This window comes from Anolis sagrei, chromosome 1 (assembly GCF_037176765.1).
Source record: "Anolis sagrei isolate rAnoSag1 chromosome 1, rAnoSag1.mat, whole genome shotgun sequence".
NCBI lineage: Eukaryota > Metazoa > Chordata > Lepidosauria > Squamata > Dactyloidae > Anolis > Anolis sagrei.
In genome coordinates, this window is record NC_090021.1 from 50,411,980 (window position 1) to 50,541,565 (window position 129,586).

The 129,586-nt window shown below is 39.4% G+C and overlaps 1 protein-coding gene across 2 annotated transcripts; it reads right to left on the reverse strand.

Annotated features, from left to right (window-relative positions):
- Positions 1-19,149: 19,149 nt before the first annotated feature.
- TTC27 (tetratricopeptide repeat domain 27) lies at positions 19,150-121,428 on the reverse strand. 2 transcript variants are annotated; one of them, XM_060754004.2, is made up of 20 exons: positions 121,253-121,428; positions 115,562-115,742; positions 114,294-114,423; positions 112,777-112,917; positions 101,773-101,875; positions 92,843-93,007; positions 85,263-85,399; positions 83,034-83,146; positions 82,494-82,560; positions 68,990-69,103; positions 54,217-54,312; positions 51,768-51,890; positions 46,652-46,879; positions 41,718-41,816; positions 39,681-39,733; positions 36,370-36,535; positions 32,253-32,450; positions 22,879-22,990; positions 21,308-21,408; positions 19,150-19,407 (listed from the first exon to the last, which is right to left on the reverse strand). In XM_060754004.2, exons 1-20 carry the CDS (start codon positions 121,341-121,343, stop codon positions 19,288-19,290), a joined length of 2,538 nt encoding a protein of 845 aa, XP_060609987.2. In that variant the 5' UTR covers positions 121,344-121,428; the 3' UTR covers positions 19,150-19,287. The 2 variants fall into 2 exon arrangements, with proteins under 2 accessions (XP_060609987.2, XP_060609985.2); XM_060754002.2 differs by having other exon boundaries at positions 19,150-19,410.
- Positions 121,429-129,586: the final 8,158 nt, after the last annotated feature.

The following is a 129,586-nucleotide window of genomic DNA, read 5'->3' on the forward strand; positions in this document are numbered from 1 at the left end:
GAGGGGAATGGAGAACGTGATGGAAAACGACATCTATGACACTCCTATGACAATATATATGTCCCAAACTATTTGGAACATCATTTTTGATCTACCACACCAACAGTTAGACAGTGCTTTCTGTTTCCTAAAACTGGGAGTCTTCTGTCTGTTGGAAAGGATGGGTTCACAATGAATTGAAAAATGCTTCGGTGTGACTTTACAACGATGTCATGTGACCATGTTTCCATTTGCAGTTAGGGAGGTTCTAATACACACCTCAAGCCTCATGTAACAATCTCCCTATTTTCCTTTCCTTCATGGACCTCTGGAGCCATCCAGAATAGCATTTAGTAGCTACCATGAGCCTTTCTATATAACAGACAATGGGCAACTCTGGGGCGCAACGTGTTTGTTACTCTTCCAGTTCTGACAGCTCAAGAGTTGTGGCCTAGCCAATAATACAATGGTCAATAGTGCCCTTCTTTAAAAATCCAGTTTATATTGTGTTACAAAGCATTGTGAAAAGAGTTTTACAAAGGTCAAGAGGTGTAAATACCTGGTAGGCAGAAGATCCCATCGAATCATGGAGACAGAGTGAGGCCTGATTTATTTATTTATTTGATGTTGTGGGAAGGATATGTTGGTTGATTAGTGCTTGGATGAGGAACCCCCAAGGAGTACAATTTCAATATTTTAATGGTTGTATAGAAGAGGAAATTTCTCTAGATGTGCCTTGTTATACTCTTTGTGTTCGAACCCACACGATCCCTTCGATCATCTGGAGAGGCCCTGCTCTTAATCCCACCAGCATTGCAGGCACGATTGGTGGGGACAAGAGAGAGGGCTTTTTCGGGGGTGGCCCCTCGACTCTGGAACTCACATCAGACAGGCTCCAACTCTGGCAGTCTTCAGGAGGAGCTTGAAGACGTGGCTGTTCCAGTGTGCGTTCCCAGAATAATGATCCCATAGCACTTTGTCCTTCAAAGCACTTTACATTTCTTTAGGTCTGCTCGTATGCCCATCCACAAACACCACTATCACCTTTTCGTCCATGTCCCAGCATTACTTCCAATTTTAACTCTACATTTGGCCTTCCCACTGTTTTTGTGTGTTGTCTTATTAATAATGTTGTATATTTTATTGTCTATGTTTTTATTTTAATTGCTTGTATTGTTGTTATTATTGCTTGTATTGTTGTGTTTGGGCTCGGCCTCATGTAAGCCGCACCGAGTCCCTTGGGGAGATGGTAGTGGGGTACAAATAAAGTGTTATTATTTTTACCTACGACTTCATCACATGCATTAAATTCTACTGTTCTACCCACTTAAGAAATGGCAACCTACAGTGTTCATCACATGAAACAAGCTTCAAATGTAGGGTAGAGATATCTAGATGTGTCTAAAATATTGTTTTTTCCGACAATTTGTGAGCCGGTTGTTAATCAATTTCTTTTTCAATTCCCATCACAGAGCTGGACAAAATGGCTAATTTCCTCAGGTGATGTTAATTACTATTGTCCACTTGTAAATAAAACTATGATGCCCATTTCCCCAACTTTAAATCACTTACCACAATGGTCAATGCAGAGGCTTGGGGAAATATTAGGGTTACTTTAAAACCAATCGGGACCTGGAAAGGAAAGCATCCCATAGACCGGAACATGGGAAGGAAAGCAATCCATAGAATTGTCTTAAGACCTGGACCTGGGAAGGGAAGCATCCCATAAAAATGTCTTAAGACCAGGACCTGGAAAAGAAAGCAGCCCATAGAAGTGTCTTAAGGCAGGGACTTGGGGAAAAAACCATCTCATAGAAATGTCCACCTCCTACAACTGCCAATGAAGAGGTGTGGTGAAACATCAGGGATAATTTAAAACCACTTTCTATGGTGGGGTGATATATTTTTTTAAAGATATATAATTAAATTCCTACAATGGGAGGAAACAAATCTTCTACTGTAAATCCAACGGATACATCTGAAAGAAATTGGAGGAAAGTAGAGGGTGTGATGGTGGTAGGGAAATTATCCGTTTAATTTAAAGACAGAACTCCATGAAACTCTACCTTTCCCCCACTTTCCCTTGTTGTCTCCAGCTGAATGTGATGACATACCGGTTATAAGACAAGTAACACCTGCTTGAATTCCTTCTTCTATAGAACCCTAAGAGGCCCTCTCTGGTTGTTATTCCGGCAATCCTAGCCAAACTCCGTTTCAAAGAAAGTCAAGCGTAAACCACCTCAGAGTACTGCTTGCCTAGGAAAACCCTGTGAAATTCATGCAGCCACAGTCACTCAATACACAACTTGAACACATGCAATTTCAAGGAAGACTGAATATAAACTATAAAGCAGGGAAGAAAAGATCAAAACAAACAGGCCAATTTCCAAGGAGAAACGGTACAGAACAACATTTGGATCATAATATTTGCTTTAAAAAGCGAGAACAGCTAAAATGATTCCCCGAGAAACAACTAATTATCACCAAATTCAACACATAAACATACTTCCATAAATCAGCAAGGCTGTGAGGAGAGGGCTATATTGCTTTGAAAAGGCATTAAGCCACTGTCAGGTCATACATGGAAAATCTTCCACCTTCCTGTTCCAGTTTATAGTAAAACAATCAGAATGTAACTGACTTATTTCTGGAAATTTCGCTAGGGCCAGGTTTCATAACTGTTATCATCTGCCTTACAGAAGGTGTAAATGTATGTATGTATGTGTGTATGTGTGTGTGTGTGTGGGGGGGGGGGGGAGATGCTAATCCAATCAATAAGAAAATACAAGATGATTCTCTAACCAAGTTTACTATTTTCGCTTGGCAAATCATGTATTTGACAGCAGTATGTTTTTTTAATTTCCTGCCTTGTCCATGGCCATTACCTTCCCCAATGATCTCAGTCCAGCTCTGGGTGTTACACTTCACTGCCAAGGACTGAGGACAGGGACGTTGTAGATTAAGTTTCTCATAATGTTGACCTCAGTTAACATAGCCCAGCGTTGAAGAAGCAGTTTGCGTACATGGCTTGGAAAACCTGTCAACATCTACTACTGCTTATGTCAGAAAAGACATTGCCAGAGCAATTCTGGCCCAAATATATTATATTCTTTTTTCCAGAACAAAATTGTTTCTATCAACATCTATATTTCATTTTGGTGGAAAAGACTGCATCTTTGAGAGGCACTTTGAGATGTGAGTAAAGGGAAGGAAGTTAGGAATATGGAGATGTGTTCTTCCCTTTCTTATACACACCTAAAGGTAGAAGGTGAAGGAAGAAACAGATCTGCCTTCAGGAAACAATATGTTAAATTCACATTATGGGTTGATTATCCCTTAACCGAAATCCTTGGGACCATTCGATTTTTTATCTTTTACCCATCTCTCATCATGGCTCGAGGCGGAGTACAGCACCTTCTTTTAAAAATTCCATGATGGAACTGTGATGGTCCTTACCTGCACCAAGCCTCTAATATCAATTTCCATTGTTAATGGAATTTTTCTTTTTCTCGTAAAGCAACATTTTGCAGATGTTTCCATGAATGCTTTTGCTTCATTACAAAAGCTAACAAAGTTTAAAGTAAAGTTTATGAAATAAACACAATGAAAAGTATTTAAATTGCAAAGTGCTTATGTGATAGATCTACCTTTTAGTCGGCTAGGCCGAAGCCTGCATAGCAGTGTCTGGCATCTTGGTATTCAAGAGAGCAGGAGGAGGAGTCAGGCTGACTCCTGATTGGGTGTAGCAATCGGGGGTGGAGTCAGCTTAGAGAGGGAAATGAGCTGTCTTGTTTGACAGAAAGAGAGAAGGGTTTAGACTAGAGAGAGAGAAGGGTGGATTTTTTGAGATAGGAAGTTACAGCAGGGAACTGACACAAGAAGAGCTTTTAGTGAGCCTATAGGTTTGGGAATAAGGTGAAGACATTAAGCTAGAGTTTTACTACGTTGAGAGGACTAGTAAAAGAGAGCTGTGTCTTAGTAAACTTAAGAGAGGTTTACAGATACCTTATAGCCCAGTGACTGAGGCAGACTGGAGTCTGTGCTCTAAGAGAAACTGTGTCTTATAGTAGAACAGTTTGTTAAAGGGACTCACAGCTGTAAAAGCTATTCTGTCAGGGGAACTGTCTGTTCAAGCAACCAAGTTATAGCAATCGCATCAAGATTTCTGTACCACTCATTCCCAACGAGTTGTTGTTATTCTAAAGTTAAAATAAACTCTTTCTTAGTTAACTTTCAACTGTTGTATGCCTCAATCCATCTGTTCTCTCAGAAACTTATTCAGTCAACTCATTTTTAAAGCCCAGTTGGCTAGGGAGGAAGCCATAGAAGACCAAGAACTCAAACCCACATTACCTATAATACATTCACACCCTTTTGGTTCCTCAGGCCAGTAATTTCTGAGGTGGTGGCGGCAAATACTACCAAGTAATTCGGTCACTTAGGATCAGTCTTTGTTCCACGCTATATTGAAGGGCAGAAGTGTGATCGTGGTGTCCACCCTGCCCAGGCTGAATGCTCTAATTCCTTTATAGCTTATAAGTATATAAAATGTGTGTATGCCCTGCTTCAGAACTGTGAAAATACAAGAATTCGGGGGGTATTTATTTTATTTACAGTATTTATACCCCGCTCTCAGAGTGGTTTACAGAACACACATGCAACAAATAATCAATGCCAATTTTACAATTAACAAGGACAGACAACACAAACAGAGATAAAGACCATTTTCCTCCACTTATTTCCGGCATCTTGGAGGCTGTGCTCGACTCCAGCCACTGGGGGCACTGTCGCTCCATCTCCCATGCTGAGGAGCTTTTCCCCAATCGATATGCTTAAGGGCACCTTTATTACCTCCCCACTAAAAGCAGTACCTATTTTATCTAGTCACGTTTCTAATTTCAACCTTCTAGGTGGGCAGGTGAGCTGGGGTTAATGGCAGATGCTCAACCCTAACACGGACTTAAACTGCCGACCTTCCAATCAGCAGGATTTTTCTGCAGCACCGCGGTTTAGCCTGCTGTACTAAGGCAGGCCCCAAACTTACAAAGTTATACAGTTCTTATTTTTTAAATGGGGGAGGGGGGGAGTATGAAGATGGGGACAATCCAGATCGGAAGGAGTTATATTCCAGCATGCATGGTAAGGTGAATGCCCCTTATTTTTCTTAAAGTGGATGGGTGAGAAATATGATTTGGGGCAACTCTTGTGATTCTCATATCCACACGAAGGGCTCTACTCTGCACCCGGAGTTTGAGTTGGGGTTTCCCACATCTGAGTCCCAAATTAGTCCGGTAAAGGGGCTGATAATGTCTGTATGAGCTGGATCAAGGGAGGCATTAGAACAGTCTGAATGTATATTCTTTACATGTATAAAGATAGTAGTGGCTGGAATGGTGATTAGCCAAGTTGTTCAATACTCCTCTCTAGGCTACTGGGTATTCAGTTGGATGTCTGTATATAGAAAGCAACTGGCATGGTTAAATATAAGGTGCACTATGGCTACAGTATTTATCATAACCTGTTAAAAATACTTTCACCCAACTGGGAGGGCATAGTCAGCCTGACACAAACAGTCCCTGGCCAGGTGTAATATGTTCAAATTAAGATGTTTTATTTACATACTAGTTGAGGGAGAGGCACATGGAATGAAGGTTAATTGGAGGCCTTGGGATCAAATAACTGTTTATGAAAGCTAAACCCAACCTCCATTGGTTTGTGTCACTAGGAATATTTCACTGGTCTTCTTTTTCCACAGGCACACTACTTGCTGAGGATAGCAGCTACTGAAATCTAAACAGTTGACCCTGTTTTCTATTTGCTGCTTCTATTGTCCAGAGTAATATTATCATTAGGATTTGGTAGTACTCTGGGTAGAATATTTCAGATGAGCGTATTGATATCCACATCTGATTCAATCCACTTCACAGTTTAAAAGTTTAAAACAGAACAGACATTTCTTCACTCATGCTTTGCAAATCTCTCCTCAATAGAAGCTACCAACTCTATTATATCTATATTCAGCATCACAGTGGGTCAGCACAGTAAATGCAAGCTCAATGTCAAATGCTCCATGCTCTCATACAGAACACTGTAGCACATAATACCCTTGTGTATAAGGGTAAGCCTTATTTATTACTCCTTTTGTAGATAGTTCAGCAATGTTGGGTTTGCTCCTAAATGGGTTTGGTGGAACAATTTCTAATGAGTTCAAAGAAGACTTCTTAGCTCATACTTGGATAAGTGACATTGCAATAAAGTACACCAATATAGTTGGCATTGATGTTTAGGAAGATTACCAAAAAACACATACTCTTAAAATACAGACAATAAATAATAATCTATTATGTAAGAATAATGGGACTTGTTTACTCATGAGGATATCAACATTGTTAGAGCACGTTTGCAAAAGAGAGAATAATGGTATTTGGTAAACAAATAGTTTGAGACATCTGGATTTACAACAATACAATATATTTATATAGAATATATTTATATCTAGAAATAGAATGTATTTATATCTAACGATATACGTAGTAGAAGCACATAAGCAGTTTCCAACTATTGTAGTCATGTTTACAAAATGCAAATATTAAAAGATATATTATTGTAAAATACAGCTAATGTCCTTAAACTAGAATTATTATGAAATTTTAAAATATATGTCAACATTATTTAAAATGTGTAAATTGTTCCACCTAACACATCTCTCACAACACATGTGACTCTCTGCATATGCATCACATTATTAATGTATATGACTTATAGCTGCCTAAAAATCTGATGTATGAACCAGACTATTTGGAGCTTAAGGGCCTTGGAATGCCTAGCTTAACCTGACTGAAATTTTCTTTGGCTGGATGAAATAAACATTGTGGTTTACTGAATGCAAAAGAAGAATTAAGTTTTAAGTAACCAGAAAGACTCTTGAGTAGAGCAAAGATCAGGACTTGATGAAGCATAACTGGCAGGGTGATTGCCTGCACATGAGGCTTTGGGTATATTGGTTAGCTTCTTGGGTCTCCTACAGGCTACTTTAGAAATAAATACTGGAATCTATAAAAAGTTTCACACACACACACACCTCCTAGGGTTATACTTGCATAATTGATTTGTATTCACAATCCATATGCATTCAATAGTGTAGGGATAGTAAAAGTTCTACAACCCTTACTAGGCAGCCACTGCTGTGAATATTCTTCTATCACAATCCAATGTCCAACCCACTTTATAACACTGGCTCTCTATTAAATACCACCAAGAAAAGTACAATGACCTAAATTAGAGGTGGGAATGTGACCCTGGAAATGTTGTTGAACTGCATCTCTCAACATCACACTCTTTTTTCATGAGAATTGGGAAGCCTTGGCCTGTAAGCGCTCCAGCTGGAGATCAGCTGTGACCAGCAGTGCTGAAGAATTTGAAGAGGCATGAATGGAGGGCAAAAGAGAAAAACATGCCAAGAGGAAGGCGTGTCAAGCCAACCTCGACCAGGACTGCCTTCCACCTGGAAACCAAGGCCCTCACTGCGGGAGACGATGCAGATCAAGAATAGGGCTCCATAGTCACCTACGGACCCAGACTGGAGGATTATCCTACTTGGACAACTATGGCTCGCCTAAGTAAGTAAGTAAATCACACTCTCTCACACACACAAATATAAAACTATGTATATTAAATGTAAATTAATGTATATTAAGGCATTTTAAATAATGTTATCCTTAGAAAATGATGCATTTGGTTTAACAAGATTTCAAATTCTATGAACATTTGCTTGAACCCTATATTTACACTAGAGTTATTATTAGCCTTGAAGAACAGGAGTTGAAAGAAATACAGCATTGTCTTTATCCGATAGATCACTCTTTTATTAGTACAGTCAGGGATCAGCAGAAATGTTTGTCTAATGAAGGGTGTGTTACTATATCTGAGTGCATGCCTGAAGGAGCTTCTTGTTGATTGAAACCTGCCAAACACATTCATAAATTAAAAACCCACAAAAACAAACTAATCAAATATCAAAAGGAAAGAACAGCTATGACAAAACTGAACAAAAAATTTAAATAATAACATTATTATTACCAATTATCTTATTACAGCTTGTATAAAAATATTACACATAAGTTATATAAACACACAAACAATCATTAAAATAGTTATTAAAATATTAAACGGCCAATAAAGCCAGCAGGCCACAGTGGTTGAGATGGTTTATATGGGGAGATGTGATTCAACAAATAGCCTGTTTTGCATTGTGATTCCTTGGGCTGCTAGAGTTGAATGTTCAACCATGAGTGATACAGTATGTTTTAGATGTTTTCTTAGCACAGTGTTGAAATAAATAGAATAGATATTGCCATGCTAACTATAAACAATATACTGAGTAATTTAAGGGAATCAGGGGATTGGTAAGACTGTGGTAACAGTTGGTAGGTTATGTACCTATCAATAATCTAACATCTCAAAATGGTTCAGACTTGCTTTTTCTTATCAGCATCTTTAACTGGAAAATCCCTACAAAGAACACTCTTCAAAATGCTTATATTCTATCAATCATAAAATCACAAAAGTTGGAAGAGATCTCAGTGGTCATCTGGTTCAATCCCCTCCCAATGCATGAATCTTCAAGTAAAGCATCCCTGACAGACGACTGACCAACTATTTTAAAAAAACTTTCAAAAGATAGTCCACCTTCTGAAGTAGACATTTTTTCTACTGAACAGCTTTTATTACCAGGAAGTTCTTTCTGATGTTTAGATTCAGTCTCCTCTATTGTAACTTTTGTGCATTGGGTTGGGACCTCTGGCTAAGCAGAAGACAAGCTTGTTCCATTTTCTTGAGATATTTAAAGATAGCTGCCTCATTATCTTTCTTCTTGAAGTTAAACATTCCTTAACCCCTCTACCATCCTATGATGGGCTCAATTGCCGGTCCCATAATATTCTTTGCCCTTCTCTGGATATATGTCAGGTTGTCAACACCTTTCTTAGAAAGTGACACTAGTACCCAGAGGGAGACATTGTGCCAAGTAAATTCCAAACCAAAGAATAGAACAGTGCTGTTCCTTCTCCTGATCTTAACATTGTATTTCTGTTGAACCTACAATAACAATTGTTTTTGTGTGTTTTTGTGTGTGTCACATCTCACTGTTGAATCATGCTTGGTTTATAGTCTATTAGATCATTTTCATGTAGTGCCATCAAGGCAGGTGTTACTCATATCGCTTTAAAACATTTGAATTTTCCCTTTTATATGTAGAATATTTATATTTGTCCATTAAAATTCATTTTGGCTCAATCCTCCAGCCTGTTGAAATCACACTGAACCTTGAATCTCTCTTTTTAACCACTTCTTCCAGTTTGGTGCTATCCATAAGTGCGATTAATACACCATTTATTCCTTCATCCAAGTCATTTATAAAGATATTGATTCCTGTCCACAAGGGAAGCCTGCACAACTCTAGTTGGAACTTCTATCCAGGAAGGTACAAAAACTTTTGGTTCGTTGTGCACCCAGATACAAATCTAAATATTGCTAGCAAAGGTAAAGGTTTCCCCTGACATTAAGTCTAGTCATGTCCAACTCTTGAGTGGTGGTGCTCATCTTCCTTTCTAAGCCAAAGAGCCACTGTTGTCCATAGACGCCTCCTAGGTCATGTGGCCAGCATGACTGCATGGCGTGCCGTTTCCTCCCCACCGAAGCAGTACATATTGATCTACTCACATTTACATGCTTTCGGATTGCTAGGTTGGCAGAAGCTGGAGCTAACAACAGGAACTCACCCCGTCCCACGGATTCAAATTGCCGACCTGGTCAGCAAGTTCTGCAGCTTAGCAGTTTAACCCACTGTACCAACTTAGCTATTGCTAGCAACATCTAATCCATTTTTTTACTGCCTTGTAAGCAAGAATTTCAGGGAGAACCTTGTCAAAGATCTTACTGGAATTAAAATGCAAGTTTGTAGAAAGACGTATGATTAGTCCGACAAGACTTTTTTTTTAAACCCAATTTCTGCAGCCAATTGTTCATTGGAATATCCTTCTCTTCTTGAACCACGATTTTCTATCCAAACGAATAATGAAATAATCCAAAACTATTTCAGAGCCTTATATTCACTTGTACATTAAACATGGTCTGGCAATAAATTTGTTCCCATGTGTATTAGAAAGAAGGAATACTGCTCAATAGACTTGATAAGTCTGGATATTAATGGGAAAAAGGAGAAAGTTTAACAATCCAAAGCACTTTTCTAACAATTTCCCTAATCAGGCTTGCTAGAGGTTAAAAACATCAAAATGCTTTAAAAACATTATGACTATAGCAAAAGGAAGAACAAGGAGATAGTGATAATGAAATGCTAATAGGGGACAGAGAATAGGAAGAACTACTCAACACCTTGTTTGCCTCAGTCTTCTCCCAAAAAGTTAAGTGTCCAACTTGGGGATGATTGAGCAGAGGATGTTCTTGATTCTTCTGAGCAGCATGATCACCAGCAGGAATGGTAGAAGAGAAGCACAATCAACAATATACATTGCCCTGAGATTGTGGGATGAATGTTGAGATAGAAATGAAGCCAAAAAATAAATGATGTTCTAGGGCAGTGTCTGGCCCACTTTGGGGGGGGGGGGGATTGCAAGGGGAGTGTCAGAGGGGTCACCAAAGACCATCAGCAAACAATATTTTATGTTGGCCATGGGAGGTCTGTGTGGGAAGTTTGGCCCAATTCTATCACTGGTGGGATTCAGAATGCTCTTTGATTGTAGGTGAACTATAAATCCCAGCAACTAGAACTCCCAAATGTCAAACTCAATTTCCACAAACTCCATCAGTGTTTACATTTGGGGATATTGAGTATTCCTGCCAAGTTTGATCCAGATCCATCATTGTTTGAGCCCACAGAGGTGAACTACAACTCCAAAACTCAAAGTCAATGCCCACCAAACCCTTCCAGTATTTTCTTTTGGTCATGGGAGTTCTGTGTGCCAAGTTTGGTTTAATTTCATCATTGGTGGAGTTCAAAATGTTCTTTGATTGTAGGTCAACTATAAATCTCAGCAACTACAACTCCCAAATGACAAAATCAATCCCTCCCCCAACCCCACCAGTATTCAAATTTGGGTGTATCAAGTATTCGTGCCAAATTTGGTCCAGTGAATGAAAATACATCCTGCAGATCAGATATTTACATTACAACTCATGGCAGTGGCAAAATTACAGTTATCAAGTAGCAATGAAAATAATTTTATGGTTGGGTGGTCACCACAAACCGAGAAACTGTATTAAGGGGTTGCAGCAATAGGAAGGTTGAGAACCATTGTTCTAGGGGTCTGAAATATTGATTCCCTACTCCTTATAAAAACATAAATATTAAATGAATAAGGCTTCCCTCAATATAGCCATTTAAAATAAGGATTTGGAAGCTTTATTCAGTCCATGCACTCCAAATTGTACAGCCAATGTTACTGGCAGAATTCAACAGAATGACTAAATACCACTGATTAAGAGTCTCAAATTAGTAGTCAAATTCCAGTTTTTCCTTCAAGAAGTTTGCAGGCATCTTACCATAGTCCTAAGATAGTGTAATGGAAGAGCTGATTTCTTGCTTACTTACTTATAAGTATCAAGTGTCCTTCCTGTGACAAATATAAAACTACAGCATTTCAAAGTAATATTTTCCTATCACCATGAGCATTTTAAAATGTTTTTTGGAACATACTGTAGCCAATCTGAGTAATCTTGCTGACAATTCAATAGATTTGTTCACAATTTCCTGTGTTTACTTTAATTTTTTCCTAAACCCACTCCAGTTTATTTTTAAATACTTAAAAAATGCAAAATGTGTGCCATTATTTTCCCATTTTATTGCTGGATCATATAATCCTTAAAATATAATAACTGAAAAGTGCATTCTGTAATTCTGGCAAACATTATGAAAGAAATAATCATGAGCTAATCACAAATTTGTTTCCTCCGAGTCCTGAAGGGCATCCAAAATGGAGCCTCTCCTGCAGGATGTAAATAGAGCTAGGGGCTGTACTGGGAAGTTATGAACCTCTGGGAATGATGGCCATTACACAGGATATCACAAGGTCATAATCCTGCCAGAGCTTTAGACATTTTTGGAAAGAGCTTTTTCTCTCTCTTACCAACAGATCTATCTGGTGAGCCCATGGGAAAGCCTTCTTGGTGATTGCTCCAGGGATTTTTTTAATGAGCTTTGCAATGGGAGTCTAGATGAGATTCCAGCGAGAATAGATGGATCTCAGTGTACTCCCAAGTTGCCCAACTACTCCATCAATGATCTTGAAAAAGGGGTGAATTGTAGAAACAGCAAACAATCAGATCAACTAAGTGTTGGGAATCAGGGCAAAGGTATGATCGCTGGGACCCTACGCTGGTTGTGCACCACAGGTCAGAATTCATGAAGGGAAGACATGTGCGAGACAGTGCAGTGAGTCGGAGACCTTCCCCGGCCACCAGCACACTTTCTGCCCTTCGAAGAAAGCAGCCCCAGCAGCTGGGAACAGTCCAAGCGGACTTCCCTTAATTAATTCTGACGCGTGTTGTGCAACCAGAGTAGGGTTCATTGGGTCCCAGCTATCATACTTTCGCTGGAATCAGGAGCTGTGAGGCTCAAAAATAACCCTCACCTGGGGATGATTCCACAAAATATAGCAGAGTACCAGAAGCACAGTTCATAACTAGCAGAAATGTACCTGTAGTGAGCAAGGATTGCTTTCCATTCAACAGGATGGAACAGGATTGCAGATCCACAAATTCATAGGATCAAAAATAATATGTTTATTAAAGATAGCAGAAATCCATTCTTGATAGGAAAGGTTCTTGGAGCTAACTAGTTTCACTTAGCTATCTTCTAAGGAAAATAAAAAGGAAAACAACAAAATAGCTATATCTACTACATCTTGCTTGGACAGTGGCAGGATGCCTCCTTACTCTAGTAGAACAAAGGAAGAAGTGTGAGGCCAAAATGGAGAATTGACCACATGGCCTCACCAGGGCAGTAAAAATACATTTAAAGAGGAAGTTATGTTTTCCCTGAAGAGATCACATTGCTAAGTATTCAAAGGGGGAGGAGATAGTGGCATACAGGATGAGTAAAACAACCCCCCTTCTAAGCCCCTTCTTGAGATAAGGCATGAAAAGGAATTTGGGGAAGGAATCCCTCACTCTAATCTATCTAGGCTAACTACTCATTGAGGACTGGAGACTTGTGCAGTCAGGGATGAAACCCAACATTAAGGATTTGTTTCTCTTCCAAAATGTGATGCTTTGCAGACATATCCTAAATTTGTATCTATTCTTTCTCTCTCCTTTCTTTTTATAATGGGATGTGAGAGGATGATTTCACTGCTTTGTGGAAATTTCTAAACTTCCTGAACTTGTTGAACTACAAATTTCTTCACACCTCTTAAATGATAGCAGGCTCATTCCCCAGAAAGATCAGTAAGGGATCCAAAAATGTTCTCCCCAGAACCTAACTCCTTCTAACACTTAATATCTCATGCCAAATTGTTCTGAGGTCTAAGGTTTCTCAGTTGTCCTGTCTGCTGCCAAGAGTGCTGAATCACCTTCCCAACATTGTGTTGTTGGGTAGTTACACTGCTTAATTGAGTTAGTTCTCTGAGCTGGGGAGATGATGGACCATGTAGACCATTCACATGTAGATGATAGATTATGATAGACCATTCACTCTGTGCCTCTGGAAAACTCTACCGGACTGCTTTCAGGTCAATTACTAACCAAGACTGCTGCTGCCTTCATAAATACAGCGTTTTGCAAACCCATCTTGGCTCCTACCCGATCCTAAAGTTTGTGTTCTGACCAAAATTACCACAAGGCTCTCTCTTGATAACCTTTTCTTTAAACAAGCACTTGTCTGACTGTGCCTAGTTGCTTTAGCAGGATGAACCATCCCAAATATGCTGGATATGTTTCAGATGCCTGGAAATAATTACAATTGTTCATTTAAACAAGCATTTCTTTCTCAAGTGTACATATTAAAATACCAGAATTTTGAAAAGTTCCTTTTATTTTTAAAATCAGAAGAAACTACTGTGAAGCTCACTACATCTTAATATACCAACCTATTAATTTGCATATAAATGATCTAACTACCTAGTGTAAAATATAATATAATAATAAAACTTTATTTATATACCGCTTTATCTCCCCTGAGCGACTCAGGGCGGTTTCGATGTAACAAAATACTAATAATAATACAATATAATAATTATATATTTCATATTCCATGTAATATTACTAATAATATTACAGTGTAATGGTATAGCACAATATGGGAATGTATGGCACTAATATTGTGCCTTATTAATAATATATTGTATTTACATATAACTTGTAAGTCACTCTGAGTCCCCTTCGGGGTGAGAGGGGTGGCATATAAATGTCATAAATAAATAAATAAATAAAAGATTATCACTCGCAATCATAAACACTATTCCCTCATCTCTCCATTTCCATGAGGGTTGGGGGGGGGGCAGTACTTGAGAGATAACTGAGAACTTATAGGGAACAGCTAATTGAAGAAAAGGGACAATGGAAACTAAAAGGGAGAAAAGAGTTAAGGATAAATAACTAGTTTTGTTATCATCAGTTGCAGGATATATCCGCTTTGAGTCCCCCCAGAGGTGAGAAAGGCGGTATATAAATACTGTAAATCAATCAATCAATCAATCAATATATTCAGGAAAGACAGTAAAATTGGGTTTGCTAAAAAGAATTCGGAGTTGGAAAATATTTTGGGGAAAGAAAGCAAAGGACTGATTTCCAGGTTATACAAATATATAATGTATTGTCGAAGGCTTTCATGGCCAAAATCCCTAGGTTGTTGTAGGTTTTTTCGGGATATATATGGCAATGTTCTAGAGGCATTCTCTCCTGACGTTTCACCTGCATCTATGGCAAGCATCCTCAGAGGTAGTGAGGTCTGACCGCACTACCTCCAAGGATGCTTGCCATAGATGTAGGCGAAACGTCAGGAGAGAATGCCTCTAGAACATGGCCATATAGCCCGAAAAAACCTACAACAACCCACTATACAAATATATTTTAAAGTATAACCTGGAAGACAACTGAATAAAAACGGTAATGATTTCCTGATACAGAGACCTAGGAAAAAAATATAGATTTGGGTAAATGGAAAAAAGGATTTAAAATTTTAATAGCAGGTTCTGTCAGAGAAAACATGTATAAAATGTTCTATAGAAATTACATAACTCCTGAATTAATGGCTAAGATTGATAAAACCCAACAGGGGAAAATGTTGGAGATGCAGAAGGCAGAAATACAGCTTCTTCCATGTTTGGTGAACCTGTATGGTGGTAAAAGAATTTGGGAAAAGGTGACTAAAGAAACCAACAAAATGATTACTAAGAAGAATAAGAAAAACCCAGAAATGTGGGTTTGTCCCAGGAAAGAATTGGCAAAGAAGATGTAGAAATTTGCCAATATAGTTATGTGGCAGCGAGAATCATTATAGCAAAATCTTGGAAGGGGAAATAGAGAATTACTTATTAAGGATTGTAGAAGAAAAGGAGTACAGTATATCCAAATGGCCAAGATCTCCAATGGCACAAGAGGAGGAAACAAATATGAACTTGCTAGAAAATAGAGACTGGCCTTTGGGTATTTAAAAAAGACAAAAATAGATTTTGCAATAGTCAAACAGGGGATTAATTAGTGTAATGATGGAGCCCCCGGTGGTGCAATGGGTTAAACCAGGGGTTCTCAAACTAAGGCCCAGGGGACGGATATGGCCCTCCAAGGTCATTTACCACTTAAAACAATACAGTAAAATGAACAAATGACAGATTTTCGTTAGATATTAGTTCCATTTGGTGTGGTGTCGGAAGTCATGGGTGGGAATGGGGAGGTGGCAGGACAGGGGAAATAATACTTGTATTTTGAGTGTTGAATTTTGAAGATTGTATGTTGTTGTTTTTTCTCATACATCACAGTAAACATTTATGCACCCCCCCCAAAAAAAACCCAAAAACTTCATGAAGTGACATCCTTACTTTACATTTTGTTGTTATTCCGTTCTTCATTTTTTTAAAAGCATACAAAATACATATATCATTATACAGTATATCCAAAATATGTTAGTGAGAATAAAGCACAAAGTATTACGGAAAACATCTTGCAAAAAACACACACATGTATTTGGGGAAAATTGTGTACAAAAACATGTATAGCTATTTGAGCTCACTCAAAATAGCAAAGTAAGGCAGAAACAGGAGAAATGAAAAATAAAAATAGGAAAGATGAGAAATCAACATGATTATCTATCTATCTATCTATCTATCTATCTATCTATCACCAGAGTGCTGAATGCACATTACCCTGGCTGGTTCTTTTTATCAACCCTCTTAACATATAACTACTGTTTTAGGCTTTTAAAAAAGCACTCTTTTGAATGACAATACACATTACAATGTTCCATAACACAAAGGTTTTACTGCTTTTTGAGCTGACTTCAACACCTACGGACATTAATAATCACTCCCAAAGAAAGTACTATTCTAGGAAGCTTGGAGTACGAGCCTTATTATAGAATCCTTCTGCTAAAAAGGTCATCTGTTCCCAGAACATCCATAGATGAGCTGTGTACCACTGATATCCCAAATCATTTTGTCTGTAAGCTGAAAAGGAAAAATAACGCTTCACAATAGTTTCTAAAAGACACAAAATAAAACAGTGCACCTAAAAGGCTGATGAAGAATAGGAAAAGGCATTCCTGATCCAATCATGGCTAACAGATGAAGCTTCTTTGCACAGCTTTTTTTATTTTGGTGTACACAAAATGCTGTGCATATCCAACTGTTTGCATAAATAGGACAGAAAGAAAGGGAAGAGGTAGTCGAGAAGCACGTTTTGTATGCACTTCCCATTAAGAAGATCTGAATCAAAGCAACTACTTACTTGAGAAGCTACTGCCAATTGCAGAAGACAGGACTAGATAGACTGTCCAGCAGTCAGACTCAGTACAGTATATCGGGCAGATTCAAATTGTTCACTTCAAGCAACATTCAGTGATAAACCAGCATTCGCTTCTGAATATATGCACGAAGAAGCACCAGGTATGGACTGGCCACACTGAAATTCATTTTGTAGGCCTCATGCAAACTTTTACTTTGGAGGATAACATCGACCTTGATGGCATACAATATAAAGCCATGGGGCCGCTTTTGGCCATTGTGGTTATTTCTAAGCATATTTAGAATAATTCATCTGGATGTGTATATATGTAGGCACACAGTTAAGAGCCATGTATCTCAATGGGCAAGATGATTGGTAGGAAACCAATCAGATAACATCTTGAAAACCTGAAAACATTAAATGAGGATCACTTCAAATACACACGCCCCTTAATGTACTAGTTCAGTTTAGGAAACACCAAATGAAAATTCCAACTCAGTCTGCTGTAAAAGTGCAAAAAAGTATTCACAATAGTGAGCCATTAAGAAAAAGACTGAAAATACAATAGAATAAATACCCATTATACACTGTGTGCAGTTCTATCAGCCCTAGATAGTTGGGAGAGGATATTGAAACAGAAACTAAATGAATGTTTCAGTTGGTTGAAACATTTTTCTTATAACAGAAGGAATTTGAGTTTGAAAAAGGAAACCAGAACCATACACAGCAGGGGTTTATATAATTACAAATTGCGCAGAGAACATTAAGCCCTAAACCAAACTGCAAATTCAGGACAAAGAAAAGTGAAAGTAGCTGATACAATCCAAAATCACCACGAGAAGGAATAACGGCCACTATTTCAGCTGCTTCCAAGGATTAGGTGAATTCAGAAAGGAGAAACCAGTGTTGATCAATTCTATCTAAAGGAAGATTGGAGGAAATTTCCACATTCATAGACCATTCATGAATCCCCATGGAGAGACAGGGAGGGAGAGAATAAAGTTTTACTTACTATCATACATTTATTACATCTCAGATTAATCCAAAGCTGGAGGATGGTTAGTCTCCCACAGAAGGTTCGTAGGAAATGTGACCTAGATTTTTAAAGAGATGGAGTGGAGAACTAAACAGCATTAGCTGACTTAGTAAAGGTATTTCTCATTATTGATCATTTTTATTTTATTAGTAAAGGTAAAGGTTTTCCCTGACATTAAATCTGGGGACTCTGTGTCTGACTCTGGGGTGGTGGTGCTCATCTCCATTTTTAAGCTGAAGAACCACTGTTCACCACAGACACCTTCAAGCTCATGTGGCCATCATGACTGCATGGAGCGTCTCTACCTTCCTGCTGGAGCGGTACCTATTGATCTACTCACACTTGCATGTTTTCAAACTGCTAGGTTGGCAGAAGCTGAGTCTAACAGCAGGAGCCAACTCCACTCCCTAGATTTGAACTGCTGACCTTTTGGTCAGCAAGTTCAGTAGCCCAGCGGTTTAACCCGCTGCACAACCAGGGGTTATTGGATCCCACCTATTTACAGCTTGAAGTTGCAATTGGTATTGTTATGCCTCTTCATGAGAAATGTATGGGAACTGGAGCTCAGTTGGTTCTGTGACAGATAAACTTCAGATGCAGCTTGAAGTCAGGGAAATAACTAAACCTTTGAGTATGTTTTTCCAAAAAGCACAGGATATCATGGAATTAGGTTGCTGCAGGTAGGAAAAGCTATGTGATGGCACCAAAGATGCTACATTTTATAGAAAGGGGTTGCCCATCTTCTCTTGGATGCTGAGCTTTGAAAATCGCAACATGAAAGAAAAGCACAACTGGGACCTACTGTGTCATGTTTGTTTTAAATGGCAAAGAGAGTTATTTCCACTATCATTTGAATTTCCTCCATCTTTCTCCCCTTCCTCCCATTTGATTAGAGCAAGAGCAAACAAAATTTTCCCCCCTTTTCTTCCTTCCAACATCAACAGGGCTCTTTAATCTTGCCTATCTGCAAAGTGCACAGCCATGGACAGGGGCCAATTATGTCATGCACTTGAGCAGAACTAATCCTAAATAAAAAGGCCTTCTAAATAAAAACCAGTCAGTTATGTTTTACAAAAACCAGGCCAACAGAAATCACACAAGCGCTCAAACTGAAAATGAACAGGCATGACCTTAAACACACTTTATAGCTTTAGCAATGTTGATCACAATTAGAAGCTGCATTGTGTAGAAAAATATTTATTAGGATTGGACCTTAGGGTGTTTTGATTTACTGCAAGCTCATTAGCACAAACCACAGCTAACGATCTGTGCAAGGCTGGCCCTTCCCTTCCCTTCCAGGAGAGTGTGTCTTCTATTTCTCAGGTCTGATTCCTTAGCTGGTTGCTAAGTTCTTGCAGTTCCATTATCAAGGTCTCCATGGCTGTCACGTCTTCGGCTAAGTCACTGGAAACTTCACCACTCGCTGGATCTGTAAACAGCTGCTGCATAAGAAAATTAAAAACAATGTATTGCTTTATTCAAAACAAGAAAATCATCTTAAATATTGATTAGGAGAAAAACCTGCTACTGCAAATGTTTTTGAAAGACCACTGATCTTATTTTTATGGCACTTATATTGGATAGTATCCTTACCAAAGATGATATGCTAGTGTCACTCTGCGGATAGCAAATGAATGGCATTTCTGTAAGTGATACTGCTAGTCTATTTAGAACACATGTGTCAAACTCAGGGCCTGCACGCCAAATGCAGCCCACCATGTCGTTTTATGTGGCCTTCCAGATGCTGAATTCCAATTCCGTATTCTTTATCATTAGACATCATGACTAGAGCTGATGGGAGTAACATATAGAAGGCTGCAGTTCTGTTGAGTCAGGATAGTGGGGCTTGAATTTAGATACAAAGCTTGTGGATATGATGTCTGACTTCAAAATTTCCTTTAATCTTTCCTCAAACTGAGATCTATAAGTGCCTCTGGATTGCAATTCCCATTATCCCCAAATTAGGTTCAGTAGGTTTGTTCTTAAGTTGAATCTGTATGTAATTCAGAACAAGTACATTTTAAAAGGGTAACTCCAGCCAAAAATATTTATCTTTTTGCTTTGGATAGCATAGAGAAGGATTGAAACCCCAGTTGTGGTTGTTTTGCTGTCTGTATCCCTGTTCACAAGATTTCACCTCACTTTCTGTCACTGAGGAGAATTGGATTTTGGCTTGTTGTGGAAACAAGGATTGCTGAGAGAGCTTCAGTGGAGATACCTTTCAGGAGTGAATTTCCCACCCAAGGAGTAGATTTATCTCACTTCCTGATATCTCACCCCTTAATTATGAACTGTTTCTATGTTGGATGTTTGTAACATGGGGACTGCCTGTACTGGAATCTGCTGAAGTCCAAAACACCATGTCTCAGGTTTGCATGCTACCCAAAGGCCAAGCTGTTTAGACTGAGTCACAAATTAAAAATTTAGACTGAAAAATGCACCAATATAATAAAACATGTGCCTTGAAAAAGTAAGGTGGAAACAATAGAGGGCAACAACAATAGAAGAATGTAAATATATACATATTTCTACAATTGAAAAGCTGGAAGAATAAAAAAATATCTTCACCTGCTGACAAAAACACCACTAAATAAAGGGCAGACTAACTTCAGAAGATAACCTAAGGGTCAAGTCTTTGGTATACATCAGAGTTTAAACACTGAAACAGCCTTGAGCCTAAATAGTACATTTTGTGCCTGTGTATATGTTATATGACTTAAAGTCACCAATACTCATGGCTACTCCATACATTTCATAGCATTTTCTTAGGCAAGGGATACTCTGAGGCCACTTTGCCAATTGATTCCTCTGAAATATAGGCCACAGTACCTGATATTCTTGGTAGTCTCCCATCCAAGTGTTAGCTTGGATGGATACTTCTTAACTTCCAAGATTAGACAACAACATTTGGTGTTATTAGGCTCTTACTAATCTCCGATGGCACTGAAGAAGTAGCTAGAGTGAGTTAATTTTATAGATTGCATGCTGTTTTGAGATCTAGAGTTAGTACGGAACATGATTGAGTTTGTTTGTTGTTGTTTTTCACTCATGGAAAATGTATTTCCAAGTAGGCCAAAGAGCATGTCTGGTCCTCTTTGCAACAGACACTTTGTTTTCAAGAGAGATAAGTGATGTGTATTTAAAATCAGTGGATGTGCTCACAAAAGAACAACAAAAATAGAGCTAGCAATAAAATGCATGTACTGTACTCCTTTCCATCAAAGATTTACACGGAATACAACAATTACAGACATAGTTCTTAAGAACATTAGTAAGGACATAAAGGCCACCATACAGTCCCTGGATGGCACCTCCCTTACAAAGGCACCCCACTCTCACCTTTGCTTTGGCTACCAAACCCCGCAAGTTGAGTCGAGCTGTAGAGAGTATCTGCACTGCTTCTTGGTAATTAGTCTTGTTTTTGCTGCACTTCATTGCCACTGAAAGGTGAAGTTGAAAAAAGGTGAAATACATGTTTTGTGGCTGTTTCTGTGATAGCATGGTGGAGCTAAATGATTACTTAGCTTTTTGTTAAATTCTCTTTGGGATGAAAAGATATTCCTATTAATCACTGTAAAATGAGAACCAATATACTGTATATACTTGAGTAATACTCAAGTGAGGGTCCTCGAGGAAAGGCAGAGCTTCTACCAGCTGTGTGCTTCCTCCCCTTTTGGCACAGCAACCCAGCTGGATCTGTATGCCAAGAGAGGAGAGGAAGGCACACCGTTTCTCCTCTCAGAACAGCAACCCAGCTGAATTGCTGTGCCAAGAGAAGAGGAGAAACTGTATGCCTCAATTAATGTAATTTTATTGATATCTATTTTTATTTTGAAATTTATCTGTAGTTGTTGCATTTCCCAACCTAGGCTTATACTTGAGCCAATAAGATTTCCCAGTTTTTTTGTGTTAAAATTAGATGCCTTGGCTTATATTCAGGTCGGTCTATACTCGAGTATATATGTTAACTATTGGAAGGAGTAGTTTTCTGAGATCTGTCTAAAAGTCTGGTTCCCCTCTCTTTTAAAATGGCTTCTTAAGTAATGGATAAGCAGCTTGATGATTTAAAAACTATCAAGGATATCACCAAAATAGACATATTTGAAGTTTGACAAGGTTGGATAATGGAGTACAGCACAGAAGAAAAAATCTTGGAGAGCCTATTTGTGTTCAATAGAAAGGTACTGTTTCTGGAGAATTTCACATGGTGGGATTAAAACAGTTATCCAAATACAATTTCCATTTTCAGTACCACTGAAGCATGCCTCCAAACATCTGCGTGAATGTTGTGCTTCCTTGGATCACAACATATACAAGGAGAACAAAGTGTTTCCTCAGATGTTCCTGGATTTCAAGTCTCAAGATCCTTCAAATAAAGAGTTGGGCATGTTTAGAAGAGAGGGTTGAGAGGAGACATGATGGCCATGTATAAATATGTGAGGAGAAGTCATAGGAAGAAGGGAGCAAACTTGTTTTCTGCTGTCCAGGAGTCTAGGGCGCAGAACAATGGCTTCAAACTACAGGAAAGGAGATTCCACCTGGACATTAGGAAGAGAGATGTTCAGCAGTGGAACTCTCTGCCCCAGAGTGTACCGGAGGCTCCTTCTTTGGAGGTTTTTAAACAGAGGCTGATGGCCATCTGTGGGGGATGCTTTGAGTGCAGTTTTCCTGCTTCTTGGCAGGTAGCTGGACTGGATGGCCCACGAAGTCTCTTCCAACTCTATGATTCTAATTGGCTATATAGGATAAGGCTGCTGCGACTTTGCAGTCCCAACAACACCTGCTTAAAAAACCAGATCTATTTTGGAAATACCTTTTAAGGTTATAGCCAGAGTTTCCTTTTCTGGTAAGTGATACTCTAAAAGAAGAAATCAATGTGAATTTATTTCAAGATTTCAAACAGAACATACCATGCGCAAGCTCTAGAGCACCTTTTGCTACGGCCTTAAAAGAGGAAGTATCTTTGTCCCAATCCCTTGATTGAACTTCACATTTGTGTGCTTTGGTCAGATATTGAAGCGCCTGCAAAGGAATAATAAAAGTAAATCCAGAAAAGAAAGTTACTTTGGCAATACATCCGTTCCTTAGTCTTAGGATAGTTTCCTTTGCTACAGCTGTTCCACAGATGTTTTTCGTTGTGATTGCCTCTCAACTATGACAGACATATAAGTAACATGTGTTTAGGAGACAATTCTTTTACCTTTTAAAAATCTGTCTAGACTGATGGATATGACCCACATTTTGCTAGGTCACAATGATTAAATGCATATGAAAGCAGGAAAACCCTTGTATTCTAATATTTTGAGCCATTATGCATTTAAGGAATGCAAAGCTTGATAAATGTCTGAAACATGCAGAAGAAATATGATCCCAGTTTTACTCTGCACCATTCCTAAGTATGGAAAGAAAAATAGACATCTATACTGGGAAATGGAGAAGATCAAAGGTAACGGCTCAAAAATTTAAGCAATTGTAAGTTAAGCAAGACAGCACTAAAACAAACCAAGAAAGCACCTTAAAAAACCTTCCATCCCACACTTTCAGAAATGCAAATTTTATTTAAAAAATAGTTTACGTAACACTTAAGCATTAAAGTTCCAACACAATTAATGAAAAAAGTCAATGAATATGTTTATTTCCTTTCAAAATTATTTCCATTTAATTTGATCAAATAAGTTGCTGTTTGTGGCACATCAGGGATTAGTTACAGAGGGCACAAAACACCAGTAGCTTCTCAAATCAGTAAGTACTTAGTTTCTCATCTTGCTCCTCAACAGAAACAACTGAACCTATTCTGAAGTATTGCCAAGGGTGAAGAATTTTTAAAACCCTTGTGCTGGCAGAACCGCTGATCAAAAGTTCAGCAGTTTGAATTTGAGGAGCAGGATAAGCTCCCGTCTGTCAGTTCCAGCTTCTCATTTGGGAACATGAGAGAAGCCTCCCACAGGATGGTTAAACAACCAGGCATCCCCTGGGCATCGTCCTTGCAGATGGCCAATTCTCTCAGACCAGAAGTGACTTGCAATTTCTCAAGTTGCCCCTCACACACAAAAACACACACACCAAAAAAACCCATAATAGTAGAACTATCTCTTCTGAATGATTCAGTATTGCAGTATCTGGTCCACAAAGATGCGAACAAGATGCTTCGTCAACTATGGACAACCAGTTTGGCCTTCGTGGCTTTGAAAATCCAGCAGAAATGGGATGTCTTGCTTATCTGGGAAGCTGTCAATACTTCTTAGAAAAGGAAGTAATAATTTGACTAAATTCAGAGGAGATCTAGGCTGAACTAGATGAGACAATTCATATGGTTGATTATATGTGATATCAATTTCTTGACTGCTAATGAATCTTTACATGGGAACTTTTGGTTTGTTTCATAATGAAAAGGATATTTTAGGGACATACACAAACATAAGGCATATTTATCTTGGCGCATTTGGCACAAGCTGGTGTAGATTCTTTTTGCTTGTTGCTCTAATGACTCTCATTGTGTTCAATTCCGTTTTCTCCCTCCTTTCCTGACTTTTTATCTTGTTTGTATATGCACAGAAGGTAAAAACTCAGTAGACTGTATAAATAAAACCTGGGACAAATATGGGGGAAACCGTTAAGATTACATAATTTATATTGCATGTTATGCTGCTTTTAAATAATAATAATATGATTCTTGCAGCCCAGGAGCAAGCCATCAGAACAAATGCAATGGAGGCCAGCATTGAAAAATCAACTGATGACCCAAAATGCAGACTGTGCAAGGAAGCTGATAAAACCATGGATCATATTCTCAGATGTTGCAAGAAAATTGCACAGATGGACTACAAACAGAGGAACAACTCTGTGACCCAAATGATTCACTGGAACTTATATCACAAGTACCCCCTGGCAGTAGTAAAGAATTGGTGGGATCATAAACCTGCAAAGGTTGTGGAAAATGAACGCAAAAAATACTGGGGACTTTCGAATCTAAACTGACAGTTTTGGAACACAATACACCAGACATCATGATTGTGGAAAAGAAAAAAGTTTGGATTATTGATGTTGTCATACTAGATGACAGTTGCATTAAGGAAAAACAACAGGAAAAACTCAGCCTAAACCAGTACAAGATGGTCCCAGTGGTCATCAGCACAATGGGTGCCATGCCAAAAGATCTCAGCCGGCATTTGGAAACAATAAACATTGACAAAATCACGATATGTCAACTGCAAAAGGCCACCTTGCTTGGATCTGCATGCATCATTCAAAAATACATTACACAGTCCTAGACGCTTGGGAAGTGTTCGACGTGTGATTTTGTGATACGAAATCCAGCATATATAGCTCATTTGCTGTGACAAACTGTGTTTTTGTGCCAGTAAATAATAATAATAATAATAATAATAATAATAATAATAGTAATAATAAACCTTTATTTATAGGGACTGAAGGGACTCAGGGTGGATTCCAAACATAAAAGGCAAACATTCAATGCCCGAATACAACAACAATACATCCATACTAACAAAATTTAAACAACCCAACATCTAAACATGATTATAACTTAACAACTAAAATTAAATAAAAAACATAGCCCGTTATAACAGACATAAGACAAAACATCAAACATCGAATGGAAACAATAATTTCCCAAAAGGACAAACTGTGTGAAATGTACTTTGGTAGCCTTCTAACATCTCTCCCACACACAGAAGCAAATTCTGAAAGTGTTTTAAGGCAGGAGTGGGCAGCCTGTGACCTTCAGATGTTGGGTCCTTTCCTCTGCGCCAACCAGTACTGTATAGGCAATGGACTGAAGTGCTGAGAATTGAGCACCACATTTCTTCACCCAAAGGGAGCATGATGATCTAACAACTCTTTTTATGGCCATACTTTATAATTTTTGAAGGCACTAAACCTTTGTTTTATATTCCGAGTTTGATGTTTCTCGATACACTGTGTCCTTTTGAAAAGCTGCCACACCAAACTAGCTTTAATTTAATAGCTGAAGAATTCATCAGATAACCTTGGCTGCAGCAGAAAGATGGAAACCTTGTTTGTAGGCTTTCCAATTTTCCACAAAAAGAATCCGACTAAGCATTAAGAAGTATACTACAAACATCTGTATTTTGTATTATTCTTAAGTTGTATTCTGGGGGGCAGGGGCAGGATCCCAACAAACTTTGCTTCCATCCCTAAGATAGAGAGATATACGGCATGATGGGTTTCTTGAAATGTGCACATAAACAGCAATCTGAATTATTTTGAATGTATGATAATAGTATTAATCCATAATGGGAAGAAGGCAGACTGGAGTACCAGTGTATAAGTCAAGGACAAACTGGGGGGCAACAATGATAGATTTTGGGGTCACCCAATGATAAGTCAAGGATTATTCTACAGCAGTGGTTCTCAACCTTCCTAATGTTGCGACCCCTTAATACAGTTCCTCATGATGTGGTGACCCCCAACCATAACATTATTTTCATTTCTACTTCATAACTGCAATTTTGCTACTGTTCTGAATTGTAATGTAAATATCTGATATGCAGGGCGTAGTTTTATTTACTGGATCAAATTTGGCACAAATACCCCATATAGCCAAATCTGAATACTGGTAGGGTTGGGGGGATTGATTATGTCATTTGGGAGTTGTAGTTGCTGGGATTTATAGTTAACCTACAATCAAAGAACATTCTGAACTCCACCAACAATGGAATTGAACTAAACTTGGCACACAGAACTCCCATGACCAACAGATAATACTGGAAGGGTTTGGTTGGCATTGACCTTGAGTTTTGGAACTGTAGTTCACCTACATTCAGAGAGTACTGTGGACTCAAACAATGATGGATATGGACCAAACTTGGCACGAATACTCAATATTCCCAAATGTGAACACTGGTGGATTTGGGGAAATAGAGCTTGACATTTGGGAGTTGTAGTTGCTGGGATTTATAGTTCACCTACAATCAAAGAGTGTTCTGAACCCCACTGAGAGAATTGGGCCAAACTTCCTGCATAGAACCCCCATGACCAACAGAAAATACAGCGTTTTCTGATGGTCTCTAGTGAACCCTCTGACAACCCCCTCACATCACCCCCAGAGGTCCTGATCCCAAAGCTGAGAAACATTGTTCTACAGAGAGGGGAAAACATCAATGGGCCGCCAGTCCCTGGCCTTTTCCCCACATAGGCATTCAAAAAGGCAGAATCAGCACCATGTCAGGGAGAGTAGCCCATAAGCTGTCAGGAATTGTGGGAGTCCAAAACATCTGGAGGGTTGAAGTTTGCCCATGCCTGGTATATAGAGCTTGTCTTTGAATAATGCTATTTTTCCCCCAGCTAGGTTTGCAATGTTAAATTTCTCTCTAAAATTACAATGGTCTTACAGGGGTTTGTGATGAATGATGAATTTTAAAGTTTCTTCAGATGTTCTAATACTTAATGGGTTTGTGGAGCTTTTCCCATTTGAATCTTACAACCCTCTTTGTGAGTCATCATGAATCAACATTTTCTTTTGCCTGGAAAACCAGAGCTCAGCAATTCCAGATTGGGAAATCAAAGTGACTATGGCAGGCCAACTGTTCTTATGACTCAACTCAAGTCAACCGTTAACCTGACTCAAAACGAGGAGCTTGGATATTAATCTATTCTGGAATGAAACAATTTAGAAGCCATGCGGTCAGAAGAGGATAGTCACAACCTTACAATAGAGGTGACTTTATGAGTGCTTATGCTTTAGAGCTGAGCAAAGTATGGTTGTGTTTCAGGATTCATGTGAGCTATTGGCAAATGGGATCCCATGCAACATTGTTTTGCTCCATTCATTATTCCATTTGTAGAAATGAATTTGCTACAAAACCTTAATCATTGCACACACAAAGGTAGGTTATACTGCAGGTCTTGGGAAACTCAGAGTGCTATCAGTCATGCTGTATTTCATAGTTTTGGTAAATTTAAAGTTGCAATGCAATGCAGCCTTTGTTTCTGTTGCTTGTTTAGTGTACCATAACTAACTATCAGCCAGCCTTCTCTAATCAATGGTCATACTGTTCGGATATTATGATAAATTACAGTCTAACATATATTTGAAAAACAAGAGACTGGAGAACAATGGTTAAGCTCATGCAAACTTCATTTTGGCAAAAACTATTTCAACTTGAAAAAAAGACAATCTTATAGTACTTTATTTTTAAATGTAGTATGAGCCTCCCTGAATCCTACACCAGGTGAAAGGAAGAATGTGTGTGCGCGTAAAGGTAAAGGTTTCCCCTTGACATTAAGTCTCTGACTCTGGCGGGTGGTGCTCATCTCCATTTCTAAGCCAAAGAGTCATACTTGTCCATAGACCCCATCCAAGGTCATGTGGCCAGCATGACTGCATGGAGCGCCGTTACCTTCCTGCCGGAGTGGAACCTATTGATCCACCCACATTTGCATGTTTTCAAACTGCTAGGTTGGCAGGAGTTGGGGCTAACAGTGGGGGCTCAGCCTGCTCCCCGGATTTGAACCGCTGACCTTTTGGTCAGTAAGTTCAGCAGCTACAGTGGTTTAAACCTCTGCACCATCGGGGGCTCCACACACACACATACACACACACTTACAAAATATATATAAATACTTTTACCCTGAAAGATAATTGAACTCTTCATTGCTCTTTATTCATGTTATTTCACTTATTTGATGTTAATATTCTAATTATAAGTATTTATCCCATTGCTTATGAGGTGTTACACATGCAAGAAAAAATCCACCATTTCTAATTTTCTACCTGCCTATCAGAGCCTTTCTGTGTCCTGTCCAACTCCTAATTCTGAAGGGTAGTTCCCTGTGCAATGCAGGAATCACTGCAACAAAAAGAAATCACATTCCACAAGTAGACTTCTGTTCATTAAAATCAGGATCCAACTCTTACGGCCCCCTCCACACAAAACCCTATAGCTCAGAATATCAAGGCAGAAAATCCCACAATATCTGCTTTGAACTGGGTAATCCGAGTCAACACTCAGACAATGTGGGATTTTCTGTCTTAATATGCTGGGATATAGGGTTGTGTGGAGGGGCCCTAAGATTGAAAATTGTGTTTAACATCTCAGAGACAGAAAGATGGATCTCTCATTTCAAATTATCAAAATCCTAGATAGCTAATTTGAATTTATGCCATATTTATAACAGAGTTCTTTTGCAGGGAGAGTGGTGTATCTAATTTAATTCCACAATGTAAATATATTCTTAACCATGTGTCCAGTTTTTTCTATTTTCTCTTTTGTATAGAAAAAAAAGGTAGATTTGGAGATAACCATATTATAGCGTCTCTGCTCTAACATCTAAAACTAAACAAAGAACGTAATGTTCGGCTCTACAGAACATTAAGAGATGAAAAGTCACATTGACATGGATGTACAAAAGTTATGCCATTGCTGGATTCTTAAACATTACATTTTCTGGGAATGAGACAAGAGTTCATCTGACAGAATGCTGTCAAACAAAGTGATTTCTGTGAAATATCATTTTGGAAGATCTTTTCACAAGGATCAAGGACAGAAGATCTTTGTGTTGCTGCTGAGAAATACAGCATACTGGGGCTAACCTTCAACATACTCCACTCTAGTATCATTATCATATGAGACATTATATTATGTGCTGTGCTGCAGTATTATTGTTTTATAAAGCACAACTGAGATAGGTTGTTTTCATTTCTTAAATCAGGTGGAAACGAAGTTGGGAAAAGATGGGAAAGCAGAATATATTTTATTCATAAAGTACAGATAAGATAAAATGCATCCTATTTCATTTCCGATAATTATGGCAAATGCTCTTATTTTGAGCTGGATGAATTTTTGGAATGTTCGCTTTGTGTTATAGGGCTTCATTTGTTACTGTACACAAAGTAGGTCTCATGTCTGTCAGATTTTCTAACTGCACAGTACACTATATTGTTACATAAAGGTCAAAATACTTCTATTATGCATTTTCTGCTCATCAAATGTTTGTGCTCTTTCATGTTGTCCTAATTAAGTTAACATTTTGGGAACTGAAAATGAATTTGCTCTTATATCATGATCAATACAGACCCGTCAACCCAATCAATACATTCTTGTTGTTGTTGTTGTTGTCTGCCTTTACATTATTTCTGATTTATTAACTAAGTTTTCTTAGCAGAATTTGTTCATAGAATGTTTGCCCTTGTCCTCCTTTTAAGGCTGAGAAAGCATGACTTGCCCAAGGTTACCCAGGAGTTTCCATAACCAAGATAGCCCAGTTCAAAGCAGATATTGTGAGATTTGTTTTGCCATAATATTCTGGGATATAGCGCTGTGTGGAAGGGCCCTCGGTGTCTTAATCCAGCACTCAAACTGATATACCACACTGGATTTCTATCAATAACTATGGGTGGAATTTCATGATCAACAGTATACCTGGCAATTCCAGCATCAGAAAATGAATTAATTAGGAAAGCATATGAAAAGAAGTACTAGTTATTTATATATTAAAAGGAATATTTAAAATGTTAAAGATATTTGCACTTGTAATCTACCCTTTTCCCACTGGGTTCTCAGATGGAAAAGTCTCACCCAAAAGGATTATCAGATTAACCATTTTGTATACTAGCAATGCTGTATCCTCAGACTAATAAATATGTTCCTATTTTGAAAATGGTAGAAAAAAGAATATACAGTGAGAATGTTCTGAGGTTTCTAACCTTAAGATTAGTTCTAGTAATGCTACTTTTGTTTGCTAGTCTCAATGACTCCATGCCAAAGACTCCTTGAATTATAAAAATGAGATAGTTTAGGATAGTGAAATGTGTCATTTTGCATTTATCCCATTGTGACAACCTGTGAAATGAGAATCAACACTAATAGGGAACTAATAGAAAGTTGGATAGGTGACATAAAAAGATGTTTGTAATCACTGAAAGTGGATGACTATGGGATTGGTGCAATGTTCAATATGTTTTATGATGTTTTAATATGTTTAATATGTCTTAATGCATATCTATATGTCTACTGATCTTTAGTTAATTATGTTATGTATTGCTTTTTCTTCTTCTTATGCATAATGTGGCACTGAATTTTGCCAAAATTTAACCCTCTCTAAGTCCCCCTTGGGGTGAGATACAGCAGGATGGAAATATAGTAAATAAATAAATGGGACAATGCCTTTTAAACATCATCAAACAAAAATACACAAAACAGTCTGCAGAAAATGTAAGCATAGAACAGCACAGTACAAAATGCAGAAATCCCTTTACCTTTTTTTCTCCGTAACTGATATCTCAACTTCCTCCCCTTTCTCGCCTGCATATCTAGTTTTTCTAATCTCACTTATGTTCCCTTTTCATCTCCTCCTGTGCTGCCAAGTTGCTCTCCCTCTCTTTTGCTTTCTCTCTCTGGGGTATTCATAAGCCTTCTTGCTCTTATCTTTTTCTCTATGCCTGATGGTCCTTTCCCAACTCTCTCCCTTCACAGTTGATCTATATGTTTGAAACCCATCTGTATGGGGGTGAATGCCTCCCAGCAGACAGCAATGAATCTGCAAGGCAATATCAATGCGATGGCAGGTGCCAATTAAGGAGAAGACAGACCTTGTGTAATAGCTTATAATACTATACCCCAGTTATGTTTAGGTAGACCAGGGGTCCCCAAACTTTTTAAACAGAGGGCCAGGTCACAGTCCCTCAAACTGCTGGAGGGCCAGATTATATATATATTTTTAAAAAAGAATGAATTCCTATGCACACTGCACATATTTTATTTGTAGAGCAAAAAAAAAAAAACACTTAAAAACAATAGAATAATTAAAATGAAGAACAATTTTAACAAATATAAACTTATTAGCATTTCAATGGGAAGTGTGGGCCTGCTTTTGGCTGATGAGATAGAATTTTTGTTGTTGTTGTTGTGTGCTTTCAAGTCGTTTCAGACTTAGGTTGACCCTGAGTGAGGGCCGGGTAAATTATCTTGGAGGGCCGTATCCGGCCCCCAGGCCTTAGTTTGGGGATCCCAGAAGTAGACTGTAACAATCTGATGACTGGAAAATATTCTTTTACACAAACCACAGCTGTTGCATTAAGATAATGGTTCAGTGACTGGAATTCCAAAGAAACACTGATATGCAGAATTAATTTATAAAATACATCCTCCTTAGAAGAAAGTCTAGCACCTCAATACAGTACTTGGAAGAAAAAACTTTGCAGGATTAAAGTTATCTCTAGTTTCACTTTCAAGTATATAGGTAACAATCAGTTAAGGACACAGTTACTAATTCAAAAACATATCTGATCCATAGCGTTTACCTTTTCTATATCTTCATGGCTATCGTTCTGCCCGTTGTCATAAAGCCTTGCATACAGCCTCCAAATTTCCCCATCATTTGTCACTCTAGAGGTCACTCTGCCAAACAAGGACTGGAGTTTTTCCTTTAACCCACTTGCTATTTCTCCATTACGATCAGCCAATCCCTCCATCACTGCCTTTACCAATATTTTAAGTACCTTAGAAAGAAGATAATGTTTAATTAGAATTAGAAAATTGCCACAAGGTTGAGCAAATGCTACTTACATGTGTACAGAACATGGGATCAGTTTACATTAATTTAAAAAAGTAAACATTTAATATACCCATAGATATGAAAAGACACTCTTATGTCTTCAACAACAATAGCAAATTACTTTCCTTAAATGTGGCTGACAAGTAGACTTTCTGGAAGAACGTAATATTGTGTGTGTGTGTGTGTGTGTGTGTGTGTGTGTGTGTAATCTAACTAAATTTGTAGCCCACTTGTGGTGACAAATCTCAAAACTGAGAAATGGGTGCTTAGTTTCTTAGCTGCTAGATTCATCATTATTAAATGAGAAGATAAAATTGGGTAATGTTATGTTCCTTCAGATAGACTTATTTGACTAAAAACAAAAAAGCACTTTCCAGCATCTGGACTATTGTTAGATAACATTGCACAATTAAAATACTTATTGCATACAAAAGAAATAGGCCTCTCAAAAATGCCTCCAAACTACCTTGATGCTTAGTAAGAATCACACAATCTATGACAGGGAAACTATTGTAGAGATCGGTTCTCATATAATAAGCCACCACTTTACCATGTGTAAAATTGTAAACAGCTTTCCATGGGCCTTCTCAGTGGCGGCCCCACAGCTGTGGAACTCCCTTCCCAGTGATGTCAGATCAGCCCCATCCCTCCTGACCTTCAGAAAGCAGGTTAAAATGTGGCTTTGGAATCAAACCTTTGGTGACCAATATAGTGCAATAGATAGACTTGAAATTATGTGTATGATCTCCAAAATGGCCTAGACTATGATTGTGGGCAATGTTTTAATGTTTTCTAATCTGGTTTTTAAATTTTTAAATGATTGTCTATTTAATTGTATGTAGGATATATATTGTTTTTAAGGCATTGAATTATTGTCTATGCTATAAGCCACCTTGAGTCCCTTTCAGGGTCGAGAAAGGTGGGATAGAAATATCTATATAAATAAAAATGTAATGTTCGTTTGTGGGATTAACAGAACTCAAAAACCACTGGACGAATTGGCACCAAATTTGGACAAAAGACACCTAACAACCCAATGTATGTCCTTCACTCAAAAAAATTGATTTTGTCATTTGGGAGTTGTAGTTGCTGAGATTTATAGTTCACCTACATTCAAAGAACATTCTGAACCCAACCAACGATGGAATTGAACCAAACATGGCACCCAGTTCTCCCATGACCAACAGAAAATACTGGAAGGGTTTGGTGGGCACTGTCCTTTGGTTTTGGAGTTGTAGTTCATCTACATCCAAGGATAACTGTGGACTCAAAAAATGATGGATCTGGACCAAACTCTACAAGAATATTTCATATTCCCAAATGTGAACACTGGTGGAGTTTGGGGGAAATAGAATCTTGACATTTGGGAGTTGTAGTTGCTGGGATTTATAGTTCACCTACAATCACAGAGCATTCTGAACCCCACCAATGATAGAATTGGCCCAAACCTCCCACACAGAACCTCCATGTGGGCCACAGCAACGTGTGGCAGGGGACGGCTAGTAGTAAATAAATAAATAAATAAATAAATAATAAGACTCAAAGACAGGGAAATGGCCATTAGCAAGCACAGGTGTCTTCTGAGACTTTTTAATTTTGCTTCCTATACTCTTTTGAAATGTCCCTTCTGATAATCGAAAGGGAAAAAAACTTTTACTTTTGCACTATAAAACCTTCCAGATATATTATAGGGGCAAATGGCCAGGTTGTGTTTCCTCTGCTCAAGTCTGGGTTTTGTTAAATTGTAGACTGAATGGACTTCATTTATAGCTGCTCGGGAAATGAAAACCACAGAACAGCCTTTTCAATGTCGTTCCTTCAAATTACAATGTACTGCAAACGCTACTATCCCCAGATTGCATCCTTACTAAATGAGAGTTGTAGACCAATACAGGTAGCAAAGGCTGTCATGGTTGATGAAATGGTTCAAACTTCACAGAACATGTGAAGCTTTTGCCATTCTCAGAATATTAACATTAAAGCATTGACAAATGCCCTTTTTCAGCAGTCTATAGTTCAGTGAGATGTAGGACAACTTGCTGTATTTAAACTAACACCTAATCAGTCTTGTTAGAAAGCTGATAGGAATGAAATGGGGTGTTTGAGGAAAGTTCTATGGATTCAGTGGACAGCCAAAAAGACAAATAAATGTACCCAAAAGCATCCAAAAGGAGTCACGGTGGAGCAATGGGTTAAACCCTTGTGCCAGCTGAACTGCTGACCTGAAGGTTGGCAGTCTGAATCTGCGAGTGAGCTCCTGTCTGTCAGCTCAGGCTTCCCATGGGTGGACATGAGAAGCCTCCCACAGGACTGTAAAACATCCGGGTGTCCCCTGGGCAATGCCCTTGCAGACAGCCAATTCTCTCACACCAGAAGTGACTTGCAGTTTCTCAAGTCACTGCTGACATGAAAAAGAAACCTAAAGCAAATTAAGCTGGAACTCTCCCGAGATGCCAGATGACTAAACTGAAACTGTCATATCTTGACCATATGATGAGAAGATATGACTCACTAGAAAAGACAATAATGCTTGGTAAGACAGAAAGGCAGCAGGAAAACAGGAAAACTGCATTACAGTAAGAGAAACTCCATCAAGGAAACATAGCCCTGAGTTTGCAATATCTGAGAAGGTTTTTTGATTTTCCAAATGAGAACCTTGCCTTGGAGGTCTTTCATTCACAAGACCATATAAGAAAAAGTCAACATGGCAAAAAAAAAAAAAAAAAAAACATTCTTTCCCTGCTGGATAAAGATGATGTTTTTGAACAGAGGCTTTGCACATACAGCGTAAAACCTGAAGACAACAGAAGGAATGAAATGCATTAAAAATGACAAACCTGGGAAACAGTCCAGGTTTTTTATCAAGCAGTAGTATAAGTATGAACTGCTTTTATTTTGTTCTATGTATTCCATACACATTCCATACTTACTGGAAGGTAGCCACCATCCACTTATATGGGAAATACTTATGTACACATGCAAATCTTTACATTAAGTTAAGTTAGATGTCTCTCTGAACCTGACTTTGCACTAATCTTTAATTAAAATAAAGAAGGACAATCAGGATATTTCAATTTTGCATTTATGTCAGATAATGTTTACAAGCCCAAAATATTAGTGTATTTTTATCGTATCAGAATTGACTCGAGAAACTTCAAGTTGCTTCAAATGTGAGAGAACTGGCTGTCTGCAAAGATGTTGCCTAGGGGACACCCGGCTGCGTTACCATCCTATGGGAGGCTTCTCTCATGTCCCCACATGGGAAGCTGGAGCTGAAAGATGGGAGCTCACCCTGTCGTGTGGATTCGAACCACTGACCTTCAGGTCAACAGTTCAGCTGGCACAAGGATATAACTCACTGCGCCACCGCAGTTCCTATTAGTACATGATAATGCTGATTACATCATTATTGCGACATACAAAATGTCAGCTAGGAAATTATGGAAAGGAGCAGACTAAGCTGTTCCCTTCTTCAAAATCTAATTTATCATGGACAACCAATAGGCCTGGTATACTGTAGTGGATGGGCTGAATGGAATTTACTCTGACAATAATATGAGTAAAACTCTCATATTTTACCAAATGGATAAGACAGATGCTCCACTCAGAGTAGTGTAGCATCTGTCATATCAACTTTTTCATTATAAGATGGTTAAAATGCAGTTGAAGATGGACTATATAAGCAATTCCGGCTAGGTTTAGATTTGGATTGAAAAATTAGAACTATGGCTGAAACGTCTTAGACTGGATTTATTTTTAAAAACTCTATTCACTACTTTCAGTAGTTGGGCACGAAAGAAAGAAAGAAAGAAAGAAAGAAAGAAAGAACAGAACAGAAAAAGAAGAAGAAAAAATCAACCCACCTGGACATCTCTATACTTTTCTTGCAAATCCATAAGCCTGTGATAAGCTTTAATGGCTTCTGAAAATTCTCCAACGTCTGTACTGGTAAGAATGTAATTTTCCCAAATCTGCCAGTGCTCATAATTACACTTGAGAGCTTCCTGAAGAGTCCGGAAGGCTTTGATTCTGGTGGAGGGGAAATGAAAGAAAACATACAAGGATTCAGTTTTGCCTTTAGAATTTCCCATGAGGGTGTAATACCATTTTACAAAATACCAAACACAATCTCAGAATTTCAGTCTCTTTTTACTATTCAGCAAGTGATAAAGACGAACATTAGTATACTTCAAACCTCAAAAAACCTTATCACACCCAGAGCCCCACCACCAAGATATGAAAGGACCACAATTCTCAGAATGGATACTGTTGATATCTCGAAAGCAAAAGATATTAGGGAAAGGTCACCATAGGTTTATGTTTTTCTTTTCCCTATTGATAGAACTCCATCCCACACATAATAACACAGACATATAGGAAATGCTGACCTGGTTTAAACATTCACTTGTTTTATGTATTGCTCACCTTTTTCCTGACATGGAACCCAAAGTAAATTAGGATTTGGTTAGATGTTATGTTTTTTTATTATGAAGTTTCTGTTTAATTATTTGTACGCCGCTTTGAGTCCCACCCGTGGAAGAAAAGCAAAGAATAAATAAATAAATAAAGATAAATAATAACATCAAATGTTTGGATCATACACTTAACATACCACGAATATCCATTACAGTACAACTAGGATTGGATTGGCCAGATCAACGCACTGGTGAAGATGGTGTCAGTTTGAGGAGTGCAATACCTAAAACCACAGAGATACAGGCGACACCTCCCCATGTGTTTAACATGTTACGGACCACAGCATTGCCAAGAAATTGAAATTGTTGAAATGCAGAACCCAATACTTCATTTTGTTGTAATTTGGTTGTATTTTAATTCAGTTATACCTCAGTTTTATTTTAATAAATAATGAAAGAGCATACCACCTATCAAATATTTTTTCATATTGGTTGAAAAAGCAGGTCGCCAAAATGCAAGTTGCTGAAAAGCAGGGGATGCCTGTATGTAACCAAAAGCTTCTATATAAATATTCCAAGTTGCTGAAAATGATATTTGAACAACCAAGCTGCTCTTTTTGTACTTACTTACTTAGGCGATCCCTCGTTGTCCGAGTAGGATTGTCTTCCAAGATCAGTGTACTGGTGGTGGATCCGTAGGTGACTGTGGAGCCCCATTCTTGATCTGCATCTTCTCCTGCAGTGAGGGCATTGATTTCCAAGTGGAAGGCGGTCCCGGTCGGGGTTGGCTTGACTCGCCTTCTTCTTGCCATGTTTCTCTCTTTCGCCCTCCATTTGTACCTCTTCAAATTCTACAGTACTGCTGGTCACAGCTGACCTCCAGCTGGAGCACTCGAGGGCCAGGGCATCCCAGTTCTCAGTGTCTATGCCAGAGTTTTTAAGGTTGGCTTTGAACCCATCTTTACTTCTCTTTTCCTGCCCATCAACATTCAGTTTTCCATTCTTGAGTTCGGAGTAGAGCAACTGCTTTGGGAGACGGTGGTCGGGCATCCGGACAACATGGCTGGTCCAGTGGAGTTGACTGGCCAATTTTTTTTGGATCTCTTTTTGTATGTATACTCTATCCACTATAATCTCTGAAACAACTGTATCTTTCAAGCTGTAAGTTCCATAAATACATCCAAGGGCCTCTTGAACTTATTTATTGCTTTTGGTTCAACGCACTTTGTTAGCAATTTGTTTTTCCGCATCCACAGATTTGTGAATTCTCATTTTCAGTTTCTTTCCAAAAAGTCCATAAATCTCTTGTCGTGATGTAAGAGAAAAAAACCCAAACTGCTAAAAGAAAACATTTCATTTTTCTCTCTTGGGTTTTAATGCTGCATTCTTTTTGGCAGACGAATGGGACACAGTCCAAACAAGCAAACATTATCTTGATAACTTACTTATGGTACCAGACTTCTGAAAGAACGGGTTGATCAAGAAGTTATTCATCCCACACATTGTTACATAAACTGAACAAGCACACAAAACTAAGGTATCATCCTCTATATAAGATTTATTAATGGCATCTTCTTAGAGAGAGACAGTAAATGGTTATTTATGCAGGTTGTTGCTTATCTGTTCCCATAAACATAGTACTGAATTGCCAGTTTTCCACTTCAACAGCTGGATTTTTTTTCGTGTCAGGGGTGACTTGAGAATCTGCAGATCGCTTCTGGTGTGTGAGAACTGGCCATCATCAATGATGTTGCCCAGGGGATGCCCAGATGTTTTGATGTTTTACCATCCTTGTGGGAGGCTATTCTCATGTCCCTGCATGGGGAACTGGAGCTGACAGAGGGAGCTCAACCCGCTCTCCCCAAATTCGAACCACTGACCTATCTGTCAGCAATCCTGCCAGCACAAGGGTTTAACCAAAAGTACATATAATATGGATCATATAGTCACATGGTCTGTTTTAAATGGAATGCATTCAAATTCAGACTTGAACTTCCTTTCTAATAAGAATAAAGTAATGCGGGTTATATTTGAAACATCAAAAACATCATCTCCTATGTGAATCTTCTTGAAAACTGAAATCTTCAGCAGAGGCCTATTAGGTTTCCTATAATTCTTCCACTGGGCAGTCAAAACTGTATAGTTCCACCTGAGCTTTGGTTATAAATTATACAAACATATGAAGATACATATGTAAAAACATGGTATGTAATTTTGGAGTGGTGTGCACTGATGTGCAGAAAATGAATAAAAGAATAATTTGCACATCAGAATTTCCCCAAAACAATAGGTTCGATACATTTAAAATGTATCTGTATGGAAAAGTAAGAAAACAAACAACTAAAAAATTACATAGTTGCCAATGCTGTCATTAATTAAAATACAAAAGAATTCCCTAGAACAGTTGGGGTATGCTAGCATATATTCCATTAAGCGACCGCACTCCATGGGGCTGATGTGGCTACAGAGGAAAGTTCTTGAAAACCCCACTTCTGTTTAGCACCCAGATATAAAACTAATAGGACAAAACGTGTTGCTTTTCCATTCCAAAACCTTTGCATTGGTAGTATCACTAACTGACTAATGATACTGTTGATGGCAAGTCAAAATAGAAAGCTTGGACTAGGGGCGATCACAAAATGGATCATGATGGATAGCCTGTCTAGAACTTGCAGACTATTGGGGAAAGGCTGAAAAGAGAGGAAATCAACACTATTTACTTTGGAAACAGCAGTCACTAATCCGTTTGATGTACTTACTTCTGTTTTAATCTGATATACGCAGTTGATAGATTGTTCCAAGCTTCAGCATTCTGCAGTTAAAACAAATTAAAAAAAGGAGAGTTAACGCACAGTAGTAGCAAGCAGTATCAAATTCTACTGCTTTTGTTGTGTGCCTTCAAGTCATTTCCAACGCATGGCTACCCTAAGGTGAATCTATCACAGGGTTTTCTGAGAAGATTTGATCCGAAGGGGGTTTGCCTTACCTTTCTTTGAGACCATGTATGTGTTACTTGGCTAAAGTCAGCCATTGGGTTTTACTGAAGTTAACTTACTAAAAACTATTTTGCACATTCATCCATAGTGACCTGTCTATCAATGATTTTAATATCCACAAAACTGTTGAAAATACAGTACTAATAAGCTGGCATACTTCCACCAAAAGATATATGTAGATTCTGCTGATCTCAAGGGGAAAGTTTTAGGGATATGCCAATGAATGACTTATCTTTGTCCAAATCATGCCAATTTGAATATGATGAATTGTTTTATTTATTTTTTTATAAAACCAGCGCAAAAGCAAAAGTTACACCAAACCACGTGCCAGTGTGTTGACAAATTACCAAACCACTGGTATAATTGTAAACATCATTATTGTGAACATGAAATAGTCACTGTAAATCTCTTTCAGAAAGAGAATATTACCTGATGGGGAAAAGGTTTGATTTTGAATTCTCTACTTGAAAGGAATTTTAATTCAATTTTATTGAAACCATTAGTAGTATCAAGACTACTAAATCACATACAGTAATTAAGAATGAAAGGGTCTGGGTATGATCTAAACTTTAGGAAATTACAATTCAGTTTGTGCATGCATGTATAAGAACATATGGACCTTTTATACGTGTATGGATGGAGAGAAAAAGCATCTATAGAACTCATATTCTGTAGTACATGTTACACTGCTATAATTAGTAGGATAAAAGGAAAAAGTGACATGTTACAATTGTTGAACCTTCTCAAACATAGAAAATTGGTGTTGCTGTTTTAATTAGCTTCATTAGCAACCTTTTTGAATGACCCAACTTCATTTATTCCATAAAGAGGTAAACATAATAATTCAGTTCTTGTGGGTTTTTTCGGGCTATATGGCCATGTTCTAGAGGCATTTCTCCTGACGTTTCGCCTGCATCTATGGCAAGCATCCTCAGAGGGTCTGGTTGCAATTAGTACAATGGGTTTATATATCTGTGGAATGGTTGGGGTGGGGCAAGGAGCTCTTCCCTGCTGCAGTTAGGTGTGAATGTTAGCTAATCACCTTCATTAGCATTTGAAGGCCTGCCTGAGTCTGGGAAAATCTGTTGCTGGGAGTTGTTAATCTGTGCCTGGTTTCTTCCTCTCTGATGTTTAGCTGTTAAAATTTTAGAGTTTTTTAAAACTGGTAGCCAGATTTTGTTCATTTTCATGGTCTCTTCCTTTCTGTTGAAATTGTCCACATGCTTGTGGATTTCAATGGCTTCTCTGTGTAGTCTGACATGGTGGTTGTTGGTGTGGTCCAGCATTTCTGTGTTCTCAAATAATATGCTGTGTCCAGGCTGGTTCATCAGGTGCTCTGCTATGGCTGACTTCTCTGGTTGAAGTAGTCTGCAGTGCCTTTCATGTTCCTTGATGCGTGTCTGGGCGCTGCGTTTGGTGGTCCCTATGTAGACTTGTCCACAGCTGCATGGTATACGGTAGACTCCTGCAGAGGTGAGAGGATCCCTCTTGTCCTTTGCTGAACGTAGCATTTGTTGGATTTTCTTGGTGGGTTTGTAGATTGTTTGTATGTTGTGTTTCCTCATCAGCTTCCCTATGCGGTCAGTGGTTCCCTTGATGTATGGCAGGAACACTTTTCCTCGGGGTGGATCTTCATCTTTACTCTCGTGGTTTGTTCTTGGTCTTGTAGCTCTTCTGATGTCTGAGGTGGAGTATCCATTGGCTTGGAGAGCCCAGTTGAGGTGGTTCAGTTACATAATAATTAATAACAACATTTTGTCAACAGACAATGGAGGGTCACCTCACACCCATTGTACTTACATCAGGTTCCAATATCACGCAACGCTGAAATGCTCTAGCAGCACCTTCATAATCTTCCAAAGATAGGTAGGCACAGCCCAGGGAAAACCACACACCCAGCTAGAAGGGAAACACACATAACTCAACATTGCACAATGACATCCCAACAAAGATTGCCTTCAAAGAACACTGAAAAGAGAGAGATCAAATTTTAAATTGGCTGCAATGACTATTAATTGGGGGTGATGCCGATCATAATGGAAGATAATATACATCCCTATGACATAGCTTCTTAAACAATGGGGTCCCCTTAGCTCAATGTTGGGGTCCCAAAAGATTGGGCAACAGTAAAAGTTTTCCAAAAGCCACCTAGTAGCTGTTTTAGGCATTTAGTCTGATCTATAGCATGCAGTCTTTCAGTGGACTCTGCAGAAAGTGCTTCAGCTGTATTTCATGAAAAGGAAGATCAACCTATTTAGCAAACCTTGCAAACACGGATTTATTATTAATATATTTTATACACCTATATACCCCAGGCCATGGGGGAAAAACTCCTTGGCAGAAAGGGGTCATGAGTAGAAAAAGTTTAAGAAACCTTGAACTATGACAATAGTAGAGCAGCTCTACAGAGATCTTGATTTGAATGACATATTCTTCTTACAACTACAACTTCCGAAGAAACCCAGGGACCAAAGTGTAATCGTAAAATGTCTGTTAACTAGTGCGAACAAAAATGGAGATTTGCGAATCCTTTAAATATCCAACAGTATCTTTAATTTAAAGGAATGGATCGCCTCACTGACTGAATATTCAAGGTAAAACAGACACACACGCACACACAAAACTTGGCCCAGTAAAAAGAAATCCCCACACAGTCTCATTCCTCAAGACTGATTTAATACTATTTGTCACATAGAAATAATACAACCATTTTGAACATTGATTTCCGAAAGCAGAGCAATGCATCCCTGAGGACAAATAACCACATAAAAATCCTAGTCCAAATTCTGTAAGGTAAAAAGTGCACTCTGCCTTCAGAATGACCTGATTCAGACATAACAATTCAGGTCCTATAAAAATAATTTATAGCCCAGGAACCAGATATGTACCAACCTACTCCCGCCTCATATCTTCACTTTCTCAACTCAGGCCAGCTCTCTTGGCTAATAACTATACTTTCCTGTGGCTCTCGAGTGCAAAATAAGTTTAAGGGATCCACTCAAATAAGGAAATTAAACTCTGGAAACTGATGGCTCTGGAAACATAGTTAATTTCATGACAGAATTAAATGGCAACATTCCTAAAAGGAATGAACTGAAAACTGGAATTTTTGACTGGTTTCCAAGTGATGCATGTCTGAATCAAGTACTATATATTAATATGTTCTCTCCTCACATGTAGCCTTGTCTATTAGAAACATTTCTATAGATATGTAAAGGTATATGAACCCTTGAGAACTGTTCAACCACAGACCATTTGCAAAGAATTACTCTCTAAATGAGATGTTACTGAACAAAAGTTGTTTAATTCCAACTCCCATCACAATGTTGAATGGTCAAGCATGATGAGACCTGTGGGCCAAGCATTACAAATTCCTCAAAATGACAGCCTAAATGTCACCAGGGTTGCAGAAAAAATATATGTTTCGCTTTGTTGTTGTTGTTCATTCGTTCAGTCGTCTCCGACTCTTCGTGACCTCATGGACCAGCTCACGCCAGAGCTCCCTGTCGGCCGTCACCACCCCCAGCTCCTTCAAGGTCAGTCCAGTCACTTCAAGGATGCCATCCATCCATCTTGCCCTTGGCAGGCCCCTCTTCCTTTTGCCTTCCACTTTCCCCAGCATAATTGTCTTCTCTAGGCTTTGCTGTCTCCTCATGATGTGGCCAAAGTACTTCAACTTTGTCTCTAGTATCCTTCCTTCCAGTGAGCAGTCGGGCTTTATTTCCTGGAGGATGGACTGGTTGGATCTTCTCGGAGTCCAAGGCACTCTCAGAACTTTCCTCCAACACCACAGCTCAAAAGCATCGATCTTCCTTCGCTCAGCCTTCCCTAAGGTCCAGCTCTCACATCCGTAGGTTACTACAGGGAATACCATGGCTTTGACTATGCGGATCTTTGTTGCCAGTGTGATGTCTCTACTCTTTACGATTTTATCGAGACTGGACATTGCTCTCCTCCCAAGAAGTAAGCGTCTCCTGATTTCCTGGCCACAGTCTGCATCTGCAGTAATCTTTGCACCTAGAAATACAAAGTCTGTCATGGCCTCCACGATTTCTCCCTCTATTTTCCAGTTGTCAATCATTCTTGTTGCCATAATCTTGGTTTTTTTGATGTTTAGCTGCAACCCGGCTTTTGCGCTTTCTTCTTTCACCTTGATTAGAAGGCTCCTCAGCTCCTCCTCGCTTTCGGCCATCAGAGTGGTGTCATCTTATGTTTCGCTTAGTGTGTGTGTGTGTGTGTGTGTATATATATATGCCACCAGGGTTATTTTGATTAAGGTCATCTGGGGAGGCCCTGCTCTTGGTCCTGCCGCCATTAGAGTTGCTTTTGATGGGGACGAGAGACAGGGCGTTCTCCGTGGTGGCACCTCAGCTGTGGAACTCCCTCCATAAGGAAGTTAGATCTGCCCATTACCTCCTGACCTTTCAGAAGAAACTTAAATCCTGGTTATGGGAGGAAGCATTTGCAGAAAAGATGGATTTTATTGTTGAATATGAGATTTTATGGACTGCAATTTGGACTGATTTGGATGATGTTTTAACCTGGAGAACTGTTTTAATGTATATTCATAACCATTTTTATGTATTGTGGTATTTTATTGATGTTTAATATTGTGTCAGCATCGAATTGGTGCCTGTTGGTAGCCGTCCTGAGTCCCTCCTTGGAGGTCAAGAAGGACGTGATGCAAATGTTCTAAATAAATAAATATTATTCTTCCAGTATTTTTCAAGGTAACTTGCAAATAAACCAGGCATAGATAAGAGAGAGCTGTGGCTCATTAATATCTATTGAGAAATACAGAACTGATTTGTCTCAGGATGAGAAGTTTGAAAAGCAAGATAAAATGCTATTTACTGTATTTTTCCCCATATAAACATCTCTAAAAAATGTGGTGTGTCTTAGAATAGTGGGTGCTTTTTGATATAAATAAAGTTTTGTTGTTGGTGGTGGAACTGAAATTAGTGTGCATCTTATAATTGATGGTGCCTTAGAATGGAAGAAATTCTGTAGAAAAAGAGTGAAGCCATCTGTGCCTCTGTTCACTTAGAGGCAGACCTGGGTGATTCTATGAACACACCATGAAAAAAAGTATGCTACCACAGAATGGCAGGATGTATGTTTAAGTCATTTTGTGCTTCTCCGAGGGAGGGCTTTAGAAGGCCCAGCAGTGAAATAATTGCAAAGAAAAACTGGAGTGAGAGAAACCATGACTTCCGTAGCAATTATGCCGCCTGGAATGGAATCTGGCAAATCACTCACAACTGCAATATATCAGAAGTCCTTGCATAATCACTAAATGCAGAGAGATGTTTCTGACAGAAAGCGATTGCCCTGTATCTCAGTTCTGTACATAAAGGAGTGTTGTCTGCAACGTTTTTTTTTAAAATATGCTCAAATGAAACAGATTTTATTATGTAATCTTGTGAAATAAATGGTTCACATTTTTGTGTTCTTGATTAATAAAATATATTTTTACAGCTTCTTGTAATGAAGTTAGAGAGGAAAACTTTCCAGCAGGAAAAATATAATGGTTGGGGATATTTAAAGTGAGTGCTAATATTGGACCTACAATTGTCTCTCTTTTTTTAAAAAATATGCGTACTCTGACCTCTGAAGCACAAAAGAAGCCAAGTCTTGCAGAGCTTCATAATATATGAAGGTACAGGGTGGAATATATATTCCTAAAAGTAAAAGCACACAACTTTTACTGTATTGTGTTATTCTGTATGTTTCACATGCATTAGTAGACTTGTCAGTCCCATTTTTTCCAATCACTTTGGATTTCAGAAATTGATCTCAGGGTTTTGCATCCCTCGTTGTATTAAGTGTTAGCCAGAGGATTGTAACTGTGTCTGCATACGAAAACATGCCTTCCAACTCTACTTTGTTCTCCCTTACTCCACAAGCATATTCCTATATCCAGGGCATTTTAAAGTAACAGTTGTGTGTTCAAATGGGGACTAAAAACCTAGCTTAATGGACATTTGTAGAGACAAATCGTGTCAGAAGCAAATTGGTTGCATCTGGTGTGTGAGAGAATTGGCCATCTGCAAGGGCATCGCCCAGATTTTTTTACCATCCTGTGGGAAGCTTTTCTCATGCCCCTGCATGGGCAGCTGGGGCTGACAGATGGGAGCTCACCCTATTTCGCAGATTTGAAGCACTGACCTTCAGGTCTTCAGGTCAGCAGTTCAGCCAGCACAAGGGTTTAACCCATTGACTATTGGGTTAAACCCACATATAACTAAGAACAAAAATTTAAACGAGAAATTAATGGACTAATACTAGGAGATAATGTGAGCAAATGTGTTTACAATTTTTTTGTTTACACCTGAATGTTTTTTTAAAAAATCATTTTCACTTCAGTCCAAGAAAGGACTTCCCCTCACAAATCATTTGAATGAGAAAATGGACACTCAGCTACAATTTCATTGAAATGTTATAACTACCTCAACACACACAAAAAAAGAGATTTAAATCACTTTCCCCAACCTAATAAAATCTAGAGATTGAAGGGGGATAGTGGAAGTGAAAATAAAATTATTTCCTATCCAACTGAACATTTCTCTATCATTATTAGCTTTGGGGGAAAGAGTTGGAAACCAGTCAGAGGATGGGATTCTGCTGGCTTCAGGAGCTGCACAGAGAACAGCCAAATCCCAATAACTAAAGTTTGAGCATTCCTGCCTTATAAAATTATCATTAAAAATCCAAATATGTTTTACCAACTTTACCTGCATAGGGTTAATGCTCACTGAGCGTTCAAAGCATTCTACACAGTCCTTAAATTTCCTGTTGCGAAGATGAAGAAGGCCTTTGGAGCGCTGGGCCCTTGCACTGCGGTGATTGGACAGTTCCCAGGCTTTGTCATAATAAAAGTGGTCCTTAAGGACATCCCCAAGCAAACAATACAATCCTGGTGTTTCTTTTTTCTCGAGCTCTTGCCTCAAAATTTCTTCTGCCTATGGAAAGGAAACATGAAAGGCAATGTTCTGAGACAGGATGATTCAGTCAGCAGATAACCCATGACCTTCACTGTCAAATACATACACAGTTTTTAGGCTCATTGGTGGAAGTAGTATATCAAGATCCAGTTTTACTTATATTGGTTTTGGAAATATTTGTCTTCCATTTTATTAGGAGTTGGAAATGTCACAGTTGCATTCTTTGTCTATCCTGGCCGCAGATGTGGAAATGCTTAAAGAAACTGTGTTCATTAGATCCTTTGTGCAAACTACTCTGAGCTATTTGTCCGCGACAAGATCATTGTAGTTTGTCTGTCATTCCTTAGAGACTTCCCCCAGTAATAGTACTACATGCTTGCCCTATTTTCAGCTGCTCCTAACCACTGGGTAAGCTCATTTCTGACAGGGCAACATGGAGAGCTGGACCCTGCATCTACCATGTGGGCAGTGTAATGGGCTACAGTACAAGGAGCACCATCTCTACTGCTGAAAAGACCCACAACTGGAAGATGACTACAGAGTCCCATTGGAGGAGCTGCGGATTCCTAGAGAGGTATCATCTCAGTTAAAAAATAAAAGGTTTTTTTATTTGCGGTATTCTAGGTGTGATCAAACGCTACATGAGGCATGTACATATGTAATTTAAGTGTTCTAGCTCCACCTACACCAGATCTGCTGGGGATTTATATAAAGACTGATCTAACATTCAATGGGTCTACACTAGTTGGGACTAACTGCTGGATTTAGTCTCATTTCCCTCAGGATCTACAATTGACAAACCATTGAGCTTGTTTCTTAAATCTTCAGTATGCAGTCTGGTATTGGCACAACACATTAAAATTACTACTAGTGTGCATGAGATATATATTCTCTTCTTCCTTTATCTAAATAATTTTCACACTAAACCTGCAGAAATTAATATAGATGTGCTCTGAGAATTTCTTTGAGAGAAAACTATCAATATGAACATGATTAGGAAAAAGCAGTTATGCTATGCAAACTGTTGCCCTCCAAGTCATAAACAATATATTGTATTTTAATACCCAGGGTATCTTTTGAAGAACTTGAAAACTCTGGAATCAAGAATTACAAGGAAAACTGGGGACCTACTGTACTTTGCACTCTATTTTGAATAAGGTGTTTGTATAATAGCAGTGTTTGATGCATCTGCACTACCGTGTCTGCTCTACTGCCTGATGGGAGCAATATTCTGATAACCTAGGCATTTAAATAGTAATGCTAAAAACTCAGAATACTCAAAGCACTCATTTTAACAACAATTCTGAATATTTTCACTTCGACTCAAGGAATGAACATATGTAGCCTTTCAGATGTTGACTAATATATTAATGCTGGTCCAACAATATTGACAAGGGCATGTATTCCTCACTCCTGCTTTATTTAGTTAGTCCCATGATGCACAGCAGTACGCTAACCAATGAAAAATCATTTACAGAACCTACAGGGGTTTTTTTTTTTCTTCAAATAATGATAAAAAGAGAACTTAAAACGGAAGCTCTTCATTCCATAAAGCTCCTCTGGCTAAGCAGAAATTAAATTGCCCTTCAGCTTACAGATAAAGTGCTCCCATTTGTGTTTCAAATGGAACTTAAAACTTTGTTTTCAGTATTCTATGGTCTTATCACCCATTTAGCTAAATGCATTTTCAAAGCATTGTGCAAACATCAATTATGAAATATTTTTTATCCTCCTTATCACTTTTTCCAAATACTACTTTCCTATCTATTTTTGGCTAGTAGGCAGTGAATCTCTCCAAGCAGTAATGAATTCCTAACATGCAGAAAAATATTGGCTTCAATTTTCCTTTTCAACAGGATTATCATACTGGCAAAAGTATCACTTTGGCACAAGTGAAAAGACAACAGCATTTGGCTCTAAGATACATAGCCATTGGTTTATAATTACCAGATTTAAGTATTTACAAAGCACAGAAAGCCATGAAAAGTGATTAATACCATGAAATTAGATTTCCACCCAAAATACTAGTCTGTATTATCTGCATTTTCTATAGACAGAGTAAAACAAGGAAAAAAGCCAGAAAAGGAAAATGCATTTCTGAAAAAGGGACTTCACCATGGAATTTAATTATCTTGGTCTCTTATTAATGACTATAAAACAAAAATAACAGAATGGTCCTAGCTTTTAGGGATCAAGCACCCTACTCATGATGGTAAAACTTCTTTTACAGAATGGCTGTAACTCAATTGACACAAGTTTAAAGAAAATTAATGACATTGGGAAAAGAACACTGCTCTGTTCTCTAAAACATTAGAACTGCAAACAGTGCATAAGGCAGACTGACACAAATTCTAGACACAAGAAGTAACAGGCTCTTGGAACCGAGAAGAATCACTTAATGTTTAAAATACACACGGCCATATCCTTTTGTTCTTCAGAGAACAAATATGTAGATACAGATGGAAATAAATTAATAATTGTAGGCACTGAATGGGTTCCCCAGAATCTATCCAATCTGGTTTTTAAGATGGCTTCAACTCACAAATGTTTCCATATTCTCATTAACAAGTGCTTTTCTGTGATGTTTTACAGACCCTCAAGAGTGTGGCCAAAACACTTGGGCTGCTGTAAAAGACTCTTTGTTTTTCTCTCTCTTGAGGGAATTCGGAGTAAGTGGTAGACTCAAATGCATACAGCAACAGCAGCCTAACAATTCCAAATCAATTCTTCAAGCACTCGTTCTTTGGGTTTATTTGTTTCCAAAGAATCAAAAGATTTGAACTTGTAGATCCTAGGCTTGTCATCTTCAGTAGTTCATTACCTTTGTGACAGTGACTTCCAAAAGGTTCTGCTAATATGCCTATCTATTTTGAAAGTGGCACAGGAAAATACAGCAGCTCAGTAAACTAACAACCACTCTGCACCTTTGAAGTATCTGGGATAGATGATTTAAAGACTACTTTAGTGCTGATGGTCTAATAATTCAGATTTAATACCTGTAAGAATGATCAAAACATATATTAATCTTCACTACTTTTCCAATCACAAAGCTGTCTACAAACTAAACTGATTCAGGAATATTGTATCCCACAGGTTGATGGCATTTGTAATCCAAATATTCCTTTATGAATCCTACTTTGCTATTATTATATACAGTGACCCCTTCATATTTGTTATATTTGCAGTTTTGATTTTTGCAGATTTGATTATTTATGGATTTAATTTAAAAGGTGTACTTCCAGAACAGTGGTTCTCACCATGTGGGTCCCCAGATGCGTTGGCCTTCAACTCCCAGAAATCCTAACAGTTGGTAAACTGGCTGGGATTTCTGGGAGTTGTAGGCCAAAACACCTGGGGACTCACAGGTTGAGGAACTCACAGGTTCTTCTAGAGATCTAGAGGAATCTCTAGATCCTCCAATATGATTCTATGGTCAGCTCCTGGCAGAAGCTGACCACAGAGTTATGTTGGATGATCTAGAAATTCCTAGAAAGGTGTTGGCTCAGATAAAAATGGCTATTAATTCACAATTTTCTCTTTGTTGGGGATCCTGTGCCCCTAACCCTAGCAAATGTATAGAGCTGAGTGTAATTAACTCTGAAAACAATTTGTAGATAATTAAAATATTGTCCCTCATAGTAAATCAAGGAATCAGACTATATTTGGACATTATAGCAGTCAAAGTAATTAAATTCTCAGATCTATAGTTACTCACATTATTAACTTGACCAATTTTTTAAAGTGGCATAAGCGGTGATGTAATGTATGATAATACATGAAACACTATCTCATATATAATGTCACAGCAGTAATACACACATGGAATATCCCTTACCTAACATGCTTGGGACCAGAAGTTTTATGGATTTGGAGGTTTATTGGATTTTAGAATACTTGTATTTACATATACATATATAGTGAAACATCTTGGAGATGGGAACTGAGTTCAGAACTGCCCCCTCCCTCATGACGTTCAGGAAACTAACAAAGACCTGGTTGTGGAACGCGGCATTTGACAACTGATTTAATTCTTTGCCCACATGAAAGGAGGATGATGAATGGGATTGTGATGGAGTTGGACGATTTGGCTCTTTTAACTGTGATGATAATGTTTTAATGTGTATAGTGCTGATATTTTAATCATGTTATGAAGTGGCATTGTGTTGTTATTGTATATTCTTTGTATGTTAACATATGTTGTGAACCGGTCCGAATCCCTCTTTGAAGGTGAGAGGATCGGTATATAAAACCTCGAAATAAATAAATAAATAAAACTAAAGCCAAACATGAAATTAATTTAAAGTGCATTATACACACACATAGCCTAAATGTAGTAATATAGATTAAAAAAAATAATATAGTGCATGAAACAAAGTGTGTCCACACTGAGCCAGCAGAAAGCAAAGGTGTCACTATCTCTGCTATTCATGTGGATGATTTTAGGGATGTTCAGCAGGTAACTCAGTTGTGGTGAAAGTTTGAAGCTCCCATAAATTTGGAAAAACTACATATTTGCATCAAATATCTAAGCATATAATTGTGTTCATAACAGAATTTGAATACTGCCAGAACATGCATATTGCTGGGAATGAAGTTTGTTGCAAATGCTGCCTTCCAACACTGGAAATTAGGATATGACTTCAAAATTGGATTCTGGGTGGAGAATGTGGGAATTAAATGTCAGCCAAAACAAAACATACAACAAATGCAATGCCTTGGAGAACCACAATTAAATCTGAAAACCATTTACTAAAACCTCCAGTAGCCTCTCCCTTTCACTGTGTCTCTCATTTTTTCCTTTTTTTCATACCCTCCGCACTGTGGGGTACAATGGCACAAATACTGTACATGTCACATGATTTGTACATGTCACATGATTTGTGACTGTACAACAGAAGCACTCTACCTTCCCATGCTGTCCTGATCTCTCATAGCAGATAACTACATCTTCCCACATTTCAAGTTTCTCAAAGATCTGTAGAGCCGAACTGGTACATCCGAGGTCAAAAAGTAAGCCTGCAAGCTGACGCTGCAAAGGAAAATATTAGGAAAAGAAAATCAAATTATACTTTTTTCTTCTGAAAAAAAAAACCAAAAACCTTTTTAAAGTGCTGATGAGAACATTAGATGGAAAATAGGTCATCTTAAGATCGGTTATGAAATACGTATGTTTGGGGGGGGGGGGGCAACACAAAAATCTACTGAAAATAAAGGTTTTGGCTTAACACCTACTGTAGGCATAAAGAGAGAAAAATATGGCCTTTTGATGAAGAATTTTACTAATTTGAGATTTTCTGTATTATTTTGTGTGTTTCTTCAGAGATGCTTGGCTTTGAAAAGTCCCATATTGTCTTAAATGTAGCTGTATATAGCCAGATCTGGTAGCTACTAAGGCATAGCTATCTAGTCATGTTTTGCCATTATAACCTGAAAGATATTTGTGTTGCTGGAGGGTTTATTCCCTGAAAATAGGGATATATCTTACTTTGTGTGACACAAATCATGTGACATGAGCAAGGATAGTATCCTGCCTCCAAAGCTGTCTCAAGCCACACAAGTGCCACAGGAGTTATTGTAGGGGCATGCTTAATTTTAGTTGTTAGGAAGATAAATTATAAGTGCAATTGCCATATATACATCATGTGACTCACAAGATCTCAGGAAGGAACAATTGTAAAGAAATGGGGCCATTAAAAATCCATCTGTGCTAAATGAATTAATTTAATATGTGAAATAAAGGCATCAAACACTTTCATGATGAAGCTGAGTAAAAGGCTGGGATACTTAAAGTGAAGATGATGATGATGATTATTATAACTGCACCCACGTTTTCCTCAGGACTCAGACTCAAAGCAGAGAACACTTAAAAATCAATACAATATGAAAACCTATAAAAGACAAATACTAAATTGGACACAACTATGGAAGTAAGATTGTGCATATGTATATGTAAACTAAATCTTGCATGAAACAGTAAATGTAATAATACAATGAAGTCATCTTCCAATTATATATTAATGGCTGGACCACTTACTGTTTAATAATATTAACATCGATTAATATTTAGTAATTATAATATAACGTATTTGTTACCTTATACCTAATATAATGGAACCCGTTAAATTACCTACCTAGGAATACAGACTTAATAAGTTCAAAAATGAACTTTATCAAGACACTTAGAAACATCATGCATTTGTGATTTCACTAGCCTAGGCATGGCGGGTTAAATTGCTGATTGTTAAAACTGACAGCCGAGAATGAGATCAACATGGTGAACCTAAGTAGGTCAGCTTCTCTGGCCTAAATTATCTCCAGCTGACCTGCCATACTGCATGCACAACATCTAGAAGCAATGCAGCTGATGCAAGACTTAACCAGGACCAGGGAAGAGTCAAGGGCAAGAGAGAAGGAAACAGGCTGGCTGACAAAAATAGGATTCAGGAGACAGAACAAGCAAAAGAATGAGTAGGTCTGGAGCAGAGCCAAGAGGCTCAACATGGGAAATGCTGACAGGCTTATAGCACGGTCTTTTCCTGTTTCCTTTTACGTGGGCTTTTGGGAGACCCAAGTGAAAGTGAAGAGAGATACATGTGGACTCAGGAGAGTTTGAATTCCTAGAAAGGGCAGAGCTGAGGACATATGATTCTTGACAGTAACTGATCACACATTATTTATTATTAATGATTTCTAGCCTAAGTATGGCAAAAACATTATGGGATGCTATACTATCCAGGATAACGTTGCAACCACTATCATTAACAAATCACCACTTACTGGGACTCAGAATATTGGTCTGGCCTGAAATAAAAGCTAGCCAACAAGAAATGAAAACCATACTGAGTTTTGTGAATGAGAATTGCTTTTGAAAGGAAAGCTGGGGGGAAGTCATAGGGAAAAATGGTTTCTATTATGTCAGAAAAAAACAGACGGGGAATCTAAGTTTTAAGCTAAAAAAATGATGCACTGACATCCACCATTTCATATTAACCTAGATTTCAAACTTCTATGTTTGTGGCTATATGTGTCATCACTCAATAATCTTGTTAACATGCCTTTTAAAATAATTCTGGACCACGAATTCTTAAACACATATTGAAACAAAAGGATACTAAATATTTGTCTTATACTATAAACTGAGTAAGCAGTTCTATTTTAAGGGTTCATATAAATGATTTAACACTGCAAGGGAAACTGGAAGAGATGGCAGAATGGTAACACTGAAAGGAATATCTTAACAGTCTCAATGCTATCCAAAGAAGAAGAAATTCTGCACTGTCTCATCACAAACTGAGTTGCTAAAAATCAATGGCATATGAAGTCTATCAACAAAGTAATGTGTCAGTTACTTGTACCTGTATAGCCCAGTGGGGAGGAACTTGGCAGCTGTAGAAAAGTTTCATGCGCTCACAAATGGATGTTTTCTTGTCTTCAAACTGGTCTGTAAGAGCCTGTAAATATAAAACATTGCATATAAAAAGAAATATATAACTCTGCTTAACAGTATTTAAGAATCTGTCTAAGAATGAATTAAAACTATAACAACAGAATTAAGTTAGAACTAATAAGGCTGCATTCTTAAAAATAATTATGGAGAAAGTCTGACTAAATATAGTCTAAGGAAATATGCATCTACCATATATACTTGTGTATTCAACCCCATGTATAAACAGTTCAGGTCCAACTTATTTATCTGACCGCATCTCCTCGTACCAACCTGCCCGATCCCTAACATCATCAGGGGAGGCCCTACTCCTGCTCATGAAACATGAACAAACGGAACTAGAAATCCCTTGACTTGGCCATAGATCTTTACTCAACACCAATGTTTCCTGGACTAATGGGCCAATCTGCTGGGCTACCTAATATAGAGAGAAAATCATGCCTTCACCCCTGGAAACCTGTTAAAGATTTCTTGTCTAATAAGCATCTTGACCTTCGTACTCTCTCTTGAAAAGCCCTATGCTGACGGAATGGAAATCTCCTATCGAACTGCTCATTAGACTGTCCACCTAGAGCTTTATTATCATCCTCTGAACTAAGATCTTCTCCTGACCTTGCTTCCCTAGACACATTTGAGGCACTAAAGTGTGTGTTGGCCAGTGTAATACATGGAACTTCCATGCATAATTTGTTAGCATGAAATAAGAGTGAAAACTTTGGCATGTCTGTTCCCTGATGAGTCATAGGACAAGACTAATCCATGGCTTATTAGGGGAGAGAAAAGCCAGAATAGCTCATCCATCATGCCACAGATATGTTATATTTTTATTAAGTCTTTTCAACATGTTGATATCTGGCAGCAATCTAACCTTAGTTTCTTGACTATGATTTATTTGCCAGTGTTCTATTCAGACTAGTCGACATAGCCATGTTTCAGGAGTACAGAACTTCCAATGTGACCTGGCCTACATAACCAATGTAAGTAGACTATGGGCGGATCTACAATGACCCATTATCTGGGGACAATCCGACATGAATATTTATTGGGCAAAGTTGACTGTTATGGATATAATCATGTCCTTTGGAATGTCTACGTGGAGAAAGTCTTAGCCAATGTATTCAGGGAGACCCCATTTAATTTTTTCCTGGACCCAACTTGACAATTGATCCATATAATTTTCTTACCGTGCATAGGTTCCCCCCTGCCCAAGCTCTAACTAGGATATCTCCTGAATTTTATGCTGAATTTCTTGAACAAAACTGCAAACTCTTTTATACCTGAGATTTAACTGTTGTGCACAAAATCTGCAAATGAAGGTGAACATTCTCCCTAGCTTTAAATAGATATTGGCTACAACACTACTGTAGCTTGATTTAACTAATGCTATTGAGATGTATAAGGAATGTTCTTGCATTCAGTTGACTAAAGATCATCATCATTTGATAACTAGAAACAACTTTATGATAATAACACTGTACCAACGGATGGGTTATTACAAGCTGAAATCCCTTTACCAAAACTAGGTAACAACTGTATTCACTTTATCTGCAGTTATAAATTACAATACATCTGAGAAAAGATTAAAGGTTCCCTTGGCATAATGAATGCAATCAACCCGAGTGCCTCTTGCAATGTACATATGAAATACTTTCAAGAGTGTCCTGGGAACAGCACATCTGTTATAGAAAAATATGCCAGCAATGTCAAAATAATACTCCTTTGTAGATGGGTGGATCCAATGATATCTGCAATGATTGCAAATCAAGATTAGAAGGCTACGTGTATGTGTTTATATGTGCTGGGAGAGAAGATTTCATTTAACAGACTGACTCAAAGATATGGCCACCCCTTTCAAAGAAACGTTTACCAGTATTGCCACTTTTCCTGGATGCCCACAGAGGTCCTTCCAAGGGGAACTAGCATGTGTTGAAGGATGGGGCCTGGGATTGAAGCAATCCAAATAATATTTGGCTTTGCCAAAATATCAACAAGTAACTAGAAGTGCAGCTCAGGAGAGGAGAACGAATGATGGGGATGTCAATGCTGCCTCACAGAGAACACATCCTTTCATACCCTTCCACCTCTTTCTCTCATAGGCCCCTGTGTTACATGATCCAACAGTGTGATGCAGCAGCTAAAAAAGCCAATGGGATTTTGGGCTGCATCAAAAGGAGTATAGTATTTAGATCAGGCATCCTCAAACTGCAGCCCTCCAGCTATTTGCGTCTCCTACTCCCAGAAACCCTCGTCAGCTTGTACAATGGTCAGGAATACTGGGAGTTGGAGGCCCAAACAACTGGAGGGATACAGTTTGAGAATGCCTTGTCTAGTTCAAGGGAGGTAATGGTTATTTGATCAAACCTCAACCGGAATACTGTGTTCAATTCTGAATCCCTCAAGACAGGCATGTAGCTGGGGGGGGGGAGGGGTCTTGGGGGGCTTCAGCCCCCCCCCCGAAATTCTGATGGTGGTCCGCGAGAAGGCCTTACTGGTACATTATTTAAACTGTTATGTTTACTCATATCATGATCTGATCACCATGCTCAATATATCCCATATGCATGGGGGTATTGGGGTAACGATACAAAAGATTTGCTAGGGTAGACCCTCTTTCACTCAAACTCAGCCCCCCCACCCAAACAAAATCCTGGCTACGGGCCTGCCTCAAGAGATATATTAACATGCTGGAATGTGTCCAGAGGAGACCATGCCCTATGAGGAGTGACTTAAATAGTTGGGTATGTTAGTCTGCACAAGAGAATGTTGAGAAGAGACATGATCACCATGTTTACATATTTTAAATGATGTTGTAAGGAAGGGGGGGAGGATTGTTTTTTGCTGTGCTGGAAACTAGGTCTCAGAGCAATGGGTTCAAATTACAGGAAAGAAGATTCCACCTGAATATTGGGGAAAAACTTTCTGATTGTAAGAGCTGTTTAGCAGTGGAACACTCAGCCTCAGAGTGTGGTGGAAGCTCCTTCCTTGGAGGCTTTTAAGCAGAAGCTGGATGGCCATCTGTTGGGGGTACTTTGTGCTTTTCCTGTATGGACTGAATGGTCCATGTGGTCACTTCCAACTCTATGGTTTTATTATTCTATGACTACAATAGAAAAGAGTATGGACATTGCCTAAAATAGATCACACAATTGCTTGATCAAAGCTACCATCTTATCACATGGAAATAATCCTTACTAGGCAGAGAATATGTGTTCATTACACACAAAAAAGGTTATAAAATTACATTCTCATTCATATTACATGTAATCCTCAGCTTTAACTTATCTTCATTCTTACCCCCCCCCCACACACACACACACTTATACTTTTCCTTATATACAGACTTATTCAATGATCTTCTTTCCTCTCTCAACTAAATATCCACATTTTAATGAACTAGGTTGAGAGTATATTTCTACATCAAAGGAGGAAGAAAAATAGAATCATATCTGTTGAATTAATAGGCAAGAATGCATAACATTTTGGAGTACAGATAATATTAGAGTGGGTGGCCCATAACATAACACAAATAAGACGCCTAAAATGAAAATACTGCAACATTCAGCACAGATGGAAAGGTGAACAAAAGTGCAGGCATTCCACACAAACATTATGCATATTGTCTGCAGGGAGGACTCAAACTAAAGCATTGCTTTTTCTTGTTTTCCAGTCTTCAAGGAGATGTCCAACATATGTCCTCAGCATTAATTCTTCATAGCGTCAGCTATAGCATTTAGATGTGAACTAGCAGAGAATGTTCTTCCAAGATCACCAGTGCTATTCAATAAATCAGATGAGCTAATTGTATTTGCTGCTTTCACAATAGCATTTGGTAAAATGAAGACCACCGAAGACCATTCAGCCCTGTAGTGTTAATGACACAGACCACTTACTAGGAAATGGAAATAAATAGAAGAGGCCAGAACTTTTCAAAACACTCCATGTTAAGGTGTGGTGGGGAAGATTTTCTAAACACAGCAGCCCAATTAGATTTTCTCAGCCCACTTAACTACAACCACCTTTATACTCAGAATGGTCCACATATACAATATAAACTATACTCAGCTGCTAAAGGCTACAGTGTCTTGTGTAAGGCCGCCCTGAGTCCCCTTGTGGGGAGAAGGGCGGGATAGAAATGTAAATAATAATAATAATAATAAAAACAAAATGTAAACACATGCCTATATATGCTTTGACTTTCTTTTTTATTATAAATAAGTTTTTATTTTGTTTTCAAAAAAGAGGAAAAAATAACTCAAATAAACAATTAAAAAAATAAAAAGAAGGCAAAGATGGGAAACATCACAGGCTGTAGTATGTGAGTTACAGAGCCATGTTAGTTAAATAGTTTTACACATGAGTTTATTGTATCGTCAAAGACACAGAGGAAGAGGAAGGGTCATTATAAATATACTTTAGTATAAGGAGGAAGTGAAGTAAGATGAAAAATGTTACAACTATGACATCTTTTCTAACAAGAGTAACAGATGATCTTTCAGGATCTGGTTGATTTCTTATATATTGTCCCTTCTCTCTTCTCTTCCAATTCTGTGTAGTATTCCTTCTGCTTATTTTATCCATTAACTAATTGAAACTTTATTTTTTCTACTCTCGATGGCAGTGAACTATATACATATCTTAAAGTCAATCTTTTTTTTTTAGTATATTAGCAATATAAGTGTAAATATTTATTATAATTATCTATCATCCACATAGGGTCTACAAATAATAAATCTTCTTATACAAATGTATATATCTATAGTATCAACCTTCTTGAAGTTATACACTTTTCCACTTTAATTCAGAAATATTAACCCATCCATTTTTAAAAACTTTTTTGCTTTTAGATTATTTATTTATTTATTTATTTATTCAGAGCACTTGTACCCCACAATTGTCAACCCCCTGGGAGTTATATAGCTTATATACCCCCTCAATGGACTGTCACCTTGTTGTGGTGAGGGGGCTTGCGCGTTCCAATGAACCTGTGGGCACAACGACTGGAGTCGTGCACTCCCAGGAGTGGCCGTGGGGGAGGTTCCAGACCAAGCACAGTCCTAAGACCCAAAGACCTCAACGGCGGAGCAGGCAGAGGATAACATGGTACATGTTACAACGGCTGTGAAGGCAGAAGAAGGCTGCAACAGGCATATAGCAGGGTTGGGAAGACAATAGCTCTATAAACAAGCACCTTGGTATCCCTACGGATGTCCCAACACTCAAACACTCTGCTTCATTTGGAAAAACGCTGCGTTCGCATTCATCTGGTGTTGGTGTTCTTTGTTGCTTCCATAGTTTTGCATATTCAATTCTTGCTGCTGTAGTAATTTACAGGAAGATCCTTTCCAGTTGTTTTGGGATTTGCTTGTGTAAATGTCTCAAAATGTTTCTGGTTTCATTGTTATTTTGTTTTTAATTATGTTTTCAATATCAGTATGCACTTTTATCCAGAAGGCTTTTATTCTTTGGGCAAGACCACCACATATAATGAAAGGTTCCAGTCATTTGTTCACATTTCCAGCATAAATCTAATCGAGAGTTTGCTGGAGTTTTGTACCATCTGTAGATCAGTTTGTAAAAAAAAAAATCCCTAACAGAGTCGCTTCATGTAACTTGTAATCTTTTCTTCTAAAGTTCCTCCCATTCTCAATTTATTGCTTGCCCTATGTTTTTTGCCATTGGATTATGGGGTCTTTTATTGGTTCATCAATTGTATATTATTTTACAAGGTACTGATATATTTTCCAATTTTGTTTGTTTTTTTATTGTCGTAATATATTCAATTGATTCTCCAATTCTTGTATACCTTTTTTTGTCTGAGTGGAATTTTGTAAATTTTTCATTTTAATTCTACGTTTTTTATTTTTCCAAATACATTTTGTCAATTCTTTATTCCAATCTTTTAGGAGTACTTCTTTCAACACAATTGATATTGTTTCAAAGAAATATAACATTTTAGGTAATACGTTCATTTTTATTGTTGATATTCTTCCCAGGGACAGGTCTAGATTATTCCAACTTTGTTAAGTCTTTTTGTATATCCTTCCACACTTTTTCATAATTATTTTACAATAAATCTGAATTAGTGCGGATTCCCAGATATTTTACATTGTTATTTCTATTTCTACCTCTTGCATCAGGGTCTCTTGATTCTTTTTCTGCTCATGTTATATGTCATAATTTTTGTTTTGTCTCTGTTTACAAATAGGCCTGCAGCTTTTCGAAATTCTGTTATTATTTCTAGTGCTTTTGGAATATTATTTGCTGGATTTTGATTCAGAATCACTATGTTACATGCAAAAAGTATTATTTTACAAGTTTCTTTTTTAATTGTTAAACTTTCCAAGTTATTACTTGCTCTGATCTGATCACTTCTAAAAGAAAAAGTAGGGGAGAAAGAGGATATCCTTGTCTTACTCCTGTCTGAATTTCTACTTTTTGTGTAAAGTCTTTGTTTATTAGTATTTTTGCAATTTGTTTTGAATAAATTGCCTTAATACCATTTCTAAAATTTTCACCACATTCTATCATCACTAGTAGTTCATCTATAAAAGTCCAGGAAATATTAACAAATGCTTTCTCTGCATCCAAAAACATTAGTGCTCCCTGCCGTTCGTTGAGTCTTTGTAAATTTTCTATAGCTTTTAGGATTATTCTCATATTGCCTTTCATTTGTCTATCTGGTAGGAATCCCGCTTGATCTTCGTGTATCCAAGTTTTCAATATCTTCTTAAGTCTATCTGCCAATATACTTGAATAAATTTTGTAATCCACATTGAGCAACAAAATTGGTCTGTAACTTTGTACTAGAGGATTGTCTCTATCTTCTTTTGGAATTGATATTATTGTGGCTTCTTTCCACAATTCTGGTATTTGTTTTGTTTGAATGCTTAAGTTCATTATTCTTTGAAAATATGGGGCATATTCCTCTTCAAATATTTTATAAAATATTGCTGTGTATCCATCTGGTTCTGGAGCTTTATTGTCTTTTAAACTCTATTGCTGTGGTAACTTCAAACATTGTAATTGTGGTTATGTACTTTCTTTGTCTTTCCTTTTTTAACCTAATTGTTAATCATTTGCCAGGTTTATGGGCAAATTCAAAATGTTTTTGTTTCGCATATTTCATCCCCCCCCCCCCCCCCAACACACACACTTGGTAAGTTAATAGCATTGATTCTTGAATTCTTAGTTGTTTCAGTTCCTGTAATATTGTTTCATTTAATCGCTGTTTTTTACTTTCTTTTTCTTTAATAGCTTATTGTATTTGATTAATCTTTTCTTCTTGTTGTTGTCTTTCTTGTGTATTTAGCTGTATTAATCTTCCTCTTAAGTAGGCTTTTAGTGCATCCCAGATTAGGTTTATTTAATTTCTTACTTTTTGGTTATTATTGGTTAGTTATTATAAGTTTATTCTGATGTTGTCTTATTTATTGTGTTAACTGATTTTTGTCTGTTTTATTATGGCATTGAATGTTTGTCACTTTTGTTGGAAACCGCCCTGAGTACAATTGGGGAGATAGGGTGGGTTACAAAGTCTTATTATATTAATATATTAAGAGACATTCCTTTTGTTCCATTCATCTTAAAGAATTCTTTTTTTAAAGGATATTTTCAGGTTTCCTGAATAAATATTCAATTAAATGAATATATTTTGACTTTCAAATAATACACAAATGAAGAAAACTAAAGTGCCTTTTCTATTCATTTTAAACAGAACAGACAAAACATTCTGCAATACAAGTCTGATATGCCAGACAACAATTTATTTCTTCATGTCTTAATCTGTTAGTCATGCCAGGAATTGCAATATGTTCAAGGTAAGTCAAGATCAGGGTGGAACTTTTTAGAAAAGAGTAATTTAAATTATAGTTTAAACCACAAGCAAGACAGACTGATTTAAGAAATAAGTTGGGAAAACTTATTTAAATCATTTAGAAATTCATATTTTATCTGGAAAACATAATTCTACCCTGTCGCTGTACTCAATAAAAAGCACTGTCCTGCATTATTCACCATTTCTAGGCCAGTATTTTAAAAATAATGAACTGGATATACAACCCACTCAGTTTAACATAATGAAACAATGCCTCTTTGGAGAAGAGGCATTGTCTGATGGTATTATGTACACTACTAACACACTGGATTCTTCCCCTAGCTTGTAGCTTTCTGAGTATTTCCACCTATCTGTTTGTTGGATGCCTTCCTGACAGTGGAAGGGAAGTAGCTAGCTACCGCCTTTTTTGCTTACAACTGTAAGGTGCGGTGCCTAGCCTGCCTCCCTAATCAAAGTCTTATTTGCAAGCAATTGATAACTTTATTGGTTGGTACGGACAGCAGAAGCAAACTACACACTACTCGTTATTAGGACTGAGAGATTGATCACAGTTACAGGACTTATAAGGGAATTTGAAATGTGGCACAATGTGGTGGTCCTCACCCAACGTCAAGCTATCATTACATTTACCCACCTGAAGGTTTATTGGTAAACTAACCAAAACATTACATCTGTTTCTTGATATGGTGCCTCTTAGAAAATGGCCTTGGTTCCCATCTCTGTGTCTCTCAGCGCTCCTAAATTCCTGTTTTCAGTCTAGGTGCAAACAGGCTTCTTTCTTTCTTGCACTTTAGCTGCACTCTAGCTCCCACCTAACAAGTATCTATTAGAGTAGTATACTTACAAAGCTCTATGTCTCACTCTATTTCCCACAGTCCAACAGATCCATGCTCTCAATGGCAAATTTTATGGCATGACAGGATGATATTCCTGGCTTCAGGGTGTCATTGATTAAAGTCATTAAGTGTCTAGTACAGACATGGGCAAACTAAGGCCTGGGGCCCAGATGTGCCCCCTGGGTGCTTACCTCAAGCCCTCTTCATTTTCCCTGTCCTCTTGGCAGAAGGACACAGTAGCCTGCCTTGTCGTTATGGCAAAAAGATGGGGCAGGAAGGCACGTAGCAACTGAGAGTCCTGTGGGCTGCTCTCGGCCACTTTGTGTCTCACCCTCATCCTGGCATAAGGGCGGTGCGAGCGGTCTCATCCTTATGCTGGGAGGATGGCTCGAGGAAGGCACATGGTGGCTGAGAGCCCCCCAGAACACTCTCAGCCGCCACCTGTCTTGCCCTCCTCCAGGCATAATGCCAAGAGGACAGCCCGAGGATTGGGGAAGGATGATCAGTGCAGTTGTTCTGTGTCCCGCCTTCCTTCCGGCATAGCGATGGAACAAGAAGCCCTGTTCTTAAACTGGGAGGACAAGCTCCTGGTGCTCCCCCCGGCCCTGTTCTCACCCAGGCCCCCCATACCCAGTGTATGTCCGGCCCCCTTCCCGCCTTGCCTGGCCCTCCCGGCCAGACCCGCAATGCGGCCTGGAGTCAAAAAAGTTTGCCCATGCTTGGTACTAGTAGCTCACTGTCCACACCATGTAACTTGGTAAAAAAAAAAACCTCACTGATGCTACCATACTCTGAAACTGAGATCCATCCAGACCAAAAGTCATCTATATATGTAAGAACAATTATAATTACAAAACAAACATACTGGACAGAATAGGAAACAATGTTTCCTGCTTAATGCACAGACTCACCATAGCTGACAGTCGTTTCCAACAACCAGCCTGACCTGCTCTTTCTAAAATCACCTTCCATTTCTCCTTTCCCACTGTCTGTTAATTGTCTTTTCCAACAGACACTGAGTCATTTTTTCTGATTCGGAGGTTAGGAAAGTAACTTTTTGGACTATAGCCTGCACAACCCAAGAAAGTTTAATCCCATTCTGGGGAAAAATCAGGATTTAAATCCAAGAAATAAGTAAAGTAAGTTATTTTTCCAAACAGTGTTCTGTCTCTGCTTATAATTCCATCTATTTTTCTTTTTCCCCTTCTCTAATTAATTCTGTTATAGACAGTTGAAGTAGGATCAAGGAAATTAATGTAAAAGGTCAAAATTAAATGAAAATTGGCCTGTTCAAGAATCTACCAGTTAACATTGAAATCTTGTGACAACAACATTGAAGTATTTTATTCCTTTTGTTTCTCTAAATTCTTAAACTGAATGCAGAAACACATGCCTAAATGGAATCTTTATTGGGTATCCATATATATTGCAGATAGGACTGATTTAACAAGAAAGAATGTTTTAAAAGTTCCGTATATTTTGAACTCTAATATTCCATACTTGCATCAGTAAAAAGAAAATTACCACACAAAGAAAGTTATGACATCCATGAAGGATTTTAGACTGTTGCTTAAATTAGCCCATTTTTGTTAAGGGCCTAATCAACTTAAGGACAGTGAATAGTAAAAGTTAACATTCTGCCAAAGATATATTTAATACAATTCTTTTGAACCATGTGTTGAAGATACATTATACTATAATTCATTTTGACTGCCAACATTAGTTCTCTTCTGACAAAACCACAAAAAAGAAACAGCTGCAGATGGTTTTTTAAAAAAACTTACAAGCCAGCGTTGAGGATCCGAAGCCACTGGAATTCTCTTTTAAGTGACTGGGGACAGTTTTTCTTTTGCTAATAGGAATCTGAAGACTATTAAGTATTTGTCAATAAAGTAATTCCAAATCTGCATAGTTATTATACTGGAGAAAAACACAAGGCAAACGCGTGTAAATTTAATGTACATTCAAGCACTGAATATTTTGCATTCTTCCATTTTGACAGCAATTTTGGATGCTACTTTACTGTTCTGCAGTTTTGGGTCCTGACTGGGAGTATGAAGGAGGAATTGAAGTCTCCTTTTTTGATCCTCTTTTTTTGAACAAAAAACAGTTGGTAGAAGTAAAAGCATATGTGTTATCGAAGGCTTTCATGGCCAGAATTACTGGGTTACTGTGAGTTTTTTGGGCTGTATGGCCATGTTCCAGTAGCATTATCTCCTGATGTTTCACCTGCATCCATGGCAGGCATTCTCAGAGGTTTGTTCAGAGGTTTGTTCAGACCTCTGAACAAACCTCTGAGGATGCCTGCCATAAATGCAGGTGAAACATCAGGAGGGATAGCTACTGGAATATGGCCACACAATCCAGAAAACCAACAACAACCCAGTAAAATCACAGCCAGATGCATTATCTATCCAGGTGAGCATCTGGCAATAACTCAGCCCAACTTCAGAACATGCTACGTAATTTTCAGCTGCACTGGACTTTTTGTTTTGGTTTGAATTTTGGAAATTTTGTGTTTCTGGAAAGAGATAAAATTATCTTAGTGCCAAAGGGATTTCATGGCAATTGTTTCAACAACATTTGTTTAACTGACTATCTTGTGTGATATAGCACTATAGTCCAGGCAGATGGCAGTTCAGTCTCTGCTCAAATGAGAGACCACTGCCTCCTGAGATGTCTTTTGCTAACCATTTGGAAGTTCCCCTAATCCTTAACTGAAATCTGCTATGTCCAGCCACTTGCTCTAGTCCTGCAAGTGTGTGGAACAGAGAGGAACTCTCTCTGTACTTTGCATGACAGCCTCCAGCTATTTGAAGACTACTTCAGAGACAACGCAATCACCAATCTGGTTTACGTTTCAGAACTGACTGAAATTGTAACAAGAACCAGGAGATCTTTTGCCATCTTATACTGTCTGTCTCCAATTTTGTACAAGTCTGCATTCCTTCTTGCTGTCTACATTTTGGCAAATTTTTGACTAACACCCTCCAAATATTTTGGAGAAAGAAGACCTTTTAACTCTCCATGTCAAAATCCTTTTCACCAGCCATTCATTTTTCAGGATGTTACTCTTCTGAAGTGAAATGTGACTCAATTGAACCTGTTTTGCAATTGTTCACTTAAATATCAAAATGTTTGTTTACTCAGGATTAGGCTCACTGGTTGAGACAAATATGCTGAAATTACAGCCTAAGGTTCTCTCCAATCTCTTGATTCAGAAGAAGAAATCAGCCATGGAAAACAAGATTCTGGAACAAACAGGGCTTTATATTGATCCAACAAGATTCTTCTTATGGTCTTCTGCTTGCCATTTTATCCAACTGGACTGAAGATGTGGAGGAGTGGATGATTGGCTAAGGGAAGGCTAGTTTGCCAGCAGATCTAACACAAGCTAAAAGTGGCTGACGTTGTAGAGGGCCCCTCAAAGGCAATGTATTTTGAAATCGACTCATATTCAGCATCAGAAGAGCAACTGAATCACCTTAGTCTTGAAAGGCAAACCTTTAATATCCTCATTGAAGAAAAGAGAACAGATTTAGAAACTGACTCAGCTAGCAAGTTCATAGCTGACTAGGATTTTGGATATCAAGTTCAGTACTATAATCACTGGACAACCATGCTGGCTCTAACCACAAACAGACTTGCAGTAAGTGACAAACCACTGCCTTGCCAGCTGCCTCCTATAGTGTACGAATGTGTGTTCCAAAAATGTAATGGGAAAAAAGATATATATTTTGAAAAAAGTTGTCATATGATCCAAGCTTGCCAACCACATACACATCTGTGTTTAACTAAGGAAGCCGAGTTAGTCTTGGGCAAGTTTTAAGCTTAGTATTACCCATCAGATTACCAGTTTGCTTGTTAATCATTTTTTAATCACCTTTTACCCCGCACCATCCTTAGTAAGCAAGTTGTGTATTTGTGAATGAAAATAGCACCAAAACGAGAATCCTCAACAGAGGAAGTCCCATGATTCAGCAGATCAGCACATGTGCAACTGTTACATACTGAATGACCTAATACTTAACACTGATATTACAAAAGAAAAGTATGAAAAGCTGAAATTGTTTCAACTGCCTGAGATTCCAGTACAATCATAATACAGACTGAAACAAACTTTGAATAGGAGCCACAAAAACATTGACAACAGAACATTTCAGATACCTTAAAGTAAGGAACCAGAGAAAGAACATACTACTAAAACGACTTAGAACAGAACAATATTATTACAGGCCTGATTTAAAATCTTTAGTCTATGCATGTGCATGTTCACTTTTTATCACTGGTTGAGACTTCTTCTAAGTTTAAACACTGCAGAAGCATCCACAGGACTTTACATATACATCCTATATAGCAGGCATGGCAAACTAAGGCACGGGAGCTGGATGCACAGCCCTGGGTGCTTATCTAAGGCCCTCCTCATAATTGTTTTCCTCTTGGCACAAGGACAAGGTGGCCTGCCTCGTTCTTATGCCAAAATAACAATGAAGGCATGCAGTGGCTGAGAGTCCTTTGGAGCACTCTCAGCTACCACGTGTTTCACCCTCCTCCTGGCATAAGGACGGTGTGAGCAGCCCCATCCTTATTCCAGGAGGATGGCTCAAGGAAGGCATGCTGTGGCTGAGAGCCTTCCAGAACACTCTCAGCCACTGCCTGTCTTATCCTCCTCCTGGCATAATGCCAAGAGGACAGTCCAAGGATCGGGGGAGGAAGATTGGGGCAGTTGCCACATGTCTGTCCTTTCTCCCAGCATAAGAATGGGGTGAGCAGTCCTGTCCTTATGCCGGGAGAACAACCTGAGGAGGGCCCATGCCCTGCCCTTGCCCTCCCCCTCCCAGGCCCACACCACCCAGGGTGTGCCCGGCAACACTCCCTCCTGGCCTGGCCCTCGTGGCCTGGCCCACAATGAGGCCCCAAGGCAAAAAAGTTTGCCCATGCCTGCTATATAATTATATCCAAAAATGAGACAGAACTTCTAAGTAACTACTTCTAAGTCTTCATCTGAAACCTTTAAAAAAGATTTTAAAATCTTCTCAAAATGTACTTTTGACATTTCATTTGTTCTCTACATATCTTCTAATACTTTTAGATTACCCTGAACATTTTGTCCTTTTACTATTTTTGCTCAACCCCCCCCCCCACATTTTTCAGGTTAAAAAAAACACCTGGTTTACTCATGAATTTTAACTGGTTAACCAAATCCCCATGCTAAGTCTATGAGATGCAAAAAATTAAGGGTCCCTCCAGAACTGCAAGCACTATCTCAAGCAAATATTGATAATTTATTTACACTGTCATTACTTGCAGCAATAGCCAATGTGGCAAAGCAACCAAGTTGGGGGGGGGGGGTGTGCTCTCATTAAGGAGGTCAGACTTGGTGGAGGTGGTTGACAGGGACGGACCTGCACGCTATTGAAGGCTACTCTGCCCCCTGCTGTGCTCTTTGCTTCAGCATGAGCTAGGAGGCAGGTTTCAACCTCCCTCCCTGAAATTTTCAACCCCCCCTCACAATTTTTTTTCTGGCTACGGCCCTGTCCACCAGTGACCACTACTCTTCATAATGCTTTTTTGGGGAGATATCATAGTTTTATATCATGTTTAAATATTTTATTTGGGGGGAAAACTAGGTTGGATCCATATCAACTTCTTCCATAAAAGATACCTGGGGGGGGGGGTCCTTTTGCAAACCATTCTCCCTTCCTCTCTTTCAATCTTTCTCTCTCTCTCTTTGGGAAACCTGTAGAGCAGGGTTTTTTAAGCTTGCAGGAAAAGAACACCCTGTTAGGGTAGTTGACTTCTATTAACTTAATACTTGATTTCAACCCTCCACTGATTTTAAGATGGGTGATCTTCATTTTGGAAATGGATACATACATGTTCAGATATGATGGAAGCAGAAGTCTTTACAACAAGATAGAAAGAAACAAGACTTCTAGTTGCAGCTTTCCTTTGACAAAAAAACAAGAAAAAGCAAAGAAATAAAATTTCCATATTCAAAGGAATATTCTTACCTGAGTTTGTTTCATTGCACGTTCCATCCGACGGACACTTCCTCTTTCAAGCTTTGTTCGGAGAAGGAGAGCAGAAGTCTGAATGGCCCAAAACTTTGGTTGTGACAGCAGATACTAAGGGGAAAATAAAGAAAGCTTTAAAAGTCATTTATTTTTCAGAATTTGGAAAATGGGACATTTTGACTTTCTTGGCTTTCTTGGTTTGGTAGGCAGCTATAAAAAATTGGCAACCACCTGTACCATCTCGACAAAGACAGCTTTAAGTCATAGCAAACCTACATCTGTGTACTAAAGATTAATTGTTGCCAATACTACAAATGCATCTAAGACTACCAGTGTGGGGGCGGGGATCGTACAAGCAACATGTTGGCTTCTGCTTAGAATTTTTTAAAGTTAGTTCAATAATGGTAAGATAAGTCTTATCACTAGCCTCCTTCCGCAAGGACCTGAAAACCTAGTAGTTCCAGCAGGCTTTTGGAAATGATTAGCCCCAGGCCCTACCCTAGCTATTACTTAGGTCCCTGCTCTGCACTCTACCCATTTTCCCTGCCCTTTGCTACCTCCTTGTACTAGCCCTGGTCCAGCCCTATTATAACTATTCAGCAGGCCCTGGAAATGAATAACCGCAGGCACTATCCTGGCCATGAGTTAGGGCCCTGTTTTGCACTTTATTATTTATTTATTTGAAACATTTATATTCTGCCCTTCCCACCCCGAAGGGGACTCAGGGCAGAGCACAGAATATAAACAGCAAACATTCAATGCCGGACATAAATAGACCTTGTACATACATAGAAATTTAAATAATTTATCTCGACGTTAAACTCCACTGTTTATCCACTTCCCCAGGCCTTTGTTTTCCCCATTGGCCCAGCCCTTTTGTGGTTATGCAGCAGGCCTTGGAAATAATTAGCTCCAAGTCCCACCCTGACCATCAGGCAGGACCATGCTTGCACTTTACCCACTCCCCGGCCCTTACTCTACTTTGTTATACTAGCCCAGCCCTCCCGTAGTTGTCAAGGCCCACTCCGGAATTCTTGCCATTGGAAGCTGAACTTGCCTGATGGAAATTAATACTGAACTGGCTTTTAATTTTAAATACATACGACTGTTATATAGTATTATGTCTATGTTTTTTTAATGATCACTTTGTATGTTTTGTGTCAGTAATTGCAATTGCTTTACCTATGCTGGAAACCGCCCTGTGTCCCCTCAGGGAGACAGAGGGGTATAGAAATAAAAGTTTATTATCATTATTAGTTATTATTGTTATTGCAGGTAGTCCCCGAATAATGAACATCTGATTTACATACAACTCATAGTTATGAACAGACCTCTCCTGCCCTGCCATGAGGACCTCACAACCTCTGAGGATGCCTGCCATAGATGCAGGCGAAACGTCGGGAGAGAATGCTTCTAGCACATGGCCATACAGCCCGAAAAACCTACAACAACCCAGTGATTCCAGCCATGAAAACCTTCGACAATGAATTAACACTGATACAATCGTTATGCAACTATCCCATATCTAATATTCAATAAACGGCAGTCACTAGAATAGTTGTAGATTACTTTAACATACTTTAATACTCATCTTATTTGACAGCTAAACTGTTTTTGGAATTACTGAGGAAGGTTTCATGACCTTGCTCCAAAATCTTGACTTGGAAAGCCAAGAAAAATAAGCCCAGATATCAAAGTTCTCAAAGGAGAGGCTTTTGCTTTGGTTATCTGATGATATTTGCTAGATATGACAGAAATAAGGAAAGACGGTAGCATAAGAAGGGATTAAATTTAGTAATGGAATGACAACACCAGTGATGGTTATGAAGACTGGAGCACAGGTATCTCCCCTAAAAGCCAAGTAAAGATGTAGGGCAGATTATGATTTTTCTATTTGAGGAAGAAACCATATCCAGAGTCCATAATAAGTACCTGTATTGTACAAATACTCCCTTAGCCAAAGTAATCAATCATGAGAGAATACAGATGGACAATTAGCAGCATGCCCTGCTTTTAAAATGTTCTTTCACTTAGATTACTTTTTACTATATTTCAAATAGAGTCAACAGTAATGGAGTTTAATGTATTCAAATTTCCTGTTTAAAAAGCTTTCTCCAACCAAATCTATAACAGAACTTTTGGAATGTAAGTTAATAAGAAATAGAAGTATTTGAGATGTCCGCTAACTATAGAATTTGTACCTTCCAGAGAAAGGAATGTATGCAGCTGGTCTATGGGGGCTACTACTTTAAGAGATAGACTATACAAGCTTATGTTCCTTGCATTGCCGGATTATGCTTTTTTCTTCACAGCTCTTTTTTCCCTTCCTTTCCCCCACTTTCCTTCCTTCCTTCCTCTTACTTACTTTCTTCCTTTCCCTCATGCACCTTCCCTGCTTTCCTCCCTTCCTTTCTTCTCCTTCACTTTCTCTTTCTTTCTTCCTTCCTTCTGGTCTGTCATACACCTTCCCTGCTTTCCTCCCTTCTACTTCACTTCCTTCCTCCTTCCTTCCTATCCAGACACTGAACATGCTATTAAAAAATCAAGGGATTCTGTCAAATTATATGAGTTGTGTTGTGCAGCTAGATCCCTGAAAATCAGGTAGACATGTCTTCTGAGAGCAGAGCACTTATTCCCAGCGATGGCATATCCTGCAAATATGTATCTGACAAGTTCATGTAAACTGACACATGTTTTTGTGTGTGTGTCAGGAGCAACTTGAGAAACTGCAAGTCGCTTCTGGTGTGAGAGAATTGGCCATCTGCAAGGATGTTGCCCAGGGGACACCTGGATGTTTGATGTTTTGCCATCATGTGGGAGACTTCTCTCATGTCTCCGTGTGAGAAGCTAGAGCTGACAAACAGGAGCTCACCCCACTCCCTGGATTCAATCCACTGACCTTTTGGTCAGCAATTCAGCCGGCACATGGGTTTAACCTACTGCGCCACCAGGGACTCCAATTCACTGGGGGCTCCAATAACTGACACAATGATTTCAGAGCTTCTCTTGTGATCTTATGTCAGTGTTGAATAATTCTTGCATTTAGTTTTTCAGCCCCTGGTGGCACAAAGGATTAAACCCTTGTGCCAGCAGCGGTTTGAATTCGGGTAGAGTAGGTTGAGCTCCAGCTCCCCATGCAGGGACATGAGAGAAGCATCCCACAAGGATGGTAAAACACCCAACATCCAGGCATCCCCTGGGCAACTTCCTTGCAGACAGCCAATTCTCTCACACCAGAAACAACTTGAAGTTGTCAAGTCGCTCCTGACATGAAAAAAAATTTTTTTAATGTTTAATTAAAATGTATCTCTTGTATGCTTTTGTTTCTGTTAGACCAAAGTAAATTGATTGTCTCTTGTGCTCCTCTGGCCCTTTAGGCATCTTTATCATTTTAAATAAACTTACAGAATATTTTGCATTAAATTACATAGTATTTTTTCTTCAAGCCATCTTGTAATGTTGGCTGTGAAGACAGAACTCTAAATCAGGTGTCACCAATCCACCCAACATCTGCCAAAGAAGAGACCTCTGAACTTTGTTTCTGGTTTCCGGTGATTTCTCTATGGTCTTAGGGTCTTAGCTCTATATATTTATAACTGAGAATCATTTACTTAAACTGCTAGAAGCCTATAATGCCAAATTCATTTCACCTGGATAACACTACACATTCAGACTGGCACACTGGCCATTCCCAAGAAATCAATGCCATCCAACTAGTTTTTACTTCTATCTGTAAAACCAATCCTTGTACTGCACAACTGAAAGCAGCTTTTCAGTACAACACGTGTTTGGCAATCACCAGCAGAAAAAGACTTAAAGCTTTTAGCCACAATTGGTACAGTCCATTTTGTTAAAAAGCAAATACAAGATCAAGGCTTCAGCGTTATCTGCACAAAGGAAGAGTTTAATCAGAAATGGTTTTTTTTTTTAAATTTGCTTTATCTAGTCTTGCAGCCAGACTTTACATCATTAAAAATAAATAGTAAGAATTGCTTCATTAGAGAAAGAAAAAACTTAGATATAACACACAAAAACTTACATATTGATCATTTTTCAGATTACAGACCTATTTAAAAATGTGAACTTGTCAACAAATATCCCCAATATGTTTCATATAATGTTTTTAAAGATTGTATTGAAATACAATTTTCAGGACAAGGGAGATTCCTGAAAGCATTTTACTGGCTGAATCAGCAGCCAGTATACAGCAGAAATTGTATGCATATGAACCCATCCCACCAGTAAATATTTCATTAAGGGTAGTGTGAAATGAGAACAAACTTTTATTAGCTTTTGGGGCAGTTACAACAGTCATGTTTAGCTAACCCTGGGAAAAATAATGACGCAGGGCTTGCAGATTTTAATGCTATCGTCTTCCTACTTCTTTTCCTTTAGCAAAAAGTCGTGTGTGTGCGTGTTAACAAGCACATCAGTCCAATCCCAGAACTCTTTTATAGATGGTGCTCATACTGCTCATTTTTTCTAAATCAGTGGTTCCCTTTTTTTGACCAGGGACTACTTTGCCCAGGGGCCACTCTCCAACATTAATACCAAAAGGGTTATAAATCAGTTTTTGGTAAACTTTAGATTCGGTTCGGTTATTTGGGGTGCTGATTCAGAAAATTGTATTGGATAGACCACATCAGCTCTAAGAGTTTCTGATACAGAGCATATGACAAGGAAAGGACCAGACACAGGGCTTTTTCTATTTCTGCCCCTGTCTTGTGGAATTCCTTGCTGCCCTACATGAGAGCCATGCGTGACTTAGGGCCTTTTACTCTCGCACTTAAGACCTGGCTTTTTACTAGAGCATTCAATCTCTGTTGATTTTTAATTTTTGTATGTATGTATTTTATCTTTTGTAATTTAGCTGTAAATCGCCTGGAGCATTCTCAGATGGAGGGCGATTAATAAGTTATTAAATGATGATGATGATGATGATGATGACATTGAGTAGTCGCCATCTGCTTGCCCACAGAAAACCATATTTAATAATCTAGAGCTGATGTGGCCTATCCAATGCAATTTTCTGAATCACCACCCCAAATAAACCCAGGAACAGGCCTAAAAACCAGGACATTAAAGCGCTACTGCTTCCAGGTGTCACATGGAAAGGCTCCGCTCAGGGGGAGGGAGGAGGAGAAGGAGGGGAAGCCACTGCCAGGAGGCTTCTTTTCACACCTAGTCATCCTCTTCGCTCTTGGCATCCTCGCTGTGTCAGCACTATAAGAGCATTCTATGAGACCAGTCACTCTCGTTGCATCAGTACAGTAACAATGAGGCCACAGACAATATTTTAATTTTTGGGGACCACTGGTGGTCCACAGACACAGGTTGGGAACCACTGCTTTAAATAATGATATGTAAACCACTTTTTGTTGCATACAGATTCAATTCTCAGTTAGATAGCTATGTCGGTCTGTAGCAACAAAATCTCCAACAACAGTGACCTCTGATATCCAATGGACTAATAAATATACACTTGGAAAAAAACATCATTTAGTACAGCACACTTTTATCAGATTCAACAGTTAGGTTGCTACTGTAGACAGTAAAAACCCAGTGAACATTGCTTTATTGTGTTACTAATAACTAGTTGAGGCACACCCAATACTGTTCAGATTCATATGTAATATCCACAAAAGACTGCTTGATTAAGTGCCCAAGCATTCCAAATTGCATTATTCTGCACACAAAGTATAGTACTGTGCAAAGTATCAATGTTTTCTGGAATGCCTAAATACTCTGAAGGCAAAATAACTTTTAGAGTGTAAAATGCCTTAAGGTCCCAGATCCCATAAGATCTTGGAAGCCAAGCAGGGTTTGCTCTTGCTAGCACTTGGACAGAAGACCATCGCGGAATATGTATTTGAAACTATATTTCAGTAAAGGATCATGGCAAACCACCTCTAAGTATCCACCACCTAAGAAAACTCTATGAAATTCATAGCATTTCGGTAAGTCAACAGATGATTTGAAAATACATATAAGCACATCAATATTTTGTGATTTCACCAGTCCTTTTTAGCTCAGTTTATTCCTGACAAAATTTCACTACCTTCCCCGTGCTTTGTTTCCAAGACCCCTCTCAGACAAATACATATTCTAGGCAAGGAGCAAAAACAGAGAACTGTGTTATTATTATAGTGTTAACTATAATTAGTCTTAATCTGCAGATAACTGTAACTAAAGCAAAACTTTAACTTGTGAGCAGCCAAATGTCTTCAACCTCCTGCTGCTCTTTTTGAGGATTCATTTTTGACATTATTTCAAAGCACACTTCAGTTATGGAATACGTTTTTCAACAAATTAATATTTCCAATTAATCTTTTTACATGAGGAAAATTGATACCTTAAAAGTATGGCTTCCATTTTCACTTGAAATGGAGCTGAGCCATATTACCAACCTGTACTTGCCTCCAAGCATATCATTTATTCTTACGTTATGCCGAAAACCACTTCATCTAGGGTTGACTGTAACACTGTCCTTAGGTGTTTAGATTGGACTAGCTCCTGAAACCATGGAAATATAGCCTTCCATACCACATCAGAGTACATGTGTTTGTATTTCCAAAGGCCCAATCTCAACACCAATAAATCAGGAATTTGGAATTCTATGAAAGGATTAAGCTTTTCAGTGCCAGAGTTCAAGGAATTTCATAGATGATAGCTGACAGGAGAACAAGAATTCCTGACTAAATGCTATGTGTGCATTACCGATGCTACTTACACCCTTAAGTGTTTACAGTTGAGAACCAAGAGGCACTGAGCAACGAAAATCCTCAAATTACACTCAGTTTGAGTCTTACACTTTTAATATTAGGTGATATTCTCAACTTTTTTGTCCACCAGATGTTCTTGAGTTCTCTGGTCCTTCTGCGGACTTCTGCTTTGCACTAGCTTAGGTCTGTCTCTTAGCAGCACAGCTGGTGTCTTTTTGCCATATTTGGAAGGATTTCCTTTTATTATCAATTAACTATTGGATCTCATTATCATTTTCATCAAACCAGTCTTGATATTTCCTGGTTTAGTATCCAATGGTTTCTTCACAAGCTGTAATGATAAAGGTGTTCAACTTGTTGCAATGTTCCTCAACATTTTCAGGGTGCTCTATGGATAGATGATCCTTGAGTATTGTTTGGAGAAGGGTTCGTTTACAAGGTTCTTGATGAGCTTGGGTGTTCATTTTACGTCTTATCTTTCTTCCTTGGAGTCTGCATTTGGGGGTGATCTTGATGGTAATTGTGGATTGCATTAACCTGTGGCCTGTCCAGCAAATGTCAGTGCCTGTCATAGTCTTGTGAGAAGCACATTGCAGCAGTCTCTGACACATATAATTACATAGTCTAAGAGGTGTCAATGCTTTCACCAGGGGTGCTTCCATGATGTCTTAATCTTGTTTTTCTGGCGGAAGAGCATGTTGTTGATGACATGGTTATGTTCTGAACATTTGGTGAGAGATAGGGCCTTCTCGGTGGTGGCTCGTCGGCTGTGGAACGCCCTTCCTACAGACATTAGACTAGCACCATTTCTAATGGTATTCCGCAAAAAAGTGAAGACCTGGCTGATTGAGCAGACGTTCGAATAATTAGTGCAATGATTGGTTAATGAACACTGGAATGGAACAATGGATGACGAATCTGGAACATGTTTTTGATGATGAGACGACAGTGAATGGGTATTGTAGTAACTGTTTATTAATTGTGTAGTGTGTTAGGTTGTTAACTGTTTTTATACTGTAGCACTGAATTTTTGCTGTTCGTATTTGTTGTGAACCGCTGTGAGTCGCCTTCGGGCTGAGAACAGCGGTATATAAGTAAGGCAAATAAATAAATAAATAATAGTAGGATGCCATTTGGGTTGCTGTTTCCAACACTATCTTTTCCTATAGTCCCTGGCCACAGGTTGAAATCTCATCCAACTCTTGCATTACCCAAGAGGATGATTTTGTCCTCCTTATGTAACTCCGATAGGATGGTGTCCAGCTAACAGTAAACATTTTCCTTGCTATCTTCATCAGCATCTAGTGTTGGTGCATAGGCACTTATGATACTTGCTTGCAAGATTAAGTTGGAGGGTTGAGAATAGTTTGGTAATGCTTCTGACAAATGCTTCACCAGGTCATTTCTGGTAGCAAACCTGACTCCATGTATTCTTCATTCTTGTTCAGGCACTTCCTTCCAGAAGATGTAGCCTCCTTTTTCTTCCTTCAGCTATCCCTCTCCTGTTCTCTAGGTCTCTTGAAGTGCTGCTATATCGATGTTAAAGCATCTCAGCTCTCTTGCAATAATAGCAGTCCTACTTTCAGGATGATCATTGTCTATGTTATCCAACTGTTTCTGTACATTCCAACGTACGTTTTTCTTTTTTGGCCACAAAGTGGTGATTCCGCTGGACGCGACAGTCCAGCCAGAGATAAGAGAGGCAAACTATGTATCATGTTATTATCTGCCTGCTCCGCTGTTGAGGACTTCAGATTCTGCTTGGTCTGGTTCCTCCCCGTGGCCTTGCTGCTGAGGGAGACCCTCCTGGGAGCACATGACTCAGGTGGCTTCACCCGCAGGTTCACTAGAACACACAAGCCCCCTGACCAGAACAAGATCACAATCCACTGTTATAGATGTGCTTAAGAACAAATTCTACTCAGTTCCTTAATACAAATGACCACCAATCACAACTTGGCAAAAGAACAGTTATGTGAATCAGTTCTAAGAATTCATTTGAAATTTCACTTTTAAAGCATAACGCATGAGCACCTCTCATGGTTACACCAGAGACGCAGTAAACTTAGATGAAACATGGGAAAAGACATTCTGAAGAACAGACTGTGTCAAGCATTCTAAAATTGTATGCCAGATCAAACAGTTCCCTGCTGTATTCTTCTGCAAGCCTGCTTTTTTTTTTACAGTTTTCTTTTTACAGAAGAATTCATAGTCTTCCTGACCAAATGAGTCACAGAAAACATAGCTGGCCAAAGCCAAATGAGAAGATCTCAGAGCACACACCACCCAGTTGTCTATAATGCTGCCAGAGAAAATAGTGACAAAGTTCCTAATTGTACTGTTCAAGTGCTGGATAATCCTTATGTGTGAGTCACAGAGACCACAAAGAAGAAACTTGAATTCATATGCCAGAATTTTATATTGCTAAGGGACTGACTACAGGATTGCTTCTTACGTACTTCTTTAACATAGCATTTCAGATAGAGAAAGGAAAAAAATTAATCTAACTGAAAGAGAGAAATAATGGTCAAAGTTTGCAAGTCAACATGTCACCAAATGTATCACATGAAAATAATTGGCATTATCACTTGTATACTGCTATTAAGAGAGGAATAAACCAACTGCTTCTCTGTTGAAGTATATATTTTGTAATATATTTTACATTTAATTTGTCTGGATTGCAAGATTGTAAAGTGCATAAGGAAATGAATTTTAACATACCATTTATCCTTACCAGCTGGACAAAAGCCAGTGGCACTGGGTCAGGAAAGACATATCTGGCAACTGCAAGTCATGAGATGGGGGTGAATTAACTTGCTCAAAGTTGAGTAAGAGACTCTTCTGACTCAGTTTCAAAGAACTGCAGGTTAAGCATCCCTTATCCAAAATGTTTGGACTAGAAGTGTTTTGGATTTTGGAATGCTTGTATTTGCATATATGTATATAATGAGATGTCTTGGAAGTGGGACCCAAGTCTAAATGGAAAATTCGTTTATCATATATACTCATGTATAAGCCTAAATGAGAAACTAACACCCAAACAAGAGCAACAATAAAAACCTGATATCCACTCAATGCAGAACCATGGAATCCAAATCTATGATTTTACTTTTTCATACCAGGGCATAAATAGTCTCTCTAGGAATTTGCTATGTCCTACAAGAGATTCTATGTTATGCTTCCCCTGGATTTTACCAAAGAGTTGCACTGGAGGACCTAGCAAATTCCTAGAGAGATTACTTCTCTGGGAATCTCTAGGTCCTCTGATGCAACTTTATGTACTGCTAGAGCCAGAACTAAACTCAATAATGCCTTCAATTATAGCCATGTTTTCAGGTAACTGGTGTGCCTGAAGCCATATTCCCACTAGATACAGGGGTATTACTGCATAATTTAACAGTTTTTTTGTAACATTTCTTTTGGATTGTCTAGAAATATGCAACTGTTTTCCTTCACAGCCAAACATACAACTTCATTCAAGAATCCATTTCTGGAGCCTAGGACTTGCACTTCTTAAACACTCTTCTACCTCACATATTATCTTTTTTTGAAAAAAACAAGTTATTTTTTTCTTAAAGGGAAATCACTCTTATTTTGAATCTGAATTCTAATTTGAAAGTGTTTCCACCAAGGATTCCTCCAAGTGTTTCCACCCAGGATCAGATCCTGGGATTTAGGGCCTGCCTGGAAGGACCCCAAGACTACTTAGATCCAACAGAAGTGTAAAAAGGAGAAAAGAAATAAAACTGGAAATGCTTGGGTCTCACTTCTATTTTTCAAGAAGTTGTTTTAATTATTGGGAAATGTTGCAGTTGTCAGAATCACAGAGTTGAAGGAGACCACAAGGCCAATCTGGCATCTGATTCACAGAATCATAGCATTAGAAGGAGCTTCATGGGCCATTGAATACAATTCCCTGCTTAATGTTCACTTGTTAGGGTTTTTTTTGTTGCTGTACACCAACTAGAACAACAAGAGAGGCAAGATACAAGGAAAAATACTAGTATGCGGTAACAATAATGAATAGATGCAATAAAGAATCAAACATGCCTCATAATCTGGATTTTTGTTGTTATTTAGAGATCAACATGACTGCTAGATCTTGAATCTGCAATGTATATACCTCAGTGGTTACTCCTTCACTTTAAAAGGAGCTATATGGATTCTCATCCTTCAGAGTATCTTGAAAAGAACCACCTCTTCGGGATAATTATGTTAAGCAGACATCAGATGAATGTATGACAACCATCTAACCAGCCTGCAGATTTAGGAATCCACATGTAGGCTGAGAAGATGCCTGCTCACACATACACATAACACTGTATAGGATGTTAAAAGAGCAAAGGTCAAATTTCGACCAACCCTCCTTCTGCAATGAGTGCTTCAGAAAATTCTTGGAAGCATCAGACAGAGAGAACATAAGCTGTTTTGCAGTCATAAACATAAGAGAATTTACAAAGAAGAAAAATCTTTCTTATGCCAAATTCTACTGCAAAATATATTAAGAAACATACAATATAAAGCAAAAACCTTGAAACCAGCACTAAATATCATGGATGGCTATATGTGGAACAAATTAGTCTTCTTGATATTTGCAAACAAAGTGAAGTATATCTTCATGGAGCAACAGCAGTTGCACCGATACACTAATTTTCAAATTAGGAACCACTAGATGGCAGAGTAATAATAACCGTATGTTCCCTTTATGAAGAATTTGCCTAATAAATAAGGCTACATAACTGTAACAAAAGCAATGATTAAAACTGTATGTGAAGAACCCCTATTTCAGCTGGTGAAAAAGATAGTTGAGAGGAACATGTATGATGAGAAGCAGGAATAGTGAATGAGGTTATTATAATTGATTCCTTCCCTGGTTACATCCCTAGAGTAATATTCAATTAAAACTACAGTAGAGCAATTCATAAAATCACACTATTAATCAAGCCTTCCAGGTATCATAATTTTGAAAACAGCTAGACTAGAAATCAAAGAGACCACAGTTCACTGATTAAGCTTACAGGGGGAAATTAATGTCCCATTTCTGCTGGTGGAAAGGTTACAGAGAACAGATATGAAGATAGATGGGGATTCTGATTGATACAAAGGAGCTGTGAAAATACAGAACCTAAGATGTTTTTGGATTTCAGCCAAGAGAAGAGAACTCATTTGGTAATGTGCTGATTAAGGTAGTGATTATAGTCTGAGAAACAGGGAAGTCTGACAAAGCATATCAACTAATTTTCATAATCATGTAAGTTGCTAAGATAATATTCACATGTGGACTCCAACTCCTGCCATCCCTAGCTACCATGGCTATTGGCTTTTCTGGATTGCGATGCAGGTTGTGTTTAATGTACCTGGAAGGTATTAGGTTGAAGAACATTGCTGAAAAACTATTAAAGGACTAGCTTCATGCCATGCACAAAGTGAGGAAAACATACTACACAAATAGTACAGAGCTGATCCTAGTAAAAGCAACAACTATTTTCAATAAATACTTATGCACATATTGGATTCCCTGATCCATTGAAGGCCTGTGACTCAGTAAATCATCTCTCTTAGTGAAAGGAGGTGAAAACATTCTTCATATCTCTACTTCTTATGCCCTCACCCCACACAAATCCCTACACTTCTTGAAAATCTCCTCTGATATTATTGGGTTGTTGTGTGTTTTCCAGCATGTATGGCTATGTTCCAGAAGCATTCTCTCCTGACATTTTACCTGCATCTATGGCAGGCATCCTTAGAGGTTGTGAGGTCTATTGGGAACTAGGAAAATGGGGTTCATTTATCTGTGGAATGTTCTCTTGTCTGTTGGAGGTAGGTGTGAATGTAGTAACTGGCCACATATATATAATCTCCACTTTCCTAGTTTCCAACAAACCTCACAACTTCTGAGGATGCCTGCAACAGATGCAGACGAAACGTCAGGAGAGAATGCTTCTGGAACATGGCCACACAGCCCAGAAAACCCACAGCAACCCAGTAAAATCACAGTCAGATCCATTATCCATCCAACAACCCAGTGATTCTGGCATGAAAACTTTTGACAATACAATGGTATTATTATTATTTATACCCCACTTTTTCTCTCCAAAAAGGAGACTCAAAGCAGCTATATTGTTGGACTCTCCAGAACAGGTTTGAAACTAGACTTGGAATCTGAAAAGAGGGGAAGCTGGTAAATCGAGAAGCCCTGCTTGCTAGAGACAAATAAGCAGAACTTCACATCAGGTGTTCTATTTTGGGTAGTGGATGCAATGGACCCACCCCTCATACTCTCCAAACCTTCCACATGACTGTGAATCTGAACAATATAGGATTTTCAGTTGCATGAAAAGGTTATTAGATGTATCAACTCATTTTCACAGATCATGCCAGTTACTAAGATAATATTCACATGTGGACTCCAACTTGCCCAAAAGTCGCAAAAGGGTTTCAATATTATTTTTTGTTTTAATTTACACCTTAGCATCATATACATGTAGGAAATAAAATTACATTTTTTCATATTTTCCCCGTAAAAAGATATTAAAACATCAGATGCCATTGTGACTTTTGGCTCACCCTGTACAATGGAGACTAAGTAGAAGTCTATTTCAGATATTGTGCTGAACACAAGGAGAAAAAGTGAGGTATAAATAATAATAATAATACCATTGTATTGTAGAAAGTCTTTTCCTCCATTTTTTCAACACACACACACACACATATATAAAGGGATAACAGATTACACAAAGTTCCAAGCAATCCAAACCCAAGATAGGTAAATTGCTTACTGATGTAAAAGCAAGCAGCTCCTCTTCTGTAAGCTTATGGACTGGGTTATTCTTCTGAAAATCTATGCTGTAAAAAAACATATTCTGTGTATTAATTTGCAAAAATTCTATATAATCTTGGAATGTTTGGATAGGAATCTTAAAGAAAACTTCAAAAAATAAAATTATGCATATTTTACATCAAAATAATCACCACACAATCCTCTGTTCTGAGTGGAGTAGATGTCCCTATAAATGTATATGAACCCAGCAGAATTGGAATTCATTGCTTCTACCTCAGAGCACAGGGACATTTTTTTGAACTCCAACTCCTAGTAGCCATGAAGGCTAGGGGATTTCGAGAGATGCAATAAAAAAAATTGCTTTTCCAAGTTTTGCTCCAGGCGCCGCAAATACTTTGCAGCAGATCTCCATGTGTGGAGTCTCCTTGCCTTGAAGCATTTTTCCACTGACAAGCACTGGGTTTTTTCCTTTCCTTTCCTTTCCTTTTTTATGGCTATGATTTTTGAAGATGACAGATAGAACCAAGTATCCTCTTACCAAATTCCAAGGATAACAGCAAGCTCTTCAGCGCACAGGTCAGGCATCTGGTTCTGATGAGATTCTGCAAACTTTATTTCATTTAGCACGGTGTCGTCATCTATAGCATAATTCTGTTGGGAAGTACAGAGAAGTGATAAAGTGCATCTAACATCATTCATCTGTTTGGAAGCTGCAGTAAAAATAATAATAACAGTAATAAAACAATTTGCACAGCAGCAGTAACAATTTTAACATTGCCAGAAATATCAATCCTGAACTTGAAAAATCAGTAGAAATATTTTCTTGGCTAGCAGAACAGCTACTATGTTGAAGACATTTTTTGAAAAGTAGGTCGGTTAACAGAACTGTAAATTAAGAACAGAGGTTATGTAAAGGAAGAGAAACATTTGGAAAGACATTTTCCATTTATCTTCCCAATCTCTAAAATCAGTGCTTTTCAAAAATATACTTCACGAAATCAATAGTGATAAATATGTTTTCTTGAAAGGCTGTATGCAAGTACAGTATTTTTTTATTCTAAGATGCACACCCTCCTCCCAATATAAACATCTCTCAAAATGGGGTGCATCTTAGAATTGCAGTAGCTGCTTTTTCTGTTGGTGATATTGAAATCTGTATGTATTACAGCTGATGGCGCCTTAGAATGGAAGAAGTGTGGTATATTTGTCTTTATCACAAGTCCATCCAAAGTAGGAACAGGATCTGAGCAAACATGCAAATATTCTACCAACTCATCCAATAAACCATGCACAAGTCACTGTTTCTCCCCAAATGTGTTCAAATGGGCACGGGGCTATTTTCACCACTTCTTTGTGACACCCAGACCAATATTAAGTCCAAGAGAAGCCATTTTTAAACAATAACAAGTGAAAGGAAATGCTGGTTTATTTCCTGGTTTTTAAGCCCCTGCTGCAGAGCTCTCCAGACATTTCCAGTTGGTGACACACTTTTTAGACACAATAAGTCAGTTTAACTAGCAAACTGGAGGTATGGGCATATAAATAACATGTATAGGGACACAAAATATCTCATGATTTTTTTCATATGGCACATCTACACACTGCAGCCAAACATGAATGTGTCCCAACACACAGTTTGGAAAGCTAATCTACAAGTTAAATTGTAAACCATCTAGCTTTCAAAATACTATACAGAAGTTGCTTTGAATTAAATTCCATGTTTGGTTTATGAAAAATCTGGTCTTAATTTATCTTGTTTGATGATTCTTCAAAACTTTTTAAAAAAGTAATATCTATGATACCAAAGGCTGTACAGTCAAAATGACTGTAACAATCAGTTCTTGATTATGAAGATGGGCTTTGCCATATACTTTTGCAACATTTCTCCACACTATTTTGTTTCCTTTGGGTTACCACTGGAGAAGGGTACGGTTTACATACATTTTTTGCTTCTGTTAACATAAACAATTTGAACCAGCAGACATATTTTTGGCATGATACCAGAAGCTTTTCTAATTCAAGGTGACAGCAGCCTTTAATGAAGCTCCTAGTGATGAACCATATGCACACATACATATACGAGAAACTAAAAGGTAGTATAGAAGTATTTCCATTCACCATTAAGATCTAGTCAGGCATTAGATTAAGTCTTGTGGCTTAATTTCTTCACAGTGAAGGTAAATGTTTCCCCTGACACTAAGTCTAGTCATGTCTGACTCCGGGGACTGGTGCTCATCTCCATTTCAGAGCTGGCGTTGTCCGTAGATGCCTCCAAGGTCAAGTGGCCGGCATGACTGCACGAAACATCATTACCTTCCCACCGAAGCGGTACCTATTGATCTATTTGCATGTTTTTGAACTGCTAGGTTAGCAGAAGCTGGGGTTCACCCCGCTTTTTGGACTTGAACCGTCAACCTTTCAGTCAGCAAGTTCAGCAGCTCAGCGGTTTAACCCGCTGCACCACCAGGGAGCCCCAATTTCTTCATAGTCAAGGTATATTGACTACTGATATGTATAGTTATAACATTCCTTTATCTCATTAGTATTTTACAATTAAGACATAAAATTATATTACACAAGAAATGTTAATATAACTTTTACTTAAACCTGCACTATAAAGTCTTAATTTCTATCATCCTCAGAAATCCGCTTATCCTTTATATAAGAGAATAAATAATTATACAGACACACAAAGAAGCCAACATGATGAAATGTTCAGTAGCATTTCGCAGGACAAAAATGGTATAAACCCAATTCAGTCGTATACCTTAGTTAAATCTTCTAGTGGGGTAGGTGCTGGACTAAGTTCACGGTGAGGAAGAAGTACGTTGTCTGTCCTTTGAACATCTAATATGAGTTGTGCTACATATTTTTCTTGAAATCGTGTCCTTTTGCCCAGAGCACCTGCAGGAAATTAACAATTAAAAAAGAAATCAGAACTAGAGAACCTACTATTTAAAGCAGGGCTCCATTTTAACTAGAGAACCTACTATTTAAAGCAGGGCCTCTTCTTTGGGGTTTCAATTTCAGGGGATTATGTAAATTATGTATAACAAAACTGAGTGCCAAAAACTCCCCATCCTGGGATTAATGATAGAAACGTGTACATATGCCTCCTTTGAAGGCACAATGAGTATTCTTTGATGACATGAAACAGATCTTAATCTGGTCAGTACCTGAATGGGAAATGGTCTGGAAACACACACATGGCATCATCAGATCCGTGCCAGAGAAAGAATTTTAAAAATCACAAGAAATAAATACTGAAAAATCTAGAATTTGTAACAAAGATGGGGTTAGGTAAAACAACAAAAGCAGAGAAAATTTGATAGGCTTGAGTCAGAGAAGATCTGTTGGAAATAGCAACCTTCTCAAGCCTCCACTAGTTATTTGTTATGTATATAATTGCTTACTGTATCGTATATGTGTATTGGTTTGCAATTTTACCTAACCCCTTTGTTGTGAGAGAGGCTGCAGACCATGTGATCAGGTCTCAACAGGTTCAAGACCTTAGATGACATTTTAGATCAGTGCTTTGTTTTGAGAAGCCATGTAGAGAAGTGTGTGTTTGCATCAGAAGCAGTAAGTACAGTTATACAGTTTAGACTTCAGTAAGATGCATGCTTTAAGAGTCCTTTGGATTATTGTTTCTAAGGAAGATGTGCTGTGTTACCTCCACAGAGAAACTACTTAAAATCCTAATGTAACAGGATTCATAAGCGAAGTTTGTGTTCATGCAAGTAACTGTAAGAGTCTCAATTAAGTTGTATGTTAAATCTATAAAGAAATTGTCATTAAAGCAAGGCCCATCAACTTTTAAAATTTTCCTTTGACTTCTGCTGCTGTGGTGAATTTTGGATGCCACCATTCTCTTTAATGATCAGGTCCAAACCAAACTGGAAGACATAAATTTTAGCCTTTCCTGATCTTGGTTTACCTTTTTTTTTTAAGATGGCGTAATATATTGCCAATAATATATTGCTTTCTTCCTCCACCCACGGAAGCAGAAAGCTTCCACAAGACCTTCATTAGCTCATAGTGAGCATACAGTAACAAATCATGTTTCTGACAGTGGCAATTCCCACAGAACCTCACTAATCAGAATGCTACCATCAAAGTAACCTCCTTACACCATCATTCTAACCATAAATAAACCCACATATTTTGGTTCCTTACCAACTTGGCTTCTGATTTAAAGTAGCAGCCTTCTAAGCATTACTTCTAAGGACTGGTTTGTGATATTATATTTTTAAATTACATGGGCAAACCCAAGAGACTTTAGGAATGTGTTCAAAAATAATAGGTAAGCTTGGATGTCCCACTATTGAGGATTTATGTAGTTCATGAAGTGAAATGTTGCCTAATAGGTGCATAAAGGAGGGATACTACAGTAATTCCTATGCCATAAAAAAGGGTTCAATTCAGCGTGAATTATGTTTAAACAGGCAGATATATATCAGTTTTATGAAAACTATCAAGGAGATCAACACAATTTATTAAATAAGTCATGAAGGATCAGTTCCAGAAATGAAATAAGTCAAAGATAAAAGAGATAACAATAGCTGGAAGCAATGCAAAATTTGATTTGCTATTTACACAAGATTCAGGCAAAAAGAGGGAAATATAGGTACTGGATTGAGGAAACAGTTAATTACAGTTAAAGAAGAGAAAATGAAGATATATGAACCCACAAGAGCCATGATCATTTGAATTCTGCTCCTGTCTTCTGGAGTATTAGCTATCCCTTCCAATTTGAGGTCGTTTGCAAACTTGATGACCATGCCTTCTAACCCTTCATCTAAGTCATTAATAAAAATGTTAACAGGACTGGGCTCAGGATTGGGACCAGGACGGAACCCTGCGGCTCTCCACTCGTCACTTCTTTTGAAGATGAAGAAGAAGGATTGGTGAGCACCGTCTGGGTTCGTTTGCTTACCCAATTACAGATCCACCTAACCATAGTTTTGCCTAGCCCACATTTGACTAGTTTGTTAGCCAGAAGGTCATGGGGGACCTTGTCCAAGACCTTACTGAATTCCAGATACGCTACAGCTTGTAACTTTAATTTCTGCTGAGCCATTTCTGCAATGTTTATGTAATGGATGGCCAATCTGGATGTCACAACATGTGTACTGTTCTGCGTACCTACTTTAATCTTATTTTGAACTACCTTAAAACTGAGTTTTGAAAGGAAAGTTGAGAGTCAAATGAATAAAAGAGTTTTTTTATTTTTAAAATGCAAAACTGTTAAATAATCATCATGATCACAGTAGACACAAAGAAGAAATTTAATTATCTCTTTCCCAAATTGTGATCCACAAAAAACTTTCCTGCGTATAAGTTACTTCACTGGAAGAAAACACGTCACTGCCATAAGATGCTGTTTGGGAAACAGCATGTAAATATCATGTCTTGCTTGGCCCTACTTCTTCCTTGCTAATTGATCTACATGAATAAACCCAAGCTCTGGAAATACCATTGAAGTGTTCCTAAGATATGAAGTACTGATTTTCAAGATTTCTTTATTAAGTTCTAAGCTTCAGCACAATAAATTAAGTTTCAAAGAGTGAACAGTTCTAAAGTGTTAATTTAGTTTCTGATGCTCTTGGGAAGTTGTGCATAACTCACCATTTGACTTCAACACACACTAAATAATTTAAACAGAGCAGGTGCTATGTGCTCTTTAAAATTAAGTTGTACAATTTTTGTTCCTTTCTTTTCTGGCATGGATTTACTTTCGTGAGGACAATTATATTAAAACCAATGCCTTCATAGTTGGAACACTCAAGAAAAACTTCAAACAAAGAATGAAAATGTTGCAGTCTTTTCCTTTTTTAAAACATGACTGATGTTCCGCATGGGATCCCTCATTAAACTGTTACCGTAAGCTATACATTTGAGGAAAAAAATGTATCAACATTTTGAAAACATTATTATTTTAATTTCGTTCAATGAACTCTAACACATGTGGTTTTTTCCATGATTGCTGGCTGGCTAATCTCTCACTTTTATCTCTTATGGAAAGGGAGGAAAGGGAGAAAAGGGCAAGGAGGAATCTTGAGGAGAACCCCCTCCCAGACAACCCACCCCACTCCAGTCCACCATGCGGCCCCCAAGTTAGAAAGTTTGTCTATGCCTGTTCTACAAGATAACATACTTAGGTCACCCAGTCTAGATGGAATGCTCTATCAAGAAAAACATGACTTGATAAGTAATGATTAGAAAAGGAGAACTACAAATAAGTTTAGCAGTAAGTTGTGAGGCTGGGTTAAGAAGGCAGTGGGGAAATGGGAGGATGGGGTTGACAGGACTTTTAACATCCTAACTCAAGGTAAACTACAGCCCCAATTAGGAAAAAAACACACAAAAATGGAAACAAAGATAGTAATCCCATTTTCATTGGAGAGTTGTCATGCAAAATACGTGCTCTCTTACAGAGCAGTGATGCCTCTCCCCAATGGTGCAGTTGTGATGTTCCCCATGGTACTGCCTTAATAGCCTTGTTAGGTCAGTGCTTAGTTCAAGCTTGGCTCCAGAAGGCATGAATGATGAATTGCCCTTTCTTTTGAAAACTTACAGATTATTTCCAATCATTCATTGCAGATCCTAAAGGAACAAGAATGTCTGCCTTTATAGCTTTAAATTAAGCACCTGCCATTTGCAAATGAGCATGTCTATTCTATTTAAGCATTATAAATAAAGGTATTCTTTTCAAGCTCAAACCCAATGTGCCTGAAATCAGAAATACCAAGCCAGAGATCAAAAGAAGAACACACCCAACCAATTAATTAAAAAAACATAGCTGTATTTTGTTGGGCTAATGCCTCTTCTAAATGTTTCACTTTGAGTTCTTCATCTTTACCCAAGCTTAACAGCTGCAAGTCATAATATTATCTCACAATGTTGGCAATTCCTCCAGACCACATAACTTTACAAAACACGCTATTTAAAAGGCAAAACAAGGGGAAAAATGAATGGGAGGAGAACAGACAAACTATAAATCAGAACCGGTACTAAAATAATTAGAGGAAAAGAACATAACTACCAAACATTAACATAGCACTGAAGATTATGAGAAGCTCCATGACACTCAATATTTTAGGGAAGTCCTCCATATGGTTCCCCTCCTAGATGTGTTACCATGGCCATATTGGCTGAGGGTGGTGGGAGTTATAGTTCAAAACATTGGAAAGCCTCTAGTTGGAAAAGGCTACTTTCGAACAACACTACCCAAAGTGACCATGGACCTCTGCTGTCTTATGAGCCATTGACAGCTTGCCCATGGCAAGCTTCCAGGAAGCTATGTGAGTATGACCAGAGCAGGGTACAAACATGGAACTGTTCCCTAGCACACGGGGGTAAACACTGCTGGTCCACCACATTAGATAGCTTGAGAAACCAAATTAGTTCACACATCAAGGTCTTAGAGATTCACTTGTCTCCCTTTTCCCTGTGCTCTCAGTGAGGTCGGAGTGGTTATCTGCTCCTTTCTAATTCCTACAAAGAGCAGCTCTTTAACAAAAGGAAGGAATTATTGCCAAGAGTGATGACTCCTTTTAATTCTTCTAACTTTCAATGTCTCTGCTGGAAAGAAAACGTTATGCCATTTCACTTAATATGGTTTAGTCTTTTCACCCACTCACAATCACCTCTCTCTGCAGATGTATCCAGTGCATATTATATGTAACTTTATTAAACCAGAAAGCCAAAGTATGATGAGATGTATAGCTCCCAAAGATACGCACCAGCCTCCTGTAGCAGTTGTTTGTGAAGGAGCCTGCAAGAAGCTACATCTGTTTTAATAAAAATTTCTAGTGTTATTCCAAGCATATTCTGCTCCAAAACTCTAATTTTTCAACCAACTACTGAGAAATCAACTATCAAGCAGTTTTCTATAAGCAATATGTTCATCAGCATTTTTCACAATGATGATCCCATGCTAAGATATTTTGTATCTGCGACCATACCTCGTGAAAGCGGATCTGGCCAGGGTGGTCCATGCCTTAGTCACCTCCAGATTGGACGACTGTAATGCGCTCTACATGGGGCTGCCCTTGAAAACGGCTCAGAAATTCCAGTTGGTCCAATGGGCGGCGGCCAGGTTGTTAACTGGTGCTCCTTACAGGGAGCGGTCAACCCTCCTGTTTAAGGAGCTCCACTGGCTGCCATTTATTTTCCGGACCCAATTCAAGGTACAGGTTCTTACCTACAAAGCTCTGAATGGTTTGGGACCGGCCTACCTGCGTGACCGCATTTCTGTGTACGAACCCACACAATATCTTTGATCATTTCGAGAGGCTCTACTATCAAGATTAAAACCCCAATAGTTTCCAAAAAGTAATATTCCTAAAAAACACTTTAACTTAAAATTTGGGATTATTACTTGGTCACAGACATAGGAAATATTCTTCTATAGGTCTATGACCTTTGACAAATTGGAAAGACCTATGATCGGAATTTTAAAGTTTAACCTTTAAAAAACCCTGGAAGTTGTGATGAAATGAAAGTGAAAGTATTCATTTAAACTGAACATGTGTATGAAATAATCTTCCAAAAATGTCTGTAAAGAATTCCTTGATAAAAGAGTCCCCAGATGTCTATTTAATTACATTCCACTGACAACAAAGACGTTTTGATTTAGACAATCTCATAAGCTGACTTGAAAATATGTTGCACTTGGTTTTAATTACTTTATATAATATGTGACTATTGATGCGTTGGTTGTATTGTGTTAATTTTGTGATCGTTTGGTATATTACTTATTATGTTTTATGTTCTCTACTATATTTGTATTACTATAAGCTGCTTTGAGTTCCTTGCTGGGAGATGGCGTGGGGTATAAAGATTATTATTATTATTATTATTATTATTATTAGTAATTGTAAAAATATATAAGGCAATCCTGAAGCAGTTTTTGAGAATAATCAAGAAACAGAAATTTCTAGTGTAAACTTTTGTAAATTCAGGTCTGCATGCATCTAACGAAGTGGACTGGTTTCTATGAAATTTTAATACTACTTTTTTTAGTCTCTTACAGGATTCTCTTATATCTGTTTTTGTTTGGTTTTCCTTAAGCAAGCTAAAGTAGCTATATTTTTAAATGCTGTTATCGTTGTGTGACTTCAAGTCCTTTCCAACTTATGGTGAGTGTAAGGAAAAACATATATCAGAATTTTCTTGGCATGATTTGTTCAGAGGAACCTGCCATTGCCTTATGCTGAGAGAATGTAACCAGTCCATATTCATCCAGTGGGGCTAACAGCTCCACACCACTCTCCGGATTTGAACCGCCAACTTTCCGGTCACTGGTTTAACCCAATGAGCCACCGGGGGTATGTACATAGATGTACATTACGTACATATATGTACTTGCATATATATATATATATATATATATATATATATATACACACACACACACACACACAGTATCTTGGTGATAGGATCCAAATTCGAACATGAAATTTATTTGTTTCATATATATTATGCACATAGCCAAAAGACACCTTTATATATCATTTTGATAAATTTGTGCATGCAACAAACATTGTATACACTGAACCATTAAAAAGCAAAGATGCTACTATCTCTACCAGCCATGTGGACAATTTCAGGTGTTTAATCTGCATTTAGTTTTAAATGACAGTTTTTACTGATTTAATCAATATTTTGCATGGTTTTATCTTCTTGTTTGCTTTGTTTTTTCGTGATTTAATAGAATTCTATTATTAGAAGCCACCATTAGGGTGGAAAAAAATAAAATACACATTTAATAAATAATTAAATATGTAGGTTCTTGTGAGTTTTTTCGGGTTATAGGGCCATGTTCTAGAGGCATTTCTCCTGACGTTTCGCCTGCATCTACGGCAAGCATCCTCACTACCTCTGAGGATGCTTGCCATAGATGCAGGCAAAACGTCAGGAGAAATGCCTCTAGAACATGGCCCTATAGCCCGAAAAAACCCACAAGAACCTAGTGATTCCAGCCATGAAAGCCTTCGACAATAAATTAAATAAGTGTTATTCACTTCAAGCCTAATGTCCTGGTTGAACACTGCATCCCAGTATACCCATTCTAACCAACAAAGATTCAAAGAAATATGCAACTTTAAAATATAAGTAATTAAAGAAACACAATTAACATGATGGGAATTCGTTATAAATTGCATATACTTTGGAGTTGTTTTCACAAAGGAAATTAGTCAACGAATCATAGGAAACACCACACAAACAATATAAATACTCCTCAGCATGTCCTCCGTTGCTTTTCATTTAAATAAGTCTACTAATAGTCCATGCTATTTAGTGTTAAACATTAATGATCAAGAATTTGGAAAAGAAACATACCTGTCAAATCAATCTGTAACTTGGTTATGTTTTTAGCTGCAAGAAAGTGTTCTTTGGCTTTTTTATACTCATAATAATTCAAAAATGTGTAAGCACACTCTAGATGGAATTGAACAGCAAGATGCCAACATTCATCATCAGTGAACAAAGGCTCAATTTCAAGCACTGCAAAAAAAAGAGGAAGAAACAAAAGACAATGACAATTAGAGTATGTGGGATTTATAGGAGTATGTAAAGGAAGGTGTATCTGGTTTGTCACTGGGAACACAACCAACACTGATGTGTAAACCTATTATCTTCTTGGTTTTCAAATAGTTGGACTTTAGGAGCAGGCTGGGATATGTGTGCGCCCTCCAGCTGTTATTGGTGCGCCAATGGTTAGAGAGTTAATGAAAACAGCAGTCCACCATCATTTCAAAGACCACACTTCCCTCATTCCTGGATTAGAGAATCTATTTCATCCCCTCATTTTAACCATAGGTAAATTAAGAACTGAAAACACTATGAAACATCACCATAGGAATTAATCTAGTAGAAAGATATTGTTTTGTGAAAAATGGAACAGACACACAAACACTCCCAGTCCAAATGTTGATATTCAACCATAAAGTTGCTTTTGGTCAAAGAGACTTTTAAAAATCTATGACAGCCTTATTGGCATTGTCCCCATCAAAAATATGTATTTAGCATAGAATCTAGTTAACTTTTAAGATGTCTAGAATGTTAATGCTTTTAAATACGTTTAAATTCTAGAATAGCATTCCACTTCACTGCCTTGAAGTGAAGACTACAGCTGCTGTGAGTGGAACAAGGCTGGCAGGAATGGGATGGACTTATGGATTCTCCTTTCTAAATCCTACCACGTGCATATTTTTAGGCAGCCCCAACAGTACAAGATCTCGATGACATAAAAAACTCCCAAAGCTCCAAATCAAATACAATATTTCTTAAATTCTAAGGTGCCATCAATTGTAAGACACACATTAATTTCACTATTATCAACAGAAAAAGCTTCATTTTTATATATATACTAGCTTGGGTACCTGGCACTGCCCGGGTTATTTGAAAAAGTAATATATTTTTTTGCAAAATGCATAAGGTTGTGAGTGAACTACAACTCACAACATGACAGATTAACCGCCTGAAACTCCAGCAGTAGTTAAAGTTTGTCATGTTGCGCAAGTTTGCACTAAATACATCATTGGGTTGTTGTAGGTTTTTTTGTGCTATATGGCCATGTTCTAGAGGCATTCTCTCCTGACGTTTTGCCTGCATCTATAGCAAGCATCCTCAGAGGTAGTGAGGTCTGAGGATACATCATTGGTGGGATTCAGTGTAATACATCATTGGTGGGATTCAGTGTAATCTCTGGCTGCAGGATAAACTACAGGTCAAACCATAATGGGTCAGTCCCCTCAAGTCCCTCCAGTAGATTCAGTTGGTCACAGGGGTTCTGTGTGCCAAGTTTTGTCCAGATCTGTCATCGATGGTGATCACAGTGTCTCTGGATGTAAGTGAACTACAACTTCCAGAAATGAAGGTCACTCCCCCCCCCCCAAGCCCTCTAGTATTTTCAGTTGGCCATGATGGTTCTGTGTGCCAAGTTAGGTCCAGGGCTATTGTTGGTGGGGTCCAGAGTGCTCTTTGATATTAAGTGAACTATAAATCCCATTACCTACAACAGTTATAAATCAAGGTGAATTCCCCCACTTCTTTGGTCATGGGGGTTCTGTGTGGCAAATGTGGTCCAGGTCCATTGTCAGTGGGGGGTCACAATGCTCTGACTTGATGCAGGGTAAACTACAACTTCCATCATGTGGAGTCAATCCCCCAAACTCCTCCAGTATGTTTAGTTGCCAATTAGTTCTGCTTTGTTTGTTGAGCAGAGTTGGCAAGAGTATGAAATGGTTAAGGAAGAGGCAATGGGTGGGATCATGCAATTTGAACACCAAAGGAGAGAGTAAGAAACACTGGGATGTCTGTGGTGGTGGAAACACATAAAATCTAGGATGAAATTGTCCTCAAATGAAAGCATTCCTTGGGTGGTGGGCAGTTTGGTGTTTGGGGAGGACATTGGCAGGGGTTGGGCTACATGTTGATGGTGCTTGGTATAACCTGAAATGTCACTGGAGGGAGGGCTTTAGGTGGCTCCTCAGCGCTGTGGGTTAAAGCTGCTTGTGGAAGTGGGCACCCCTGCAACATATACACATCCAGATTTTTCACTTTTTATGTATATAGATATAAGCACCTATGATTCTAAGATGCAGCCCATTTTAATAGATATTTATATGGGTGGAGTCCATCTTAGAATTGATGAAATAACCTTTCTGTTAGCACAATGAATAATAAAGACTCTGAAGAATAGGTCTAACAGCAAGGATCCCAGGGAGTAAGCCAGACTTGCCCAAAATAAGATACCATGGATTGAAAGGCCACTTTCACAACAATGCATTCCTTCCATTAACTTTTTGGTCTAAATCCAATGGTTAGTGTCACTGGGTCAATGAAGTGTGTGTAAATGCTGACTTACCATTTAGCAACTGATTTGATGGGTTGGCTCTACCTGAGTTTAGCAACTAGATTTAGACTATACTGTTGTCTTTTAAACTGCACTGTAAGTCATCATCTGATAAAGGGGAGCTAAACTGACATTCTAATTACATAAAAAAGAAAAAAAGAAAAGACATCTGTGTTATGTTTTCAGTTTTAACAGTCCAACCACAACTGGACCGCTGCTCTTTTGCAGCTTCTAACAAGCTGAAATTAGTGTAACAGAATCTATGTGCAAAGAACATATCCAGATCATTGGTTTTCTTAACATTAAGGTCAGGGTGAATAGCATTACTGCTAAGAACCTATAATGTGATATAATGCACTGGGTTTTCACTAATTCAAGAAGATCTAAGAGTAGAAAAGTAGAAGGTAGATAAAAAAAAATCCTAGCAGTAGTAGTACATCATAACTGAACTTGAATGGGGAGGGATCTGTAGAGAAGGGGGGACAAGGATTACTTAAGTCTAGGGCACGTTTCCAAACTTAACTGGAAACATTATGCTTGTTATCAGTTCAAATCAGTATCAGTTTTTATAATCAAGTAATCCCTTCCTTAGCATTGGATTTCAGACTTTACATTAGACTTGAAATCCTATAAGCAATTATATTTGGACAGTGATTATCTAAATTAGGTCTCACAAGAAAGCCAACCCTTTAAAATACTAAACATACAGCCAAGAATCCCATTATGATACACGTTTCTTCACTTTCTAGTGAAGTCCATCAGTTCTTTAGAACAGTGTATCATATGCATATCCAGATATGGTCACACACACACACACAAAACCCACCCTCTTATCCCAGAACTAAAGCTATTCACATCTGAAAGCTTTGAGTTCTCATAAGCAGCTGGTCAAGGTCACAGACAAGATAAAACAGTAATGTAATCCTATTACAGGCACAGAATAGTAAGTATGTTCTACCTTTATACCTTTTTCAAATGTAAAGGGGATTTGGATATTTATATATATTTGGCATCAACAGCTGGAGTCTTGTATGTATAAACATTACTGCTCTCCACTCACAGACTAAATTAAGTTCTTCTAAAGGTTTTCTATTTTTAAAACTGGCTGGGCTCCATGGTACATTTTTAAAAAATGAACATTACAAGATACTAGTACAAGCCGGATGATGTCATTTCTATAAAAAGGTACTTAAAACATACTTGCCAAGTATAATTTACTTCAAGACATTGCTTTCAAGTATGAAAGTCTGAGAGAACTTGGTGTCAAACCTGAATGTATTGTCATATGAAGTTAATTTGTCCTTGTCTTTACAGTCAGCATTAACCATCACTTTAGAATATACATTAACAACAATGTCTGTTTTAGACGCACATAGGGATCCTAAACCATTTTCCTCCCCAACCATGGCACCAACTGAGATCATCGTGGTTGGCTGACATCCATAAAGCAGAGACAACTTCATTAAAAAGAAAAGCAATTCTGCTTGTTACACACAATATTTTTTTTTAAAAAAAACCATACAAAAAATAACATTTCCAAAAATTCTTAACACCTGTTTGAATTAGCAGACATCACATTTTTAGGTAATACAGGTTTAGCTTCCAACAGTCTGCTACTATTAATTGAGTATGAGTCAAATAATGATAGTAATAGTGGAATGGTTCCCAACCTGTGGTCCATGGACCACCAGTGGTCCTCATGAATAAAAATATGGTCTGCGGCCTCACCATTAGTAAACCATTGCCTCGAAACCACACAACAACGAGAGCAACGGTTCTCACAAAACCCTCTTATAGTGCCAAAGCAACGGTGATGTCAGGGGGGGAGAGGCTGATTACCCATGAAACATTATTATTTATTTATTTCAAATATTTGTACCCTGCCTTCTCAACCCCCGGGGCAGCTTACAGCCGGCAGCAATTCAATGCCCCCCCCCCCCACACAAAACATAGTAAAACACAACAATTACATAATACGTAAAAACATTAAATTAAATTTAAAATCCATTTAAAATAGTATTAACTGTTGGACATATCTAAATCCGAATTCTGCGACCAACAACTCAGTCCAAAGTCTGTCCATGGTCCATTCTCCATAACATTGTCAGTCTGCTACCTGAATGCCTGGTCCCACAACCATGTTTTCAACTTCTTCCTGAAGAAAAGGAGGGATGCAGACAATCGAATTTCGCTGGGGAGCAAGTTCCACAGGTGGGGGGCCACCGCCAAGAAGATTACTGCTACCACACAGCTCTAGATTATTAAATATGATGGAGCCCCCGGTGGCGTAGTGGGTTAAACCCCTGTGCCGGCAGGACTGAAGACCGACAGGTCGCAGGTTCGAATCCAGGGAGAGGCGGATGAGCTCCCTCTACCAGCTTCAGCTCCTCATGCGGGGACATGAGAGAAGCCTCCCACAAGGATGATAAAAAACATCAAAATATCATCTGGGCGTCCCCTGGGCAAAGTCCTTGCAGACGGCCAATTCTCTCACATCAGAAGTGACTTGCAGATTCTCAAGTCTCTCCTGACACGACAAAAAAAAAAATTAAATATGATTTCCTGTGGGTGAGCAGATGGCGACTACCGGATGGCATATGTTCTGAAACAGAAACTAGAGCTGATGTGATCTATCCAATGCAATTTTCTGAATCAGAACCCCAAATAACCAAAGTGAATCTAAAGTTGACCAAAAACTGATTTGTACCCGTTTTGGTACTATAAATGCTGGAGAGTGGTCCCTGGTCAAGTGGTCCCTGGTCTAAAAAAGAACAAATTAACAGGTACGCTGGCACATTTGTGGACCTCTGTTGTGTCGAAGACAATGTTTAGGGCTGCAAGGCTATCTGGAGAGGTCCTTCTTTCTGTCACAGCACATTCTCAAGTTTGCTTAACGCGAACAAGGGAGAGGGCCTTCTCAGTGGCTGCTCCCAAACTATGGAATGTCTTTCCTAGAAAAACCAGGGGTGCGTCTACACTGCAGAATTCATGCAATTCAACACTACCTTCACTGCCATGGCTCAATGTTATGGAGTCATACAGTTGTATTTTGATGAAGAACCAGCAGTCTTTGGCAGAGAAGAGACAGATGTAAAACTACTGCTTTGAACCATGGCACTAAAACTGTGTTAGACTGCATTAATTCTGTAGCATAGATGCATTAAAGGATAGCCCTCGTCCTTGCTCTCCTTCCGGAGGCCTATAAAACTTTTTTTTCTGCCAAGCCTCGACAAATTGGCAAGGGTTTATTTATTTATTTATTTATTTATTATTTCATACACTTGTACCCCGCCTTTCTCACCCCCAAGGGGGGACTCGTGGCGGCCTCACAGCAAACACCATTCAGTGCCATCACAATTAGAAAAACATTCAACCAATTCATTGAAACAAACATTAAATGAACAGTTGTTAAAAACACACCAGTTAAAACTAAAGTCCGGGTCAATTCATTGTCACTTCAAATTGCTTGTGTCTTCTTTGCATTTGATGCCATTAATGATCAAACGCTTGGTCCAACAACCAAGTCTTGAGTTTCCTTCTAAAGGACAGGAGGGAGGTGGCTAATCTGATGTCCCCGGGGAGGGAATTCCACAGATAGGGGGCCAGTGCTGAGAAGGCCCTGTCCCACATCACCACCAATTGTGAAGGCGGTGGGATTGAGAGCAGGGACTCTCCAGATGATCTTAAACTTTGTGATGCATAGGCTACTGATGTTGTGTGGTAATGTTTTGAATATTTTTAAATGGCCTCTATGCAGTTTTCAACTCATCTTAGTATTTAACTTTTAAATTTATAAACAGTTTAACTTTTTAATCTTATATTTATACTTTTATTTTGGTGGTTGTGCTGTTTTTAACTTGTATTGTTTTGAATAATCTTGAGTCCCATTATCAGGAGAAAGGCAGACTATAAATCAATGAAATAATAGTTCAAATAATGCTGTATGCAAGCTTTAAATGGTTGCAGAATACCCTTACAGACAAAACAATAAAGAAAAATACACTCAGGCACTCAGACTGATTGCACACGAAACTTAGCAGATGTCCAGAGTCATCTGCATTTTGAAGCTCAGTGAAATTCAATCTTGAATACACCATTCTTTATTCTGTTTTTTAAAAACAGAATTAGGGAAAAGCCAGAATGGGAATCAGAGCAGTTTACAGAACCGTTTGTGGTATTTAAGTATTTTCTCCTGGGCTTTTGTGGAAAAAAGGACAGGAGTTTAAACTGATCGTGCAGTGCTGTTCTTATCTATATAAATAAAAAATGTAATGTTTGTTTGTGGGATTCACATAAATCAAAAACCACTGGGCAAATTGACACCAAATTTGGACACAATACAAATATCAGGCCAACAAGTGGCCATCACTCATAAAAACACTGAAAAACACAGCAGAAGAGATTTAAAAAGCCAAAAAAATAAATAATATATTACAATGGATGTGAAAACCACATATATACACACACAAAACACATATACACAGACTGGACCACAGCAATGTGTGGCAGGGATGGCTAGTGTTGAATAAAAATGTATTCTAGTGGCTTTATTTTAATTTACGCAGTATTTTTAATCTAATCTGCATCCATGAAAATTGAAAAGATTAAAAATCCAGGCTGAATTTCTAAATTAAAATGGTAGTTCCTGAAGTGGTTTTGGCTGCTAGACAGATACAGTAATTCTGTTTTGGCATTTTGAAATGTTACCCCCCGCCCAAAAAAAAAATCTTACTTGGTTTCAACCCAGGAAAGATATGGAACTAAACTCAATAAGAAATGCATATAAATAGGGCTATCAATTAAAAAGTGTTAATTACAGAACTTTCTAAATGAGGTTAACAGTATTTGGATAGGCCCTAACTGCGCAACTTTTAACTTTAAAGGATCTGTTACTTTTCCATTATTTTAACTGAGACATTACTAATGGTTTTCTTCAGCTGGTTTTTATAATGATACACAAGAAGACTATTTCATACTGCTTGCTAAAAGCAACATTCCAATTATTGTAATACACTAGCACTAAGTACATTAACTGCATCCTTCTAAAGGCAATTCACCACGCAACCTTCTTTGGAAAAAAAGAAGGTTGAGACCATTATGCCAAGAAATAAATTGTGTCAGATGGGTTTGAGGCTTGCCCTCTCTTACTTCTGAGGAGGATGAAGACCCAGGGAGCGCCAGTTTTTATTTCTTTTTAAAACTGTAAGTAGACTGCTAGGTCTGGGGCTCTCTTTTCTCCCTCCTGCCTCCATGGAGGTAAGACAGTTTTTTAAAAAAGAAATACAAATGGAGCCAGCCCAGGCCCAGCCAACTTCTCTGAAGATGCCACAGATCCTCTGAAGATACCAGCCACAAAGGCAGGCAAAACATCAGGAGAAAATTCTGCTAGAACACAACCATACAGCCCAGAAACCACACAACACCCCAGCCAACTCTGTTTGTACTTTTTAAATAAACTGTCTTACCTCTGAGGAGACAGGAGAGCGAGCCTAGACCCAGCTGGCTTTAACGTTAATGTGGTATTTATTTATTTATTTATGAGATTTCTTTGCCGCCTTTCTCAGCTTTCGCAGCTCACAACACATTCAAAAATGTCCATGCAAACATTAAAACCGTTAATTAAAACCCATGTGTAATCTTCAGTGATGCTTAAAACTGTCTATGGTTTAAACATTAAAGATAGAAGAGTATAAAATTTCCATATTTCAATTTTAATAATGTGCCTGGCTTCAGTTAAAAGCTGCTCCGAAGAGGAAAGCCTTCACACATTTCCTAATCAAATAAGGGAAGGCAAGAAACCAATTTCAGGATCCTATCATGCCATACTATTAGACTATGAAATATGGTAATGGTTCACGTGCAATTCTTATTGAATATTAGAAGCTCACAGATCCCAGCAATATTCATTTCAACATATTTAAGACCATTAATTTCTATATATGTTTCACGTCTAAGTTTTTTTTTTTTTACAATCTACTGGAAGTAAGAAAAATCACCCTTGGGTCCCTTCTTATCACAGAATTATCTCCACATTTTATCTTCTGGGTACATTTCATCTACACCAAGTTACTGAACTTTCTCTGATGGGGACATCTCAATCAACACAAGGGTTTGCTTTTTGTACATGAAGCCAAGGTGCTTATCTCTATCACAACTATATTAAATCATTCCAAACACACAAAGAGCTCTCAGATAATGGCTAGATATGACGTTACCAATATGCATTAAAATTCAACTGTTAGCAGAAATTTCAAATTAAAAAGAAGTTATAAAATGAGTTCATTTTTTATGAACCAGCTTCCTGTTTAAATACTGAAATTCATCAATAATCTACCATTTAAGACAAGAATACTCATCTGAAAAGAATGCAACATTTGATCACCTATTAATATCAATATCAGTTTAAATATACCTTGTTGTATGCAGGTCTGGGCAACTGCAAAAAGTTCGGGCGATCTTTCTTCTAACAATTGCTGATGGACAGTCACACACCGCAAAGTCCACCAGGGCAATGTCTGCAAGTGGGAATGAAAGATATTTGGAAACATTAAATCCACTATTTGGACAGTAACACATTGGCACGTGTATGTTAGCAAGATAGTTCTAGATTATTATTATTATAAGGGGAAGAACTTCCTGATAAGGAAAATCACTACAATTTACCAAAAAAAGCATGATCTACAAAGGTTACAGACATAACAGATAGCCAGAATGGGAACTCTACAGTAAAAAGAAAAGCTATAGTTTAACAACACACTGCATACTTTGTATATGCAGAACATTCAAACGTAAATGAAACTGCTAGTCCCAACCATCTAGAATCAATTACTCAATGCTAATTTAACCATTATGGAAACTGTATCGATTTGGTGAGTCCAGGAATTGGATTTAGGCCACAGGTTCAGTCCTCTCCATGTCTAAAACCCTGGGAAGCTACTGCCATTGGTATAAAGAAACACGATAATTAGTAATAGAAATAATAATAGAAATGATGATGATGATGATAATACCCACTTCTCCTCATGGTATGAGGCAGGGTACAATATGGTTAAAACACACAGGTAAAATATAAATCTGTACTATTAAAAAGTATTAATTAAAATACACCGAACAAAGACTGAAACCAATACGAATAAAAGATAAATTCACAGTTTAAAATTGACTAGGTAGGGCTGTTGTAATAGTCCAAGAATGGTCAAAGTCCAAGAATGGAAACAGGGGCTAAATGAATTACACCAAAAAAAAATCATATGACTGTTCTATGAAAACTGACAATCCAAAAACAGGACTGTGGACACGATATGAGGATTTAAAGATCGAACTGCAAAGACTCTGGCACAAGCCAGTCAAGGTGGTCCCAGTGGTGATCGGCACACTGGGTGCAGTGCCTAAAGACCTTGGCTTGCACTTAAACACAATCAACGCTGACAAAATTACCATCTGCCAGCTGCCACCTTACTGGGATCTACATGCATTATATACTTGGGAAGTGGCCGACGTGTGATCCAATACAACAGCCAGCAAAGTGATCTTGTCTGCTGTGGACTCATCTCGTTGTGTTTCAAATCATAATAATAATATCCACTTCTCCTTATGGTATGATACAATATGGTTAAAACACACAGTCAAAATATAAATATGTACTGTTGAAATGCATATATTAAAATACACCAAACAAAGACTGACATCAATACGAATAAAAGATAAGGCTAAAATTCACTGTTTAAAATTGACTAGGTAGGGCTGCTATAATAGTCCAAGAATGGTCAAAGTCCAAGAATGGAAATAGGGGCTAAAGGAATTACACCAAAAATCATATGACTGTTCTATGAAAACTGACAATCCAAAAACAGGACTGTGGACCTGTTTAATCTACAGATTGTTTTCGAAATGACTGCAAAGGTGACATGATAAATAAATATGTCACTGAAATAAAGACAGAGGTTTTCAAAAAGAATCAGAACACAACTGCAGGCTCCTAATGGGCAATTTAATTAGCTGATGCATATACACGTCTGTGCTGACTTTGTTGTGTCTGCTCAGTGCAAAGCAATTACATAATAGCATGCCCTGTAGAAGGCATCAAATGGTGCTAAGGAACTGCACGATCCGAGGGCAAAAATATCTCACAGAACAGTTGGATGCAGTTTATTAAAACTGTTCTAGAAACACCTGTCAAAAGAGATATTGCGTCGTCTTGCACAGAACACAACGAAATGTGACTTATGCTATCAAGCTGAATAAAATAAGGTACATCATATATACAGAGGACCTTGTTAGAGAAGTCAACTCTTTAACATTTTTATACTTCATGCAGGAACCCATAAAGCTTTAGAAGATTTGCAACATGAAAACTATTTACCACCTATGCAGCTGACATTGCTCCAGCTTTTATGGATTTTGTCACCCACAACTTGCAAAACAAAATAAATAAAATAATATAAATAAAAAACAGCAGTCAAGAGGGAGCACAGAATGACAAACCAATTGTGATAAACATAAGTGCTTCTGAAGGGTTACAGTATCCCTTTTGAACACTGCCATTCTTGGCTGCCTTGGCTCTGGGGTGAGAAGGATGGGGTATAAATATGGTAAATAAATATATACATTCTTTTTAAGGGCCCATTCCACTGAGAGAAATAACACATCATTCACCTCTAACGCTAAACTAAGGTTTAGTGTTAAAATGCTGAGCAGTTATGAGCCTTGAGGAACATCTATACCATTTAAGAGCTGATCTGTGTTAACCCAAGAGAAAGCAGCTTAACACAACTCATCCCATGAGTTAAGATAATTTGAGGGGTAACCTAAATCCTGAGACAGGATTTGGGTAGTCCCTTGGTTAGAGCAGGCCTGCACAACTTGCAGCCCTCCAGGTGTTTTAGTCTTCAGCTTCCAGAATTCCTGGCCATTGGACAACCTTGCTGGGGCCTCTGGGCATTGGAGGCTCAAACATCTGGAGGGTTGCAAGTTGTGAAGGGCTGAGTTAGGAAATGTCAAGACAGTTGGGCCAGTTCTTAACTAGAACTAGTCACAGCTGTCTTGACAGTCATCCTACACTCCCCAGACTCAGGCAGCCCAGGAATGCAGGACAGCAGTCCCTTCCTGTCCCCTCCCCCCATATCACAGCTGTTGCCAGGCAGACAAACCCACCTACCTATTCTTGGATGGACAGGTAACAATTTGCAAGACTGCGTCCTCACCAAGGAGATTGGCTGGAGAGAGAGCAGGACTTTCTCCAGATCTCTCCCAGCCACTTTCATGAACCATGCACTGGGTGAATCCAGCAAGCACACCCGAAGATTCGAGTGTGGGGAGGGAGCCATGACACAGAGGAAAAAGGATGGCATTTAGGATGCCTGTCCAGTGCTGAACCGTGTTTCTCATAGCTGAACAGCAGGGACTCCTTCCCTCTGAGATGGCTCAGGTATTCACTATCTAGTCGCCAAGAGTGTTTGATCTAGCATCTGGGGCACCGGACCAAAACTGTTTTCGGGGTCAGCAAAGATGTGCCTTTGAAAAAGCCATGTGCTCTCCCTTTCTTTATGCATGTTTACAAATTCTGGTTAGATTTCAAAATAAAACTAAGTACTTCAAATCATGAAGCCAATCTGAAAAAGCTAATTATAGTCTGAACAAACAAGTTTCCCAACAAAAAACTGTAAGAAGATACCATCTAGTATATTCCAGAGGGATATGAAACAAAGGGGAGCATCCCAATAGGCTTTCAGTCTACTCTCACTCACGACAATGACGTATACATTACATCTGAATTAAGCCAAAGGTCGAGTGACATGAAAAAAAGATTAAGAAGTAGATGAGGGAGTGATAGTTATGCAAGGAAAGCATCAAGTCTCAAATATCAGGGTCAATGTTTGATTCAAGCAGTTTTGAATTATATTTTGGTGCCAATACACTTGGAATTTTTTAATCCAGTTTTCTAGAGTAGAGCTTCTCAAAATGTGGGAGCTGATTCCAAATGGAGTCTCCTTAGCTCAATGTTGGGGTTCCGAAAGGCTCCCCCCTCGCCAAGAGTAGGACCCACAGAGGTTGCTGCTTCTATCTAAGGCAGTAGTTCTCAACCTTCCTATGCTGTGACCCCTTCCTAGGGGCATTTGTTCAACTAATAATAACAGCTTTTGAATTGATGAGCAAAAAGAGGTTTTGAGTCAAATTTCTAAATGACAGTTTTAAAAAGTATATTAATTGTAAAAACATAATTGCTTTCATTAATAATAACTGCTGGATTATTGTAAAGCTATGGTTGGGATGTAAAGCTATGGTTGTTTTTTTTTTTTACTAATGTCAATGAAATGCAGAAGTTCAATTGACAGCAGCTGAACAAGAACTTGCCTTGATACAGACACATGCCTATTGTTTGATTTATTAGAACAGTACAAGAGACTCTGAATTTTAGTTAGCTGAGAAAACCTACACCTCAACATTTAAACCCTATGGCGGTGACATACTGTTCTTGATATAAAATCCCCAGATAATTTTTCAATCCAAAATTTATATCTGTTACTCATAAGATCTTCTGCACGCTACATGAAAATGTCAATACAACACAAGCACTATAAGCAAAAAACTCTCTCTCTCTCTGTGGGTGGGTGGGTGGGTCTATGGATGTTGTTGGACTGCAATGGCATCTATGGTAGTATGCACAGTCCACGTTGGTGTGAACTGCCAATATCTGGACTCATGATCCTGATCAGTGATATATAAAGGTTGCTCACCTGTAACCGTATTTCTTCGAGTGTCCATCCGTGAAATTCACACCTATGGGTTCTCCCTGCGCATGCGCAGCAATCCGGAACTTCTAGAATATTCAATGAATTTTTAAATGATTATTTTAATGAATAAACACAAGCCCCGCCCACTCTCCGCCCCCCCGGTATATAAGCCCTGGCGTGCGCCTGAGAGGTAGTTCCCATAGCGCCAAATAGATGGTAAAAAGAGGCATGACAGAGGGGAGGATGGGCGGGTTGTGTGAATTTCACGGATGGACACTCGAAGAAATACGGTTACAGGTGAGCAACCTTTATTTTTTCTTCGTGTCCTCCGTGAAATGCACACCTATGGGTGAATAGCAAGCTACTGACCTGGAGGTGGGTCATGCCACGCAGGAAAAAAGTACGGCTCTGCCGAAGGCTGCATCCTTCTTGGCCAATACATCCAGCTTGTAATGTGATGCGAACGTGGATGGTGTAGACCACGTCGCTGCTCTACAGATCTGGTCCAACGGAACTCCATGCAAAAAAGCTTGGGAGGTGGAGAGAGATCTGGTTGAATGCGCCACCACACGAGGTGGTGGTTGCTTTCCCGCCAATTGGTAGGCTAGTCGGATCGTAGAGACAATCCAAGAGGCTATACCCTGGGAAGAGACAGGGTGCCCCATCATGTCTTTCCTGTATTTTAAAAAGAGCTTTGGAGATTTTCTATGAGTGGATGTTCTATGCAAATAGAACGAGATGGCTCTCTTGACATCCAAGGAGTGGAGAGCCACCTCAAGTGGAGAAGATGGATTTGGGAAAAAAGCTGGTAATATGATGTCCTGAGACATGTGGAAGTGGGAGACTACTTTAGGTAAGAAAGTGACATCGGTTCGCAGGACGACCTTGTCATCATGGAATCTCACGTACGGTGGGTCTGATCTGAGGGCCGTGAGTTCACTGGCCCTTCTGGCAGAGGTGATGGCCACAAGGAATGCTGTTTTCCAAGAGAGGTGAGAGATATCATTGGAGGCCATGGGCTCAAAGGGCGGCTTTGATAGCTGGGATAGTACCAGCTCTAGGCTCCATTGTGGGGGAGGGGGGGAGGCAGGAGGGTGGACATTTTTGTATCCCTTTAGAAACAATTGAACCAAATGGTCCTGGAAAAGGGACGGCAAGCCACGTTTCCTTCTAAAGGATGATATAGCAGCTATATAGCACTTTACTGAGGAGAGGGAGAATCCCTTGTTGGAAAGGTGAACCAGGAAGTCTAGTACCACCGGGATGGGTGCCGTGGTTGGATTGTGTCCTATTGAATTAGTGTATGTTGTGAATAATGACCATTTGTAAGCATAAGATTTTGTAGTGGATGGTTTGTGAGCAGCAAGGAGTATGCGCGACACCTCGTCTGATAGATTTAATGTGGTCTGATCCTCCATGCTGTTAATCGGAGGGAGGGAAGGTCTGGGTGGAGAACGAGCCCGTCTTCCACCGAGAGAAGGTCTGGCAAGGGATTGAGGTGGAAGTATTCCTTGTTGGATATTAGTAGGAGTGTGGCAAACCAGTGTTGGCGTGGCCACCAGGGGGCAATCAGGATGCAATCTGTATTGTCCTGGATTATCTTGGCTATGACTGGGGATAGCAGGGGAAGGGGTGGAAAGATGTAGACGAGGTTCGGTGTCCATCGGAAGAGGAATGCGTCTCCGAGACAACCTGGGAATGCGTGAGGGCGGAGCCTTGCGCAATATGTTGGGCAGTGAGTGTTCAATGGGGACGCGAACAGGTCTATTGTAGGCGTCCCCCATCTGTGTGTGATGATCTGGAATTGGGACGTGTGTAGGTGCCATTCGTGGTTGTTTTTTGTTGATCTGCTCAGTGAGTCTGCCAGTATGTTGTCTTGGCCTGGTAGATGAATGGCCGTGAGGAGGATGTTTCTCTGAATGCACCATTCCCAGATGCGGGCTGAGATTGATGTTAGTATTTGAGATCGAGTTCCTCCTTGTTTGTTGATGTAATATTTGACTGCAGTGTTGTCCGTTACTATTTGGACAACGTGGTTGGAGGTGATGCGGGTGAAGGCTCGAAGGGCCTTCTCCACCGCCATCATTTCTAGTGCGTTTATGTGGAAATGGAGTTCCTGCGGGAGCCAGTGACCGCTGATTTTGAGGCCTTTGAGGTGTGCTCCCCAGCCTGAGTTGGAGGCATCTGTTGTCAGGGACATGGATGGGTGTGGCTGTATGAATGGCATGCCGAGGCGAACATTGCGTGCTTTTGTCCACCATGTGAGGGAGTGGAGGACACTGAGTGGTGGGTGAAGGATCCGGGATTGTGGATCGTGGAGTGGGTCGAAGGTTCTGATGAACCAGTTTTGTAGAGGCCTCATCCGAAGCCGAGCGAAGGGGGTTACACTGGTAGTAGCTGCCATGTGGCCAAGTATAGACTGGATAGCCCATGCTGAGGCCTGTTGTGAGAGGATGAGAGAGAGAATAGCCTGTTGAAGTTTCGTGAAGCGGTCTTCTGGGAGGAAGGCCCTTTGGAGTGTAGAATCTATGATGGCTCCTATGAATTGGATGCGTTGAGTTGGTTGAAGGTGCGATTTTTCGTGATTTACCACCAGGCCGAGATCCTGTAAAAGAGATAAGGTGTAATGAATATCTGTGTACAATTGGGACTTTGAAGTACAGGCCAACATCCAGTCATCCAGGTACGGAAAGACTGTTATACCCTGTTGGCGAAGGTGCGCGGCTACGACCGCCATGCACTTTGTAAACACCCTTGGGGCAGAGGAAAGACCAAAAGGTAGAGAATTAAACGAGAAATGATAATTTTGAATCGAGAAGGCGAGGAACCTTCGGTGGGAATGTCTAATTGAGATGTGGAAGTATGCGTCTCGTAGGTCTATTGTTGCTAGCCAAGCGCCTTCGGGAATGAAGGGGAGTATGTTGGGAAGGGTGACCATACGAAATTTGCGTGGGGTGATGAAAGTGTTAAGTTTGCGGAGATCCAGAATCGGTCGTAGTCCGCCATCTTTTTTGTCTATGAGAAAATAACGAGAATAGAAGCAGGTGTTGGATGTGTGAGGGGGTATCTGAGAGATCGCCCCTTTAGCAAGTAGGGAATGGATTTCATCCCATATGGTCTGGGAGGGTTGTGTGATGGTGATTCTACCCACGGGTGGGTAATCATGAAACTCTATTGCATATCCTCTGTCAATTATATCGAGGACCCAAGCATCTGTGGTGATAGCTTGCCACTGTGGAAGGAATGAGTGTAATCTATTGAGGTAAGTGGGTTGTTGAGTGGGTGGGGGGGAAGGGGAGGGAACGCTAAAAACGTCGTCTATTGTTGTTTGAAGGTCTGGTACCACGGTACTGACCTCTTGAGGGAAGCGAAGGGCGTCTTGTAGCTGCGGTGGGCGTATACGGCCGTTGTCGTCCCCTGTAGAATGAGGTGTTATAGGGTTTATTGTAGTATTGAGGGCGATAATAGTAGGAGCCCCAACGCTGTCGTTGATAAGTGTACGGTTGTTGGTCATATTTGTACACTGTCTGTTTCATCTCATGAGAGTGTTTCAGCTGTGAGTCAGTCTCAGGGTTGAAGAGGCCTGCTTCGTCCATAGGGAGGTCTTCAATAAGAGAGCGTTGTGATTGGGAGAGAATTGCAGCCCTAAGCCATGCGTGACGACGAAGGGCTACTGATCCTGCAATTAGTTTACCAGCAGTATCAGCTGTGTTTCTTGCTAAATCTTTTTGTAGTTTGGCTAAGAGGATGGCTTCCTGTTGGAAGGCTTTAGCTAGTGGTTGGTCAGTTGGTGGCAATGACTCTAGGTATGGGGATATCCTGTTCCAGAGAACAGTCTGGTAGACACTCATGTAAACCCCATAATGAGCCATGCGTGCGAACAGGCATGCTGAGGAATAGAATTTTTTGGCCATAGTATCTAGTTTTCTCCCTTCTTTGTCAGAGGGGGATGCTTGATTTCTTTGTACAGGTTTTGGTTGAGCATCGGTCACCACAGAATTTGCCTTAGGCATCTTAGAGAGCCATGAGGCTGTGGAGAGATCAATACGGTACAAATTTTCTGCTCTTTTGGGAGTTGCTGGAACCAAGGCCGGGGCAACTCCTGTATTTTTAAGAATCTTTAAAAGAAATGGGAGCGTGGGCAATGTAGTAGATGTAGGTGTTTGTTGTTCAGTAGAGGTAAAGCATGGGTCTGCAACCGTATCTGAAGGTTCAGGGGTGGCAAGATTTAGGGCTTTTGCAAGTCTTATCAACAGTGCTGAGAAATTTTTAAAATCTTCTAAGTGTTGGGGAGAAGGGTCAGGGTCTGGTTGGGGATCCTGAATCACTGGTGTGTCATCTGTGGATTGTAAATCGATAGTGCCTGTTTCCAGTTGGGGGGGCATGTTAGGATCTATAGGAAAAGCCTGGGGATCCAGCTCTTCCTGGGGATCTGGAGGTCGAGATAGTGTGGCTGAGGGAGGCTCACGTGGGGGTTGGGGAAAATTTGGATCAGGATCGTGTGTAGGATGGGGCCCCCTGAATGAGTCAGGGGGGGGTGGGTAGTAAAAGGGATAAACGGGGAAGGGAGGAGGGGGAGGGTACATATGGTAAGGGTACTCTGGGTACCCATAAGGGTGTTGATGCAACGGAGGCGCTGTGCGCATTTTCTTGGGCGGGGGAAAGGAGAGGGCTGTAGGCTGCCGCGGAACCGGGGATGGCGAGCGGCGGCGGCGCCCGGTGGATTGCGCTGACGCGCTGGGCTGCCGAGGGGATGGTGATTCATCCGGTTCCGGGCTTTGGGGAGGGCTGGGTGAAGGAGGGGGTGAGTTCTGAGAGGGCGGGAGAGGAGGAGGAGAGAGGGAGGGGTCAGCTGGAGGCTGCGGTTCCAGCTCCATGTGCTCTAAGAGTTCGAGGGGAGGAAGTTGGGAGGGATCCTCCATGTGGAGGAGAGTGGGAAGCGGTTCCTGGAGTTGCAGGGTGGAACCGGAGAGAAAAGGCACCTTTTGCAATATAGGAGGACTCAAGGGCTGAACACCAGTGAGTTGCCGTCCCTTTTTCTGTTTGTTGGGTTTTTCTTTTGATTTTGCAGACTTCGAGGTCTGTTTAGGTGCTTTAGATTTCTTTTTAGGCGGCTCCCCAGTGGGAGTGTCTGCCTGATTCTTATCCCGCCTATCTCCAACATGTGGAGAGGGAGGCTGGGAGGTTTCTTGAACAGGGGAAGATTGGGAGGGGATAGGAGCCGTTTGCGGGGCCAAGGCCCGCTCATAAAGCAGTGCTTTAAGTCTGGCGTCTCTGCCTTTACGCGCCCTGGAAGTAAAACCCTGGCAAATTTCACAAGTTTGGAGGTTGTGAGTTTCTCCCAAACATAATAGACATTTGGAATGTTTGTCTGCTTCGGGGAGGTTAGCCCCGCAAGCTGAGCAATTTTTAAAACATAGGGAAGACATCTAGCCTGAATGGAGAGTCGTCAGTCGGTCCGTGGTCGGGGAAGGAGAGGTCTGGTAGTCGAAAAAGCAGTCCTGAGTCAAAAGGTCCGAAAGAGTCTAAAAGCTAAGAGAAGTCCTGGCGATGCTGCCTGTTTGGCGCGGAAAAAGGAACTACCTCTCAGGCGCACGCCAGGGCTTATATACCGGGGGGGCGGAGCTTGTGTTTATTCATTAAAATAATCATTTAAAAATTCATTGAATATTCTAGAAGTTCCGGATTGCTGCGCATGCGCAGGGAGAACCCATAGGTGTGCATTTCACGGAGGACACGAAGAAAAAATGCTATTATTTGCTGCCAGAGAAAACTTCTGGTTTCATCTGAATACATCATAATATTTTCCTTCAAGGACTATAAGTTATCTCTCTTTTTTGTACCAGCATTTATTGGCATATTTTCTTTCTCAGAACTTAATCTGCCATGAGATTAGTATGAAAATGTTAACAGTGAATGAAATTCCTCTGCCGTTATTATTAGACTCATTATTATTTAGACCAATGGTGAAGATATTACAGGCAGCCCAATGCACTATCTAGTTGACTACTATAAAATGCCATAGCTCCTGTGACCATGGACAGTATAGAAAGTGTGACCAGACTCTACATAAAAGTGGATAGGAAGTCAGAAATCACTCTGCAGCCAAATTCAAGGAGGAATGATTATGAGCAAAGTGACATTAGGTCAGAATAGCGTAACTACATATAGCCTGTCTGCCAAGAGAAAATTACCAACATGAGCAAGGCCTTGTTCCTGCAACTGCTGAGTAACTGAGCACTTCCTTGCCTTTCTTACCTCTGCGATTTCTTAACTTCTCAGCTACAACTCAGTATCATCTCGCCCCTTTGATCCTAAACTTCCCTTGTTTAGTCACACCATGGCTTCCACCCTTACTTCTTGGATCCTGTTCTCTTGCACAGAAGCTGGAGGAACATCTGTTGGGGGTGCTTTGAATGAGATTTTCCTGCTTATTGGCAAGGGATTGGACTTGATAGCCCATGAGGTCTCTTCCAATTCTGTGATTTTATGATTCTATCTCTATGAGCCCCTTTTCCACTCACTTGAGATTTTCTAGTAATTCTAGCAATCCCCCAATCTTGTGGAAACATAACAAAAGAAAAGGTGAATCAAGAAATACACATGGTGCAAGTGACAAAATGCTAACATAATCCAACCGAAGAAAGAAAGAAGCACAATTGTTTCCTCAAATTTTTCATTACCTGAATAGTTTCTAGCTTATGCCTTGAATTCACAAGCACGGCTCTGGCAAGCATCAACAGAACAGAATGGGAGGTCAGGCTGTAGATTGATTCGCCATCTAGAACCAACATGTTCAGGACAGCTGCAGACAATGCACTGCGCTGGAAAGATCAAACAAGAAACTTACTGTAAGCAATTTCAAATTATTTTAAAAGAAAGCACAAAAATTGCATATTGAACACATTGATTTATATTAATACAATTCCCATTCTTCTTCTTTCAAAATACTACTACTAGCCCGATAAAGCTGCTTATAAAATGCTGGGGGGGGGGGGGACGGGACGGGGACTATACCTGCCTTAGAAAATACTAAGATAGAAAACACATTTCCACACTACCCATAAGCAAATTTATGTATTGTGTCAGAAGGAAATTGAGAATACAGCTATAATGTATAGAAAAATCACAAACAAAGTTCAAAACTTGACATTATGCTAAATTTCATTTGACGAGAAGCTGGCCACTTGAAGTGCCTCTGGTGTCGCTGTAAGAAGGTCCTCCATTACGCATGTGGCAGGGCTCAGACTGCACTGTAGTAAGTAATAAATAACTACTGTATTTCTTCACTTCTAGGATACACTTCTTATATAAACATCTCTAAAACTGGAGTGTACTTCAGAATTGCAGCTGCATCATACATATTTTTGCTGCTGCTGGTGGTACTGAAATTTGAGTGCATCTTACATTTGATGGCATCTTACAATTGGAAGAAATTTGGCATATACTTTCAAAAAATTAAGATAAACAAATCAGGAGAAATATCAATTGCACTGTAAATATTATATACAGTGATAAAGAACAAAATCCACATTAGATTTTTTCTTCCACTTCCCCCTTTTAAAATTTCCACTTGTCATTGTTGAAGTATCACAACGGGTAGCAGTATCTTCTGTCTGTGTGTGTTTCCCCTCTTAACTATTTGAGGTGTCTGGGTCCCCACAGAGGAAAAAGGTACTTGGAGATGCCTTTGAAGAAATGAACATCAGGGTCTTTCCTGCAGCCTTATCTTGAAAAAAAAAATCAATGAGTGCTCAATCTGACTTTTGGTTTTGGGACAAAGACAACTTTGGTTGCCTTAGTGGATGGCCTATGCTGGGAATTGGACTGGGGAAGTGTATTCCTGTTGGTTCTGCTGGACATCTTAGCAGCTTTTCATACCACCAACTATGAACAAACTAAGAAGGTAGTGCTGGGGAATTCCTGTTCAGCATCTTGGAGAGATTGCAAAGAGATTTGGGATTCAATGTCATCAGGGTGATGTGCAACTCTATCTCTCCTTGCCATATGACTCCAAGGTAGCTGTTACTGTACTAAGCTGGTATCTGTTGTCTGTCATGGACTGGATGAGGGCAAACAAATTGAAGCTTAAGAGGTTGTTCTGATCAGTTGGAAGGCAGATTAGGAATTCAGGATGTGCTGGATAGAGTTACATTCTTCTCTAAAATAGGGAGTGCCATGGGGAGGACTGGGTCTGTACCTCATTGTATTGCAATCCCAATTCAGATGGTAGAAAGTCTTCGGGTTGGAGGTCAACAGGAGGCCCAGTCCAATTGCTCTGAACAAACAACTGCAAGCTGGCCACACCGAGTAGAAACACCACACTTTGTCTGTCAGACACAAAAAGCAGTTCAATTGTTAGTAATGCTGTAGAAAAACAACACACAGTGATAGGACAAAGACTCAAAGACTGTGTTGTCGAAGGCTTTCATGGCCAGAATCACTGGATTTCTGTGAGTTTTCTGGGCTGTATGGCCATGCTCCAGAAGTATTATCTCCTGACGTTTCACCCACATCTATGGCAGGCATCCTCAGAGGTTGAGAGGAAACTAGGCAAGTGAGGTTTACATAACTGTGGAACGTCCAGAGTGGGAGAAAGAACTCTTTTCTGTTTCAGGCATGTATGAATGTTGCAATTGGCTGGCTTTATTAGCATTGAATAGTCTTGTAGCTTCAAAGACTGGCAGCTTCCTACCTGGGGGGAATCCTTTGTTGGGAGGTGTTAGCTGGCCCTGATTGTTTCCTGTCTGGAATTCCCCTGTTTTCTGAGTGTTGTTCTTTATTTACTGTCCTGATTTTAGAGTTTTTTAATACTGTAGTCAGATAAACCCCACTTGCCAAGTTTCCAACAGACCTTACAATTTCTGAGGAAGCCTGCAATAGTTGTGGGCAAAATGTCAGGAGAGAAGGTTTCTGGAACATGGCCATACAGCCTGGAAAACTCACAGCAACCCAGGCCCAAAGACCTGGGTTTATTTAAGAGATGCAAAACCCACAAATTTATTAACTCTGCATGTGGAAATAAATACCTCTGAATAAAAAACAACAACAACCTAAACCTTTCTTCAAGGAAACCTGTAACATTTTAAATCCTCAAATATATCAAATTAATGTTAAATTGCTCACTGTCTGCATTAACTCACAAAAAGTCTGGGAATAGCAACTACATATCTTGATTTTCTCAATTCTGTGTGAGGAGAAACTTCCACTGTCCTTGCATTGATCTAGCAGAAAAGAGGGAAACCATTATCTGCTAAAATGAAAAAAGAAAATAAAATTAAGTGGATTAAAGCACATTGATAACTAAGAATGGCATAAGATGTAATGTAAGTAGTGGTGGTCTAAAAGTAAATAAAACTCTTCTCTCCAATTGTATATTGGGCCAGGTTCAATACAATGAAAATGTACCTTCCTAGTTTCTCTAAATGACAAAATAATTTTTTCTTTTCCAAATACAACTATTTTTACCTTTCTATAGTATCAACATCTGCAGAAGTACAATCTAGATAAAGTTGAATCTGCTTTTTGAAATAGCTGTCAATAGGTTCTTCATTTCCTGCTGGTGCGGAGAAGATATTCTGGACAGCTTTACTTAGTAAAATGGACTCATAGTTTCCTTCAAGCAGCAACTGCAGCAAGGACCCACTTTCTGAAATAAAGTATTTTTATTTTTAAACAATTTATATTTTATGTAGAAATGTAGCACTAAATGCACCTTATTTCAGACAATATTGCTATCAAAATCTGGTTTGAAATCTAGTAAACATTGCACTTGATTTGCTCTTAATCTGTGAACATCCTTCACAAAATGGTTTTAGTGACCGTTTTGTTGCGGTTTTGGCAAAGTTGACACATTTCATATATCACCAAGTTGTTGCTTCATGAACTAAAATACTTTGTATTAGAATTATATAGAAAACGTTTTGCATCTCTGCTTTGCCAACAGTTGGCAACACAGGTAAAAATACACTATCACTATCATTATTGCAATGATAGCAATGTCCAATCTCGATAAAATAGTAAAGAGTAGAGACATCAGACTGGCAACAAAGATCCGCCTAGTCAAAGCCATAGTATTCCCTGTAGTAACCTACGGATGTGAGAGCTGGACCTTAGGGAAGGCTGAGCGAAGGAAGATCGATGCTTTTGAGCTGTGGTGTTGGAGGAAAGTTTTGAGAGTGCCTTGGACTGCGAGAAGATCCAACCAGTCCATTCTCCAGGAAATAAAGCCCGGCTGCTCATTGGAGGGAAGGATACTAGAGACAAAGTTGAAGTACTTTGGCCACATCATGAGGAGACAGGAAAGCCTAGAGAAGACAATTATGCTGGGGAAAGTGGAAGGCAAAAGGAAGAGGGGCCGACCAAGGGCAAGATGGACGGATGGCATCCTTGAAGTGACTGGACTGACCTTGAGGGAGCTGGGGGTGGTAACGGCCGACAGGGAGCTCTGGCGTGGGCTGGTCCATGAGGTCACGAAGAGTCGGAGACGACTGAACGAATGAACAACAACATCATTATTGCCTTTATAGAATAAATTGCAATTAAAAAGAGATTCTGAACTGAAAATAGACCTATGGTCCAATCAGCATGGAAAACATGTAAATATGTTACCCTTACCTACCCTGGTTTCTGAGTGATTCAGTACAGGTTGACTATCCCTTATCTGAAATGATTGGGACCAGGTATGTTTTGGATTTTAGAATACCTATATTTGCATATATGTATACAACATGATATCTTGAAGATGAGATCAAAGTCTAAACACAAAATCCATGCACGTTTCATATGGTCTTTATATTCAAAGTGTGAAGGTTATTTTACACACAATAATTTTAATAATTTTGTATACGAAACAACGTTTATTTTATTTATTTATTTATTTATTATTTAAACTTATATGCCGCCACTCTCCTGGGGCTTGGAGCGGCTTACAAGAATAGCTAAAATCTAACAAAGTTTAAAAGCAATTTAAAACAATTTAAAAACAACAGTATCAAACATTAAAAGCCTGTCGGAACAGGTATATCTTACATGCCCTGCGGCATGAACTTCAGGTGGCAGAGCATTCCAGACTGATGGCGCCACTGCTGTGAAGGCTCTGCGTCTGGTTGCCGTTAGACGCAAGGTCTTGACACTGGGGACTTCCAATAGATCTTGGTCCTCAGAACGGAGGGATCTCTGGGGTTGGTAGGGGGTGAGACGATCCCTCAGATACATTGGCCCCAGACCATGCAAGGCCTTAAAGGTGAGTACCATCACTTTGAAAGTGATCCGGTGCTCAATTGGTAACCAATGCAGCTGTAGTAAGATTGGTGTTATGTGGCATCTCATCGGAATTCCCGCAAGAAGCCGAGCAGCTGCGTTTTGTACCAACTTGAGCTTCCGAATCACCGACAGAGGGAGGCCAATGTAGAGGGCGTTACAGTAGTCCAGTCTTGAGATGACCGTGGCCTGGATCACCGTAGCTTGGTCGTCCCTGGACAGGTAGGGGGCCAGCCGTCTAGCCTGCCGCAGGTGAAAGAAGGCGGTTCTGCTCACGGTGGAGACCTGGGCCTCCATTGTCAGCAGAGGGTCCAAAAGGACTCCCAGACTCTTTACCAATGATGACGGGCGTAACGCCTCGCCATCCAGGGTGGGCAGATGGATGTCCCCACTGCCCGGTCCACCCAGCCATAGGATCTCCGTCTTTGCTGGATTCACCCTCAAACTGCTGGCACGCAGCCATCCAGTAACGGCCTCGAGGCACTGATGGAAACAATCGAGTACAGAGTCCGGTCGGCCTTCCATCTTCAGCACCAGCTGAGTGTCATCGGCATACTAATAACACTCAAGCCCAAAACCTCAAACCAGCTGAGCAAGTGGTCGCATATAGATGTTATGTAAACTGAATCCTCAGAATACAAAACTATCACTATCTCTGTGTAAAAAAAGTACACAAATACTATATTTCTTTGATTCTAAGATGCCATCCATTGTAAGACATACACTAATTTTAGTATCAACAGAAAAAAAAACCCCTTACGTTTTTGTATATAAAAGCACCTGTGATTCTAAGACACACACCTTTTTTAGATATGTTTATATTATAAGGGGTGGGGGGTCTTAGGAGCCTTCCAGACAGGCTTAATATCCCAGGATCTCATCCCAGGTTTTCTTCCTATCCCAAATTATCTGGCAGTGGGGACTCACATTATCCATTTTAATGCAGAAAACCTGGGATCAGATCCTAGGATATAGGACCTGTCTGGATGGGCCCTTAAACAGCAAGTAATAAGGGCAGCAAAGTCTAGATTGGCATCCACAAAAGAAACTCACTTCCTGTTACATCAGCAACATTATGTTGCTTTACAGTTGAGAAACTCTGGCCCCAATCTACACTGCCATATTATGCAGTTTGAAGTTGTATTATATGATCAGTATAGAGTAATGTACTACAGTTCAATGAAGTCTCAAACTGTATTATATGGCATTGTAAGATGAGGCCTCTGCTCATTGTAACCAGCAATGCTACAAGGTGAAGGCATGTAATCTCTTACATAAACCTTTTTATTCAGGCAGGCTTTTAAAGAAGGTTTTTAAGATCAAGTCATGAGGTGCAGTGGTTTTAGCTTTGAATACATTTTCAATCAATTTTTAAGGATTTAAACTGTTTATTTTTTTAAAATACCATTAATATTTAATTCTGTTTTGGGTTGCTGTGAGTTCTCCGGGCTGTATGACCATGTTCCAGAAGCATCCTCTCCTGACGTTTCACTCATATCTATGGCAGAACCTCACAACCTCTGAAGATCCTGCCATAGATGTGAGTGAAATGTTTAGGAGAAAATGCTTTTGGAACATGGCCATACAGCCCGGAAAACTCACAGTAAACCAGCGATTCTGGCAATTCAACAACATATTAATTCTATTTTAATGTTTGAATATTTTTGGGTTTTAAATGGTATTACATCAGTTTTACTGTAAGCCCCTTTGAGCCTCCTTCGTAGAGAGAGAGCAGGAGTAGGGTACAAATAAACATAATAAACACAATAATAATAACAGTAACAATAAACAGACTGAGGATCCTTAATCCAAAATGATCTACTTGGGAGGCTGAGATAGAGACACCTTTGCTTTATTATTTATTTATTTATTATTTACCCAAGGGGTCTCAACGTGGCTTACATACAGCACCTCCACAGTGCCTTAAAAACATACAATAACTTAAAATAACTTGAATTAAAGTCAATGCATAATAAACATGATTAAAATACATTTCAATGTAATCACACCAGCCAGGGTCAAAATCTTAGGCCACTCCAGACAAACTGCACATTTTCTTATGGTTCACTTTCTACAACCTTCATTCCACGCACAAAAACAAACATGCTGTGTATAAAATTTCCTTCAGGCTATGTGCACAAGGCTTATATCAAACACCAATGAATTCCATGTTGGGATTTGGGTCCCATCTCCAAGATATCTCACGGTGTATATCAAGCATGGGCAAACTCTGGCCCTCCAGATGTTTTGGACTTCAACTCCCACAACTGTAAAACCAATGTAATACAATTTAAAACCTAAGAATATACAGTTGTGGGAATTGAAGTCCAAAACAGCTGGAGGGCCGAAGTGTGCCCATGCCTGATGTATATACAAGCATTCATAAATCTGGACTACGGAACTCTTCTGGGCCCAACAAGTTTGGGTAAGGGATACTCAACCTGTACTGTCTGCTTCTCTCTCCCTCACCTCCTCCATCTATCTATCTATCTATCTATCTATCTATCTATCTATCAATGCTCTGTGCATAATGAGTACCTTAAAAACAAAAGAACCAATGAACGAAGTCACACCAAATTTGGCAACAAAATGTCTCACAACACAAGGAGTGACCCATCACTCAAAAAATTATGATCTTGTCATTTGGAAGTTGTAGTTGCTGGGATTTATAGTTCACCTACAATCAAAGAGCATTCTGAACTCCATCAAGAAGGGAATTGAACCAAACTTGGCACACAGAACTCTCATGACCAACAGAAAATATTGGAAGGGTTGGTAGGCATTGACCTTGAGTTTGGGAGTTGTAGTTCGCCTACATCCAGAGAGCACTGTGGACTCAAACAATGATGGCTCTGGGCCAAACTTGGCACAAGCACTCAATACACCCAAATATGAACACAGATGGAGTTTGGAGGAAATAGACCTTGACATTTGGGAGTTGTAGTCACTGGGATTCACAGTTCACCTACAATCAAAGAGCATTCTGAACCCCACGAATAAAAGAATTGGGGCAAACTTCCCACACAGAACCCCCATGACCAACAGAAAATACTTAAGGCCATCCAACCCAACTCCCTTCATCAGGGCAAGAAAATGTAATCAAAGTCCTGACAAAGAGCCATCCAGCCATAGAGATAGATAGATATGATTCACACACACACACACACAGATGCAGTATCATAGATTTGAAAGGGACCCTTAAAGAAGGACAATGATATGTTGCATGTTCCAAGGTGGGCAAACCAGACACTCTCCACATCAACACTGACAAAGAAACAGCAAGAAATACTGTTTACCCACAAGCATAAAGAAATTACATACATCAGAAACCAACACTTTCTCATTACTTTATTTTCCAGATCAACAGACTGGGCCACAGCAATGCATGGCAGGGGACAGCTAGTCCCTTAGAATACCTTTCCCCACAAGATGCTGCCTTGTTTGGCCATCCGCCAGAGGTCCAGGAACCCTGTTGCCAAGGCAACCGGAAACGACTTCATCTTTCTCATTGCCTCCAGGAACATCAAAGCCAGGTTCTGGCTGAATGGAGTCAACCAGGGCAGATAATATTGGAGAAGGCTTTGAAGGTCATAACAACTGCCCATAAGATAAATGTATACATGGTTCTACAGCAGGCATGGGCCAACTTCGGCCTTCCCTCCAGGTGTTTTGGACTTCAACTCCCACAATTCCTAACAGCCTACCGGCTGTTAGGAATTGTGGGAGTTGGCTGTTAGGAATTGTGGGAGTTGAAGTCCAAAACACCTGGAGGGAAGGCCGAAGTTGGCCCATGCCTGCTGTAGAACCTGTTGTAGATGTCCTCTCGGCCCTCAGCCAAAAGAGGGAGGGGCCTGGCGTGAAAGAAGGAAGTGGGGAGGTCCAAGGTCCAACCCTCACCTGCCGCCGAGGCCGCCTCGTTCTGCTTCCACCTGGGCGACTCCGCGGCGCTGGGGAAGCCCCTCAGCAGCACCCGCTCCAGGGCCCGCATCGCCTCCCTTCCTCCCTTCCTTCAAGGGAATGGGATACGTCCACACCCAGGTTCTGCCGCTGGGAACCAGCCTGGGAAGGGCGGCACGCAGGAAATGATCTCTCTCTCTCTCTCTCTCAGGCGCGGAGAGAAGCCCAACCCACGTGCCGCAAGCAGCCTCTGGGAGCCGCCATGTCCACCGCGCGGGGCACGCCGGGAGAAATCCCAGGCAATGGCGCATGCGTGGAAGCCACAGGAGGCTGCCAGTGCTGGCGGAAGACTCCCTTAGGCCGTTCGATCAACTCACGCATGCGCAGGAGTGACAGGACTTCTATAGCTTGTGTTTTGATCTGGGAAAAAAGTATGAAGTGTCCCTGGGCAATGGGGCGCAAGGCATCCCTGGCCAATCCAACCATATCAGTACTTTAGAATGAATGCAGTTTGATACCACTTTACCAGACACGGCAACGACTTAAGATTGGACTTGAAGGAGCTGGGCATGGTGATGGTCGACAGGTCACGAAGAGTCAGAAACGACTGAACAAATGAATAGTGAAAGGACCAAGGCAGAGACATCTCCAGCTCATCCCCTGTTTGGGTATCAGCCAGCACGTCAACGACTTAAATCAAGAAATAGTTTGCTTAGATCTACAGAGACACTCGCTGGAACACCTCAGCAAGCGAGAGTTCAAAAGTGGCAGGCTCAAACCCAGCACCTCAATCCGTGGGTGATACCAGATGAGAGACTCCCCGCTGGGCACACAGAAGACTGGGCGACTTGGAAGGCGCTGAACAGACTGCGCTCTGGCACCACGAGATGCAGAGCCAATCTTAAGAAATGGGGCTACAAAGTTGAATCCACAACATATGAATGTGGAGAAGAGCAAACTACTGACCACCTGCTGCAATGCAACCTGAGCCCTGCCACATGCACGATGGAGGACCTTCTTGCGGCAACACCAGAGGCACTCCAAGTGGCCAGATACTGGTCAAAGGACATTTAATCAGCTACCAAGTTTGCAAAATTTGTGTGTGTGTTTTTTAAAATCTGTTTGCTTGTTTTGTTCTGTTAGAAATGTAATACAATGTTCTGTTTGCAGATGACACGATAAATAAATAAACGACGTAAGTCAAGAAATAGTTTTCTAAGATCTACAGAGAGAGAATGGAAAGCTTAGAGAAGACAATGATGCTGGGGGAAATGGAAGGAAAAAGGAAGAGGGGCCGACAAAGGGCTAGATGGATGGATGGCGTCCTTGAAGTGACTGGATTGGACTTGAAGGAGCTGGGGGTGGTGATGGTCGACAGGTCACGAAGAGTCAGAAACGACTGAACGAATGAACAACAACAACAAACGGAGAGAGATCAATGCTTTTGATAAAGATAAATGCTTTTGAACTATGGTGTGGGAGGAAAGTTCTGAGAGTGCCTTGGACCGCAAGAAGATCCAACCAGTCCATACTTCAGGACATAAAGTCCAACTACTCATTGGAGGGAAAGATATTAGAGACAAAAATGAAGTACTTTTGGAGAAGACGTGGTTTTAAAAAGGGAATTTTCAGATATTTCCCCAATGCCCATATGTCACGATTTACTGCCATATTGGCCTATTTCTGCAGTAGGCCTTTGTTCACAGAAAATGCTGATTGTTTGAGAAATCAGTGCTCCAAAGAAGAAGTTACTATTCAAGGATAACAACATATCCGGACAAAACCAGCTAGCTGTTGGCTAGTTGGAACCCCCAAGTTTCCCAGTCGCTCTGAAGCCATGTTTGCAACAGACTAACAGATAAGATACAGTCATGGTCAGAGAACAATGGACCATAGTTATGTTTATAGTTGTGCCATTGTTAGGATCCCACGTGTGCTATAATGTCAATCAAAATCATAAACAACTAATTAACAACTGTATAGCTAGCTTAGACCAATGAAATGATTTGTCTTTGGGAACCAATGAAAATGTATATTCCATTTACTATAAATGCTCTGCAGCCCCATTGGGCGTTGTGACAAACCCTTTGATTACATCCCTGTATGCTTGTTTGTCGTTATTGCTATGGTCACGCAATAATAAATCGTTTTTTGCAATTTAAAGGATTCAACAGGATGGGGAAAGGAAAGGGCCTGAGGCTGTTAGGAATTGTGGGAGTTGAAGCCCAAAACACCTGGAGGGCCCAAGCTTGCCCATGCCTGGTGTAGATGCAACTGATATTAGAGTTCCTAGAACATTGACAACAAAACATTGAATCTCCCCGATAAGTACAAATGGTACCTCCATTCTGGACACCACAAGCAGCTGTATAACCTGATCCTGAAGAAAGGAGTGAGATGCACATGGTGAAAAGAGATTAAATACAGAGAGCAATGCAATATGTGCAAAGAACTGGGGGCTGCAGATGCAGCTGAGCCGATGACTGGGCTGGAGGATGCTGCAGAATGACCTAACAAAGGAATACCAGCTCCATGCTTGTCCAACCTTGCAAGGTCAGTGCTATTTAATGAAGCATCACATTTAGAAGAAACGGAACAGATGTCTGTAGCTGAGGCTGTTCAGCGGAGAAAAGCTGGCCAAGAAGAAGAAAAATGCATTGCATAAGAATGGGACACTTGCAGAACTTCCATTCAGAAAGAAGGCCACAGGATGCTCATTCTTGTTCAAAGGGAACCAGGATGCAGAAGGGGAAAGTGGGTTGCTCCAAGGCAAGAATGCAGTCTGTCCTCCATATCTGCAGGCTTTGCTTTTGCTATGAAATCATGAGTATTATAGCTTTACAAGCTCTTTATCCTTCTCTGTCAAAAAAGTACTGGAGCTTCATTAAACTACATCTCCCAGGATTCCAAAAGCATTGTACCACAACAGTGAAAGTGATATCCAACAGCAGTCATTCTATAACAGGCATGGGCAAACTTCCTCCCTCCAGGTGTTTTGGACTTCAGCTTCCACAATTCCTAACAGTCAAAACACCTGCTGGGTCAAAGTTTGCCCATGCCTATTCTATAGTGTAGTTGAGACACCTGCAACCGCTTATCAAACACAGCACCATAGGACTACTCCATGGATGTTCATATCAATGGATACATTGCAAGAATCCCCAGGCCTTGTAAACTAGATGCAACTACATTTTGTTTTCAAGCGTAAAAGAGAATTGTATGGTCTTAAACAGGCTTCTTTATAAAGCTTTATAAAGCTATTATCCTCCCAACCCTGCTATATGCCTGCGAAACGTGGACTGTCTACAGACATCACATGCAACTCCTGGAACGATTCCATCAGCATTGCCTCTGAAAAATCCTGCAAATCTCTTGGGAAGACAGGCAGACAAATGTCACGGTGCTGGAAGAAGCAAAGACCACCAGCATTGAAGCAATGGTCCTCCGCCATCAACTCTGCTGGACCATCCACGCTGTCTGAATGCCTGATTACCATTTCCCAAGGCAGTTGCTCTACTCCGAACTCAAGAATGGAAAACAGAATGTTGGTGGACATGAAAAGAGATTTAAAGATAGGTTCAAAGCCAACCTTAAAAACTGTGGCATAGGCACTGAGAACTGGGAAGCCCTAGCCCTTGAGCGCTCTAGCTGGAGGTCAGCTGTGACCAGCAGTGCTGTAGAATTTGAAGAGGCATGAATGGAGGGTGAAAGAGAGAAACATGCCAAGAGGAAGGCGCACCAAGCCAACTCCGACCGGGACCACCTTCCACCTGAAAACTGATGCCCTCACTGTGGGAGAAGATGCAGATTAAAAATAGGACTCCACCGTCACCTATGTACCCACTGCCAGGACACCGAACTTGGAGGACAATCTTACTCGGACAACAAGGGATTGCCTAAGTAAGTAAGTAAAGCTTGGGCTATGAACGAGAAACTACTGATAGAAAAAATGCTGGAGCAACAAGACTAAATTTAAGCAAGGTGAAGTATTTATTTATTTATTTACTTACTTACTTCATTTCTGCCTTGCCTTTCTTGACCCTGGAGGAGACTCAAGGTGGCTTACAAATTCGGCAAAATTTTAATGCCACGCAGAGAAACAATAAAACACATTTCATCAAAATATAAATCAATCTAAACATATAAGCAATTAAAATACATATCAACCAATCAAACAGATTAAAACCCTCTAAAATTCCAAGTCATGATCTCATATCCATAGACTGAAGCCATAGACCGAAGTAGACTGAAGTCAACATACAAGAATTTTGAATGATTGTTCCACCTTTATTCTAACTTTTGTTGATTTTATTATATCCACTTTGCGCAATAAAGATTAAACTGAAATTGTACATCACCTAAAAATTGATTTGAAAGAATTGCTACATACTATCTAGACATACAAATTGAAGGAGAAGAGCATGTTTTTCCTCCGCTCCTAAACCAAAAACAAAAATTGTCCAACTTTTATAAAGTCTAGAACTCCAAGATGTCTACACTGTATCAACAGCCATGGTAACAGACATTCATAACAATAATGACGAATGTAAAAGTTCGTACAGAATTATCAATCGGAAACCAGTATTTAGCTACTAACACAAGACCTTAAAGATAAAAACATACAGTATTTTAAAGGTGCATCTAAAATAGCAGACTGCTTTAGCTATGCGAACCCACAGATGTGTAGAAGATGCATCACTTTGTATGTCTATCTCTCTAAACCAGGAAAGCTGGCCAGTGGCACCAGTGAATTCAAGGGATTCCTCAAAAATAGAGTCAGTGGTAAACAGGATGTGGAATGGATGATATTCTGAAGGGCATTGATTGCATTGTACCCTTTCTTGCACTTGAAAAGCTACACACTCTGATTAAAAGATTTCCTCTTCAATTATTTCATTCTTTTAAGGAGTGCCAGAAGCTATGCTATTATTTTTATAACAGCGGGAAATGATAGTGTATTCTTGAATGCAGAAGCATCCATTTAGACATTTGGCTTGATTGTAGATGGCCTAATTAAAATATTCTAGAGTCCATTATTATTTATATTGTGGGTTTATCCATCAATATGTTCTCTATAGAAATTTTGGAGTCTACATTTCGTACACATCTCGAGTGTGATATATGTGACTTAAATAGTAATTGTACCTATACAGATATTGTGTGTGAGTTTCTTTTGCACAAGTTTACAAAATAAATCATTATCAGCTTTTTCCAAAGGGCCTGTTTTTCCCTGTAAGCAGCAATATATAATTTAAAAATCTTATTTACACATTTATGAAATGTTTTGGTTATTGTGGCAGTCTAAACATATAATAACAAGAAGTTTTGTGGCACCTTTAAGGGTCACAAATGGCTTATGTTGTAAGCTTTGATGGATTACACTCAAAATTATCTGGTGATTGATTTATTTTCCAGGAGGAGGTATGAAAGATAATGACAGAGAGTGATTATGACATTATTTGCAAACACCATAGCTTGGGATGGTAAAGTCATCCTCAAGGCCATGATGTGCTTCCTGCATATTGTTTCCCTGTGACTTCACTATTTACAATCCACCTGTAACACTTTTCCAAAATGCAGTAGTGCCACCCAGAAACAGGTATTTTGTGAATAGAACCAAATGCAGAAGCACATATACTGAAGATGTAGTAAAATTAGCCCTCCATGTTCATGGATTCTGCATTCACAAGTTCAACCATTCATGGCTGAAAATATCCATCCTCCATAGAGCAGACCTTGATTTTGCCATGATATATGTTGTTGTTTATTCATTCAGTCACTTCCAACTCTTCGTGACCTCATGGACCAGCTCATGCCAGAGCTCACTGCTGGCTGTGGCCACCTCCAGCTCCTTCAAGGTCAAGCCAGTCACTTCAAGGATACCATCCGTCCATCTTGCCCTTGGTCAGCCCCTCTTCCTTTTTCCTTCTGTTTTCCCCCAGCATCATTCTCTTCTCCAAGCTTTCCTGTCTTCTCTTGATGTGGCCAAAGTACTTCATCTTTGTCTGTAAGTGAGCAGTCGGGTTTTATTTCCTGAAGTGTGGTGATATATGAGGGTTAGGTTAGGGGAACAATTTCATTATACCACCATATATATGTGCATATGAACTTGAGCACCCACAGATTATGGCATCTGTGTAGAGTCCTAGACCCAGACACATACCAAGGGCTCACTGTATTTGTTATTGCAATTCTCTCTTTTAAAAAATCTAGTAATATTTCTGTTGTCCTTTGCCATTTTCTACAATAACTGCTCCCAGACTCTTAAGACTGTCAGTTTTCTTTTATGACCATGGCTGTGTTTGAGGTACCTTTAGTATACATCCCAACAACAGCTTTTTGTCCTTTGCAGGGACTCTCAACATATCTGGATGAAGAACAAGTTCTGGTTCAATTGTCCTTCACTGGCAAGCCTGAGATTGAATAGAAGTCACCTCCCCTGCTTCACAGAAACCCCACCTAATGCCAGCATTAGATTGTGCTCCTTATACCCGCTTACCTACCTGGGTAGGCTTTTAGTGTGCATGGTTTTTCTGTGAATTGGGATCTATCTATTTTGCGAGCTTCTCATCTGAAACACCAGTTGTCTGAGAGAAGGTTACAAATTGCAAGAGCATTGGCAGAAAGCCAGCTCTGTTGACATTCAGCCAACCCCATCAATCAATCCAAATCTTTATTTGCCCTTTTTGATGAATCAAAGGAGGGCAGGAAGATGTCAAGGGCCTCCTCCTGTTGATGGGAGGGTGACTCCATATTAAATGAGTGCATCTCAAGGTTGCCTGTCTTATAACATTGACTAATGAGCCATATATTCATAGGGGGACAGGGGAAGGAGAGTGTCTTGAACACAAAGGAGGTCACTGTCTCTTCTCCAAGACTACTCTTCATGAAGGTTGCCAGGGTCCTTGGTTAAGGAGGAGAGCTGAATGTCCTTTTCAGAATGAGACTTGGCCGGAATCTCTTTTTCTTATCTCTCTTTTTTTTTTAAAGCAGAGCTCTGTAATGCTGTATTATTTCAGACTTAATTGTTATTGGTGTGTTGCTCACAAGGCAATACACCGATTATGCACCATCATTTCTTTTAAAAATGCAATAGCCACGTTCAGAATACAATAATTGTCCTGCCAAAAAAGACCTCAGATTAAAACAGAATCTCACATTGCTGCAGATGTCCTGACTTATTTTTCTCATCAATCCAGTAAATAGGGATTCTACCACAATGCCACCTCTTGACTGTTATTGGGTAAATTAATGGACATTTCTGTTCCAGTCATGTTTTCAATGAAGTGTAACATTTACTTTTTAGTGTGAAAAGCAGGTGATGTAAATGAGAAATTATGATGTGTTCCTTAAGGTGAAATGAATAGGGCCAGCTCTTCCATTAGGTGGTTAGTCGAATGCCCAAGGCAGAAGATATTTAGAGCAGCACCAGTATTCCTCTAACTCTTTTCCTTGAGCCTCTTAAACTAATCTGCCACTACGCAAGCAATCTGTCCTCCTGTATGGTGGGAACTGTCGCTCTATCACTTGTATTGAGGCCAGTCTATACAGATTCCATACAGAGAATAGTAGATGGTGTCAGTTTTGTCAATTGCCATTTTGTCAATTGCCTCAGACAACATTTCATGGGCTGCCCCTGAAATCACATTCTTGGGGCCCTTTCACACTGGTCTAAATGTGAGTAGAATCGATATTTAAAACATTTGGTAGCCACACAGGGAGCCAAAACTCTGCCAGAAAGGTGGTTGTGGCACCAACTCACACTTGGCACTGAAGGGGGGGGGGGGGTTATGGTCCCCCCCCCCCCCCCCCGTTTTACCCCACAAAATGTCAAAATAATGGCAGGAGCAGGGGGAATTCCCCTCTCCAAAGCTCCCAAGCATTATTTTGACTGACCAAGAGCTCTGGAAAAACCTGATGCCTGGATCCAGGGTGAAACAGTGGGCAGGGAAGGGAGGGCTTCCTGAGCCCACAGAGATGGGATGGCTGTGGGGGCTGCTCCCTGGGATCATGCATGGTGGTGTTGAGAGGCAGTTCCTACAGAACCCTTACTTGAGAAGATTAAGCCTTTAGGCTTCAGATGCCCAAGTACCTTAGGTGGCCTGAGGTGTTGTGGTTTATAGCCCTTAAGTTGGAGTTCAGAGCTTCACTGCTTCAGCTCATTCAGCAAAACATCCTGAGCTGGCTGAGGTCTCATCTGCACTGCCATAGAATAGAAACTTTTGCCTTTCGCCATCTACTGTTGTATATGTTATTGTCTATGTTTATTTTAATTTGCTTGTACTGTTGTTATTGCTTGTATTGATGTATTCGGGCTCGGCCTCATGTAAGCTG

Coding starts and splice junctions, on each gene's coding strand:
- TTC27 (XM_060754002.2), bottom strand. CDS start 121,343: ATGCGGGCCCTGGAGCGGGTGCTGCTGAGGGGCTTCCCCAGCGCCGCG. Junction 101,876..112,776: donor ATAAGCTAGAAACTATTCAG/GTAATGAAAAAT, acceptor TCCCACTTGCAG/ACATTGCCCTGGTGGACTTT. Junction 83,147..85,262: donor CACTAGAAGATTTAACTAAG/GTATACGACTGA, acceptor ACTTCCCAACAG/AATTATGCTATAGATGACGA.